This window comes from Strix aluco, chromosome 14 (assembly GCF_031877795.1).
Source record: "Strix aluco isolate bStrAlu1 chromosome 14, bStrAlu1.hap1, whole genome shotgun sequence".
Taxonomy (NCBI): Eukaryota; Metazoa; Chordata; class Aves; order Strigiformes; family Strigidae; genus Strix; species Strix aluco.
The window spans coordinates 20,022,471-20,135,401 of NC_133944.1; the positions used below are offsets into that span (position 1 = coordinate 20,022,471).

The 112,931-nt window shown below is 39.1% G+C and overlaps 4 protein-coding genes across 13 annotated transcripts; 2 read left to right on the forward strand and 2 right to left on the reverse strand.

The window, feature by feature from the left end:
* Nucleotides 1-8,698: 8,698 nt before the first annotated feature.
* Nucleotides 8,699-56,145, reverse strand: LOC141929909 (dipeptidase 2-like). 9 transcript variants are annotated; one of them, XM_074839959.1, is made up of 13 exons: nt 28,599-28,781; nt 26,892-27,064; nt 24,867-24,967; nt 19,062-19,322; nt 18,194-18,320; nt 17,602-17,731; nt 17,124-17,265; nt 16,158-16,227; nt 15,472-15,648; nt 14,866-14,953; nt 14,134-14,209; nt 12,322-12,457; nt 8,699-11,108 (listed from the first exon to the last, which is right to left on the reverse strand). In XM_074839959.1, the coding sequence occupies exons 4-13, from the start codon at nt 19,193-19,195 to the stop codon at nt 10,914-10,916; spliced, it is 1,275 nt and encodes a 424-aa protein (XP_074696060.1). In that variant the 5' UTR covers nt 19,196-19,322; nt 24,867-24,967; nt 26,892-27,064; nt 28,599-28,781; the 3' UTR covers nt 8,699-10,913. The 9 variants fall into 9 exon arrangements, with proteins under 9 accessions (XP_074696060.1, XP_074696062.1, XP_074696059.1 ...); XM_074839961.1 differs by lacking the exon at nt 28,599-28,781 and having other exon boundaries at nt 19,062-19,206; nt 26,892-27,231; XM_074839958.1 differs by lacking the exon at nt 28,599-28,781 and having other exon boundaries at nt 26,892-27,231.
* On the forward strand, nt 42,066-59,407 carry LOC141929911 (galanin receptor type 1-like). Its single transcript, XM_074839968.1, has 3 exons — nt 42,066-42,773; nt 44,403-44,468; nt 59,090-59,407. Exons 1-3 carry the CDS (start codon nt 42,066-42,068, stop codon nt 59,405-59,407), a joined length of 1,092 nt encoding a protein of 363 aa, XP_074696069.1.
* A 2,939-nt stretch (nt 59,408-62,346) lies between these two features.
* On the reverse strand, nt 62,347-64,426 carry DDX28 (DEAD-box helicase 28). Its single transcript, XM_074839967.1, has one exon. It carries the CDS (start codon nt 64,405-64,407, stop codon nt 62,782-62,784), a length of 1,626 nt encoding a protein of 541 aa, XP_074696068.1. The 5' UTR covers nt 64,408-64,426; the 3' UTR covers nt 62,347-62,781.
* A 3-nt stretch (nt 64,427-64,429) lies between these two features.
* On the forward strand, nt 64,430-90,439 carry DUS2 (dihydrouridine synthase 2). 2 transcript variants are annotated; one of them, XM_074839955.1, is made up of 16 exons: nt 64,430-64,503; nt 64,886-65,025; nt 67,980-68,025; nt 69,466-69,557; nt 70,507-70,550; nt 71,356-71,420; nt 74,548-74,591; nt 76,201-76,266; nt 79,710-79,780; nt 80,256-80,342; nt 82,656-82,824; nt 83,821-83,942; nt 86,650-86,793; nt 87,956-88,043; nt 88,675-88,748; nt 89,959-90,439. In XM_074839955.1, the coding sequence occupies exons 1-16, from the start codon at nt 64,440-64,442 to the stop codon at nt 90,194-90,196; spliced, it is 1,554 nt and encodes a 517-aa protein (XP_074696056.1). In that variant the 5' UTR covers nt 64,430-64,439; the 3' UTR covers nt 90,197-90,439. The 2 variants fall into 2 exon arrangements, with proteins under 2 accessions (XP_074696056.1, XP_074696057.1); XM_074839956.1 differs by lacking the exons at nt 64,430-64,503; nt 64,886-65,025 and adding an exon at nt 65,126-65,538.
* Nucleotides 90,440-112,931: the final 22,492 nt, after the last annotated feature.

A 112,931-nucleotide genomic window follows, 5' to 3' on the forward strand; every position in this document is an offset into this window, starting at 1 on the left:
GCCCCGCCGCTCAGGCAGGGCCTGGGCGCCGGGCCTGCCCCATTGTTGTGTCCCGGGGATGGCGGCGGCGGCGGGGTGGGGCCGCCTCGGTGGCGGCGGGGCCCCCGGGCCGCGGCAGCCTCCCGGCAGCGTGTGCCCCAGGGAGCAAGATTCAATTTTACCTCCACATGTGAAAAAGCTGGCGCCGGCGATGGGGATGTTGGCCTTCCTTGCGTGTCAGCTGGCGTTTAAACATGAATCGATAGTTGATAATGCTATTTGGTGTCTGTGTTTGAAAGCTGGCCTTGAAATGAAAAGGATGCCTTTTTAGTGCGTTAAACAATCCTCAGAAAAAAGCTCTAGAGAACAGTTTCTGCGTTTTACTCAGGAATATCAAACTAGTTCTGTAGATTTTTGACTAAAATGCTCCTTCATCAAGAAATCTGTGTACAGTGCCAAGTCAATCCAGTACTGATGTAAGTTTGGTCCTTGGATTGCATAGGAGCCTACTGGAGGATATAAAGCTTAAAAGCAGAGGAAGAGGGTAAGACCAGACATTTCCTGTGCTCAGAAGAACCTTCCCCCTAGCTCTCTGAATTTGGCCTGCCTTTTTGACGATGCGATCTCCAGGTCACTGGGAGAAAGAAAAATGTGCAATGAGCAGAAGAGAGACAAACAAGAGGGAGAATGCTTTGTTCAGAGAACTGAGTAGAAAGTCTACTTTTAATTAGTTGGGTTTTGAAATAAACAAGAAGGATCCATGCTGTGGAGTGACTGCTGCCAAGGGGGTACAGGTCTCTCAGTTCACTTAACACAAACTTGCTGGTAGACCACCTCTGGGGAAAGCCAGAGCAATTACACCTCTTAATACTGATCAGACAGGTGGAAAGACTTCTAAGACTCCTGTGCTTTCATATAACCTACATTTTACTTTTGTCTCTTTGTTACGGAAAACAACAATGATCTTCATGTGGCCATGTGTATCTCAATAACAGCCTCATCAGTTTTTGAGGAGGCAAAAAACTCCCAGGTTTTCCTCTACTGAAAACTCATGGTATCTTGAAGACCTGGGGTGAGATATTTCTTTTTCCACTAACCCTAAAATGAGCACATTTGTAAATACGATCCCACTGAGGTCTGTAAAGTTTTACCTGCAATTTCTATGGGAAAGGTTGGCCAATTTTGACCATCTAGAAAGCATTTCTGTTAATTTTAGAAACATTAGTTCTGACAGACTGGAAACATCCTGGTGCACCACTTAGTCCACTGTCTTATCTCCAGCAATATTTTTTCCTGTGGAACAATTGGCCAAAAAGTAGCATTTTCTGTTTAATCCTCTTTGGTTAAATTATGTTTCATTAGTGTTCATAATAAGTATTACATAATAAGCTAGAGTCCACCAGGAAAATAGGAACAGTAAGTATTAATTGATAGGGGGCAAAGAATTTTATATAGAAAAAGGGCAAGATGATAAGTCACCATTAAGCAAGTTAGTTCATGCTTAGTCCTCTGTCTTCTTTCCTGTTTTCCACTTTATAAAGCTTTTGAGTGAAAGTGTCTGGTCTAAGTAAACTGTCCTAGAAAAGGGAGACAGGGATTATAAGAAATAAGTCTCAAGAGTTAATGTTTTTGGAGTCATGCTTATTCAGGAAGAAGTATTAAACTGGGCACTTCCTTCTCATCTTGCTTTTGAGAGCAAGTCTGGCAAGGAGCTGTCTTTCTTTAGGCACTAAAAAAGGCATCTATGCCACCACAAAACGTTTTAGTATGGTGAAATCAATGGCACTGAAACTGTACCCTATGAGGGGAAAAAATACATAAAATCAAGCTCATGCACATATACCAACAACTCCCCTCTCTGGAATGGAAACTATATCCAAATGTCTGAGGAGGGAATTTAGCCCGAGGAAACTATTTGAGTTTATTGAAGTAAAAATATTTCTTGTTTCTAAAGACAGTGGTTCTCTAATGACTTGTAAAAAGCCCATATTTAAAGATAAGGAGTTATCTACCCATATCAACTTTATTGTTTAGCATCTGGTTTGTAAGAGAAGTGAAATTTCAACCTGGGTGACTGAGGTTTGGTTTTTTTCCTGAGTATGAATACTGATTGTTACTTGGGATGAGTGGCCATCATAAGCTTCAAAGGTGTTTGATATGAGGCAGGAATTAAATTAGATGACCTACAACACTACAGTATTTACCTGAGAATACATTGCTTTCTCTCATTAAATAGTGGAGATGAACATTACCTATTTTCTACAAAGCTAAATGCAATTTGGGATTATGGTTTCATATGTGTACAGACCCGGCAGTGAAAACCAAAGAGCACAGAGAATAATATTCATTTCCTTTTTTTTCCCCTCTTCACACCCCACACCCCACCCCCAACAGAGAAAAACTGCGCTTCTAAGAAAGTCTGGTGGTTTCACTGCAAAAAAACACTGAGACCAGCTTAGCAGAATCAAGGTTTACTAGATGAGAAAGAGCCTGAATTTTTGGTACTCTAGTGTATATTAACAACATTAGTGAAATCAGCAGCCTAAAGATCATCAAATCCATGATCTCCTCTCTGATATATAATCAGGAACTGCTTTTTAAACTGTTTGTTTATTACCTACAAATCATATAACCAAAGACACAGTTCAGTTCTTCATTGGTAAGCCACTGGGTATTTGTGAACTACCTTAAGCAGGTATAAGCTTCCAGCTGAAAGGTCAGTACACTTCCACAGTAAACAACTATGTGATTCAACTCAAAGAAAAAGATTGTATGAGGAACTCTGAGTCTTCTAGAAGGGTAGTTTGGTAAACTGCTGAAGAGCCTGATACAAATCCTCAGGGCAGGCAAGCAAGGTCAAGTTTGCCTTGAACCCCTCTTATGACAGGTGACACCACTCAAGCATTAAAAAAAGCAGCTTGGCTTTTACAGCCCGGCACGAGATAGTGACTGCACACCACATCGGCTGGTACAGAAACACGCTTCACTTACCCCTGCGAGGTGCTGCAGCCCTTCCCTGACAGACAGCAATTCACAGGTTCTCATATGGTGCTCATACAGTCATCCTAGGAGAAAGTGAACATAGAATTAATACCTGCATTAGTGATTGCTTTTAAGCATGTAATAGATGGGACAACCTGCCTCAGCCCTCACAAAGGGGTGTAGTACACACATTGGAAGGCCCCTGTAAATGAGCTCTGGAGCATTGTTAGTTTATGGACTGACAGTATGTGATGTTAACCTCAATCAAACAACAAAAAGTAACGTCATTTCAACTCCTCAATGAAAGTGATTTGCCATTTATTGAAGGATAGGAAGACCCAGTGTCTGAAATTGTTTGAGGACAGCTTTTCTCATCTTCCTTTCTTTCTGAATTTCATGGGGAAATGCTTAATTTTAAATAAACTAGTTTATTTTTTTTCTAACTAGGAAAATCAAGCCCAAGCAAAAAATACCATCCTTAGGAATAAATGTCTCATAAAATTACAATTCAGATGGGGTTTTTTTAATTAATCTGTAAAATTGCGTTGCCCCTAACATTGTTTGGAGTGCTTTATAAGAACATGATATGTCAAAAAGCTTCGTAGAAAGTTTAAATTAACTTCCTGTAAATGACGCTTTGAAATGCCTCATTGGTGGAGGAACCTGCCCAGTTTTGCTGTCGTTGCTGACTGTAATGTTTATGTCCCCAGGCAGAATACGTGGCCTCCTTAGGATGCACTGCCGAAGGAGCCTGAAGATAACATCTGTAACTGTTTATCCAAAATACATAAAACTTCTTGAGTGGAATACCTGCATTCTGATGTTTTAGATAATAATCATTGCATCTCGGTTAATACAGACCAGTATAATGCTTCTCTCCTCTTTGTCAATGGGACAATCTGTGAATTTTTGCTTTGAAACCATGGGAAATTTCTAAACCGTATGACATAAAAAGTATTTCTGAGATACCCTGGATCACCGAGTCGGTAGCAGAGTAGTGGCCCAGAAAAAAAAATGTATTCCAGTTAGAACAGAAATAGGGTTGTTAGTTAGAGGAAAGGTTTGCAGATTTACAGACAGCATAGATCTAACATTGCAAAAAATCTCTGGGAACCGGACACCCTGCTCAGTTATCTCCCATAGTTAGGCACAAAGTCCTGATACCTGGAAGAATTAAATGCTTGCAAGTTTTGAAGCTAACATGTATTTAAAAAGCATAAATACAGATATTTAAAAGTGTAAAGAGAAAGGCTAGGATATACACAGCAGTGGATCCATAACTATTATTTATTGTTTTGAAAGATCTTTTCCACTAGAGTGAAACCTGGGTTCCCAGGTTCAGAGCTGACCAGAGCTGAGCATCAGAAAAAATAACAAAAATTGCCACTGCCAAGGTAAAGCTTCCCTGGACATGAAGCTTGGCAGAAATTCTGCAAGTTCATGGCCAGCATTTCACCATAGTGAACTTCTGTTTTCAGCACATTCCTGCTTCTCCACATCCGAGGATCACACCAGCCTTGTGGACAAAGCAGACCGGAAACTGGCAACCTGGCTGCGAAGGTTTCTCACTAGCAAAGATCAGGATCTATTTCGTCCATGACATAGATAAGCAGTCACTGAAAGAGGTCCTTTGGAGAGGACCGCAAGGCATTCATCCACATGTAAAGGACTGGGGACAGTGTAGCAAGAGCTTATGGGAGATGCAATATGCAATCCTCCATGTGCCATTTCCAGGAGAAAAATAAGGCAAGGAGAGGTCATATTATACTTATACAGGAGCTTGTACGCTAACTGCAACTGAAAATTTTGCTGTTCTCCTAGAAAACACGTCACAGCTTAGACATTAAGAGACCACAAGAGGACACTATGGTGCCGCTTATCTCCAAAATTTATTTACTTCAACGAACTCTGCCTCACTTGTAAAATTACTCATGACTGTATTTGATATGTGGAATAACCATTTCTACAAAGATACCTTAATCTCATCTTTAGAGACTGAAAAGTTACTAAATCTTTGAGATCTCTTTTTTCCCCCCACTCAATCAGATTCTGTAAATTCAGATAAGAAGAACTGGATCAAAGTTTTCTCCACTAAACTTGTTAAACATTGCAGTAGTTTTCAGGGTAGGATTAAGATGCTGGAAAAATACTACTCAGTGGTTTGTTGTGGTTTTTTTCTTTTTTCCTTTTTTTAAGGGATCAATTTTCAGTTCAGTTACATTTTTAGCATGAATAGATTTGTCATGATCTGTTGAAGTTTTTAACACAGGGGTCAGAAGAAACTGAGCACAGGCCTAGACAAGGTCCTTTAGATGTTGAGTTTAACTACAGGAAGACACTCAAGAAAGTTAATCCAAATGGACTTTTCAAAGCTGTATTAAACTTTTTTCAAATGTTTGTGTTCCAGACTAAAGGGACCTTCTTTTGATTTATCTGATGAAACCTCTAGTAGCTTCAGTTTTAATCTTAGCTATTTTAATCTTTATTTTGTTTCTCAGCAACAACCCACAGGGGAGCTTGAATTCTTGCTTCCTGGGCTCTGTGCTTTTCTTTCATTGAAGAACTGGTGGAAGAAATGCTTTATGAGAACAGTGAAACCAGGTGCTGAGAAGGGGCTTCAGAGAAAAATACTTACCCATTATATAGGGGAAAGAATTACCATCATGAAGTTTACAAAACAATTTAGGGAGAAGCAACAGAAGCAGAGCAAAATTAAGGGCCCTCTCATTTGAGTTCTGATCCTTACGGGTGGAGCCTTGATTAGAAGCAGCAGCATTTCTGTGATGTAAGCTAAATGCTAATCTTTGTTTACTTAGTTTTTTGTCATTTTCCCACACACGCACTATTTGTTGACTTGTGACAGAAGCAGCTGAACCAAGTCTAATATCTCTCTGAGGTCACAGTTTTTATGGAAGAGGAGTTGTTTGTTGCTTTTGCTTTGCAAGGAAAAAAACTTCATAGGTTATAATAATTTCTCAAACAGTACAGACATTGGGAAAAGAATTGCCACCTTTGCAATTTGAGTACCAGGAAGTGAAACAGGCTACAAACAGCTCATTTGGTAATACTGGGCCAAGTGACTGAGAGGTTCTAGCTCAGTCACCAAAGATCCTGGACATCTGTGAAATACAGAAATGGGACAAAAATACTTCCATTGGCACAAATTTTGTTTTTCCTCTGACAGAAATTACATAATGAACTTATAAATAAATATGAAGGTTAGTAAAAGCTTTTCCATTTCTCTTGTTTCAAAAGTTAAAAAAAGGAAAATTGTAGGAGCACCAAACACCCACCACCATCTCAAGTTGTTCTATGTAGATATAAGGTTTGTAGGTAAGATATCAAGACAAAAATCAAGACCAGATTAAAAAAAGAATAGTTCTTGGAATGCTGAGTCAAACCTTCCAAAATGCCCCAAGAAGAGTTATCCAGCATCCTAATCTGTCCTGAAAACAGTTCAGCAGATCCACTAACATACGGCTCTGGGTCTGTGAATTAAATTGAACAAATATTAAGAGCAAATAAAAGCCACTTTTAGCAGGAAGAATCTTCTGTTTTGTTTTGGGGGTTTTTTTTTGGTAGTTTAGACATGTTACATTTTCAAAATTTGAAGCAATTTGATCATTTCCATATGTATAAATCCAGAGAAGAGCGAACAGAGGAGCTGCTGCTTTCAGTAGCAAATGGAAGAAATTCAAGTTGCTGCAGTCTCACTGCTTTTCCGCTCCTCCCCTCCGCTAACACTGAAATACTCACTGACATGATCAGCATCACTTGAGGGAAGAAAACAGTTTTCAGCTAGATCAGCTCCCTGAACCAGCTTACTGTGTAGTGAACACAAACACCACTGCTGTCACAAGGGACAGGAGAGAAAACATGCAGCGAAGAAACAGGGTAGGGCTGCAGCAGCCGAAGTTGACACTGGCATAAACTGCTGTGGCACTGCGCCTTAGTCCAGAAGGTGATGGAGATGCAATGATACCCAGCTTCTGAAAGTTGATTCTGTGGCACAGATACTCACTGAAGCTTATGTTTAAGATCAAACAGAAGTTAATAAACTTATATAGGTGGTTAGACTTAATGCACAATGTTTGCTGACCTTGAAACATAGAAATATGCTGGCATATTGCTTGACCAGCTCAATGACATGCAAGGAGGAATGCAGGTGTTAAGCGCCAGCACAGTTCAGTAAGTCCATATTCAATGTAAAACGTGCAAAAGTCCTTCCATGGCCCAAACAAGTCACCTGCTGAGAAGTTACATACGTGAACTGAACTACTAAGATTTTACGTACCAGATCAGCTGTATATGTTAGACCAGCAATAGACTTTTTAGGCTTAGTTTAGCATCACCACTTATCCAGATGAGACAACTGAGAATTGAAGTTGTTTATTTCTATGGATGCTACAGCCCATTAGGCTGTAAAAGGATAGTACTGGGGAAAGCATCAACCTTTTAGAATCCAATCAATAGTCTGCATCAATATTATGTCTGTAGCTTTTGGCTGTTCACATCACACATGCAAAAGCATGAGCCTTGGATTGTTAAAGGTGCCTTGAAGTTTGAGTCTTATTTAGAAAATCGGCCTAAAGTACTTCACAGTGCATCAATTTTGAGATTTACTTAAATAGTAATAACTATTTTCAGAATTCATGTTAGCACAACTCATTATTTAGAAGAGGTAAATAATGACTTGCATTCTTCCATTTGGCAGACAACAAAGCTTATTACAAAGTTGGTATCTCAATTATATCTGATACTCGTAGCCATAATAGAATCTGTCAGTTGAGCTAGCATGCATTTCAAATTACCAATGCAAGTTGCTCTTATTAATTGGTGCAGGGCAATGGCATTCAATTTGAGGATGAATCATTCTCTCCAGTGGGAGGCAGAAATCAGAGTGCAATCATTTTATGCTTGAGCTGTTAGAAGTGCAGTGTTGTGACTACTACTACAAGCTGCTCTCAGTAGGACTGGAGACACTAGCACTCAGACTGAAGGGTCACTAGAGTTTTTCTGACAGCAGTCACAGCCATATCTTAAATGATTTTACTTTTGAAATGGAATTCTAACGAGATGCCTTTCTACTGTGTTTCAAGCTGTGTGATTCTGGTCATTTAAGAAAAATAAACAACTTGCATCTATTAGATAAGCTAGAGACCATGTGCATAATTGTTGCACAATGCACAAGATTCCATTTATTCTTTGATGATTTTGCACTCTGATGTTGGTTTCACACAAGCAGCTTATTTGAAGCATTCTGAAATAACACTGCAACTGGTAATGGGAAAAGGGACTTCTAGATCATCACACATCTGTGGGAAATGCTGTGAAGTAGAGATTATCCTAACCTTGGTGCCAGCGACCTGTCTAGTTCCCCCATAAGCCTCGTTCTCTATGTCTTGACTAGCTTGGCCAAGTGATTTACTGCAGGAGACACTGTCATCGTGGACTCACTGCAATGACTGAGTCATCCGTGTTCCCTGTCCGTAAGCACTTGCTCAGACTTCTCTACAGGTTAGGTGCTATCTGAGTGAAGATGAGGCTGGCTGCCTACATCGAGGATACCTGATGTTCTCCTGCCTGCCATGGGGGAGGCTACCTCCCCCGTGAAGCATTGACCCAGAGCCCATGTGATACCCTAGCCTTCCTTCTGCAGATGAGTTGCATGGTTCTTTCAGGGTTTCCTGGTGTTCCGAATATTTACACTGTTTTGTGAAATTACACCAGTATCTATACACAGTTTTAAACAATACTTTATTTAAATTTCATGTATATGTTTTGCCACAAGGTTACAAATTATTAATTGCACAAAGCAGTCACATAAGTGCAATACACTATAGATAAAACAAGGAAATAAATGACAAATATCTATAGGATGATGTAATCTGTCATATAAAAGTATTATCCAGATCTTTAAGAAAAGGAATATATTTTTAATCCATGCTGTAGTATGGAAAAAAAAGCAGAAGTAAGTGGGCAGGAAAGTGACAACACAGTAGAAAGAAAAAGGCTGGAAGGAGTAAGGAAGCATTTTTTGTTTCACAGTACTATCACAGTACTAATTCTGTGAAAAGATACCATGGATGGCAGTTTTTCAATGGCTTATGAAGCTATTTGCAGAAGAACTGATGGGAATTAAATATTTGCTGTATTTAATTCATCATTTTACCAGTAAAACAAGTTCTGATGCCAGTTGAGCAGTATTAGGAAGGCAAGACTTCTGAGTCAGTGCAGTAATTCCCCATTGTAGGTGCATAACCAGGATCGGTATTTATTGAGAAACTTTCTTAAAAACTTGGCTTTTATGCAACTCGATTACTCAACATGATTTGTAAAGAATTCAGTAAGTGGCAGTAGTATATTCAGAATATACTTACCAAGGAGACAACCTTGGTTAACCAAATTAATGAAGCTTCATTTTGAAGCAATAAAAAAACAGTCTTCTTCCAGAAACCCTACTTGGCATGAAGAAATGGATGGCAGGAGGAGTCTCAAGTGACTCTAGAAAACAACTGACTTGCTGTTTCCATTCTGTTCATGCTTAGCCTTGTCTTTCAGTTGTTAAATACTTTGTGTGTTTACAGATTATGTCCTTAGATCAATTACAGGACTTTTATTTTATACTAAGGCTAGATTCTGTCGATGTCATATCAGTAAATAAAAGCACATATCATGGGATAAAAAATAACAATTAACAGGAAGTATCATGAGAAGGCATTTACCAGCAAGCACAGAAAAATGACCCTACAAATATGTAGTGCTGCTATCTTACAATTTCATCATGAATCAGGATTATTTGATTAAAATTCCAGGTTTGAGCCATATTAGCCTACCAAGATTAGGCCTATCCCAATATATGCTCTTCTGTATAACAGTGGCTTCTAACCTCACATACCTTGTGTATTTGAAAACGTGTTCCAAAGGCTGAAACAGCAGAAGATTTATAATAAAAAGATTTCTTTCCAATCTCATGCCTATGAATCATTTGACAGTGGTCTGATTTTAGCCAGCTAGAATAAAAATAAAATAATAAAACCTGTTATTGATAAGGATCACTGTCCAAATGTGAAAAAGATTTCCACAAAGCTGTGGAACATTCTAAAAAAAATTTTAATTTAAATACTCATTTTATACTTTTCAGACTGCAATAAAAATATCAGAACAAAATCTTACCCTCTGAGTAGCCAGAATTCCTACTTTGTCCTGGCTTATTCTTGCTCCCAGCTTCATGAACATGCAGCAAACAGCAGTCCCCAGATTACAGAAATGTATCTACACCATTGCCTGGTCACCTGTATCTGAATGCAAGACACCTGCCTCCACCCTTCAGTAGCTCTCCAGTTGCCCACTGTCCTGGTCAGGGTTCAAAAATAAGAGTTTAATACTGCAGGATGGATCCCTAAAGCTAGTGGTAGGCATGAAATCCAAACTGAAATAGCCATGTCATCCATCTTGTCATCTTAAAAAAAAAGCAACAAAACAAAAAACCATATACCAGGGTGGTGGTTCTTCTCTGACTAAGCCATTGACTGATGATGAAAGTTGTCTTATTTAACAAGAAGTAATATCTGAAAATATCTCAGCACAGGTGTCTTAATCATATTCTCTAGTTCCTGTGTGGAACTGCTGATTCTGGACTCAAGTACTTATACCAAGTCCAACAATATGGGTACCAAAACCATGTGTCACGTATTAGAGGATTTATTCATTAGATGTGAATACTTTCCATTAACAATGTTGATCGTGGTTTAGCCAAGATGACACAGAATTTATGACTTCAAATTCTGAATGCTTTTGCTACAGCATTTAAAATCTACATTAACTTTCAAGTATGCAGGTAAATTTATAGAAATTATAGAAAAAAATCTAGCATAGCTTTACATAGCTTTTTAAGATAACTAGTTGCATTGCAGATTACTCCGTATATCTCTCTCTAGACTCCATAGATCTTATGATTCAAAATACAGTATTAAACACGATACAGTTACAAGTGTCAGACTGAAAGGTTGTGCCACAGAAGGAAATCCAAAGGACATGACTGTCTGAAGCTGATGATTACGTAGGTCTAGGCGACAGGAATTTTGTACTACTTCTTGCGGAATTTCACTTTCACCTACATCCATTAGTCCACTAATGTTCCGCACCTAGAAAAATTCAAAAGGTTGCCCGGAAAGTCAGACTGGAACAACAGCAAAAAGCTTTATGCAGCTGGCAAATTCAATGCTATTTCAAGTGAACCAACTCAAACTGTATTGCAAAAACACATCTGAACATGAGGAAATCAACATCATTATGCTGATGTTTCCATTCCTATGAAACACTTCCCAGAATTCAGTACAGATACATTTCGAGCAAGAGTCACAGGTCTAGCTGTTCTTTGTCTTGGCTCCCTCCACATGTGGATGCATTAGCTGGAAAACGTTAAGCAAACAAACTCACGAGCTTTCTTCCCAAAAGTCAGCTCACAGTCTCAAGACCAGAGCTTCAAAGATCATTAATTTAGAAGGAAAAATATTACGAAATCTCACAGATCAGTTAAGTGCGATGAATTTCAACCTCTTCATAATTCAGTCTGCCAACGTGCAACTCGGCATTAAGTCGATATTATGGCAGATTAACTGGAACAGTACAAAATTGCCTGGTTTCTGCTCATGTAACATACCCCAAAAGGGCAACTGGAAAAAAGATCACTGTGAAATATATGTTGTCTATAAGGCTTTGTGTGTAATATCTACTTACTTATCCCTGTAAATAAAAACAGTAGGAGGCAAGCAGTTCGCAAGTTTCAACAGAGGCTTTTGAAAAAGTTACCATTTAGGGTGTCATTACTCTCATAGTCTCTCTCCTTCCCTCCTCTCCTCCCTCATCCTTCTGGATTAGCTTCTACCGTTTACACTTAAAACTCGTTGTGATCTAGTTGTTATGTTTATGGCTTGTTAATGATCTGGTCATGGCAGGAGCCTTTTGGATAGCAGCCCAATCCCATGACAAGAATTAAATTGATTTGCAGGAGTCAGCATTCCTTACTGCACCAGCGAACACAGGCAGACTGTGACGCTGGTACGTCCGCAGTTTCTCCAAACCATGAAGTGATTCTATTTAGAAGTCATTGATGTGTACTTATCAGATTACCACCGAGAGAAAAAGTTCCAAAGAGCTTTGTCCACTCTCTCTCACTTTCCTTTATTCCGCTAACACTCTCTTGCCATCTTGGTTTCTTTCCCAGCATTTGGAATTATTGCATTAAGTTCTTACATTCCCTCATAGCTCTCTCATTGAGGGAAGAAAAAAAAAAAAGCAACAGTTCCTCTCTCCATCTTAGTAAGAATCAAGATTCAGTTTAGTTTTTAATCTTACATTTTCCACTTCTCTGAAGACACGAAGAAAGTTCTCTCTTAAGACCCCTTTCAGTTCGGTTTCAGTCCATCCTCTTCTAAGAAGTTCCTCAATCAAAGTAGGGTATTTAGAAACATCTTCCAATCCCTCAGGGAAGCTGTTGGCAAGAGTCACACAAGAACATTCAACACACATCACTGAAAAAATGTAGAAGATTTTTAATCAGTCTTTTGCACATATTCACTTTTGGAGTGAGCTCACTTTGGACCCAGTTCTTCCTCTGAGAAGTTAAAATAATAATTAAGAATTCAACTGACATAAATAAAAGTAGGACTGGGACACAATGAAAGGCTTTTTCTGCACATAGGATCCCATTAGCAGAACAAAACTGTGTATTCTGGAATGAAGATACACTTGTATATAGGCAGAACAACAGCATGGAGGATATTAAAACAAAAAACAAACTCATGTATGCATTAATCCACTCTTTATATGTGGCCTTTAGAGTAAGAGGAAACAGCTGCATCACAGATGGAGTTGGTGCAATCCACTTGTGTAACTAAGAACAAAAGGGAACCTACAAACACATGATGAGCTAAGGAGTTGCCAGTGATTTTGTGTACTCTGTCATTTACAAAGTCATTTTTCCAAAGAAATTGCAATTAGAATAACAATATTGTTTTGAATTCAACCGTTTAGGCAGCAAGAAGAACGTTATTCAGAACCCTCTACTGAAGAAATTAAAATAAGCAAAATTGACATATATCTTTTGCTAAGTCTTATAAGAACAAAAAGGAATTAGAATTAAGAAGCTGCAAAACCTGCATTAAACAGCTGTTTTAAATCGTATTTCCATGAGCCTTTGACTTTGAGATAAATAATATTTTCTGTTATTTTTTTTTGTGTGGAGGTGTGGTGATAAGCATATCTCAAGAAATCTGTGCCGTTACTTTCTACCAGGCCTTAGGACCTTAACAACTCCACCACCAACTAAAGTGATGGTCTTTGTGAAATGCAGGAAATGAAATGTGTCCTTTTGTTGCAAACTATGTTTTTATTTTGGAGATTATAGTTTCAGAGCTATGATGAGCTAACTCTCATGGGAGCCGACGCACTGTTTTTGTGGTCCTAATTTACAGATGTGAGTCTGACTGTGATTTTCATACCCAAGTGTGTCCGATCCCAGGGAAAAAAAAAAAAAAAGAAAAAAAAAGAAAAAAAAAGAAAAAAAAAAGAGATGAAGATTCAACAGAAAGATAAAAAGTGAAAAAACGTTTAGGGTTATGCCAGCAAATGCCACAGAATCTGCATTTATTTACTGTGCTGTAACAACACTAGCCCAGGAGTGAGCAGGAGAGGTTATGTTGTAGGCTGTTCACCCAAGCTGCAAAAGCAGGAGTGGTTTCAGAGCCCCAAAACACTTTGGGCTTTCCCCAGTAATAGTGGAGGAAGGAGTTTTACAGTATCTTCCTGGGCTAACTCATTTACCATCTAAAGGCTGAGGCAGCTTTTCTGTCATTCATCTTTGGCTTCTGGAGGAAAGCACCCTCCATCACTGCTTTTGTATATGCAAACCACTGCCTAGAACAACACAATTCCAGAGTTCACAGGGCATTAGGATCTGTTTCTACATTTGTGGCACTGCTTCATACAGTTCTAAAAAGGGATCATTGTGCCCCTCTTTCATAAAACTTGTTTTAGTACTCATCACAAGACAACTTGCTACAACTCTTTTAGTCTGCCTTTTTTTTTTTTTTTTTTTTATTCCCAAAAAGGAATCAAAACCTTCATCATTTAAGGAGCAGACGTCAATGTATGTACAATTTTACTAACCGTTCCACTCCGTCGTAGTCACCACCAATTCCTATCGATTCTGAACCTGCGATTTTCTTTATGTGGTCAAAATGGTCTGAAAGAAAATATCAAAGAAAACAATGTCTAAGTGTCTGGCAAGAATAAATAATCCAGTTCAGACATATTGGCACTAGGAGACTGTTCTCCTTAATCATGGATTCTTAATCAAATCCTTTAAAAAAAAAAAGTCAAAAGACATCCTGAGAATACAGGTTAAAATTTAATAATGCAGATGATGTATTCTGAATATTTACTGATGCTTAACTAGATGTTATCAGTTATTAAGAACATCAGGCAGCAATCTTCAAAATAATAGCTACACTGATAAGATGCAAATGAGGAAAGAGACATGATTGTCACAGCACGTTGATTCCCCACATATACCAACAGATTTTTCATTACCCATTACATACCTATGTTTTCCACTCTTAATTACAAAGGTTTAAGATGTTTTCCAGAAAGTAACAACTACTTTGGGATTAACGGTTCTTGGCTCCGTTTGGGAGCATCATGTCCTCCAGTGACACACCTTGTATGTCTTGTTATTGTTTAATGAATTAATGTTTAATTAGCTCCAAAAATACCTAGAGCTGGGGTAAGGTGTGGAAGGAAATAAACAAGCAGTATAATTTACACAATCTCAGAAATTACACAGATGCCAGGAAATTCATAGAGGCAACCCACAAAAAATATAGTATATTAACTTCAAACCTGCAAGGGTAGAAACATTAACAACTTTTCTGCCACAGGCCAGTACATCTGCATTGAAAGTCACCATGATAATTCCTTTGTTCTTTTTCTGAAAGATATGAAGAGACAGTTGATGAGTGGACACTCATGTGTGTCCTGCAAACCTCATGGGCATCTCATATAGATTCTTCTACATCCCTCCATCAGTGAGCATAACAACACTCTATAAGTCAAAGCTCAGATGGCAACGCGAGGCTTTGCCTCTCTGTCCTTTACCCTGGGTTCGTTATATTCTCATGTAGCTTGACTCAGCAGAAGTCCAGCGACTACGTCAAACAGACTCCCCCAGAATTTCAAAGTATTTCAAAACACTTATTTTTTTGTAGCCAAAGACAAAACATGACCCAAAGAAAACATCTCAGAAATGGATGTGCAACTTGCTGCTCAGGGATCTGCTTATAAATCCATTTCAGAGATGAGAAGGTGAAAACACCACAACCCGAATGCACAAATTTGCCTGAGACTAGCCAAACATTGCCATTAAAACAAACAAACAAACAAGCAAGCAAACAAACAAAACCAAAAAACCCAAACAAACCCCCCAAAACCCAAAACAATATGGCTCACCAGTTGCTGGAGGATATCATCGGGAACATTTCTTGAGTGATTACAAATAGAAAATGCCGAGGAATGGCTGAAAATTACTGGTGCTTTTGAGATACTCAGTGCAGCTTTTGCTGTGAAATCTGAAGTATGAGATAAGTCTATCAGCATACCCAGGCGATTCATCTCCTTTACCACTTCCTAAAACAGATTTACAGACAGCAGTGTCAGTATCAAGTTTTCTTAAAGGAAACTGTTTAGCTGATAATACTAAATAGTAAACAGATAAATAAATTCTGCAGCTGTCAGCTAGTCATAAACATGTGGTGCCTGTATGGGTTTCTATTTACTTATTAATTTAATAGTAATTTATTCACTCACAGTTAACAAGCACACCACCACATGCTCAAAACTTAGAAAACTTAGTCAATCTAAAATTATTTGAACTGTTACTTACATCCCACTACTTCCGCATACTAAGTCATTCATCTGATCTGTATTAAAACAATTGTTATAATTAAATCTAACACTTCTTTTACCCTAAGGAACATCACAGGGAATTTGGTTTGACTGAACCCTCATCACCTCCTAACTATCAAGAACTACCAGTAATTAATTTTTTAATGACAAGTTGCTTTTGAAAAGATAAGGCCAGAAGTTGTTAGTTGCGTGAGAGATTGCTTAGGTTAACATTTGAAAGAGATCCTTACTTGGCCAAATGCAGTCAGACCAGTAACACCAGGATAAAAGTTGTGTATTCCTTTAGATGATGATTCAGACCTTAAAAAGGGGAGTTAGGGAAGAAAAACATCGTATTATTCTGGAGTCTACAATATCAGCAACTGAAACTTCTTATGCTACACACAATGAAATCATTACCATGTCACATAGCCAAACGTAAGGATAATGAGCTACATAATATGTATCTTGTTCACACAGTGCTTTTTATGTTCATAACTGCTTTCTGAATGTTATGTCTTCAGGTTCAGGACTGCTGTATATTTGGAAGCAATGCAAGACAAGCAAAGAGATGCTTGTCATAAATTTTCTGATTAAACAAACCTTCATCAGAGAACAAAGATACACTGAAATGTCGGTTACCCGTCAGCCAGAAAGCCTGCTTTTCAGCCCTCTCTGCACACAATTCCCCTTTCCCTGAGTCAGTACAAAGAGGAATTTTGTCAATCCAGCAAGGAGTAGGTCCTCATATTCTGATACAGGAACTAAGTACCCATCTGTGTAGCTGCATATGGGACTTGCACTTTTGAGCTGGCCAGAGAGGACAGCATTGAAGGCTGCTGACTGCTGAGTTCTTACATAGCATTTACCCTCTTTTATCTACATCATATGCATTTTTAGTAGTATTTTTTTTTTTTTTGCCTGTTTTGCCCTATGTAACTTTCCTAATAAAGCAAAGGGGATAGCAATTTTACCACCTTTGTGTTGTTAACGAGGTTTAAAAGTTTCCAAATTGTTCGTGTAACAAGCACTACATAACAGATCCTTCAGTCTCCCACTTGATACATAGCAAGTGATTTACCCCAAAAACTTGTCATCCTTGACTTGGTTCAGAGTCTTTCATAGGTGAACTCTGTGTCTGAACCCATATTTTCCCCATCTTGGAGCTGCCACCACTTTGCATTAGATGGTCACACAAAAACATGCACGTTAGTTACCAAGGTGTATTGCAGGAATGTGTTAAAGTCATGTAACGAACACCCAGGTCATAATACATCCTCAGTGTTGCCAGACTGCTGTCAATGGAGTGACCACCTTCTATTCCAATCAAACACGCGATCCTTATACTGTCAGAGATACCTGGAAACAACAAAGGAAGATAATTCCAAAGTAATTTCATGACAGATAAGAAGCCAGCACTACTGAGCAACAATTGTTATTGTCAATTGCAAGCAACCACACTGACATTTTCATAGAACAGAAGCTTATACTAGTGCATGTTTATATGGCAGTTTTTCTTATGACTCGGGTGGGCCAGGTCTGTGCACAGAGTCAGTTATTGTGGTTAAGTGGAAAAACTGAAGTGAAAGTTATTCTTTAAACCTTGATAACTTGCCTGCTTGCAGCTCTCTGTCTTTTGCACACACCTCCTGCAATCCCATTTAAAAAAAATTCTGTTACAAGAAAGAGCATCACCTTGGGAAGTTGTCACAAGTTCAAGCTCTTCATAGCTGTTACACATCCTCTTGACAACATCAATTTGCTCTAAGGTCAGACGCACAGCATCCTTGTTCTGAGCGCTGCAAAGAACATACACTGACCAAAACTGAAAGAGACATTGACAAGTAAACTAGATAACTTGTGTTTCAACTTGGAACCTTTCATTTGCTAATAGTGAAGTTCATGAGCACAGACCAAAATAATTTCCTACAGTTTACAAGGGAGTTGCCACTATAGTTTTTCCCCCCAAAGGAAGAGTATCCACTCTAGACGTGCTTAAAGCCTCCTGACACACTCAACTACTCCACAGTACATGCAGGAAAGGGGACGTAAGTTTACTTTAATTTATTCACAAAACAAATGCCACTGTTTTGGTTAAGGGTACCTGGATTATAAAACACAAACTTTTGAAACACAGATGTTATGGAGAAGTGTTTGCGGCTTTTCAGTTTCATTGTTTTATTCTTCAACAGAAAGAGCCAAAACCAAGGCCAGGATTACTTTTGTGATTGGGAAGGAGGAAAATGTAAAAATATGTTCTCAGACTCTCAGCTATGGCAGTACATACCTGAGCTCCCACATAACCAGCCTGAAGTTTTTCAAGGTTTGTGTGGGTCATGTTGAGTTCTCTTAAGTTGACTCTACTGAGCATATTTTGGTAAAGTATTCTCAGCCGCAGTGCAAAGTCATTGTGGCTAGAATTGAAAACAAAGTAGGGTTTGTGATAGAAATAAGTTGTTCCCCTTCTAACCCAAACATAATTTCTTCCACTGTTCATATTCCCTTAGACCATTAATTGCCAATCCTTGCAGTAACATATGCTTAAAAGTCTCCTTTCTTTTACAAACAAGCTTTATTTCTTAATTAGGACAGTAAGAAACTTTTTTTGCTTCTCCCATTTTTATAGCTGTTATGCTTCTGTATCTATTTTTCTCCTACTCGTTTCTGAAGGAATGGAAGAGCTGAAATCAGCCACCACACTCCTTAGAAGCAAGTACTTGTGGTAGAATAATTAGTGCTGCCTGTGCTAGAATAATCAGTGTCTGTGTTCCCAGATCAAAACGCGCTCACCACAGACATCATTCTTTCAAGTTGTAAGGGTACCCTTTCAAGGTACAAAGCCTATTTAGATCTGCACAGAAGTCATTGCTAATGAAAGATGCCGTTAAATTACAGGAAGGAGACAAAAACATTATGTAAAGGGAAACAATAATTAAGTGGCGAAACCTGACCAGACAATCACAAATGCATTTAGAATAACCTAATCCTATAGTAAGTACCCTCTAAACCAAAATTCCTTCCAGATAAATCACTGCAACAGTAACTGCTACGTGCCTGTAACAGCCTGTGTCTCTACTGATCCAAACACACTTTAGCATTTCTTCCTCACTTGTCAAGATTCACAAAGAGGGTTTAGTTGAACATATTTTATATACCCGTCAATTAAACGTGCATCTTGCATCAGCTCAATAGCTCGCTCTCTCATTGATTTTTCATAGCTGAATGACACAATATCAGAGAAGAACATCAACAGCCACAGAAACTTTGTTGTATTTCTCTTCATTTCCATTTTCCAGTTTGCTAAAGCAAAGAAATACCACAATTACTTGCTGATGACAATGAAACTGCAAAATTTCCAGTCTGCAGAGGTTGTAGGCGTAATAGTATAGGCAGAGCTGAAATGCCTGGGGTGAATTCTGCAAGAGAAAAGAAAGAAAGAGAACAGTAAACAGAAGCCACACAAACTGTAAAACTGCTACCTTCTCCCAAAGATTTTAAGGTCTGGCTACTGGGGTTTTGCACATATAACCAACCACTCCTTAAACTCTGCTGCTGCCACCAGCTGACTGCTGAAGGGAACCAACTCCTCAGTCAGAGTTGGCAGGGTGAGCCTGATGGACCCTGGACTCACACCTCCCAAAAAGCAGCTCCCAAAACAGTGTAACAAGATAGTTTTCTCATTACAGTAACTGGTTTGTTCTCATTATTTCATACTGAAATGAACACTGAAACAGTCTAAGAAATTCCAAAAATCAGCTGCTCTGAGTAAACTTCATCGTTAAAACACACAGCACACCAAAGTGTTTTCAGAGGAAAGCTATTGAAATCCAAGAGTTTTCCATACCTTAGCAAGAGCAACATGTGCCAAACTTGAAAGGGTCACTTTATTTCCTTGAGGAAATGGGTGTGACAATTTCAAGAGTAATCCAAGCACCCTCTGCTCTTTTTAAAAATATAGTCCTCAAAGATCTGGACAGCAGCCTTTCAGGTGTCAGTCAAAAAGCATTTTTACAAACAGGTTAGAAATACATACCTCCTGTTCAATGTAAAGTAAATAAAAGATCTGTAAGGAGGTGAAAATACCTTTGCAGGGAAAAGGTTGGGTTTTTTTTTTTCCCCACGTTCAGAGTTACTGGCAGCATTACCTACAAAGCTGAGGAGCAGTCACCTCCATCATTGGAGTGACATCCTAATTAGATGCATGTGCCCTGTAAATTCTTTCAAGTCAAATAAGTTTGGCTAGAATTCTAATATTGCAGAACCAATGCCTAAAGTTTTCCAAAAGGCAACAACAACAACAAAAAATGTTGACTTTCCCCTCATTTTCCACTATAAGTCAGTAAAGTTTACATTTATAAATTTTCTTCTGGCATCACAAAAGTTTGTTTTTACTAATAAAGGAATTTGGTTTTATGTGTTCCTTGTCTGCAGAGGTAAAAACAAATAGCAAATACCCAAGATATGATGAAATTACAAGGCAATTCACCTTGTCTGCATGCTTTGCTTCTCTTGTCTTTAAGCAAATTTTCTAAAGTGTAAGGAGGTGGACATAAACCCAGGAAGTGGTTTCCTGATATAAAGGAACATATTCATCAATGAAGTCACAGATATCTCAAGGGAGATCCGTAGGTGACAGTGGCATTGGAAGCAAATGCAAGTCATGTTAAGCAGATTCCTTACTGATGGCATCCTGTTCTAAACACATTCCTTTCTTCCCCTTACTAGAACATTTTGATTATAAAAATCAAGGCCAAAATAAGAGTAGGCCTGTACCAGGATATTGAAAAACAGCACAGTGAAAATCATATTATTAAGATTCTTATATTTCCAGTCTATATATTTAAACCATTTTCCTGTCACCTGTAATATGCAGAATATAAATCAAAGGAAAAGTTAACTGGCTTATTTGCCATGCCTATGCCTGATAAAATGTGAATACGTTTGTAAAGGACTTATATTTAGTAAGCCAGTATAAGTTTAATTAAGCTGTGCAATTAAGATGTTTTAAAATAAAAACAAATCCATTTTGCTTGTATTTTAGCTCTAAATCAAAATAATGTAAAAGATAAAAAAAGAAAAAAGATTAAGAAATTACCTTAGTACTTGGGTTTAAAAAGGTGCAAACTGCTATTCTAAAAAAATCCTTTAACTTTGACAAAAATTCCTAAGATTCCTCTGCTGAGAAACTGGCTCAGGCCTTTTCTGTTTCACAAGATTTGGGAATGCATGAAATTGTGGGACCATCTGGCTACTTTTGAACAGTGGGAACACAGAAGCTTATACAAAAGGGAGTGTAGATGGAGAAGCAGGTTTAAAATCAGCCTTGAAGTGGTCTCAGAAAGAAGCTCTAAGACAGCTGAATAAACACAGTAGTATGCAGGCACAAATGAAGATCCAATATAAATACAATACCAGGGGAGCTGTTGCACTAAAGAAAATTTATCGCCCTCACCCCTTAATGTTTCCTACAAGAAAAACATAATGTAAGGAATGGCATAGAGAGTATTTGTGAAGTACAGAGGTCTAATGCTACATAGAGGAAAGCACTCTAGAAATAGATTTGTACTTCAAGGATGCTTAACAGTCTATGTTCTCATTCATTAACAAACATAACAGAAGTGACTGACTCCAAGTTTCTTCTCATGTGTACAAAACTCAGGAGTTTTTGGCTAGGCCCTTAAGACAATATGGGAGTCAATTTACATCATAAGCCTACGCATCTGGGGTTTCTCATGGGAATGGTTTCCTGCAGGCCCAACTACTTCCCCTGGGGTCAGAATAAGGACCAGGCCTTCCAAGACTGGGATGATACTCTCAGACAGTCCTTCACCAGAGCACAGTTGACTCCCTGGTAACACTTTAATTTGTCCAGGATTCATACCATATCTGATGGAAGAAGCCCTTATTCCTCTCATGTCTGCACAATAACCATGGGAACCTTCTGTCTTGTTCCCACATTGACTGATTGGAAGGGAGATTTTTCTGCTTTTATTCATTGCCACAGCTTTATATTTGTATATAGGGAAAAATTTTTTTGGGACAGTCATTTTCTACCTTTTTTTTTTTTTTTGTAATACTGACTTTAGCAGAAAAATATTTGAACTGTCATTGGAAACAACTGTGATGTGTCAATGCTGAAGAAGTTGACCTCTCTTATAACTTTTACTCAAAGAAATTGAGCATTCATAGATTATGTATTTGAGAAAAAATGAGGCAGGTCACAGATACATGGGCTTACACATTATATCTAGGTCCAGCAAAATCCATATTCAAAACATGAGCCCTGTTGTGCTACTATGATGTGGTGTTTGATTTCCTTCTCTTACTTATTTTCATAAAATCCATTTATGCAAGAGGGCGCATTCCAAAAAAAAGAGAATCTTACTGGAATCCTATATGCATTTAAAACTGCAGCAGTTTGCTTACTGTTGATTTATTGTAATTAATCTCATGCAGAAAACTGCAAGGTACTATGCAGTGGGGATATAAAGTAAACCAGGCCCAACAGCCTGCTACTTCTCTTGCCAGGCTCCTCTCTCCCCTCCCTAGGGTACTTAAAGCAAAGCACACCATTAGTCCCCACAGGACAAACCCAGAAGCAGTCTTGTGATGCTGCTCCAGGAAGTGAAATACATCCCTTCTGAGTTAGGCACCTCAGCTGAGTCTCCCACAGATCAAAAATCCGTCCCAGAGAAATATGCGTAACACTACAAGGGAAAACGAGCACAAAGAGAAAACTTTCTTCTTACTTTCAGCTACACTCTGTCTACACAAAACATCAGAAGCTTGCAAAATAGACACGCATGGTGTAGAAGAGATAAGGAGGGAGGTGCAAAATGCAGCTCTATCTCCTCCACATTACACTTCAGAGCCAAAACGTCTCTCTCTGTGTCTACCTTTGCATCTCTCACTGAGAGCATAACTGCTTTTCATCCCCACTATACAGGATAGGCACAGCAATTTTGAGGCATCAGGCTTAGAAAAGCCATCAACCCACAGCCTGAAATAAACAATGACAGTCCCTGGAGAGCTGCAATAGGCACAGAGTGAGTCTTTGCAGACACACGATACAGAAATAAAGCTTTACTACTTCTCACCAGTTAGCTTCTGCCATTGATTTACATTCTCCAAGCTGTTCATGAACAGCTAGCAAGTTACTATCAATAAAACACAAATGCTGAGAAAGCGTACATTACACGGAGTGTTCCCACATCAGGGAGGACAGAGCTATAATGCAGCAGGATGGCTCTATCTGCCATATAAGGATGCAGCAAGGGGGGGTTGCTCTTTTAAAATAGATACATTTTAATGGAAAGTTTCACAGTAAAAAAGGAAAGCTTTTCTGCATGCTTCTGTCATTTACCATCTTCGGAAGTATGAACAAGCTGCCTGGCCCCTCTTCTCCTTTCCGGCAGGGAGGCCAGAGCTCAGTGCAGAAGGTTCAGTAACAGCTGCTATTTAAGTGCAGCAAATCTCAGTTAGGAATGGCATTCCTTTCATCCCAGTTGAAGTCCTTATTCTCCATCTTATTCTTTATTAAAACACTTCATGAGAACCGTTACTGTAATACTCAAATTTGTTGAATTATTGTGCCAAATCAAATATATAAAGTGCAATAAAATAGAGCTCACAGCTCAAGATAGTAACATATCCTGAATGAAGAAGGTTCATCCCCCCCAAAGTCCAGTTACGCTGAGATCTCATGTAGATAATCCTAGTGTAGTTCTGAATTAACTACCTCAGATCATGGCAGCACCTTAGTTGCAACAGCACAGACAACACAAGCTGATCAGGACCCTAGATAGAAACTTCCTTGCTGACCGCTGGCATAAGCGCAGATTCTCTCTATTCTTTAAATAATAATCAAACGTAATTAGTAATACATAAATATTAAACATACTTTTAGGAGCAGAACACATGCATCATACTATGAAGTATGTTTTTAAGAAATACCAGTCCCTTTGAAATTCACCTTGTCATCAAATCTGCACCTTGTCTTTCAAATCTTTCTCAATTTTTGCTTGAAATTTGTTCCACCATCCCCAGCCCTGAATCACGTCAGGTTTATCTGTTCCCTTGCTTAGAAACCTCCTTTGTGCTGTATTACAATTTATAATTTCCAACCTGCTATTCCTTCCCTGCCTGTGCAAAGGTGGAATGAAGTGCCACCAAGCAATGAGAAAACATGGTGCTGCTAAACTTATTGCTTAAAACAGGGACAAAAGAGAATAAATAGAGTAATGGTTGGAAGGCATTTCAGGATCTCTAGGGAAGGGAAAGGAACAAGCAGGATAGCTTGTCCCAAACTTCCTGGGAAAGCAGAACCCACTAGGGGCAATTACAGTACTTCCATATATAGAGAAAGTCACTCTTAGCTTTCAGCCTTGAATTTAAGTGCATCCTTGGATATTTCACATACTATCCACTGCACATGTAGACTGCAGGGTTTTTAGATGCAATATAACCTCAGTTGCCAAGACTTCTTTGCAACTGAAGTGTAGGAGATTCATTACTTTCTATGTTAAAACAATTCCATAACAAATTTTATTATTACAGATAAAAATGTTTTAACTCCAGAAAGATTGCTCATCTCTTTTCTTAGGAAAAGGACAGCTACTGAATTCCTTTCCCATTAGAATCTCGTCCTTTACTTCACCATGTTATTTTCCTGTCCACAGTTTTTTTAAGACTTTCTGACAAATCCAAATTGCTGAATCCAGTAATTCTGAAGTAAATAGAAGCTCTGGTAATGCTATGCATATTTTAATCTAATTACTAATGATGAGGACTATTTTCTCAGAAATCCTAAGTTATTGAAATTCTTCTAACTTCAAGACAGATACGCTTTATGGCATAATTTCTTAAAGGCAGAACGAACCACAATAGCCTGACAACTACTTCTATAACACTGTAGCAGACCATATATCAGGCAAAATGGTGTCCAGCTTAAGAGTGCCGACCTCAGTGGAAGGGCTGGGCAGGAGTGTCTGATGCAGGGAGTCAGCTGGCTTCTTTGTTAATGCGCAGTCCCCTCTTTCTCAGATCTGGCGATACTGCTTTCCTGGAATGCAAACCAGAACCTGTGGCATAGCACGTACAGACTTGAGCAAACAACTACTTCAGTGTTCCTTTCTGTGAAAGCACTCTCTACTGTATGGACCACAACAGGGTTCAAAGCTGTAGACAGGAGATTGTACGAAAGGAATGTTCTTCCTCCCAGTCACCCCATTTGGGCTCCATGCTCCTGTCCCTTGTTTATGGGGGGAACCCTTCTCCAAGCCAGGGTCAGTGCAAGCCATGTCCCCTCCAGCCCCTACTCCTGACAGACTCATTTGTTTTGGCAGGGTTTTGCCCAGTTGCAAAATATTTCTAATATTCTGGAAATGTTTGGATAATGCGTTCAAAAAACAATGCTACAAAACAGTGAGAGAGACAGACAAAGGACACAAGGGTGAGCATTACTGAGCATTAACAACCAAGTTTTACCATAATGGATGTAGCCTGTGGAAATACTGCTCTCATAGGAGGTAATGAACTTTACTTCAGCACAAGAAAGCCTGTCTGAGTACTTGTGCCACAGAGGAGCTTACCTGCCTCTCCCTCACAGCTGCATACTTGGGTAGGAACTCTCAGTAGAGATGGCCATAAGCAATCTTAAAAAGAAAGCATTTTCAAACACACCATGGACTTTTCTTTTTTTTTTTTTTTTGTGCTGCCCACATTTTTCCAATCTAAAAGAAAGCACTTTGTTCTCTTCTGGTTGTGGCAAATGCAAATGAAAGATTTTGAGGAACAGCAATTACTGGAAACATAATAATTCTCAAAATCCTTCCTCAGAGAGAAGTACAGTCTTAGATAAATTGTTTTTCTTCCATAAACATGCATCACAAATATACATGCCTGAGACCCAAAAACTTTAGTGAAACAGCACTTCATAATGTAAAGGATAGAGAGCAATCAGAAGTTGTTTCTTTTCTGCTTTGTGGCAACCATGGAGATTTCCCTCAAATGTCAAAGCACAAATGCAGACTTTGTCACCACAGTGAAAAAGTCCTTGTATCTCTAATCTAGAAAATGTTAAAACTGTTTGTGGCAGCTCAGCATGCAAAATGTTAAAATGGAAAGGTCAAAAAATTACCCAAGCATCAGAATTCTGACATGTTGGCATTATAAAGGTAAATTAGTTTCTGCAGGCATTATTTGGTTTCAAATTCCTCAAACCAAAATATAGATCAGATCCTGCAACCTGTATCTCTAGAACTCTGCCATGTCCTGACAAAATGACTCTAAAGGGAACGCTAAGATTTTATAGCTTATCATGTACTCTGTGGCATAGTACAGTATAACTGCTATTCCAGAAATCTACATAATTTGTCAGTTCAAAATGTTTAATAAGAAAGTAGCAAACCTTGTTCACACAATAACAGTGTTCTGATGCTATAAACACTGCTACACATTGTAAATTTTGGTCCAGATACTTACTATTTTTTCATCAATATGAAATCCATACCAATTTTCAGGAAGATTTTTAACCAGGAATTGTACCTAAATGTTCTTCAAGCAGTTTGACTGCTAACAGAAATTATACTTATCTATACATTACCAAATCTCCATTCTGTGTCTTTCTAGCTATTGGCAGCTAGAAAAATTTCAGAGAGATTTGCTATATAAAAGTACCTTCTAGGTTTCATGCTAAATATTCTCTATACTTTGACAGTAAGATTAATTTCCTTTTGATACTGTTTAGGTAAAAAAAGACACGTAAGTATATCATCATTCAGAAATCAGTTCTTGAAAACTGAAGTATTGCAAGCACTACACAAAATTAAGGACATGGTATATTAGGCATCCCCATTTAAACAACACTTGAAATACACAACCCACATAGCTTTTTTCCATGCTGACTAAGCAGAGTTGAAAAGTGGAAGTTGACATGAGATTATAGCATTTTCTTGTTTATCTAAAGGCTCTTTGGAGCAGGTTACCTTCTTAGGAAAATGCAGCCGGATCAAAATCCACATTCCACTGTGTTGTATGCAACAGCTAAAGCTTGGCACCAGGTCCTCCTGGCACCCGAGCAGCAACCAAGAAATGTCCTCTGTTTCTTTAGCTCACATGTCACAGGCTTCACACTCAACAGGCATTTGGAGATTGCCCCCTTCAGAAACACAAGATCTGTGAGAGCGCTTTCAGCTCAGCTACCGCCCACCCGGGAACCCGCAACTCTGGTGCTGTCTTCAAAACCCGGCATTTCCTCCCTCTTGTGGCAGGCTGGTCGTGCAGCCCATCATGCTTCTGCTGGCTAACGTATGATGTGTTTAACACTGCTCTGTTTATACTGTTTAGAAATAGGTGCCCCACATCACAGAATAATTTAGGTTGGAAGGGATTTCTGGTGGGATGTCATCTAGTCCAGCCACCTAATCCCAGCTAAGGTAACTTCAAAGTTAGATCAGGTTGCTCAGGCCCTCATCCAGTGAAAGTTTCGATGTCTTCAAGGAAAAAGATTATACAACCTTTCCAGGCCCCTGTTCCAGTGCTTGCATCACACTGTGATTTCCCCCCCCCCGCTTATATTCAACTGCAATCTCCCTGGCTGCAACCTGTGATGGTTGCCTCTCACCCTCTTGCTGACCCGCTCTGAGAAGTCTCTTAGATTTGAATTTACAGTAAACACAGGTACAGGTATGTGCCTTACTGCTGACCTGATTTTGCCACATTGACTGTACCTAAGCCAATAAATACCTAGTCCTTATTATTATAACTGCTGGATTTTAACCAGGACTTACAGTGCCATTGTACAATATCTGTAAAGGTCAAAATGCTCACAAGGTACAGGTAACCTTTTCAAAGATACCTACATCCTTACTGGGACTCTTCACTGCCTTTGTGGGAGCTGACAGTTTGAAAACATAGAAATACATGCAAAAACACGATCCTGCAGTTTAACAGTAAGTAATTTTTATTTTACTTCATACTTTCTACAGAAAACCAAAAGGGCATTGTGCTTTTATGATTCCATTGCAGAGAAATAACCAGGTCCCACAATCAAAAATCCCACAGAGCTGTTGCGCAAGTCCTGTCTTAACGGGAACATACGTCTGTCATCAATCCTCGAGTTCCCAGCAATTGGTAAACTTAAACAGAAAGCCCCACATCACTTGGAATTCTGCTACACATTGCTAATTCGGTGAACTTCTCTTATAAATATTTACCATCAGCTCAGGCGGACTAAAGAACCCTAAACAATATTAATTTAGTATCAAGAGAAAAGACAAATATTTTCTTTAGAAAATATCCTCTACCTAATCTGAAGCTTGATCCAGACCAGGTCCATTTTTATGCTTATGACAAGAAACTCTTTCTCAAATTTAATTTAAAGCAGCAAACAACAGGCTCAGATTAATTTTCCCACCTGTAGTCTAGTTCCAGCTCATGTTTCCTCGTTAATTTTCAACTTTTCAAATTCTCATCCCCTTCTTCTAAAGTAAGTAAATATCACATAACCATCATTGCTTGCAATTTTTTTTTCCTATTTTCTATCCTTGTAAAGTCAAGTTTAATCTCTGATCTGATTTCTACCTAAAACTATGTTTCCACATGCCTTCAGGAAAACTAAACTCACCAACTCCTTGTTCAAGAACAATTTTTGCTGAGCCACTAAGCTCCTGCTTGGACTTTTAACAGCTTACCTCTTTGCAGATTCAGAACATAACTGATTTTTAAAGCTGCTAAAAGCCAAACTCTTCCTTTGGCTCACAGTCGGGTTTCTTCTATCTTTTTATTCCAATAGCCCTGGATAAGCCTTAGCATCTGTTTGTGTATAATAATTCTTATAATGTGGCATTTGTGATGTACGTCCTTCCTGCAGAGTCCATCTGGTAGGACTGTTCTCTTAATAAATATCCTGAGAGCTCTCTTTACTGTCCAGAATGTTGTTACACAGCTGTGTCTCCCTGATAATAACTATCACTATGTTTATATCATGTTATATTCACCTCAGACATATTCTGGAGCAAGCTGAGAAGCTATAAAACAACTGCAGAACTTGCACTCATACCAGCTGCTGTCAGGACACCGGAGGGATAACATTATGTCTTGAAACTATTTTTCACGCTAGGAAGGCTTGTTCCAGCCACAGAGCAGCTTCACTAATTCCAATACTTACGTGTCCAAAGCACTAGTGGTTTTACTACCAGCACAGAATAAACTGTAGATTACTACAGCTGGGAAAGTAGGGCTTTGCAAATGCAGATGCCTACTGTGGCAGCCATTTTTAACTGCAATTTGGTTTCTCCATAAAATCCTTATACTCTACCAGGTCATGGCATCATCTACCCTACATAATAGCACTCCAGCATTTGGCATGGATATAGTTTTGTGTGAGAATCATCTTTAAAACCACATATAGTGAAATGGCTTAGAGACAAGCCACATTAACACAGTACTATAAATGCTGCTTATCAAGTATCCAGAGTTGGTATCTTACTTCCATGTAAAGATTACAATCTCCAAGGCTGTCAGTTTGGCATTTCTTGAGCGCAGCTATCAGTGTTTTATTAGAAACTGTTACAACATGTTAGGAAGAGGAAATCCCATGTATGAAGATTTCTGTTTGCATAAAAATAGCAATACAGGCAGTTTTAAGTATTGCAGATTAAACTCCATCTGTTTCTTCTACTGATCTCAGTATTAGTTTCAGGTCCTAAAATGGTTTGAGTTCACACTTGGAGGGGGTGGTGATGGGAGAGAGGTTCATTGTTGGTTTAATCTGTTTAAATCAGCATGGTTGCAATGTATTTCTCAGATAAGACCTTGCGAAAAATATTAATCTAAGCTTAGAAAAGCAAAGACGTTATGAACCAAGTCAGTAAAAAACTTTTTTCCCATGTTAGCCTGTCTTGTGGGTGGCCGAAACTGCCACAGTTTCAGGACCCTAGTTTGACCAGCATCCCTGAAACTGTCCAGATGATGCCATATACTCTCAGGATATGTACATACAGGGCCACTTCATTTGACACTGATTACCAGATGCAAAAGAAACAGGAAGGAGTACAAAGGTTAATGTTTCTCTTCACAGATGGTTTTATTTTCCAGTGTTCTAAACAGAGAAAGGGCTTCATGAAGCACATCAAGATGTCACAAAATCTTTGTAGTCATTAGGAAGGAAGTTATAGCTAAATGTTTCCTACAGTTGAAAGCAAATAGTGCCATAATGAAAGCAGATACCTTGTAGGATGAACACAAATGAGTACTACACTGACACCCATCAATGACTCTTGTCAACAACTTTTTATACAAATACCAAAGTTGTTGTAGGTTCTCCTGACTCAATATTCTACTTCCACAGAATTAATTTCTGTAGTGTGTTGGAAAGAAAGATGAGGGAAGCAGCTGCAGGGGAAAAAAAAAAAAACCCACCTTATAATAAGCTTATCTATTCATTTAAATTATGCTTATTTTAAAACACTAGTAATATTTACAAGTCATAATGCCCAAATAGTGAAGCAAACCAAACACAGTGTCTGGTCTTCCTGCTTTCTGTTTGTTTAGCTACACATTTGTTCTACAAAGGTAACAGGTATCCTGTTTAATTCTTTTGATTGAAGAAAGGTGAAAGTTCTTGCCACAAGGTGGCAGGAGCTTCCCAAGTAAAATCATACCTGATCTGTGACCTAATGACAGGTTGTTAATTGTCAGGACTATAGACGTTTCTCTGAACCAGGATGCAAACTAGCTTGCTTCAGATGCGTGAGGTTTTTTGTTTGGCCCCCCCCCCCCCCCCCCCCCCGCCACACACACCCCAAGAAAATAGAAAGAAAACTCTTTTAAAAAAGCAATAGGAGAGATCACAAAAGCCTTGTGAAGAGCAGAAGTTGTTGCCTACTGAGTACCTACTGAGCTTGCAAATCATAACTAAGGCTTTCAGAAAGAGTTTAAAAAAACCCAAGTACTTAGAAAAATTGTTTTCCCACTCTGGATTAGATTCCTATATAAGCACTCTTTCCTGTTTAAAAGGAGAATTCTCAAAGCTCTGTGTCTGCCACTTTCCACTCCAATTTTCAGCAAGAGCAGAGCCTTTCATATCTATTTAAAGGAGCAGCTGCCCTTGGGGCATTAGGGACCCAGAGCCATGTAGGGCAGCAATCTCGACTGAATGCTATGTTTCCTGCTCAGCACAGATTTCTGAGAAGAGCCAGTCCTTTTGGTATCAATGGGAAAATCCAGTTTAGATTAAGTTTACTTAGTCAGCTTCATTTCTACCACCTAATAATGGAGTTTTGGGGGGTGGGGTGGGGTGTGAGCTTCAAAGGCTTTGCTTTGAGTTTTGAGGGGATACCTAAAAGTCATCATCTTTGTCTATGGTCTGCAGATGATGTCCAGGTAATCCTTGACCCAGTGACTTCCTTCCTTCACTAGAGCTCATTCCCTGAAATATAGTAGCTACTCTGTTTTCAGAGATGTTTTACCCCTGTGCTCACAGCTGACAGCTCTGCTGGTATAAGTTTAAGTATAGACCTAGCGTAAAACTTTCAGTGATGTAAACTGACCAACATTCATGAATGCAGCATCACAAATTACACTTCTGTGCCTTGGCCCATTGTACTATTTATATTTTTACTGATTTTTTTTTTTTTTTAAACTTGCATTTACCCTCAGGATTATTCTAGGGAAATGGCAGATTGTACAGTTCAGGGAGGACAAGAGTGTTTCATCCACTGAAGTCACACTGTGCTATCAGCAGCAAGAAAGTTACTAGGTGTGACCTTCAGGTTAGAGTGTTCGCTGGTGCTTCAGACTGTCTCACAGAATGCTTCAAATCTATTACCACATAGCAACAGCCAGATTATGGTGGCAGCAAGGATAGTATCTTCTGGATTTACACTGAAACACATTCATCTTCTTATACCAAGTTTCTAAATAATCAGTTTAGCAATAATCATTAACAATTCCTAAAGGCTTATGCAATGACTTTTGTTTGCTATGTATCTGCAACCAACTGTACTGGGTACAAACACAAGTAAAGGTTATTTTCCTACCTCAGAAATACTATTTGTATTTAAGCTGAGCCCAAATACAGCATAGAAATAAATTGACTAGTTGTGCCTGTTGTCCAGACCATGCTGGACAAACCAGAAACTAAGTAAAATTGCTCATTCAAAGTCTGTCAAAGGCTTTCAGAGAAGTTATTAACTCAAATCCAAAAAATCTAATATTTGCTGCAAGTATTTTAAGTTAGCTGCCTCAGAATCTGACACGAAGCATGTGCTCTTAAACAGCCAGAGCTGTGGGCAAATAAGAGATGCTACATATAATATTGTTTTCACAGAAGTATTGTTAAGAGACTTCAAAGTCCTTTGTTTTGGAACGTCTTTGTTAGACCAGAAAATTTACCAACCTAGGATCCATTGTGTCTGAGGTACTTTATCATCTAAACAACATATTGTGACACTTAAGAACAGGTTTCTTTAATTGGGAAATTTGGCAGTAATCTGAAAAAAGTGGTAGATAGAAAATTGCCATGGTTGTATTAGGAAGAGAGCTCCCTTGCAGCTATGAGAGAAAATCACCATGGAAACTTTTTGCTAAGATGATATTAAAGCGCAGCATGTACACTTACATCTCTCCTTTTGTAATACAGAGCATTTTGTGATACAGTCTGGAGTGAATGAGTAAAAGGGCTATCTGCACAGCAAGAGACCAGGACTTGCTCAGGAGAACTACTGCAGAATTTTGTTTTGCTCCAGAGCTGACCAGTTGACAGTCTATCTTGTTACAGAAAGAGGAGTATTAGATGAACCAGACAAGTGATCTTTCCAACCAGCTAGGTAAAGTCAAGTTATTAAAACAGGAAAAATAGGTTTGTGAACTGGCCTTAAAATAGGTTATCACCATGAGAAGCTAACAAAGTGTTTTCATGCTGTCATAGAATGATCTGTTTTTCAAACCAGGAGGGGCCAAGCTCATAAACTCCAGTGAAGCTGTAATATCTTGTCACCTTTCTTCATCTAAACACTAGCAAGTCTGGTACTTAACAAGGGGAGCACCACCTCTCCAGGGTGATGTTCTGCTTCTAGCTTTCACAGCACAAGTGTGTCTCCTCAGACTCTGCACTGGAATTTGATTATCCTTTGCATAGAGTCATATATGTGTTTACAACTACATCACATATGAGGACCCAAATCAAGACATCTTGTTCTTCTGTGTAAAGCCAAAACCTGAGACATCACTCATATCACTTTGACCACACTCTGTTCGCAAAAGAGCTGTGCACAAAACCACAGGAACACACAGGAAGAGGTATATTGTCTTGAATCTGATGACACAAGCCAGGAGAAGTTCCTTATTCTCTACAAAATAAACAACAAGTATCAACAAGCATCCTGTTTTAAGGTTTATTATGGTTTTGGTGTCTTCTTGTCCTAGTTTCATATATACTGGCCAACACTGTATGCCTAACAGTCTTCTCTTTCTGCAGCTTTATTCCAATATAATTCCTATTAGAGCCGAGATCATAATTTGTAGCTCGGTTGGTCATAGATGAATAACAAGCTTTGTTAAACAACTCTACCTGCCTTATCAAAAACTAAACTGCAGAAGAAATCCTGCAAGCAAAGTGTGGACACAATACCTTTGGCTATTCAGATGGAGTAGTTTTATTTTTATTATAAATTCTAGGTAAGGCAAATGTAATTTGTAGGGTATTTATAATCAGCAATAGCTGCCATGCACCTACCTGTCCGGTGAGGAAGACATGAAAAAGTCACGTGAAGGATTTATTCCCACACTAAGGAGCATCTAAACTGCTGTGTGTTTAACCAGACCTGCCTCATTGTGCCTGGGATAGAGCCGGTTTAGGAGAGATAGGGAAGTCACGAGTTCTTAATTTTTTTAACTACTTCAAAAGACGCTGCCAAGTCCCTAAAGCAAAGTCAATGGCATCATACGCTTCAGTTTACATAAAGAGAGCCCAATATTTCTACACTACTGCTTTTATTCATATGTGCTACCATGATACCTATTAGACAAAGAAAAGTCACTGTCTGAATTTTAAATTCTTAGAGTTTTCAAGTTGCCATTGCTTCAAGAGTGGAGCTGATGGGTCTTAGACTGTTGACTAAGTATCTAGCTAAAGCTGCAAAACTTTCACTGAAGTACTAATTTCATTTCTTAGTCTAATTCATCAGCATGGCAAAAGATCTCTGGCTATTTTGAGCATATTCTCGGGTATTTGGAAAGTATTGTTACTGATTCTTTACCAAAAGGAAAAGGTTTCACTAAAAGGTTTATGACTAACAAATCGAAGATGAAAAAATTGTTCAGCTTGGATATATTTCTGCCAGTAAGGCTGATTTGTACCTTACTTTGAAGAGACTTTCACTGGAGTTCACAGAAAAATGTACTCAAGTTCCTGTCACATACATATAGTTAATCTAGATAATCTCAAAGTTAAACAAACGAATCAGATCTTGGATTACTGGGTCATACACTGTGGGAGTTGAAAGACTTCAAACACAGATTAAATTAAAACAGATTTTGATAAATCACCCATTAGATTACCTAGAGCTTCTTCAATGTAGCAACGAGGACGCAGGTTATTTATGTTATTCACCAACAGTTTTCAATTACATGATTGTTTCTATATAACAAGATGGAGTTTAACTGAAAACACTCTCCCATGTAACCTTACAGAGTATCTAATCACAAAAGACTGAATCATCTTAGACATATTCCCTAAGATATCCTAAGCATATTGTAGGGATACATTGCATGGTGAATCTAAAACCTATACTATAAACCAGTGCAAGTTTCATGTGACTTACTTTCTATTTCTAGTGAAGAAGTCAAATTAGAATAAGTTGAAAAGAGCATGAAGTTAAAGTGTAAAAAAGCATTTTGAACACTGAACATTCCAATCATAGAAGACAGGGAGCGAAAGACATGCTGTTTTTTCAAAAAATAGTCCCAGCTCACTCCACAGAAAAATAGAGATTTTTTTTAAAATAGCAGATAAGATATTTTAGCAGAGCATATGAAGTGCGTAAGAGTTACTTAGAGCCTTAAGCCTTTTACCAGGCTGTATATTTAAGTTTCCTTCTTTAGCAGACGGTAAGATCTGGCATTGAGAAAGTCTTTATCTTAGCATACAATATGAAACAACACCTCAAGAGATAAAAGAGTTTGGCAAAGAGATTGTTATCAGTTGTTTTAGTAACTATATGGTAGAGTGCTCAGAGGAAGATTGGACAAAATGTTTCTGCTCCCTTGATCTGCATCAGGTTGAATGTGATCTGTTTATTACCAACATCATTTTCTACCTTGGAGACTCACTTTACAAGTCATTATAAAACAGCTCTTCAAGGACGAGAAAGGCAAGACTCTAATTTGTTTTGAAGCTTTCTACAGACACACTCTTAAAGACAACTGTTTGAACATGACCCATGTCTATGGTTTAGGTGTCACCAAATTATGTACACAGTGAAGTAACTATTTAGAAGTTGTTTGCTGTGTGGTTTTTGGTTTTTTTTTTTTTTTTTTAATTCTATCTGTTCCATAAGCTTGTGAATAACTATCTTAGTTTTTTCTCATACATCCAAGAATGTTCTGTAACATTGGATTTGTCTCCTCACCACTGCTGGTAACTATTTTCACACAGCCTACATTATTCAGGAAATAAGTTGTTTTTTCTTCTGAAATACATTGCCTGCACTCAGTGACTGCATATAAGTAAGTCAGGCAGTCAGTATTCAGACTACATATTCAGTCCTGTGGTCTGAATCTCCTATAAGGCCTCCTAAGAGATTTCCAAAAATACTTCCTATTTTACTGGCATTCCTTCAGGGAATGAAGACTGAATCCTTAGCATAATTTATGGGCTAAGACACCTGCAAAATAGATAAACTACCCACACCACAGGTCATTTCTAGTGAATAATCTGAAGAATATGCAACATATAGGATAGAAAACAATTCAGCAAAATCTTCACTCAGGTATTGAGCAAAACAACATAGGTTCTCTGAAAACCTGAGACTGTTACATAAATCTATATGAAGGTAGACTGGTGGTATACTTCAGCTCTCTCTCCCAACCCATTAAAATGGATGAAAGCTGGAATTTGCAACAGCTGACATTCCTGGAAAGGAGCATACTCCTGAGAGCAGTGCAGATACAGCACTGAAGGAGTTGAAACCAAAAGGACTTTTCTTAGTTCAATGTACCTTCTACTAAACCAGCCATTTCTTTGATTAACAGTCAAAAATCAGTTAGAATTTCATCTAAAATTATTTAACCTGTGGAAGCAGGTTGTTATTAATTATAATTAATCATTTGAGGGAAGAATATTAAGTTCTGATCAGCTCCATGCAAACTTTAGAGTGAAATATAACATGAAGTTCTGCCAGATCAGAACATTCCTAGAGTTTAGCTTATCGTATTTTAGGTTATATGTTTGCTAGGAAATAGTGCAGGTCCACAGAAGCTGATTCACAGAGTGACTGTGGTACAAGCCACAAGAAGCAGGGACAATTAGCAGTCTCAGTTCAGAAGTGCACTTTTGATGCAAATTTGTGCAGATACACACTTACCATCTTCCTGTCCTTGCTAGGGATGGAAAGCACAGAACACTTTCGCTTGGTTTGTCACAATTTCAGTATTTAGCCTGTATTTACAGTTAAGAATATGCTTTGTTTTGCCATTGTTACACGGCTGTATACTCCACAAGCTCTTACCTCAGCCAGCACTTAAGCAATACAAAGCAGATCCACAAAGCCAGTCAACAGCCCACTCAAACAGTTCTATGATTAAGTCTTATTAAAGAGAAAAATAGTACAAACTGATCTAAAAGATTAAGAATCAATCAATAAACATCCATCTGCTTTAAATCCTGACTGTACCATCTCAATGGCAATATCACAGGGCTCAGGGCAGCTGTGCTAGAAGCTGTCATCAAATAAAATTAAAAGACTCTTCTCGGTTACGTTCAATCTAGACCCCTTTCACTGGGAAAGAGTTTCACAGCCCAATAAACTGTTCAGATCAAGCTGAAACTGTTCAAAAGAGACCCACTGGTTGATCTTTGGAACTGTGACTTTAGGTACCTATATGGAGCAGAATACCCTTTCAGCCAGCTGTTTGATTAAAGCAACCCCTTCTGTGCTTTGAAGTCTCTCCCTTGTGTACACACACAGAGTCTTGTGCCAAATGGGCAGCTATTTACCACACTCCTGTCCAGTCCTCCAAGATCCACAAGTGAGAGGGAATGGCTCTTTATCACCCCTGAGGTTCCAGTTTAGTTCACATACTGACATAGCACATTAACAATTTCACACTCCTCATAAACAATGTCTCCATCTTTTCATATCATACATTTTCATGACATTTTCATGGCCAAAGTGAGATACACAGGTTCAATTCCTATCCTCCACCCAAGAGACTCAAACCTTACAGCTCACAAAAGTTGAAAGGATTTACTTATTAATGATATTGACTTTTTCACTCCATGAAGCAGAGAAGTGACAGTTCAGAACTCCCTCTTTCCTCCACCAAGTGCCTAGCTTGAACAGTCAATTATTCTTTCTTCTGGCCCTGTCATGTTTGTACTCACTGCATCATAGTCCTACACAAGCAAGACTACCCCGTACAGCTTGGCTTATGGCCATGGTGGACAAGTAACTTAGTGTCTAGGGGATGAAGGTGTCAGTTCCTTTAAGAAAGGGATTATGCAGGGTTGGAAAGGAATTGAATCTGGGTTCTCATTTTTTTTTGGCCAATATGTACAGAGCAGGCAACAGGACCTCCTGCCCTTCTTGAGGTCATACTTCAAGAGGAATGGACACTGCACCTTCTCTCACCAGAGCATAACCAATCTCAGGATCACAACTGAAGAGGGTTGCTACAATCCAAATGCAGAGATTTTAGACCTAAGATTGCTTGTTTCCTAGTAGTTGCATGTAGGTAGCTCGTTACTCAACCTAAAGGTCTTTTCAGCCCAAGTCAGCCTTCTGAAGAGCATGGTATACAAAGACAGCTGCTGAACTCAAAGCCACAAACTGGACTTTTGGAGCTGGATGCCTGTTTGTTTTCCTTTAAACGGATCTGAGCTGTAACCCACATTCTCCAGAGAGAGACAAAGAGAAGTGTGATAGTAAGGTTCTTGCTCAACATTATGCTTGAGTGCCCTCCTTCCACTCAAAAGTCAAGAGGCTTAGAGCGCTAATGCACAGGTATCAAAAAGCTGAACCATGACTATCAAAAGAGTGGTTTACAACATACCTGATATTCAGTGTAATTAGGAGCTGAAGCACCCATTAGCAATCAGAAAATGGACAAATTAGTTTGTACCTACAGAGGCTAAAAATGTTACCACTTAAATAGTACCATCTAATGTTTTGGGTTTTTCCCCCCTTGTTCCTAGGACTGACATTCTCCCTCTCTTCTCCTCACTGGGGGATTGCCAATTTATCCACAGAGGTCCAGTGCTGTCCTCTCACAACAAAACACCTGATGTCTGTTTAGCCAGGGACTCAGCATGTGAGTCCAGAGCTTTCATTTAGCCCAACATCAACTCAGACAAAGGCAACAGCATCTGGCTTCCAGTTCAGTCTTGATCTAAGTGACCTCTGTCAGACTTCTACCTTCTTTTTCCTCCCAGAGAGAATATACAGTTTCCTTTTCCTACATCCTCTTACTCATGTTGAAATGTTTGTTGTCTTCATCCAGGAAGCAACAGAGTTTCTAAAAAACACCAGAATTTGTAGGGCTGAGATATTTCATGCAGCTCAACCCACAGTGCATTAACTGTTTCTGGTTTTCAGGTGAAATACCACAAATTTTAAAGTGACACACACAATGTGGATGCTCCTAGTAAATCAGACATTACAGGCTCACTTGCTATTTGTGCTTCTGCACTCAGTAAAGTGACTTGATCTTCTGCATTTGGGCTGTGAATTCTCAAGGACAGGGGATTTCTCCCTGTCAAAAACACACCATTTAAAACAGTTGAAAGAGGGCAGAAAGTGGCAGACAGAGGGAAACAGAAGAAGGAATCTTTACATTTTTTAGAACTTTTGAATGCTACGATAAGCATAGTTTCAGGGTAAGTTCCTAGCAAAGCATATAAATTACCACTGGAAATTATTTCCTCCCAAGTAAGACCAACCAGAAATACTCCCACACCAGCCAGCATCCATTTGAAGTCAGATTTGCAGCATCTCAGTTCCCTGCTGAAAGCAAGCTCAGTTTTTGCACCTAGTTTACCGGATGTCCAGTTCAGCAGGTCACTGCCACTATCCATCCAGAATATTCACCTTTCCTCCCACTCCCCCAGTTATAACACTCTCACCAAAATCTGAAAAAAAACCCTGAACCAGTCCATTTTTTTTTTTAAATTTGAATAGGATTCTGAAGATGGAGAAGAAAGCTGGTGATGTCCCTTCTGTAAGAATTTACAGATTTTTGAAAATTTTTTTTACAAATTTAAACAATCCTATGATCTATCCCTCCTCACTGATTGAACTGTGCTGTCCTCTGCCCATTTTCCACCTAGTGTGCCATGCAGTGCTTTAGATCTGCAAAGCTGTGTTTGTTCTGCAGGTGACTCGTGCACGCAGTTCTCAAATTCCTGCATGCACTGGCTCAAATCCCCTGCAGCACAAACCATTCATGCTGCAGTTTTTATTATTTTGCCCAAACCCACAAAAAGAACAAAGTGCATGCTCTCATTTGCTGCGATTGCTTATGGGTGCTTCTTAAACAATACTTTCTGGTATGACTGTCCACTAAAGAAAAGGGAAAAAAGAAAAAAACCCAAGCAGATCTAAAATACAGAAATAGCTCTTGAAATAACTTCCAATACTGTTCTCTAAAATGTTATGTGAAGTTATATGAATAGTATTACAAGAAGTAACCTTAGAGTGGTCGCATCACAAAAGGAGAAGCAAGGATATTTAAGTTCTGTGATTTAAGAGTGTGTACGTACACAAGGATGAGAGGAAAACAGCAGTTAATTACTGAACGGTGGGACTGTGTGTGAGGGAAAGAAGGGCCAAGGCCCGCCACAGGAGCTGTCTGGAAGCAGTGAAGGCGGTGAAGTGCCAGTAGATGGCACTCAAAGCTGCAGCACAACCCCCGCGTTTGCAGGGTCCCCGAGACGTGGTGCATTGCAAGCAGCTGTCTGCAAGCTGAGGGCAGAGACCCCAGCAAGGAGACAGAAGATTTGGGGGACTGGAAGGCTTAATGGTGTCCGAGGTGCTGTGCCACAGCTCGCAAGGCAGCCGGGCCGCAGAAGACCAAGAGAGCTGCGGTTGTCCCCCCGTCCCCCCAGTGTCCATAGGGAGCCCCATCTCTGCCCAGCAGTGTCCCCAGTGCCCCCAGTGTCCATAGGAAGCTCCATCTCTGCCCAGCAGTGTCCCCAGTGCCCCCAGTGTCCATAGGGAGCCCCATCTCTGCCCAGCACTGTCCCAGTCCCCCCAGTTGTCCCCCCCCAGTTTCCCCAGTGTCCATAGGGAGCCCCATGTCTGCCCAGCAGTGTCCCCCACTTGTGACCAGTACGGTCATCTGCTCACTGGCACACCACAGGAGTAGATAGATTTTTCCATTGCAACTTAAGACATCCTTTACTCCCTGGCCACTTCCCACCTCATCCCGTAACTAGCCTCAAAACTATGGGGAGAAATAAGGAGCCTAGCTTCATAACAGATTTTAAACAAGAGTGTATCGGAGCCCGCTAAGGAAGGCAGCACTACCATCTCTCAACAAGAGCTTAGGAACAAGTCACAATGCAGAGCAATTCTCAGTTACTGAACTTTGTTTCAGAAATTCAGGGGCTCCCTCCAGCCTGACCCTTACATTCACAGGAGCAAGTGCTGGCCCACTCTGACCAAGTGCCTAGACTTGTAACCATGGAAAACAGAGATGTGTACTCTTCTATGCAAGAAGCTGTCCTGCGTGCATAAATCACTGTGTGCAGGTATGGTTAATGTTTGCCTAACTTTATTCCCTTTTTACTGCCTGTGGAGTTCACAGAATCCCTTAAGAAACATGAGGAAACAGACTATTAAAACCAAGTTACTTAGTGCCTTCTAAAACATACATACTGTTTCTATAAGTAAGCATAAAAACCACAATAAATTATTAATCCTTAATAAAACTTTTTTTCTTCTTTTTTTTTTTTTTTTTTAATCTATATCTCTGTTCCCTGGCAGGGAATATTACAGCTGCTTACAGCTACCAAGACTGAACTTTTGCTTTTCCAGTGCAAGTGCTCTTGGCGCTACTGGGCTGAGCCCAGAACTTCTTTACAGCAGAAACAACAAGATCTCTGAATATTCAGGCACTAAGGAATTTGGGCAGATATCCAAGGAGTGGCAGGACCCAGCTGCTGAATCTAAGGCTCTCCCAGGTTTTTGTGCTGAAAACACAACTATTCAGATTGCATTATGCTCTAATATGAGTACATTAAAGGCTACGAAACAAAAAAATAAATCCTGCTCTGTTGACAGAAAACATATTTTAGCCTTTTTTCCTCCTCATGCTGCTCCTCACGGAGCTGCACACTATCGCTCAGCAGCTGCTGCTTGACCCATCCCTTTGGATGAGAACTTGCTTTTGCTCTGCTCCTCCCCTCCTCGTGAGTAGTAATGTATGGGGACAGAGCTGATCAGGGGCTATTTTCTGAAGGGCTCAGGTCACAGACAGCATTTGTTCTCTCTGCTACAGCTCCGAGCAGAGCCGGGAAAGCAGGTATGACAGCCGCAGATCCAGGGACTGGCGTGGGAGGGAAGCTGAAGAGGAGGGGCATGAGGAACCCGAGCTGCAGCCGCTTCGCCTCTGCTCCAAGCTCCCAGGGCAGCCTCATCCTCAGCCCTTCTGGCACGGACTTTTACTCTGCCACATGAGCAGCACCAGCTGCCAAACCTGCAGTTACCTCTTGGGTGAAACAAACTCCTCAACTCCCTTTTTTGCCAGTTCCTGCAAGAACCTGCACCAGAGACAGACAGAGCTTGAAAGAATCATCTGAAGAAAATTGCTCCCCAAAGGAAAGACACAGAGCTTGGAAAACCCAAGCATTCAGCCTCTGGCCACCACTAACAAACACAGACCTGCCCAATAGCACTCAGGGCTACAGTGACTGCTCCCTGCCTTCCAAGGAACCTGGATCCATGGAGGAGCAGGAAGACAACTTTGTGCTTTCCAATGGAGCCAACACCAGCAAATGCAGCCTCGAGACTAATCAAACAGGGACTCCAACATGCTGGTCAGGAGCAACCAGGGGTGGCCCGGAGGTGGTGATTGTACCAGTGGTTTTTGGGTTTATTTTCCTCCTGGGAATGGTGGGAAACACATTGGTGTTTGTTGTTTTGGGGCGTCTCCGACCTGGGGGACGCCCATCACGCAGCGCTACCAACATCTTCATCCTGAACTTGAGCATTGCAGACTTCTCCTTTCTGCTCTTCTGCGTCCCCTTCCAGGCCACCATCTACTCCCTGCCAGAGTGGATCTTTGGCGCCTTCTTTTGCAAGTGGGTTCACTACTTGGCCATGGCAACAATGCTGGTCAGCATCTTTACTCTGGTGGCTATGTCTGTGGACAGATACATTGCTGTGGTCCATGCCAGGCGTTCACCCTGCATCCGCAGCAAGCGCAACGCTGCCCTAGGCGTGGGTGTCATTTGGCTGCTCTCACTGCTCATTGCCATCCCTGTGGCCCAGCACCAGAGCCTCATGAGTGGTCATCAGCAAGCACCCAACAGCTCCTTCTGCTGGGAGCACTGGGCAAATGGTTCAAGAGCCAAGCAGATTTACAAGATTACCATCCTGCTGGTGGGATACCTCCTGCCCCTGGTGCTCATCACCTGCTGCTATGCCAAGGTGGGTGAGAGGAATGCAAGTAATGTTTAAATGGAGGGAAAGATCACTCCCAGACTCTTGGTGGCTTGGATGTGTACACTCAAGCTACCCAGCCAACAAATAATAGATCCAAGCCTTTCCATATTCTTTCCTGGTATAGAATACTTCTCTGAGGCAGGGGGAGGGAAGGAAAACAGAGAATGAAATTATACCAGCTCACTAAAAGCATTACAACTGCTAAATTGACACCCATCCTGACACCCAAATCCCCTGAAGACTCTTGCTGTTTTCCCTACTTTTCAGTTTGTTCTTTCTTGATAACAAATCTTTGTTCCTGGCAAGAGCAAAAAGCCATGGAGGAAGAAACTATGCAGTAAGTGTACAGAAACAGTATTAGATAAAGACATCACCCAGATTTCTTTCTTTCCTTTCTCTCTCTTTTTTTTTTTTTTTGACACAAAGCTCAGACACTGTGTCTTGCAAAGACTTGCAAAAAGAGATCTTGGGATCAGAGTTTTATTCAGCAAGAAATCTCTTCCTTTCTTCTTGTGGATTGCTATTGCTCAAATTTTTGGTTTCTCCTTATTGATCTTTAGCATGTTTAAGACTGATAGTAAGCCTGTGAGTTGTGCTAGCATGCAGAATAAATTTTCTGTGAATTTTGAACTAATACCCTGTTGTAGAGTGCCATGGGACTGCCAGCGACTGAGCTTCCTTGTCACTAGTCAGTTGCAGGCCTGCCCTCTTGGGAAAAAAAAGTTTTCCTGGAAATTAAGTTCATGTCTGTTTAATAAAAAAATACATTACTTTCAATACTAATCTGTTCTGCTATCATCAGTGCTAAGGACAGGACAATGCACTTAGACTGAAGCTAAAAATCTCTAAAACTCAGGCCTTGCTTGTCACAAGAGGAAAAGGCCACTAGAGCTCTTAACTCCTGTCACTGTAGCTCCAGCTGTTTGTCCCCTCACTGCCCTAGGTGAGCACAGCAGCAACTGGAAGGTAAACAGTATTTAGAGGCATTTTTTAGTTCATTAGTTGCTTTAGAAAATTTAGTCTGTTGGCTCCAAAGGCTAGAGTATAAACATTGCCAGGTTACCAATGTGTTGTAATCAGGTTTCAAAAGCTTGATCTAGATGTTGTTAACTGAGAATTTCCCTACAGTGCTCTAACATTTCTTATGACTCTCCCTCTGAAAGGACAACCCACTCTGACTGCCCCATTTGTTAGTGCTGCATTCAGGAGCAGCAGGACAGTCACACCAGAGCACAGTACTGGCAGCCTGCTCTCTGCCTGTGTATATAATCAGTCTAGAGAATAAATGTATATAATCTGAGGCACAATCTAAAATTCAAAATCCATGGAAAGGCTCCTGTGGATTTCAACATACTGTCAGCTTAGCTCTTAATATATGCTGAATCACATCTTCTGGAAGCATAGCAGGTTTAATGCTTTTTCCAAACCTTGTTTCTTGAAGGAGAAAGAACTGTGGAGGGCTTAGAATTAGAAGTCTCAAAGCATCAAATTCAGCTTTGGTTGAAGTCATGTTAAAACAGTTATTTTACTTTCTGGTGCTTATATGAGAAGTTCAAATATTAATATACACAATTAAATTTCCCATTCAATATATTGCTCCTTTTTTCCTCCAAGGTTTTATATCATCTCCATACGAAAGTAAAGAACATTTCCAAGAAGTCTGAGAGATCAAAGAAGAAGGTAAAGATCTTTGGTTTTATCTGTACACTGACTACAATATAGTAGGTATGTCAGGTTTCTGAAATAACTAATAGCCTTTTCAAGCTCCATCCGCGTACTGAAGTGTCGTTCATGTACCAGCTCAGGTTCAGAATTCATGTTGACAGGTTGTTATATCTTTACAGACACAGTGCACAATGATGCCATTATTGAAATGCTATATTGATCTCTATATACATGCCTGCTGGACTGCCTTTTGATTTATTGTACTATAATAGAATCCCACAAACATGGTCCTTTTACATTGGCAGCTAGTAAGATACTCTGACTATAAAAATATCTAGGTGTTTTGAGTACATCTCAGCAAGCTAATAGCAAAATACATGAAGAACTCCGAAAATTAAGTACTTCAGTTTTGCTGCAGCTGGCATTTAAGATCTTTCTTAGGGGCTGCATCTAAGTAGGTGGTGGATTCAGATCCTGGTTTGATCCCTTTGCAAGCCAAAGAACAGGTTTATCCCTGGCTCAAGCTACATGAAATAAGCAGAATTGCCAGCATTTACTGGGAAAAACATTAAGGATAGATTTTTTTTTTTTCTGTCTAAGAATCTTAGAGTGAATAAGCCATAATTAATAGAAGTTTTCAGGTAGCAAAACTCACTGACTTCAATGATGCAACATCAGATTTACCTGATGTGAAGGGGAAAATTCTATTTCAGTCAAAAATGTTATAATTGTTGAGTGTGCAGCAGTAAGTGACACAGTAGGCTATCTGGCTAGTCAAAGACAGGAAGTAATGGAGTACTATCATTAACTGCTGATAGGACAGTCAGGTCACAGTCTGTGCCAGCAGCACAGCAACTGTACAACCCAAATGAGCAGTGTGTGCATCTCTGAGCAGATGTCACAGCCAGTGGAGATGACTAGGGAATGCTTCAATTTGCTCTCAACCAATGCACTGGCCAGTTTCAGCATCTACGTGCCACATTAGAGCAGCGCTGCAAGATGTTGCCATGATTCTGTCTATGACAAAAGTGAGGGTCATTACAGCAAACATGGCCATTTGATTGAAAAGGGTGCAAGACACAGCAAAAAAAGACAGACACTGGTACCACAGGTGCAACAAGCTACATGTTACGAAACACAGAACCACCTCTGGGCATGACATGTTGCGTCCAGTGATTTATTCACTAGCGTTACAGGACCCCACTATAAATCTAGATCGCTCACAAGATGAAGAATTCAAGATACTAGATTTTCAGCATGCTGCAGCTATATCTCATAATAACTTGAACCACTACCTGTATTGATTTCTTTTTTGCCAAAGAGACTTACTGTAATGGAGACAAAAAGGCATATCCCTAAACATTACCTAGCCATCTGTTCCTTATCTCGGAAAGAAACCAATCTTCATAGGTTAAAGTTCTGTATGCAGCTAAGGTATCACAGAAAAATGTACAGTTCTCATCACATACATGTCTTCATGATCAACCTTTTCAGGAAAAAGCAGAGGTACTTTAAGAGGTTAACTGTGCAGTTTAGCAGCTATGGTAGCATCTCGAACAAAACTCAAGGGTTTTTAATACAAAAATAATATTATCTTTCAGGTGTATCCTCTGCAATATTGTGCTAATGTTCTAATGGTCTGTGCTGCTTCTAGTTGATTTAGAACTGTTACAGAGATTTTGCCAGTCCTTTATGCCTAATCCTAACCAGATTTAACTATAGATTATATTTAGTTTCTACTGGTTCATTACATTCATTAACATACACAGTTTTGTTGGTAATATACTTATGACTATCAACCAAAAATTGGTCTTGCACCTACACCACCCATAAGGATAGAACTCAACTGATATTTGCAATATTATCTCAAGATGACTGTAGAAGTTATAATATGCCACACACAATATTTCCTTGATGGGAATTACTTCCCCTTTCCCCTTAGAGTGTTTTTGATAATGTTTTCTGTGTTCAGTTCCTGAGTTCACAAAGTAAGCGTAACACCTCACAAATTCCACTTTGTTCAGCTGCTTGTTCCTGAACCGCACTGAGATTAATGTTATTAGTCCAGCTCATCTAATTTCAAGTAGGTTCTGATAAACATTCTTTTAAATCACCTTTTCTAAGGCAATAAATTATGCAAGAATTAGCTGCCACGTATTGCCTGCTGCAGGAACACCGCCAGACCTAGATGAAACAGACTATGCTGAAGAACACCGCACCTTATTTTGCCTACTGACCTTCTGATGAATGCTGATGCTGCTACAGATATACTGTGAATTAAAATTTGAGAACAAAGAGTAGCATTTCTGGGGCAAATAGTGCAGACTACAAGCAGAATGCATGGCCAGAGTGCTTAACAGCTGCCATGAGAAAAGGCAACCAAGATCTGTTAATAATTTTGTTTATGTAAAATACAGCAATAAAGTGCTAAGAAACACTGTCATTTTGCATAGAATAATTACATGGCTTCACAAGTTTGAAAAGTTGCTTTAGGTCTCAAAATCACCAACAAATCCCTAAACAGTTTGGTTGGTTTAAATTCCCGTCCCGCCTTTCCTTACATATATATGAATGGCACACTACCCATTTCTTTGCTATATTTAAAGAGAATGCTACCAACAGTCAAAAGTTACTACCATCATTTTCCCATAAAGCAGTAAGATACAGAATTTCATTTATGAGAGTCATTTTTTTCAAATGTGTTTTCAGATTTGGCCTGTAGAGTTAGATGAAAAACAGCTCTACAGTTTCTTCAGCTTTGGGTTTCCTGATTAGATATGGCTGAGAGGACCAACCTTAAAAAAATACCTTTGACTTTACTTGTTCAAACAAGTTAATGGTATAGCACTTCTTCCTCCCTCCCCTTAAGTATTTCCCTGGCCATAATTCTGAAGTGCCCTGTAGCAATTCTTGTTCCATTTGGCACAGTTAGGCCTATTTAAATAGGCAGTCCCTTCACATGAAAGAAAAATCAAATACATTCCTCTATACACACACATCATCTTCCACAGTTTGTCTCCTTCCAGCACCTTCTGTGTAGAAATTGCCCATCTAGCCTTTCTGCAGGCCAGACAGCATCTTTAGTATACCTGTTTAAAGTATTTTTTTGTTTCAACCACTTCTCTTAGCACGTTATAAGGATTCTTTCTTGGGTAGGTTGCAGACACACTCAATTCCTGCATACACTTTCACAGTATACTTGAAACACATTGAGTGTCAATCATTAAAAGCAGATCTTCCTAAGAGCACTTCACATTAGAGCCTAATAGGAAATTCGTATGTGCATGTCAGCTCTATTAAATTAGCTTCCTTCATATGTACTTAATTGGACTATTATTAATTTTGCTTCATTTTAATTCATAAATTTCATCAGAGATTAAGTGAACAGCTTTTGCTTATTTTGCTCAAAGATGTTTGACAATTGAACCTTGCTCCATGTTTGAAAGGCTGATTTAGCATATACAGAACATCTAGCTTGTTCTGAAATACATGCATGACTTCAGCGGCTAAACCCTAATTGCCTTGATCTATCAAACGAAAATGTAACACAGTCTTCCAATACAAGGTGATAAAATTACCTGATTCACATCTGTTAATTTGGAGTGTATCTTTACCACACTGATATGGAAAACAAAGTGTCATACTGGTAAAAAAGACTACAGTATGGAACTACACCACTCAGTTCCTACTTCATTCCTATAATTTCAAGAAAGCAGGACACTTGAACTAGTATGCTCCTCCCACCCCTAAGGGAAGAGGTTTTGGGTTTGGTCTGTTAGGGTTTTTTTGTCTGTTTGGTTTAAAGGTTTGGGGTTGTTTTGGTTTGTTGTCTGGGTTTTTTTAACAGATAAAGAGTAAATTTTGCAAACAGCTACCTATTCAGATCTCACTAAGTTCATCTGGCCTACACATGTGAGTAAAAGTCTCAAAAGAATCAAATTGCAGACTCACAGTCCTTGCTGAACAAGATTTTTCAGTGAAATGGTTGCCCACGTTACCACTGCAAAAAGTTTTTGTCATTCAGAATTTCAGAAACTATAAGGTCTCTTCTGTTTTGTGTTATACAGACGCCTCAAGATAGAACGCTTCAAGATAAAACATAATTAAGAAACAAAGCAAATGCCATAGAGCTTAGGGAAGGGACTTCTCATAAACAGCATTCCACATGCTGGCTGATAACACATTGCTATTATTCTCCATCACAGGCTGCTTCTAAAAAAACCAGTAATATTAGGTAAGATTTTTTAAAATATCATGACTTATTTCTGGATCTATAGCTTTCATTGACCTTGTTGGAGTCTTAGTATAGTATCATTCCCTGTCCCCAAATCCTGTAAACACTGATAACAGGCAGAAGAGACATCATCCTAATTCACTTAGTTTGAGCCATGGAACACAGAAATGCATCCAGTGAAGAAGTATTACAGGGACAAATCCCAATTCAAGCCACCTGAAAGGTCATAGAGGAGTCAGTATTTTATCTGCTGTTAGTATATCCTGGAAACAACATGTGAATCTCAGTAAGGGCAACACTTACAGAACAAGTGAGAGAAACTGCTAGATGCAGACCTAGGGCTATTTCTAAAAGAGATGATGATAATACGGCCAAATGAACAGTCATAGTGGTGTCTGACTTTACTAGTCGCATTGCTGTAGCAAAGAAAGCAAAACAATACTGGATTTAACTGAATTTGAGCATGTGAAGTATATTACTGGAGCCTAGATACTTGGTACTGTAGCTCGACCTCTCCCTTTAAAGGGCATATTGTAACAGCAGTCTGTACCAATGCCTTTTTTTAAAAAAAAAAAAAAGCTTTTTTTTTTTTTTTAATAAATCAAACCCATGGAAAGAAAGCTTAATGAACTACCACACTAGAAATTTGTTATTCTAAGAACTCTCTTGCGTATTTTCTCTACCACTTCTTCCTGCCCTTTTCTGACAGCATGGTTTCCCAGTGCCTGTCCCCCCAGCGCTGTGCCCAGCCTTCCGTGCAGACTTACCTGGTGCGCCCTGTCTGCACCCAGCTGAGGAGCAGCGGCTGCCCGGGGACTGAGCAGAGCTGTGCATGCAGACAAGCGTGCCTACTGCCTGCTACCCAAGAATGGAAACAAAACCCAGTTAAAAGTTAAAACAATTCTAAGTTTTTTAGCTATCTGTGCAATTAAGAGGAGCTCTGACACATACACCTAAAACAGAGTGGCACGGCCACCCAATTTCCCCTCAAGGGAGCCTTGTCAAAAAGTTTCCAGTGCACAGTGGTATATGAAGCACCTTCTCTAAATAAGTCTTAAATGCCAGGCTTCACTTCAACAGGATCTGAAGACCCTGCTGTTGTCTCCTGGACAACGTTGCCACAAAATATACCTGGGGTTCCAGTGTGGATTTCATTCTATCCATTAGACCAAGGAAGAAGTTTAGGACTTTTGCAAGCTTAGGCTGAAATTCTGCATGATGAACTAAGACAGTGCTTGCAGAAGATACACATGAGAGCTTGTTTCCCCATTTAATGCCACACTAGCTGTACAAGATTGCCAACCTTAAAACTGAGATGGTGTGATGCTACAGGATTCCCCCTGCAGTCTTGGATAATCATTTCCTGAGGCCAGCCAGCAAGACCACATGCTAAGAAATCCTGTGCACCCCTCTATCACAACTAAAATATATTTCAGTTCCATTACTTCTTTCCTGCATTATGCAGAGTACAGCAAGTCTGTAATTTGGCTCCAAGGAAAGTTAACAATTCCCTGTCTGACAGTGTTGAAAAGTGTTTAAGAACCCAGCCCTAGGAACTCTGAATGTACAGTTGCAGTAAATAAGATGATTTAACAACGGAAATTAATGCGAGCCAAGATCTATTCTGATCGTGAAATGGCCCTGTGGTGTTTTACTGGCCTTTGGAACACCCCAGGGTTCCTTAATGTTTACTCAGTTTTGTCCTGTACATCATTAAAGAACAAATAACAAGACTTGCAAACTGAACAATCTGAAATGCTCTCTCAAATTTAAGAACGTTTCTGGGAATGTGAATTTCTCAGCTATTTTGCAAGCTCCCTTGAAATGACAGTAGAAATTGTGGAACCTTGAGGCCAAAAGCTCCAATTAACAGACCAATTGAGCCATTTAAAGTTAGTACTACGCTTTTCTATTGTTTCACTGCAACAGAAAGGTGACCCATGCTTACCAGGTGGGAGAGCAGTGTCTCTTGTTTTGTTCTCTATTCCTTTCCTAATAATTCCTAAAATTTTATTTGCCTCATTTTATTACTTTTTTAAAATTTCCCCTCTAACCACTAGTTGAGAACCAAGCTGTTCACAAAACTATCATAAGTCCACAATCTTGCCCAAAAATTGTAACGGTCAGTTCAAAGCACATCTGTCTCTGTGAAGCTGTTTTCTTCCTCAGCTCATGACCTAGCTCAGCTATTCACCACCTTATATTTACGTACATGCAAATTAGCTGTTCATTTCTCCCAGAACTAAGTAAACACAAATACATTCAGAGTTGATTTGGGGCGCTCCCTGGAGCACTGCATTTTGAAGGTCATACAACAGCTTGAGGTAAAACATACAGAATTCCTTCAAGGTAGACGGTTATTCCTAAACACTTTGGCCAAGAAAGGCAGACAGAAGTTGCAGTGCAGCTGCTTTCCTATATGCTGAACTATTTCTTTGGCTTCTGTTCACACAAATGGAAGGTTTTCATATAGAATTAATGAATGCGATGTTCAAGGGCTTGGCACTTGAACAACAGGAAGTACAGCAAATGTGTATTGGAGATCCTGGGATCCATCCAGCAAAAGAATATTCATCAGAAGTGAAATCCTGCAAGTTGTTTTCCTAATTTCCTAAGCCTAGGGCAGCAGGAATAGGAAGCGTCATTACCAATTAGTGAATAACAGGAATATCATAATGCTCATAGGCATTTATGAATACAAAATGAGTATTAAGAGCATCAACAGAGGAGATTAGTGACATAATCACACAATGAGAGATGTGCAGATGACCAGTTACAACAGTGCAAGCAAGCTGCTGGAAAATGAAGAGTAAACCTCTTAGCGCACAATGCAAGTCACCAAAATGAACTGATAACAACTGAAAATCCATTTGCTTCAATCCCTCTTCTTCATGACAGCCAACTGCCATCTCTGACTGCAAGAAAGAAAACACAGAACAATGAAAAAAAGCACTTCCAGTGTGATTTTCAGACCAGTGAAGAGTAGTATTACACTCAAGTGTAATAAAAAAAGACCAAAGGGCAGTGAAAAGTGCTCTGAAGCAGAGGAAGCTGCTACCCAACATTAAGTTAGTTAAGAATAGGTATGGTGTTTTTTGAATCTGCTCTTTGAAACATTGTGCATTTATCACTAAGCTATAAGCATGTTTCTGGAGATCAAACTGTGCTTTGATCTAACCTTCCTTTTTGTTAGAACTTTACGGGTAGGAAGGAAAAGGATATTGGCAAATGCATCAGGGGGAGTCAGATTTGTGAACAAAGGAGAGAAGAACCTGGCACCAGGAGAGAAGAAACTGATAGCTTAAAAAGTGACTCGGAGCAAAGAGATGCTCTTGACTGATTTCTGTCTTAGGAAAAAGAGGATCCCAGAATCTAAAGCCACAGAAATTGTTTTCCTCAGAAGTTGTTAAGTACCTCCAGCAGTACAGTGGTAGACTGCTAAGCCACATGTCCTTCCTGGACACTGACACAGTTTACCTGCAGTATCTAAAAGCAAAAGCTTAGGGCACCATGGGTCACTAATTTTTTGCCAAGCCTTCACTACAGTAAAAGTACAATCTATAGCCAAGTCTGAAACTCTGTAGCTTACCCAAATCAACTCTGAGGCAATCAAAACATGCACCAATTGCCTCTCAAACTTTAGGGAAAAGGAGATGCAAGTTAGAGATGAGCATAACAGGAGAAAAAAATGATCAGTAAATCACATCATCAGATAGGTTTTGTATTAGAAGTCAAGAGAAAAGTCCCAGCTCACACACAAAGGCTGAGAAGTATGGTATGGTGAGAAGCAGCAGCACGAGCTAGAATAAGTCTGCATTTGGGGTCACAGCAGAACATTATGAACGGAAACCAGTTTTGGAGAATCAAGGGAAGGATGACCCAAAGTCCAAAACAAATTCATTATATCCCACAGTCTCCCACGGAGCAGTAATAAAGGAAGGGCCAGTTGTTATTTGCTGATAAGACATAGGCATAGGCTTCTTTATGCTGCTTCTTTCAGAATCATGGAAGCAAAAAGAGAAAAAAATTTCCACCATATTCAGAAAACAGCAGTTGCCTCGCTAATGAAGCCCAGTTTTTCTGCAGGGTGAATGTACTGTTTAATAAAAACCTCATTGAACGTTCTATCCCATTTCTGTGTGGCTGAGGTACACAGTACAAATGGATGGTCTGATCAGCTCTGAAAAAAGATGTGCAGCTAGCTGTCTCAAACTGTGAGTAGATCAGGAAAGTGACAAGCTCTCTACCTTTAGACTGATCTGTCCACCGTATATTTTAATCTCAGAAATGTTTATTAACTAATGTATCAGGTAGTTCTGTCAAAAATAGGTAAGTCCATGGTATACTTAAAGTATTTGACTCATTACAGGGCAATCTTAATTTTGCCCTTGACAAGTTGAGGCAGCTTCATTAGAAGCTTAGCAAGGACAACAGCTCCAAACACAAACAAATGCTTGTCGTAGTTTAACCCCAGCCGGCAACTGAGCACCACACAGTCACTTGCTCACTCTCCCCACCTTCCCGGTGGGGTGGGGGAGAGAATCAGAAGATTAAAAGTGAGAAAACTTGTGGGTTGAGATAAAGACAATTTAATAAGTAAAGCACAAGCTGTGTGTGCAAGCAATAAGGGATTCGATCACCACTTCCCATGGGCAGGCAGGTGTTCAGCCATCTCCAGAAAAGCAGGGCTCTGTCATGAGTAATGGTTACTTGGGAAGACAAACACCATCACTCCAAACACTCCCCTTTCTCCTTCTTCCCCAGCTTTATATGCTGAGCGTGATGCCATATGGTCTGGGATATTCCTCGGGTCAGTTGGGGTCACCTGTCCCAGCTGTGTCCCCTCCTGAATTCTTGTGCACCCCCAGCCTCCTCGCTGGTGGGGAGGTGTGAGAGGCAGAAAAGGCCTTGGCTCTGTGTAAGCCCTGCCCAGCAATAACGAAAACATCTCTGTATTATCAACACTGGTTTCAGTACAAATCCAAAACACAGCCCTGTACTAGCTACTGTGAAGAAAATTAACTCTATCTCAGCCAAAACCAACACAATGCTAAAGAGATCATCACCCTCCAGAATGAGGCATCTCCCCCAAAAAGGGTTTAACACATTTCCTATTGCTTTTTGAAGGACAAGGGAAGGCTAAAAGCAAGAAATAGCTTGGCCAGGGCTGAAAAAATGTCAAAGGGAAAAACAAAGAAAAGCAGGAAAGCACAAATGAGAGTCAGATCACCTATAAAGATAACAAATGAATAAGCAAGTAAATTCTAGGCAACCTGTGCATGGCAGAAAGAGTAAGGGGGGAATAAAGAGAGAAGTTCATTTATCTGACAAACAAAAAAATTTGTGCATCTCCTAGTCTCCATTTCCCACCATGCTGTTGATTCACTGTATAACTTAAGCACACTTACTTTGTCTGTACAACATATAATGCACTAAGTTATTTTGTGGAGCTGCTCGAAAGACTTCTAGGAGTTAGATAATCCAGTAGTGGTCATTGTACATGTCTGTTATGGACCCGCTGAACCTTTGGAGATGAACCAGAAGGCTAGCATAACTGGGCACAGCTAGACCAACAGTTATCCATTAACTATGCAAATTATTGTAGCCCACTGAACAAACTCAAACAGTACACAAGCTGTTGGGATCAGTCCTCCACAGCTGGTCACAGTCTATATTAACATTGGTTTTAGCTACAACAAAGCCACTACATTAAAAGCCAAACACAATGTTTTATTTCAGTTTTCTCTATCTTAACTGGATAGTCGCTAACTTGAAAAAACAGACACAAGTTCCATTTCCAAAACATGTTTCTTGAGTCATGTATATTATTGCTCTAGTATTGTCTATGTTTTCCATCTGCAAAATCCCAAATAGCTGGACTTCAGAAACAGCTTTGTGCTAATACATAGCAACTGCAAACCCATTTTTTTAATACCCAGCCCTATGTTAAATGTGTGGTTTGTTATTTCATAATAAAAGGAAAAAAGATTCTAGGTATCTATCCCTTATTCAAAAGGGTATTTCAGTGCTTGTAGCCCCCTAATTTAGGAGAAGGATGCTATGAAAGGTTGCCTCAGTAACAAGCCTAAGCTACTTAACATTGATAGAGGGTAAAAAAGTAGCACCATTATTGCTGGTGAAAGCTGAGACTTGTTTATTAATAATTTCTTTAGTACCCATCATACCACATAGGCAAGCTAGACCCCACAGAACCACTATGTCTGTGTCTTTCGATTCCATCAACTTCTAATCATACCAGTATATTTTTAAGGACAGCACCTGGTTGCCAGCGTGACCAGTTTGAGGACATTTGCAAGCTGGTTGTTCACTCACATGGAAACATGCTTTGCCACCTCGTATGCCAGACAGCATTCTAGTAAGCAAAAAAAGGAAGCACCTGAAGTATGCCAGGTATAGGATGAACCTACGGGTTACTGCCTTTCAAAATTAATGCAAACTTACTTGAGAGATCTCTTTGACAGAAATCCCTTTTTTTTTTTTTTTCCCCACTTGTATTGTAGGCAAATGTTTTCTCTTAACCACACAGAAATCTTGATCTGATGCAATAGCATCTTCCTAGACAGGTTAGCAGATTTAACTGGCTTCTTAATGTAACTAAGACAAGTGAAGGTGGTACATCTAGCTCACATCCAAACACATTTTTCCACTTCAATAATCATATGTTTTTATTGCAGGAGATCATTGCTGCAGGCCCTATGTAAACAGAGCAAAGATGGTGCCTGTCCAACACAGAGAAAACCCCTCTTTATCACACAGTTGATTCTTCTGCAGGCTTAAACAAGCAAAAGCAGTTGCTATGTAAAGCACCTTTTAGCCTTCCCCCACATGACTACTGTTCTAGCAAGCAGAATATACTTTAGTGGGATTCACTGAGATATAAGATCAAATTAAATGTATGTTATAAACGATAATTAGAATTCTGCTGTGCCTTCATGTTCAGCAGATTTTAATACTGTTACTTAGGAAGGTCAGCATAATATGAAGGTCCTGATCCAACTCCAATTGTCTAGATAAAGTAAGACCTAGCTAGATACTTAATAAAGATCTATATCTAGACATATAAGCATAGCAGATTCTTAGAGCTGCAAGTGGCTTTCGAAGTATTTTAAGATTTTAAAAAAATCAAAAAGTTTTTAAAGTTCTAAATAATCTTGGAAAACTTCAAGGTCATTATAGGGCAGCTACTAAAGTGAAATGGGAAAACCTAGAAGACAAAAAGATTTCCTCCAGTTTCACCCCATATCTCCAACCCCTTTGAACAAGACAGGTTACAAACATAAGACTTAGTTATAAATATTTTAGTAGTGTCTCCCACTGTTCTCATGTATAGGACTACAATCAGTTGTTACAGTCCCGAATGTTATGCACCAAGATCTAATCACCTTATATTCTTTCTGCTATGAAGTATGTCACTCCACTCTTCCCCGGAGCATGCTGTCATTTCTCCATGCTGTCATCATCTCCAGAATATGATCTGGTTAGTCTGCAATACAGAAGCCTTCTGTTAGCCAGTATACATTCATGAACATGACATCTAACTCATTGATACAGAAAGACAGAAGAAGCCATCACTAAAGTAGAAGCTGGACCTGGTAAAGTAGAAGTACCTGGAGAGCTACTGAGTAGAGAAAGGCAGCAAATACTCTGAGGAAAAGTATTTCAGTTGTACCACTACTGTCCTTTAGGGCACCAGAGAATCCATCTAAGACATAATTCCTTAGGAAACATTGCTTCATTAGTTCTGGTACTCACAATTTCCTTGTTTTCCTCATGTTATATTTTCAGCAAGGCCAAGCATATGCCACAGAGGGGCAGACTTCCTAATACATCCTGCAATTTCCATCTCACCCAAAGCACACAGCCACAGAGGGTACCAAGAGAGGAGCAAATGACCCATAAAATGACCTCCCTGTTTAATGGGAACCCAAAAATCTCATTCTCAAGACCAGCTCTATGCAGCCACCCAGGTCATCGCTGAAATACTGCCTGGGAGACATGCTTAATTTGGCAAGTCATGCCAACTGTGCAGCGCTGTAGAAAATTCAAAGAACATACAGAGGTTTTGCAGCAGCTGTTGCATTTGCTGTATTTTGGGTGGGCTGAGAAAAAGATTTCCCTCTCCTAAAAGATATTTCAGCTTAGGTGTTTTGGTGTTAGATGTATGTAAGCCTGAGCCTTTATAACTTTTATTTATATATTTCAGCATAACAGGTATAGTGATAGAATACTACAGAGTGCTTTAAAATGAGATATGAAATCCTGCAGGTCTTCTCTAGCAGACAAAACAACTTCTAGATGTAGCCATTATAACCACCGATTAAATGAGTTTTTGTTCACTGAAAAATTATCCCTCTTCGAGGAAAGTAATTACACACTATTCACCTGAAGTCATGCAAGGGAATTATTGACAGAAGCATTGACCCAGACTAGTAAGGCTGTAAACCTTAAGCTGAAATGAAGCCCAAGTTTTCTTTTTTCTCAATTGCTTTTCTCCTACTTGTACAACAGCTCTCTTTAGGGGAAGGATAATATCTGCATATTCGCAGATTGTTGTATTTATTGAAATGGCAAAATACAAGTGAGAAACACTAAATACTAAAGTTGGAAAAGACACATTTTGCTGAGAATCAGGTGGGGGGAAAGGAGGAAAACCACCTGCTCCATATCTGCTGCAGTACGCCAAAAAGGAGGGATTAAATATATTAAAAAAATGCTCATCTTCCATTATCATTAGTATTTTTGAAAACTCCTGAATTTAGGTGGAATTAACCCTACAAAAACATTAGGAAAAGCTCTCAGGGGATCCAAGTTAGTAACCTCCGAGCCTTGCTAAATATTCCCTGAATATACTAGAAGTACAAAGTGAGAGAAAAGCAACACCCTCAGCCTTCTTAAATTTGGAAAGTGAGATCCTGCTCCCACAGGCCTCAGGATCTTACAGAAAGGAAGTTGAAGTAACTTACAGTTTAATATTATTTACTGTAGCATACAGTAAATAAAAGTCATTCTTCATCCTCTTCAAAGACTTCCAGGGAAAGAAAAAAAAAAAAAAAAAGGAGTGCTTTTGTTATAACACACACCCTTAACTCTAAAAGGTTAAGGAGATTTTGTTCAAGAGAAGAAACACCTCTTCAATAAAGACTGAGTTATTTCTTGGTATGCATCCTGCAGGTCCCCTGAACATTAACTTTACAGTGATATTTACAGGGCAAGAGACTTTGTCTACATTGGTGAAGATGTTTGCTTCAGGGACAGCAGACAGCCTGGACTCGCAGCCCCAAAACACAGGCACCTCACTCTCCACCTTCAGTGCTCTCTCCGCCCAGGTTCCTCACAGCCTGAACCCCTCTCCCCAGGCTACCATTTCCCCCTCAACAAAAGGAACAAAACCCAAATAAAAACAGCCTGCTAAATTTCACACCAAAATAGCTCAAGCAGCTTGTACCACCTACCTTTGGTCTGTGTCTGCCCTCCCTGCACCCTTCCCACCCTGGCAGCACTCAGCCACGCCCTCATGCTGCCCCGCCATGTTCCTCAGCCCTCCCAAGGCACCACCTCAGCCCTCATTCCTCTTCCACAGCTGCAGCTGTGTGGCTACCACAACTGCAGTCAACAGCTCATCTCATGTTAACCCTCATTTTGGATGGTGACCTCAAAAAACACTGTTTTCAGGAAAATTTTACTTCAGGTTGAGCTTTGGGATTTACAAATGGCAGCTTGAGATGGTGGCTGGCCAACCTAAATGGAGAGCAAGAGCTGCAGGAGCACATCTTTAGCCTAGCCAGCACACAGGCTGGGATTCCACAGGCACAGTGAACCTCCCTCAGGTAATTGTCTAGCTAGGAATATTTATAACCAAAGAGCATTGCATATTTAAAAAAAAATAATCCTTCATGCATTGTTTTTCTTGGTTTCTCCCATAAGAGGGAAGCTACTGGAAAAGTCTTTCTCCTCAGGTCAGTCTTTGTTACTCCTCTCTGTGGCACATTTCCTTGCAGCCAGACTGTTATTCCCTGCAGTTATTTTCAATAGCTTTAATGTTCCTCAGCCTCCAGATGTTAGGGGATATTATTTCCACTCTTCCATGTAACACAGTTAGCATTCCTGTTGCAGCCTCTGTATTGTTTGAGGTTTTATGGGCACTATCTCCAGTGCCTATAGAGTTATTTGCTTGAGCCAAAACCAGGTAATCCTTGTTTTCCAGGGAGGAGGGTTGTTTCTTAGCATTCTTTTTCACATTGTCATAATTTGCCCACCTGGCAGTTGTCTGTGTTGCCTGTGTTATGCTGCCTTCACTACTGACAGAGGAAGGCAAACTAACCCATACCACAGTCCCACTTGATCACTGCAACCATTTAATATGTGACCTTGTCTTTTCCAGACAGCGCAGACAGTTCTTCTCGTGGTCACCGTGTTCCTGCTCTGCTGGCTGCCACACCACATCATCACCATGTGGGCAGAGTTTGGGCAGTTTCCCCTGAACAACATCTCCTTCACCTTCCGCATCATCTCTCACTGCTTAGCCTATGGGAACTCTTGCATCAACCCCATCATTTACGCTTTCCTCTCGGAAAATTTCCGCAATGCCTGCCGGCAAGTCTTCACCTGCAAGTTCTTCCTGCAGCCAGTTCCCACTGAGAAACTGGTCAGAATACGCATGGAGAACTTCTCTACCACGCACTCCACCACCACCGTGTAAACTGGGCTCACAAATACATTTCAGGAGGAAGAGGAGGGAAAAGGGTGCTGTCTGGGGAGAACAGGTATACAACTGCATTTCAGGCAGCAATGCAGCCTACAAAAATGTGAACTTTGTCAGATTACCGGAGTGGTAGGAGGCATTTTTTCATCTGGCTGTTAGGACACTTGACACAGCTTGTCCTAAGGTACCTTGCTAGGCACTGGGCTATGTGCAACAGAAGTATCTGAATGTCCTTGTAGTGCCGGTAAGATAGAGCTCATATGCAGTTGTAGTTATGCCCCTAAGGTCTGAAATAAGAGTTACACAGAAGGTAGAATACAGACAGACAAGAAAAGAGCACTTAATTATGTATGTAGACAGTCATTAGGATGTGGACAATGACTGATGTGACATTTAGAGAGCACTGAAAAGCAGTTTGGAAAAAGTCAAACTAAGAAGTCTTTAAATACGTCTTTGTTTCTTAAACAAGTTTGACAATATGTGAGCTACATGTATTTTTAGCTTGCTAGCTGTGATAGGGTCTCTAATCTCCTTGAAGGCTTTGCTATAGTACTTACCTACTGGGTCGTAAAACCTTTCCCATGACATGTGTCAGTGATGTGGATGTCTGCATTGGGTGGCTCTGTATCAGCTTATGTATCTCAGGATTTGAACGTCTGTGTGCTCCTGAATGTAATTATTGCTGTTAATCACTGGCTCTGGTAACTGTCTCTTTGTGAACAACAGTAGAAAAATGGTATTTCTCAATATATGCTTAAAAGAACTGTGGTTTTGTTTGAAAGTAATGTTTACAAAAAGCTTTATTGGTAAATATAGTGTTCTCTATCTACCCAAAGCTTTTTATTGGCCACTTTAGTATATAAATGCCAAAAGGATTTTTTGGATTTCCTTTTATTTTTTTTTTATAAACTGTTTAGCATCAGTTTAGAGCATTTGTATTGAGTTCAAAGTTATTGTTTGTAAATATATAAAGTGCATATTACTTCAAAATTAAGAAGTATATGGCTGAAAGAACTTTATTATTTCACTGTGTTGTCTAATTTGATAACATTGTGTGCTGGAATCCAGACTGACCTGTCATGGGATTAGCTGTAACACAATTCCAGATTCATAGACTACATTACTGAGTTTTTAAATGAGTTACAGAAGTTAAACTACAAATTATACATCTAAAAAACATAACAAAAATATCCAAATATAACCTTGTAGAGCATCTTTTGTTACAGCCATCAGAACACATAAAATTAATTTCTATAACATGTGTAATACACCGATCATTTCTAACGTATATTTTACACCTCAATGTCAAGTACGCCCACACTGCCTTTTATAATCTGGATAATTTATCAAAGTCAACCTTCCTCCCATTTTCCTTCTACATATTTTAACTCAAGAAAAAAAAACTACTCAATCACCACTGCCACTTAGTTACTGATGCAAATTAAGCAGATGCATTAATTATGAACGACCGTTGCCACATAGTTTGAGTATGAATCAGAAGTTATTGTTTATGTGACATCATTTAACTGTGGTTAACTTTGTTTGCATTATTTAGCTGGAAACTGTAGGTAATAGAGCAAAGTATTATAGTACACAACATCTGCAACAGTTACTAAATTTTAGCCCAAACAACTGATTTAGTCCTGTAGAACAGCTATACGAGAAGACAAATACTTGAAGTCAGACATCTGAGATTCCAGGCAACAACTTTCCTCAGAAACTTAAAAGGGCAGCTTTGTATTTTGAACTTGGAAGCACAGTCACCATCACCAGCTGCCTTGGGAGAGATGCTCTGCTCTATGAACCAGGTATTAACTTGATACTTATGCTAATACCGCGAAGTGCTACAGCTTTGAAAAAGATGAGATTCAAGTTATATGACACTTGAGATGGAGTCAGCCTGACATTGCTTATGCAAAGCAGGCAAGCAAATATTAAAATTTCTTACTTGAAGTTTCTTGAATACAATTTACCTCATTTAAATTAATCTGTGTGTCTACAGTTAAAAGAAGCTATTTCTCAGCAGTTCAGAGGACCTGATACAACACAAGATGCATATTAACAAATGGAAATAGGGTCTTTATAAATTATAATACTAGATTGTCCCCAGATTTCTGTTTAAGGATTTACTCTACTACTATACATAAACAGTAAACTTCTGCTTGTGGACACATAAACTGCCTGATTTGCAGCTAAATGAACTTCGGGTGGGAGGCAAGTAGCCCATGCAGTGAATGGGTCCAAAAAATAAAGGTTTCCAGTCTCCAAGTAAATCACTTTTCCAGTTATTTCTATGAAGCTGAAAGCTTTTGATTGTAATAAGTAATTTTACCACAGCTTCTAACTTCCCCTAGGAGCTCCTTAACTGTGCAATGTGAACAGAGTACATACGTAAAATTTCTAGGATAAAGTTACATAGCCTTATCCTTAAGTCATTATCTGTGCACGTTTTCTGTTTAATTTTTTACTCTCAGTATATTAAGAGTAGCTCCAGTACCTTATTTCTTCTGAAACCAATGATTTAAGATACTATGCTGCAATCTTTTAATTTAACAGCTACATATTGAGTTATAGCACAGGCTGAAGTGGACAGCATGGGAAAAACAACCACTGAAAGAAAAGGCTGTGATAAATCACTGCAACAGAAATCAGAGCTAAAATGCTATTTTTGTGTGATTATTTACCATGGATACAAACTAGCAGCTAGATATGAAATAACCTCAGCCTCGCTTTAAAGCAGAAAAGAACAATGGCATGATATTCAACAGAAACCTTGTACTCACTCTGCTACCTGGGAGTCATTAGAACCCATGAGTCAACACACTTCTTTAACAGGGGACGTCTTTTGGTGGGCTGGGTTTTTTTTGCTTGTTTTTACAATCAGTCAGAGACTGGACGTGTCACTACAGCATGCAGAAAACATGAACAGAAAACACTCAAAGGCGCTTTTTTTTTATTTAATAGAACATGAAGCAGCAAGATCCCCTTTCTCAGTGAAAGGTAACCATAACATGACAAATTAAGACCTTGAAAAAGCCTTAAGCTTTATTGTGTCTTCTCATTCCCACCTAACCTTAGCTAGAATTCTCTGAACTGCTACATCACAAGAAAATAAAATATAATTTGTCCTTTAGTCTTTCTACATGTATCTGTAATTGAATCAGTCTTCTCCAATGGCATTCTGTTACTCACTCACTGGCTTCCTTTTGGAAAACTGTGAGTTGCGATGCCTGTGGAAATGACTGTTGCAGCTTCCAGAACAGTGCACGGTTCTGAAACTCAATTCTCTGTTCTTTCAGTCTGGCTTACACACACGCTCATTCCCTCTGCCTTAAGGACTTCAAGCGTAGTCCCTACCAGGCCAACTTGAATCAACCTCCTTTAGGTGGAGACTTATTAATAGAGGAGTCCAGGCCGGGGAGACCTGTTCTTTTCCGGGCTGCAGTCTCTATTTTCCGCACCAGGTCCACATCCCACCGATGGGTGACAAAACTAACCACGGCTCCAGGCGCCTTACTTCCAACGCGTCCCACTCGCCCCGCGCGGTGCAGGTAGTCCTGCAGTGTGTCTGGGAAGTCATAGTTGACCACTAGCTGCACGCTGCTGGTGTCCAGCCCCCGCGAGGCAAGGTCAGTGCAGACGAGGACTGACACGTCACCCTTCTGGAAGGAGGCAAAGATGCCAGCTCTGGCAGCTGCTGACATCTGTCCCTGCAACCTCAGGTGCTTGATTTTGTGGTCATCCAGGATATAGCCCATCCAGTTGACAGTGCTGGCACTGTTGCAGAAGATGAGAACAGCCCCGCCGGACGCTGGGCGCTCCTTGAGTAGGTGCAGCAGCTCGGGCAGCTTGTCCTGGCCTTTGAGGCGGACAAACTTCTGCTGGACGTGGGGCGGCAGACGGTGCAGGCTCTGGGTGCCAAGGGTGAGAAACTGGCCCACGTCCGTGAACTTCTCCAGTGTCTGGCTCAGGCCCGTGGGGAAGGTGGCTCCCACCACCACCACCTGGGTCCTCGCCTCGTCGGGGCCGGCCGGCCCGGAGGCCCCAGAGGCCAGGGGCGCGTGTGCCAGGATCTCCTCCAGCGGCTCCGCGAAGGACTCGTCCATCAGCGTGTCTGCCTCGTCCAGCACCATCCAGCGCAGCCGTTCCAGGGCCAGGAAGCGCCGCCGCAGTGCCTCCCGCAGCGCCCCGGGGGTGCCCAGCAGCACGGCGGCGGCCCCGGCCGGCCCCGCCCGCAGCTGCCGCCGCAGCCCGCCCGCCGCGCCGCCGCCCGTCAGCCCGCGCACCGGCAGCCCCGCCGGCCGGCACAGCGCCGCCGCCACCGCGCCCACCTGCGCCGCTAGCTCCCGCGACGGCAGCACCACCAGCCCGCGGGGCGCCGCCGGCCCCGCGCTCCCCGCCGGCGGCAGCGCCTCGGGGCGGGCGAGCAGCCCGTCCAGCAGCGGCAGCAGGTAGGCCAGCGTCTTGCCGCTGCCCGTCTCGGCGGCGCAGAGGGCGCTGCGGCCGCGGCGCAGCGCGGGGATGGCGAGGCGCTGCACCGCCGTGGGGCGGCCGATGGCCAGCGTCTCCAGGCCGGCCAGCAGCGCCGGCCGCAGCCCCATCTCGGCGAAGGATGGGCTTTGCCCCGCGTCAGCCGGCGGCGCCTGCAGGGCGGGGGCCGCCTGCTGCGAGGGCTCCAGCTGGAAGTAGTCCCCGCACGCCTTCCGGTGCTTCCAGCCCGCCGACACCAGCTGCGGCTGCTCCCAGCGCCCCACCGTCTGCCAGCGGGGCTGGCTCAGCTCCGGCCGCCGGCTCCGCAGCAGCAGCTTCCCGGACCGCGCCACCGCCGCCTCCCCTTGCCCGCGCCGGCGGCGCTGCGTGCCCCGCTGCAGGCGCAGCCGCAGGGCCCAGGGGACGCGCACCACGTTCTCGGGGGGCTGCGCGCCCGCCGCCGCCGCCGCTACCCGCCGCGGCGGCAGCGTGAGGGCAGCCGCCCTCCCGCTGCGGCCCAGCGCCATGGCGGCCTCCCACGTGGCGGCGGCGCTGCCCGATGACGTCGCGAAGAGGCGCTTCCCCCCGCCCCCCCGGCGCCGCGGCGGAGCCACGCGAGGAGGGTGAGTGCCGCGGTGGGGGGCGCGCGCGCGGCTGGTACCTCAGGCGGCTGCGGCCCCTTCCCGCCAACCTGCGGAGCTGACGGCGGAGAGCTGGGCCCCGCGGCGGCAGCTGCGGCCCTGAGGGGCTCCGGCAGAGGCGGCCCAGCGCCCCTGGCCCGGGGGAAGGAGCTCCTGCGTTGGGGAGCACCCCCCGGGCCGCCCCGCCGGGCTCTCTCACGGTCCCGCGGCACTGGCGCCGCGGCTGCTGAGCGAGCAGCGGTGGAGCTGCCGCAGGCCTGTGAGCTGCTACGGGAGCCCTTGTCAGGTGTGACAGGGCCACTCCACCCCCCCCGCCCGCAGGCAGTTGCATTCCATGGCTGTCCCCCTTGGTTTTCTCTTTCAGGTAGCACCGCAACAGGGATGACGGTGAACACACCTCTGTGTTTTAGAGGAAAAAAGATCCTTGCGCCAATGGTGCGAGTGGGAACACTACCAATGCGTCTTCTTGCTCTGGACTATGGTGCTGATATCGTGTACTGTGAGGTATGAAGGATGAGCAGATGAGGCAGCCTTAACTGATAACATTATTATTAAAAGCACAAATAGATTTGGTTTTTCGTAGGACTTCTTTTTACTTACATTTTTCATTAGAATAAATGGGGAAAGAAGAGTACCCATGGCTTAAGGCGTTTCCGTTTGAGGGGTCCTCAAGTTATGGCAAACCTATATTTTAAGACTGTTCAATACTTTCAATTCATTTAGACAAGACACTCACCATAACAATTTCCCCACACTCTACTGTGTTTTGTTTTTTGTTGGAGTTTTTGGGGTTTTTTTGGGTTGGTTTTTTTTTTTGAGTAGAGTTATAACATTGAAGGAAGTCTTAGGCTGACCTACCCACCCTCTCACCCAGTTAGTTCTGCTGTGCTATCCCAGAGCATCCATATGTCTCACAGCACTACTGTCCTTGCTGCTTAACCACTTTTCTTAAAGCTGCCTGAAGTTAAGACTCCAGTTTGCTGCAGATATCATGGTTGGACTGCTCTGTAACTTAAGGTACTTAGTCTTTATTATCCTTATTGTTGCAGTGCATCAGTATTCCCATTTTCCCCTTCCGTGATATTACTAGCGCTTCTCAAATGTAAGCACTGGTACCAGTTAAGTGACTCAGCCAAGGCTTAAAAAACCCAAACAATAATGTAAACATGGCTTAAATAGTGGCTTTCCTGAAGAATGTTTGGTCTGTACCAATAGAACATGCTGAAACACTGTTGGAATCAATTGTTTACAATGTTCTCCAGGAATCTTCACAGCAATTCCCTCATGACTTAGCTTACTGCCTATTTTGGGGGAGAAGAAAGGAAAGATTTGTTCTCAGAGAGACAATATGCTTGTTTTGTCTTGGCCACAGCTCACCTTTTGTCTCTAGCTTCTAGAATTACGTATGATATTTAACTAGTTGGATCAGCTCCATGTGAAAGAGTTCCTGGATGATTCAGAAGAACTCTTAAAATTCAGTAGAATAGTTATCACTGTCTGTCATAGAAGTGGGAGTAATAAGGTGTTTTTTTCTTTGACAAACAATAATTAACAGTTTCCCAGTTTATGAATTATGACCTCTCTGCTTTACATGGGATTAAATGAGAATATATATTTTTTTAATTCTCTGAGAGGCTAATTGTAGATCACATATAGAAAAATCACAGACAGAGTTAGAGAATCTAGAAGTCTTAAGCACTGAAAGCAAGTCAGGCTTGAGACAGCCTTTGTATTTTTCCAGTATCTCTTACACTTCTTCATAGTAGCAAAGAACCTTGTTACCGAGCAGCTCCTGGATTTCACTTACCACAGACAGGGCCATTGAATGATAAATTAGTGGAAGACAGTAATGTAGAAATTGTGTGTGTTCTTTAAAAAAGCCACAACCAAACCCCACAACAAACTGTGCATGTAAAGGTATTGCTTTGCTTACTGCTGAAGTCACAGGGTATGAGAAATTATTTAATCCAGCACTGTAAACAGTATAGTTAAAGCAGTTTCTCTTTTACACATGCTTTTTGTCACAATTCCAGAGAAACTACCTCAAAAAGAGACACCCTTAAACTTATTTAACAAGTTGCAGTATGTTACAAACCTTGCAGTGTGAAAGTTATTCCTGTAGCCAAAAACCTGTTTTCCTCATCTCCCCTCAAAAATAAGGTCCCCTGTAGTCTTTTCTTTTTTCCACATTGCTGTTGAGAAACAGGAGAGTTAAGATGCCTTTGACATGGATTACTGTTTGCAGTTAGATATCTGCCTTAGTAGATGTTATCAGAAAAACTGTGCTTTATAGGTTTTCTTAAAAACTGACAAGATAGTATAAAATAGAGTTGTTTTAGGCAGTTATGCTACAGTTGTTTGGCAACAGAACAGCATAGATCTGTATCTCTGTATAGTAAAACTTAATTTTTTGATTTATCCCTTTGTTTTCCAATCCTTTCCCCCGCAATCTTCTCAACATTTTGGAACTCGAAGGTGTTTCAGAACTTGACATGAATAGTACCTGATGAGGAACATTAATTAAAAACTTAAATTAGAAGCACTGCTCATAAGACCTATAGTATAGCATAGACAGATTGAAGTTAATTTATTGCTAGTTTATCCCTTACCTGTAAATCAGCAAGTTTTAAACCTTGTCTTATTTGATAAAACAAAGATTCTATAGTACACCAAACTTCAAGTAACTAACACTATAGCATAGTCTTTTTTTTTTCCTCCATTTGTATAACAGTTGGATTAACAGCTGCATATTTATTTCAGCAGCTAACATTATATTAGCTCAAGCTGTAGCCCTTTGACAATTAAGGGCAGTCAGTTTGCCTTAAAGCTCACCTATAATCAAGTTGATAAGATACATATGAGAAAAGGACTCAACCGGTGTCCTTAATAAATTGAATTGCATAAATCTGCAGTTAGAATAATACGTGTAGATTGAGTTTCTTCTAAGGGAAAGCCACAAAGAATGGTGACTATGTATTAGGCTCTTTAGTAATGGTCAGCATAAAGCTTCATTTTGTCTTTTAGCAACTGTAGCGAACTGTTAAAATTTGGGATTAAGATCAAGAGGACTTAAAGCCTTATACTGCTGTTTTGTTCACCAATGTGTTTGGCCAGTACGAATCTACACTGATTCTTGAGGTGCTCTGTTGTTATAGCATTAAGTTATCTTCCTCTTCCACACTAGGTAGTTGTTCTGCTTTGTTTCCAGGTTGCTAGATAAGTATTTGAACAAAATGGTTCTTCTAGAACTATGTAAACATATCATATTCTTATGTTTGTATGTTCAATTCATATTTAGAAACTTTAGTTGAGTGTGTTGTATAGTTAAGCTCTTGTTTTCACTTGCATTCTTTGTCTGTATTTGGTGTCTCTATATAGTTATTCTTAATAAAATGGGCAACTGTTTAGAGCTAGGTGGTTTAAACACTTCAACTCAGAGATATTTTTATTCTTCTCAGGAGCTGATTGACATAAAGATGCTGCAGTGTAAGAGGGTTATGAATGGTAAGTATAGCATTTCTTTTGCTAGTATCTGTAAGCATTCTTTTTTCTAGTTAGGAGAAAATATAATTATTTCTCTGAAGTAATTTTCTAATTATTACAATGAGGTATCAGTACCTATAATCTCATGAAATGGTGTCTAGGGACTTAAAATGAGTGTGTCAAGTGCTACTTTACACCTGTCTGCTTCAGTTGTCCTTCAAGGAATTTCAATAGTTCAATTAGTGTCCCTCAGGAAAACCATAAACATTTTTGGAAGATAGGGCTAATGTATTAGTAACTGACAGTTAGTTATTCTTTCTAGGACCCTAACACAAGGTCTTTCTTCACCACTGAGTTTATTACAAGGATTTGATGAGTTTTCTGTTAAAGTCTTTGATGGAGGTCAGGTTACTGGGCGTGCAGGTATAGGCTTTCTGAAGTGAAGGACTTGATAATTTTTAGCTCCTAGCATTATATCTTTTTTGTTAAGAAAAATGGTATTAGTGTTGAATATCCATTACTAATTTTTCAGCATTATGCTTCCTGGCAGCAGGTAAAAGAAACTAGTAGCTGGAATAGACAGACATTAAAGTTCTAGTGGACTGTTTAAAATGTTAAAGTTATTAGTTTTATGTGAGTTAAAAAGACAAATAATAAAATTGTAATTAACAGATAACTCTCCTCAATTCTGTATCTACGTATTGGCTTCAGCCTCTCTGTTGCCCTCATATGCTATTGTAATAAAGAATAAACAGTAAAAAACTCTTGGTGAGATTTTTTTTTCAGAAAATTTTTCATATGTATGTGCTAATATAAAATCTAATTTTCTGAGCAAAACTACTAATATTAGTTACAAAACTATTTAATTTTTCAAGAAAAGTTTGTGTCCGAGAAATGAATTCATTTGAACTGCAGCTGAGACAGTTTCCAATCATGAGTCTTTATAAATGTTAGCTGTTTGTGACATTATAATATATAGACCTTTTAGTCTACTGCAATAAGGAAGCAAGACATATAAGATCTCACTGTTTATCATTGTTTTATTAACTTGAGGTCCATCGGCTAGATTCAGCCTAACATGATTTTTCCAGACAAGTTCTTAAAAAGATATCTTTGAGACCTCCCCAGCTGAGGGGACACCTAGTTCCCCTCTTGCCCTTTCCCAAAAATAGTAGTTATATTCATTCTGGTTGATTCATCATTAGACTTGTTCTGGTGCTGATGCTTGCCCAGGAAACAGGCTGGGGGATGATTTGGGAGTACCATGGGAGGGAAACACCAATGTGCAAGAAAGGTACTGCAAGGACATATAGGAGGTAGTGTGCCATTAGTTCTGCTCTTCAGGGAAGACTTATTTGATAGCATTTCATTTATATACAAGTTGCATAGTCATATGACTTCCTTTATGATTACATTTGTATATAATTTTTGTCTATTTTATCTGTTTCTCATTTCATACAGAAGTACTTGAAACAGTGGACTTTGTTGCACCTAATGAAAGAGTTGTTTTCAGAACTTGTGAAAGGGAGAGGCACAATGTTGTCTTTCAAATGGTAAGAAACCAACTGCAAGTACTCTTCTAATAACAACATAGTTAAACCAGGTAGTGCTAATAACATCAGTCTAAGTCTAAAGCAGATCTCTGTATTGCGGACTCAATTTCTTGGTGCTTCAGGTGGAGGTAAAGTTTCATGCCAAATGTGCTGCAGAATTTCTTATCTGTTGGTACACACATGACCAAGATGCCTCATTATAAGCTCTCCTTACAGCTGTTTTCAGAAGAGGTGATTAAGATGAATTCTGTGCTCTATGAGAGTAGCTTGTTTTTGTAATGGGTATCTTTGATACATTTCTGAATGTATAGATACCAAAAATAAATTATGCTGATGCTTGATCATATGTTTAAGTCTTGCACTGTCCTGTAAACAGTCTCACTGGAAAGACAGAAATGGCATTGTTTAGTGTAGATAAGAGAGGATTAATGTGTGTGTTAACATTGCACAAATGGATGACAGGCTGCTGGAAAGAAAAAGATAGTAATTTGCTCTTTGAGACCGCTCTGTATAGGACAAGAGTTGATGGGGCTTGAAGGGAGGGAGAAGTGGGGATTGCATTAGATACTGAAAAAGACCTTTTTCAGGGGTAATGATAGCCCTGGAATAGGTTGCTTGTAGAGACTGTAGAATTGTTATTAGTGAAGCTTCTTAAGAACATGATAAATAAATAATGGTTATGGGCTAAGGACATTTGGTACTGCTGTAGGCTAAGAGGGTGGGCAGGCCTCTCCAGATCCCTTTTTGTATCATGTTTTGTCATTCAGTGGCTGATTCTAGTACATGCTTTAGCTAAATGTTGTAGCTATCTGTTGTGCTGTGAATGGGTCTCTGTCACTTTATACTAAATGTTCAGAGCAAATATGATTATACACATGTGCAAGTGAGCACTTTTTTAAATTAATTTGATGATATTCTATAATTGTAAATCCTCTTGTTTTACCCACAGGGTTCAGCAGATGCTGAAAGAGCCCTGGCGGTAGCTAAGCTTGTGTAAGTCATCTTTCACCCCCTTCCCACTATGGGTTTGTTTGGAGTTTTTTGTCAGACGAATTATTGTGGAAGACAGTTTTTTATCATTAAGAGGATCAGGGTAGGCCTTCATAGGACCAAGAAAAGTTCTGTAGGAGCTGCACAGTGAAGTGTAGCATCTCAAAAGGCCAGTGGTATAATGGTCTAACTGCAACTTCTATTTAAAATAGTTCTTGCTCAAAGCAGCAGTTGCATAAATTCTGTACTGGGATTGATGGCTTCTTGCTAGTGCAGTAAGTGTGTCCTTGATCTTTCCAATATGAAATTTCTCTGGGTATTGCACAGCTGCAGGTAAGACCAGTATGCCTAAAAAGTCTCCCACTGTTCGTGGTTTGAAGTTCCCAATAAACTATTGTGCAGAAATGAAAAGTGCGTCTCAAATCTTTTTAAAAGCTGTTTTTAAGCCTCCATTTTAAATAGATGGAAGTTTCAATAGGACTTGCTTTAGTAACAGTGGTGAATTTAGTGCTGGGTATACTTATATATATTTAATCCTATATAAACATATTTGAGTATTTGCAGCTTCTGCAGAACACTGGTCATTGAAACCTGTAGACAGACTGATCTTCACACCGCTGTCAAAATAAATGTCTAACTTATATAAAAGTGAGAAGTTAAAAATTCAGAAGTTCAAATAAAAGCTTAACCTTAAATTTTCATTTAAGCTTTAATGATGATGGAACAACTTTTGTGGAAAGATACCTATTTCCTGATTCTTGTTCTAATATGCTGAAAAAATTTTAATTGTTTCTTTCTTCTCTTTCAGAGAGAGTGATGTAGCTGGTATTGATATCAACATGGGATGCCCAAAAGAATATTCTACTAAGGCAAGTGGATTTTGATTACTCTTAAATAAGTTTTTTCTTAGAGGTGTGGAGTGCAGAATACATGTTCTGGTTTTTTGGGTTGAACAAATTCAAGCAGTAAAATTTTCATGCAGATAAACTTAAGTTTATTTTTTTGCAATAAACAAGAGTCTTGAAGGTGCCATGGCCCTAATACAGTAGAATAACGTAGTCTATTATAAATTTTCCTTAAGAATAAGTTTGGTCAGGTAATTAAATATACCATAAGTGATTAAATATACCCTGAGTGGGTAAGCATGTATGAAGTTTGTAAGCTCAGGTTAGTGTGGACATGTACCACTGAGCAAGTGATGATTGTATTTTCTGTCAAGACAACCACTGAATATTGAGGAAAACATAGTGAGATTGTTAAATTGTATTATTGTCCAAAGTTATGGAGCTATTCAGAATTCTGAAAACTCTGACAAGCTATGCTGTATTTTGCATTTAAAAGTAAATTCTGTAAGGCGGGATAAAGTGGGGTGGTTGTTTGTTTTGTTTTCCTGACATCACTAATTTGTTGGATGAGTGAAATATGTTCTGCTTAGTCTATGTTCTGCTTAGCCTATGTGAAATATGTTCTGCTTAGCCTTAGTAAAAATAGAAATCACAGTTTGTCATCTGAGCAAGTAAACATTTGCAGATTAGCAATGCTGAGTTCAATTATTGGTCAGTTTTTAGTGAGAGGAGGATGGATCAGTTTAAAACTTGATTATTATTTTTTTTAAGTTAAGCACATGAAATTCTAAACTAGTGCTCTATTGTCTGTGGCTAAAACAGTAGTCAAACTGGTTTTTAGCACTGTTAAGCCAGTTAGTGTATAGATAAAGTATCAGTGAATTAGACCGTGGAGCCTCATTTTGATGTCAGATGTTCATGCAGAATAGATAAGAGAAATTTTGTACTTACTGTCAAAGAAAAAGAACTTCAGCTTGGAAGACTTAAAATTTCATTCCCCGGAAGAACCCTGGCTGTTGCATTTAAACTTTCTATCCTCTAGTCTTCCTAGTGTCGGCATTTAGCATTTGGGGCAAATTCTGTCATGTGAAGCTGTAACGCTTCATCCTTTAAACAGAAAAAACAATATATCCGCATAGACAGTACATTCAGTTCCTAATCCTGTGTTACTGGTCTTTACGTCTGGAAGCTTTTTACTGGCCTTTTACTAAAGCAAGAGCACAAATGTAAAGGGTAACTTGAGATCTGCCCTAATTCCTAGTATCAGCCTAAGCTCTTATGGAGCTTATATATTTTCCCTTGTCAAACCAAGTTGCCTGTGGACCAAGTAAAACTATTTTTTTCCCCTCCCCTCTCCCCTTTCACAGTAGAAAAAAATAGAATTCTGTGGGAGTTTATTGTATCTGGCGCATAAATATGTGGCTGACTGAAAGGGGATATCTGGTGCATGAAAGCAATGTTGTTAAAGTGGGGAATAGTAAAGGCCAAAGTTGACAGTGCCAAACATGCCTGTACCTTGCATGATGCCATGAGATTGTACAGACTCTACACCACAAAAGTATATTGTCCTACTTTCTCAGTGTTTCATCCAAGAGAAAAGAATGCTTTGTCTGAATGGATTCATTTTCCAGTAATGGAACGTAGCTTTTGATAAAACTACTTGAAAAGGGTCTATTTTAGATCACATCACCCTGAAGAAATAAAAGGACCGACTGTGTCACAGAGTTGTGAAATAGAAGAATGAAAAGGCCCTAATGACTGTACATAGAGAGGGCTGATGTTTTTCCATCACAAAAGTTGCTTTTCCTTTGGAGCATGTGAGGTGTGTAAGAATGTTGGACACCTTTTAGGTATCTAGTATCTCCACTTCAACAGTTCATAGTGTTTTAACCTGGATCTGACGATGGTCAGTGTTGAAAGTAGCAGGCAATGGTGCAAGACAGGCATAGGATGGATCAATTTATAGGGGATTTTCTGTTTCACTGCTACTTAGTTTTGTAGGTTGGCTTGCATTCTGAAGAGTAATTACTTAAATTCTTCTAATATGTTCCATCTAACTTGTGAATGATTTTACTTACATACATTTCTAGGGTTTTTCTGTTTTAATCCCATTAAACTTTTTGTTTCAATGATAACATGAAAATGACAAGGTAAGTGAGGTATAGTGAAAATAAATATTTCACATTCTTGAAAACTCATATTTTAGTTTCCCCTGTTCTAGAGTCTTTGTATCTATGTATTTAGATTCTGTTGTTTCTGAACTTCCTTTTTTTTCTGCCAGATGGCTTTTGAGATAAAGTGGAAGGACTTGAAAGTGGAAGGAACTGTAGTTGTGTTGAGGACATGTCATTAAATTCATATATATATATACATACACACACATAAATATGTACATATGATATTTCTGGTGATATTTCCAGTAATGTTTTCTTTAGCCTTTATTACTTTCTTCTGTATTATAACTAGTTACATGGAAGACTATTTTACCCTTCCACAGACTCATAATTAAGAACAAAACGCCAAAACGTCCTCCCTGTGCTAGGATGAAAGATAAAAAATTCAAATGCTGGTGAATGATTATTCTCCAACAGTAGTTTTGGGTCAAAAATTTCATACAATTTTGAACTCATTTCTTATGTCTGCCTGTTGGCCTTTAGATCTATGTATGCAGATGAAATAGTGCACAAAGAACAGCTAAAATATTAAATTGTTAAAGCGTTCATAATTTGTGTCCAATATAGCCACTTAATTTGTCTAAGCTTGTTTTTCTAAATGTAGTGTGTAGACAGAAACTACTGACATCAAGACCTCTGAAATGTGGTGTGTAATGTTAAAACAATAAATCTCTTCAGCTGTCAATGAGTAGAAACTGGATGATTACAGTTGCTAAAAATGGCTTTTTGAAATCCTGTCCGCTCCATAAAGTAAGGGGAGCAAGTTGGTGCCCTGAATTACTGCTTAATTAATCTGGTACAGCTCTAGGAAATGTTTCACTAATACTCCTGCATTTTAGATTTTGTCATTTTTTCCTTCCCTCCCTGCACCCCCCCCCCCCCCCTTCTTAATATAACATTGTACTTTTGGTATTAGGCAAAATAAAGTTGAAAAATATGTTCGCCTGGTGTGTAACGGTTTCTGTATATTTTCCCAGGGAGGTATGGGAGCAGCATTGCTATCTGATCCTGACAAAATAGAGTCTGTAAGTATCACCTTGTGGGTTTTGAACTGCCTTGGAAAGCATTATGTACTGTGTTCTACTGGAAGCAGGAATGAATGCATAGAAGACAAATGAGTAGATACTAGAGTGGAATAATCAGTTTTGAATACTGAAATTAAGATTATGGATAAATAATCCTGATTTAGTTCTCATCATTGTCTGGCCTATAAAATTGCTACCTTCTTCCTTTTCAGTTTAAAAACTTTCACAATATGGTGCTATATTTGCGGAGGGAGGAGTTTTATGTGCATATGTATGTAAATCTGTATGAACATTACGAGTTTTCAGTCAGATTGCCCTGACCCATGGGCAGGACCTTGCCCTTGGCCTTGTTGAACTCCATGAGGTTTGCATGGGCCCACCTCTCCAGCCTGTCCAGGTCCCTCTGGATGGCACATCCCTTCCCTCCAGCGTGTCGACCGCACCACACAGCTCAGTGTCATCACAAACGTGCTGAGGGTGCCTCGATCCCGCTGTCCATGTCACCGACAAACATGTTAAACAGCGCCGGTCCCAACACCAACCCCTGAGGACACCACTTGTCCCTGCTCTCCACTCAGTCATGGAGCCGTTGACCACAAGTCTTTGAGTGTGACCATCCAGCCAATCCCTTATCCCCTGACTGGTCCATCTGCCCAATTCATGTCTCTCCAATTTAGAGACAAGAATGTTGCATGGGACAGTGTCAAAAACTTTGCACAAGTCCAGGTAGATGACGCCAGTTGCTCTACCCTTATCCACCAAGGCTGTGACTCCGTCATAGAAGCCCACCAAATTTGTCAGGCATGATTTGCCCTTAGTGAAGCCATGTTGACTGTCACCAATGACCTCTTTATTTTCCATGTGCCCTAGCAGAGTTTCCAGAAGGATCTGTTCCATGATCTTGCTGGGCACAGAGGTGACACTGACTGGTCTGTAGTTCCCCGGGTTGTCTTTTTTTTTTTTTTTCTTTTTAAAAATGGAGGTTAAGTTTCCTCTTTCCAGTCAGCAGGAACTTCACCAGACTGCCATGACTTCTTGAATATGATGGATAGTGGCTTAGTCACTTCATCTACCAGTTCTCTCAGGACCAACGGATGCATTTCATCAGGTCCCATGGATTTGTGCACCCTCAGGTTTCTTAGATGGTCTCGAACCTGATCTTCTCCTACAGTGGGGGGTTCTTCATTCTCCCAGTCGCTGTCTTTACCTTCTGTGACTTGGGTGGTGTGGCTGGAGCACTTGCTGGTGAAGACAGGCAAAAAAGTCATTGAGTATCTCAGCCTTCTCCATATCCCGGGTAACCAGGTCTTCTATTTCCTTCTGGAGAGGGCCCACATTTTCCCTAGTCTTCTTTTTATCACCAATGTACCTATAGAAGTGGAAATAAAAATGGCTTAGACTAGAAATAGGTTTGTATATCTATTGGATAAAATGATATACTCGATTACAGGCTGCATGTGTTGGTCTAGCATGTAAAGATTTTTTTATAGAGGAACAGTAACTAGTGTTACATTGTTCCAATTTTTTAGTATCTTCAAGAGAGAAAGGAGGAGAGATTTGTTAATGTCACTGTTGTGATCACATTTTTGTTTTTTTTTTCTTTTTCCAGATATTGACTACCCTTGTTAAAGGAATTTGTAAACCAGTAACCTGCAAAATCCGCATTTTGCCCTCAGTAAGAACATAAATTGCTATGCTGAAGTGTTTAGTTGTTGTTTATTTCTGTGATTTAAAATCAATTAGAATATATAGCATTCTAATATATTGGCATTTGAGACCTGTTATTATGAAATAGCACTTGGAATTATAATTTGTGTTTGGAATGCTGTCACGACCTAAGGGGTTATCTAACCTGTGGCTGTATAGAGATCATCATTGTGGGTTCGTTGGATTCCATGATACACAAGGATACAGAGGCTTTTATTCTCTAAATTTCTCAACTGTATTACAGATTAAAACAAATACCACAAAAATCAGCATAGCAAATATACCTATAATTAATAAAGCAAGATATAGATGTAGGTATATCTACCTCAAGCTATTACAAATTATTAGTAGCAACAATCAATAGTATAACAGCAATGATTAATATGGCAGCAATCAGTTATAGCAACAGTCAATAAGAGCAACAACCAAGTAGGTATACACTATTACAAGTTACTACAAACTTACCAGTAGTGAAGCAAACTTATCAATAATGTAACAGTAGATATACTTGATAGATTACTCATAGGCATGTGTATATGTATGTTCATAGTAATAGTACTGGTATCAAGTGCACTAGACAAATCTCAGGAGGGTGCTAAACCATCCCCCAGATGGAAGGGCAAACTGATCCCAGAAGGGGACCCAACCATCCCAGAAGTAGAAAGACAAACTGAACCAACCCCAAAAGTAGGCCCAGAGGGGGACCAATAAAATAAGAGACTCATTCCAAAGATGATCTGTTATGGAGTTTGGAGGCAGCCAGGCATCCCTGACAAGAGTCCAAGATTTCATAGAAAGTTCATGCAGAGAGTTCAACCTGTGTAGGAAAAGTGTGTGCAGCATGGGAAGTTTTTGGAGAGAGGGAAGCTCCATTTTGGATAAAAACTAAGTCATTTTTATGTTACAGAGACACAAGAGGGTGTAGGACACCACCCCTCGAGCAGCCAGTGGATGCTGTTAATTCTTGTTTTTCACCTGAGGCAGCCAATAGATTATTGTTTTGTGTTCTTCCAGACCAATTTTTGCTCTTTCCAGACTGTTTTTCTGTTCTTGTAGTTAGAACAGCCAGTGGCAGTTAGAGATTCTATTTTTCTCAGGATGTTTCCCCTCCCCCCCCCTTTTTTTTTTTTTTTTTCAGACTATTTTTTACCTTTTCAAATAATATGTTGCTGATACAGTTCCTTGATTTTGCACTTATCGATGGTATCTCAGGATGTCTCTGGTTTCTAGGTACCTAGCTGTACTTATCAGGGACCTTTCTGGTTCACAGGCCTAGTTCCCAGGCTAATGGTTTTCAAGCTGGCAAGCATTTTCTCTCTCATTATTTTTCAGAAATATTTTCTTCCTATCAGTAATTTTCCCCTTACAACAAGGTCACCGCCTTGGCTGCTCATATCAGATGCCAAACTTCGTTTCTCCTCTCTAATTTAAAAACTCAATAAAATACTAAACATTAGATGTCTACACATGGTTTATTCCATTGAACTCCAAATAGGGATACTTCTGTTAAAAAAGTATTTTAGTCCTGTTTATTGTAACCCACTGAGTTAATCTCAAAGCTTTTGCTGGTGGATAGGCACTAAATGAAGATAAAAAGGAAAAATGCACTCATATTTTAGAAGGCTGTCAAATGTGGAATTGACTGAGAGTAATATCATGTGTGCATAAGCACAGTGCAATGAACTTTGAATTTCTTGACAGTCTCCTTGAAGCTTGAACTTCAACAGGGAAGACTAAGCCCTAATGTTACTTCTCCAACTTAGAACATTCATGTTAACAATGAAGATTTCACTAATTAATTAGTTTTTACAAAAGAAACTGCCTATGTTCTATAAACTACTCGTATTCTACAGTGCAAGGAATTTTGCCTTACTTGACTCCTGATTTACTGTACATGCAATGACAGCAATAAATACTGCAAATGATACCTGAATTAAAAACAATTTCTGCAGCCTTTTTAGAAACTCTTTGATAGGTCTAAGTATTGCAATTGTTAGCTTATACAAAAAGGTTCATAATCTTCCTTCTCAGAAGCAACATCTTCATTGCAATTAGAGTTGACTTTTTTTTTCTGAATAGATTCTCAGGTACAATCGTTGATTTCAAAGAAATAGTGGTAAGACTGTTATATTGCAAAAGCTGTTATATTTTGGGTTGTTGGTATTTTTCTAATTTAACTATTAAGAATGTAGTGAAAATACATAGGTTCTTTTTCTACAGCTGTTGTAGCTTCCTTACTGGATTTTTTTTTCTGTTGGATTCCCTACATATTTTTAAACCTCCAGGAGATGATGTGCCTTCTCTTTTAATGACTGATTGTTTTGCAATTCTGTATTTAATTACCTGCCTAGATACTGTGATTGCTTATGACCTGGATAGATACTTTTGTGGATAGATGAGTTGTAACTGAGCAAGTTATTGTTGAAAAGTCATTTACACGTGCACTTAAAATGATTAAATGAACAAATGAAGCCTGTATGAAGAGAATCAGTAACTCTGCCTAAGATCATTTGCTTCTGAAGTATTAAATCAAAGAACTGGCACATCTCCTTTTTATTTTATGCAAATATCCTAGAGCCTCTTCCTTTTTGTTTCAAGCTGCTTTTGCATAACATGTCATCCATCAGAACAGCAGGTGAGCTTCTGTCTCTATGTCCATGCCAGCTGGTAGATGTTGCATTTTTCAAAGACTGAATGTGCTATTATTGTGATGAGCCACAGATCATGCTCCAGCTTTTGAAAAGAAAATTGGCCTTTTTTGCGTTGTCCCTCTCCCCAAAGCTGCGTAAAACGGGGTAATCCGGCAGCGTGCCAAATTTCTTCATGCCATTTAACAGCATCTTACCTCTTCAAAGATATACTGGGAGCTTCCCCTTTTTCTCCTGTATCTTTTGATTCACTGGTCATGTATGAATATCATTAGTATTTTTTAGATACTAGTTAACTTTTTTAAGCCACATCTGAGAGGAATATTTATAGATGTGATTGCATGTTACGTTGATTTCAGAAGGCATCCTCTTCTTAAGATGCATTTTGATTACAATGTACAGAGTAGTCATTAGAGAGGACTTGCTAATCAAGTGTTTTGTATCATTTTCAAATGACAGTCTAAAAACCTGTTGGAAAATATTATCCTTCTACAGAGTATTGCGTTACCTGGTTTGAGAAAGTCTGCAATCTATAGTTTCAAGGAAGTATTGAAAATGGATTCTTACTTTTGCTATAATATGTAATTCTTTAATTGAACTATATATTAAGTGGTCATGTGTGTTGGGAGTTACTGTTGAAATACAGGAATTGTATCCCTCTTGATAAAAGAAAAGACTTCCAACATTTGTTTGTACAGTGATCACATGATAGTTGTTCCTTTTTCTTTGAACTAAAATCATGTCATTCTCTCTTATCCCTCAGGTTGAGGATACTGTGAATCTGGTAAAGAGAATAGAAAAAACTGGTATTGCTGCCATTGCAGTCCATGGAAGGTAAATCGATTTTAGGCAAGAGATATTTTTTTTTTAAGTTTGGTGATGAGCGTAGCACAGCAAGATATGATTAGAGTATACTCTACATATGATATGTGGTTCTGATTTCAACTGTTAATTAAATCCATGTTGTAGAAAATTGGGCCAGAAATTAGGAAATTGAGCTGCTTGCTGCTATTTTTCTAAAATTTTTGTCTCCAAGACCAAATAAAACTAAAATTATCTTGCATACTCTGTAGCTAAAAAATGCTGCTTATCTGGATATGGAATTACAGTAACAATGTTCTAAAATGTATTTGATATGAAAGAATTCTCTTGTGTTAGAAAAAAAAAAGGAAAATTACATCAAATACATAAAGTAAATAAGCAGAAATAAGTATATCCCAATAATCCTTGAGTCATGTCTGCTGTGATTCAGATATCTACAAATCCCATAGGAAGTCTTTGATCTTGTCTTTTTTTGTTTGTTGGAAAGGAAGAAGGAGGAGAGGCCTCAGCACCCTGTCCACTGTGATGTGATCAAAGCCATATCTGAAGCAGTCTCTATTCCAGTAATAGCAAAGTAAGTTGGACTAATTAGCTCGTTATTGCCAAATGCCTGTACCTGACTTAAGACTTGCAAGTGCAGGAAAAATATCCTTCATGTAGGGTGAATACAACATTACCTGTTACCAAAGATCAAATCTGAATAGATGTAGCAGTGACAAAAGCTGGCCTTATGGAATATCACCATACCTCAGATTTTAGTTTAAAAATTCTGTGTATTTTTCAAAAAGCATTGCTTTTGTGTGTCACAATCTGTCCTATGCAAGTTGTTTCTGATTGCATCCAGCAGTTGAATCCTCTATGGTTTTAAGCCCTGTGCAGTGACTGGTTATAACCCTACCACTGTGTATCTTGGAGATCAGCTGTCCCACTGCTCAAAACCAGTGTTATATTCTGTGGCCTCACATCTTCCCTAAGACCTCCTTAGTGTCCAGACATATGGCGTGATGCCACTGAATCTGTCTGCTTATATTGACAGATGCTTCAGTAACTCTGTGATAGTAAAATAAAGAAGTCTGAAAAGTTTAGCTACAAACAGGTAAGTTTAAGAGCAATTTTGGTTGCAGAGGTAATGAAAAGTATCAGACCGTCCTGAATTGTATCTGATCTGCCTGACCAACATCTTTAGATGTTTCACCTCTTTGTAAGTGGCAGTAGAATATCCTTGGCCAGAGAAGCAGTGTCCTTAGATGAAGTTCTCTCTTCATTGATTTGGATTTTTCATGGAAAAGCTGCATCTCTGCAAACTATATACTTGGATCAGAAATTTGAGAACTGTTTTCCTCTTCACATTTCTATGTAGAAAATACATTGAAAGTCACAGGTTTTGCTGTTAGACCTGTTTCTGTACTGGACAAAGGAAATACTCTATGCTGATAATCTTTGTTGATCCACTTTTCAGTGGTTCAGCCCTTTCTAGTTTTCACAATAATTTTTTTAACAATATGGAATTAAAAAGCAAGCAAAATTCACATTGTGCGTTGCCATGAATCCTTTGTTTGCCTAGCTAAAAAATGAGGCTAACAATTTTCTTAGATTTTATGCATGTCACAGAAATACCAGCTCTGTACGAGTACTTCCTATGATGAAGTGTGCAATTAAGATATAAAAATACCAGAGGTTTATTGTTAATAAATTGCTTCTAATGAATCCCTATATCAATTTACTTCTTTGCAGGTGTCCCAACATGCTGAGCTAACCTTAATAATACTTTTTTTAAATGAATTCTCTGAAAAGAATATTTATTTTAAATCCACTCAGTGAAACTTTTCCCTCTCTAAAGAAATGCAAATGTGCAACTTGGAACCCTGCTTATTATATTTAATCCATCCTATTTGATCCCTGCTGTAACTTATTTGGCTAGTATTTTGAGAATTTTAACCACTTATACCTCAAGCTTGGTCAGGAAATATCAGGAATGAATGAAAGGAAGTAGACTGGTACTAAAAAAAGGCAAGAAAATTTTTAATTGATACTATGTTTTCTAGAATGCTACTGTGTTTATGGAATAATCTTTCATTAGTGCAGAAAGCTTGCTTGTTCTGTCTTCATAATAGAAATGTCTGGTTTTAAAGTAATTTATCATTCTCTAGTTTTTGGGTTTGGCAGTGTTTCTACTTTTGAAGGGATAAAGATCCTACTCTTACTTTATAGTTCAGAAGTCCAACTTTTATTTTACATACAAAAGATGTTGTGAAGGGAAACTTTAAGAGAAAGAAAAGGTGTTTTAAATGTTCTTTTTGCTTACTAACACATCTGACTTGCTGACTTGAAAGCAGAGGCAGTACAATAGCAGCAATGCAACCTTCTTTTAACTTTAAAGTAATCTGTGACTGATCCAGAAGTACTACTTGTAGTTACTTTCCGTATGTTAGTGCTAGAGTGAAAATGGAATGATGCTGTACATACTTAACTTGTTTTCAGTATCGGTTGTGGCAACACAATTAGTGTGCAGTTGAAGGTTACAGAACTGGCAATTACAAGGTGTCATTTTTTAAAACACTATGGAAGTGATTCTTTGTGAGCCTTATCCTTTAAGTGAAAGCACACAGTGTGTAAAACACAAACTATGTTCTTACTTCATAGATAGTCTTCTATTTTTAAGAGAAGTATGCAGATAATGAAAAATATTATTTATAATCGTTGTTTTAATGAGCCATTGCTAATAAAACTCTCAGACCCGTTTGTTATCTTGGATTTGAGATAATATTTTAAATAGACTCTTCCACCATTGATAATGTAATATCACATTGAAAATACAGGGCTGTGTTAAAGTACAAGTAATAGCAAATAAAACTTTCATGATTGTAACAATGATGTTAATTTTTAGTGGAGGATCTCATGACTTCATCAAAGAATACATGGACATTGAGACCTTCCAGAAAGCAACAGCTGCCTCATCAGTAATGATAGCTCGTGCTGCCATGTGGAACCCATCTATCTTCAGAAAAGAGGGTTTTTTCCCCTTGAAGGAAGTCATGCGAGATTACATCAAATATGTATGTTTTTGGAAAATCTTGCTTGTAGTTAACATTGTTTACTATTGTTAATCCAAATCTTACTACGGTATCTTAACTCCTCTTAATTTCAAACACTTAGGCTCTGGGGATATTTTAACAATACTGCGTATGACATGAGTCTTGCAAATCAACCACTTCTTCCTCTGGATTATTTTGTTCAGAATAAAATGTTCAGAAATCTGTATTCAGAGAACAGTTTTTCCTGATCATTCTTTTCTTATGTAGCGTGCTTTTTAGCCCTAGTTTCTTGGGAACATTTATGAGGCTTACAAGGCTATCTAAAAATGTCTAGGAATTCGAAAAGCTAATGATATGTAGGCCAACTCTCTTGATGTTACAGTTGTGCAAATAATACTGAACAGAAAAGTGAAGAAATATTAAGTACTCAGTTGCTGCTAGATTAATTTTTAGAAATTAATTGCTATTCACAAGTACTGTAAAGAATTTTTAACAGCAGGGAAGCAAAGGGAATGGATTGCCAATGAAGTAATGCTGTACTGTAGTACTATAGCTGCATCAACTGAGTCATCTATTATATAAAGTTTATCTGTTTATCTAGATGAAGTATATCTACTATTCAAAATACACAATTAATCCTAATAATGACATAGGAAATTAATCAGAAATCTGTGGCTTTGAGTATGTCATGAATTAAAGATTTTTTGGGTTTTGAGAATTTGAACCGCCATTAACTAGTCATTAAAATATCGGTGCATTGCTAGTCAGTTATGTAAACCGGTCAACTCTTTCTTCTTAAGTATATGAATAAGTTGAAATTCTGTTCGTGAAAGCGTGCCAAAATAATTAGATTATACTCACACTCATGAGTAGTCTTGAATATGTTATTGAGGAAATTGTGCATTGTGATTTGCCTTTCAAAAACAGTTTTGAAATTTGTCAAGAGACACAAGCATTATACAAGATAAATTTGGTTTTATATTTTATGTTTTTATATACTTTGTCTCTCTCCTTCAGGCAGTAAGATATGATAATCACTATACCAACACAAAATACTGTTTGTGTCAGATGTTAAGAGAACAGTTGGAAACTACTCAGGGTAAGAAGCTGCATGCTGCGCAGTCCACACAGGAGATCTGGTAAGCATGCACTTCAGAAATAGGAATTGTACTCTGTCAAACTTGCAAACCACTTCTCTGTCTGTAGCACTGCCTGGCATTTCATACTTTCTGAAGAAGCTGCAAAAAACCTAAAAGTAAACCAACAAAAAAAAAAAAATCTAATTAGTGAGATGTGGAATACAGTAAACTTTTCCAGGTTTCCTCCGTGGTCAGGTATTAAAGCTTTACCCCTAAAACTGTCTAAATATTCAACATACTAATCTGAGTGGTACTTCACTGAGTGACAGGCATTTATCCAATATTTTCATTAACCAATTAAGAAAACTTTCAGCATTCTCTATTGTTAGTCTGGAGGTTAATATTGCGGACTTTGTCTTCTTCCAGGGATAGGTATTTATTTTAATTTTCCCTTTGCATATGGAGTTTTTAATGTTACTGGAATATTTATGTTAAGGTGTTTGTTTTAAATGAACACTTGGAGATAAAACTCAAAACAGTGTATGAAGGTCACCTATATGGTACTTAAATGTATTTCTTCTGTGCTGCTTTTCATACCTGAAATATCTAATGAACAATGACAACCTTTTTAAGGAAATACAGTAGATTGAATGAATCTCTTCATCCTGGACATTTGGAACAGTCCGGATGAAATTTCTCTAAGGAGGAGACAGAAAAGCAAGACAGAAAAGATTGAAAGAAACCATAAAATAGATATGTGATTAAAGAATTCACTCAGAATGGAGGGAAATTCAGGTTTGGAGGCATCCCAAACTGAACAAAATAAAGGTCTGAGCTTGTGTGTGTCATATCCATGTTGGGTGCTATAATTATCCTTCTGATGGAATGTAGGGGAAGAGAGTCGCTTTGTTTTTATAAAATAAACAGTCTGAAACTGGTTGTTATCTTAACGTGTATGAAAACGGATAGAAATGTTGAAAGCCTGAAATATTTTGCCAGTGGAGTTTCTGTTTTCTAGAAAACCCTAATCAGCATTCTGTTCATGTTCAAAATGAATGGAAATGCCTGCAATCCTTTTGCCAGTTTATTGTGATTTACCAGTTTTGGCTCTCTAAACACTGCTCTCCATGATTATTACATTACAATACATTGAAGGGAGTTTGTATTTTATATATAAAAGGAGTTACCCTTCATTATTCATAAAGGAGCAGTGGAATTCACGAACAACATTTGAACTTTGCAAGTTATTTTTCACTTTTGCAATGTAAATAGTTGAACAATTTTTAGTATAGTAATTTACTATCTATTTTGCTTACGGTTTTCCAGTTCGGTTAGAAGAGATGTATTATAGATTGAAACTGAAACGATCTTTTATTTCAAATATATCTTAGCCGAAAGGGTGGTGGTGTTCTCTACTGATTGAATAGTATGTAAAGAAAAGAAATTGTAAAGAGTCAAGCCTTGAAACAGGTAATTAGAAGAGTCACAGTTTATACACATAAACACTGGATAGGTGTCTAGTGTAAAATTTTTGGTTTTATGTGCTATACCTAACAATTCTTTAGGGGCTTCCAAAATTGGACATAATCAGTTTTTGTAGATGTGATGCAATACCAATTTCAAAATCGGCTTGTACTCAAGCAGGGTGTGTGCATGAGAGAGGGATAGAGAGACAGCCACTAGAAAATTTATGAAACTGCTTTCTATCAGCAGACTCAGTCTTTTAACCAGTGTTCTAAACAGCTGCTTTAATGTCCAGATAACTGGAGAACATCCAGTCATTGAAAACGCACCTATACATCTTCAGACAAAAATGTTACTTAATGCTTCTGTCTCTAGTGGTGATGGCATGTTACAGCCGTTCGAGGTTTTAACCTCACCACTGAATGCAAGAGAACAGGCTGCTACATTTCAGACAAAAAAAATTACATAGCAGTACATAGTAAGTTGTCTTCTTTTAGAAGCATCAGTTAGCATTATTCAGCTTCATTGCTTTTCCACTTAGAGCATGGGAGATGGCTTTGTGGACAGAATTTATTTTGTCATTGAACAGCTTCATACCAATGAGTATTCTCATAATAGTCAGAAAGTAAAAGTTTTATTATGCTGCAGGTTTTATTGTTGTTATCATCTGCAGAAAATGAATAGTCACAGTTTTTCAAAGTAGATGCAACCTGCCATGGATCTGGATTTGAGGCTCTTCCCTTTGACCCAAATCCTAGTTGCTTCCTTCCTTGTACTGGGGTTTGTAAATAATACTCTGAAGCCAGAAAATCTGAGATTTTGAGGTATTTGGATGTTACAGTGTTTATTTCTTAGAATATTTTTAAATAACAAAATTAGAAGAAGAATCCATTTCCTGCTTTTTTCTCATGTTGCCCTTGTAGAGCTGATGCACCAGGAGTCACTTTGAGATGTTCTTTGCTGATGCATCTACCTGCAAGTTACTAATTGAGCTGATAACATGAACATTGCAGGACCTGCATTTCTGATTGATTCTACCTGGACTTTCAGGCTGAAAATTGAATATATAGTGCTGGAAATGAGAACATTACTTTTCTACTTGTAGCGCAACAGTGTCTGATAACAACTGAAGTAGAAACAATACAGTGTCACTGTGCAGAATATAGCCACACTTCCATGTGATTCTCTGTATATATATACTCTATTTAAACACGATTGATTTCTGTACTTACTTTTCTCTATCATAATGTGATACAAAAATTTATAAGCTGATCTCTAACACAAAGGAATTCTGTTTGAATAGTGAAGTCTTTGAAATGGCTGACTTCTATGAAGAAACAACAGCTATTTTTGAAGCAAAGAAAACATCTTTAGAAACTGAGACACAAGATAAAGATGACCAAATGGAAGATCCAGATGTAATAAAAATGGCTGTTAGGTTTGACAAGTAAGCATGCAAATTAAGTTTTTCACTATCTGTAAATAAAAACACTGTGAATTTGACAGTGCCTTACAGTTTTTTGAAAATAACAATATGCATAACAGCAATTACCGAGTGAATTTTTATGAAGCAATTTGCGTACATCATTACATAATTACTAGCATCACCACTCTTCCTGTGCTATTTGGATGTTGTAAGATGTTCTTTAGTTCCAGGCTTCCTGAGACCACTTAATTCTCTCAGTTAACTTATTAAAAGTGCTAAGTGATTTTTTTAGAATTCAAACATCTGTACCTAGAAGATGTGAGTACACAAAGATACAGAGTTCAGTTATTTTTAGTGAAAATTAGCTAAAAGTCCTGCACAATTTTCATAATATTATTTTTGAAGCAGATATGTGCTAGTCTGCAGTCTTCTAAATGTGTTCCACGCATAAAGTATTCCTTGAAAAACTAATCCATGGAGTTATGTACAATATTATTTTGAGTAACCTTTGATTATATTCTGTGAAGCTTATGGAATTGCCTTTACCTTCTGTGTTATACATGTCTTTGCTATTTTTGCGATGTCTGCTATTAATTCTTATAAAACAGCTCAAGAAGAGTGTGATATAAAATGCTCCTCAAATCCAGTCATAATGCTTTAATATTTACAGGATATATTACCGGACCCCCTGAGGATCGAATACAGTGGTTTTACAGTATTTCTTTTTTTCTGTCAGGTACAAGGAGCTGTAATTCCATGTCAGTAACTGACTCAATGTCTACGTTTCCTACCCTTTTTTATTTGATAACTACTGTCTCATAACAGAAGCATCTGCTTTGCTTTTCTTCTAGTGTTTACTCTTATATAGTTACTCATAATAAGCAGTGCCAAACTGTATCTCTATTCTATGTCATAAATTTAGTTAGAATCTCTGTTCTGATACGTATCTTTTCTCTAGTTGTATTATTACAGGATGTGAATGTTTGGGAAGAATTAATAGAAAAGTTTGGATTTTATTTTAGAAGTTATGTCAGACATACTACTTGAATTATCTATTAAGGAAGCAGCATTTTTTACATAATTTGAGCTGTGAAATTAAATCACAAAGAATAACTGGAAGAAGTAATATAATAAGCAGCACTATCTCTGTGCACAGTTGTTGACCACAAATTTTTCTGTCTAGGCGAGAATATCCACCACAGATTACACCAAAAATGTATCTTCTGGAATGGTGTCGGAAAGAAAAGCATCCTCAGCCTGTTTATGAAACTGTGAGTCAATGAAGAAACCCTTTCAAACATCTTCCTCTGTCTTTATCTATGAAATTAAGTATTTTAGGACTCAAAGTAGTGAGAAATTCTGCTTTCCAGTCTTGCATAGCTCTTGAGTAAGCAGCTTCAGAAATGATAATACACATGTATGAAAATAACAGCTTATTTTATTAGAAAATAAAAATTTATAAGTCAGACCTTCAGTCTGCTTTTGATTCATGTGTGAATTAAGTTGCTGTAACTACAGGTCATTACATAGTCCATGGCTGACTTTCTTTTACTACTTCTGTGAAGTAAAGAATTTGGATTCAGAATGTTTTCTCTGGTGTTGCACACTGTTATAGGTAGGAACTACACTGGACAGAAGTCACTGCTTGGTTAGGTTGGGACATTATTTGATTAATTTTTTTGTAAAGCAAAAATATTTGCATTCTTCTTATTTTTTAACCTTAAATATGTGAGGTTAAATTTGTTGTGTGAATTACAGTAATTTTAAAGGTGTTACTTGATTGTGGTGTAAAGATAAGGTAAACAAGGAACCTTGACAATGTTGTTTGTTCTGTAAATGCCATGACTGTTTTTTTGACAAACCCTTCCCTTTTAATTGTTTGTTTTTTTTTTTTTTTCCCAGGTTCAAAGACCACTGGATAGATTATTCTGTTCAGTAGTGACAGTAGCTGAGCAAAAATACAGATCAACTCTGTGGTAAGCTATCCTTAATGTTTTTTGCAACTGTATTGTAATTGTTTCTGAAATGTTGCTTAAAACTTGCACTGAAAGGGTACTCCAGTTTATTCCAGTTGACTTAGATAAAAGTCAACTAAAAGCTACCTTCTAAAGCTACCTCTGGGAGGGAGAAAGGATTACAAATTTCTGGGAATTGAATGTGACATGAGGAAGTAAGCTTTAGAATAATCAAGTAAACAGTTACAGATTTTAATTCACTTAGTACATTAGTTCACAAATTGTATTGGAAGGGAAGCAAATAGGTTATTTGGTCCAATTGTGTCTGTGAAGAGTTCAGAAACTAACCCAGGGAGGCAGAGGGGACCGTTGGAGGAGGTAATGTGATGTCTTCAGCCACTACAACAGATCCATTCTCAATAAGGAGTCAGGATTAAGTGTCTATATACAGTGAAGCAGAGGACAGTTTAGGGTCTTCTCAGAGATCACAGTTAATCAAGTTACATCCAGGACTGCTCTAGAGTTTCATGAAGGTATTTTATACAATCATCTGTTAATACTGGAGTTGACTTCAGGTATTTGCACCCAAGTTGATCTTGATTTAACTGCAAAGCTAGAGCTCAGCATTGAACACTCTAAAGAGGACACAACGATTACTGGTGTTTGCAGCATTAGTGTTCAGAGACTTTAGGAAGTTAAGCTCAGCTGATAAGAAACTTCGAGAAGAATATGTTTTCAGATACTGTAATCTGCAGTCCTTCTCAGAAATGACAGAGTTTTGATTATTATGGAACAGTTCCTGCTTTTGTCAGTGTCAATGAACTTGTACTCCTGCCAGAGATGATGTTTGGGCCTGAGTGTCTTTCAAGAAAAGTGATCCTTCAAAACTCAGTTTTGTTTAGCAATCATATTTGTAAAAGTTAACTTCCTGAGGATTGCAACCACTTGGGCCAGACACACATTGACTTTTGAAATGAAGAGCGTTTGAGACACAAGATCTGAAAGAAACAGTTTTTCTAGGAATATTACATCAGGAGTGATGCATCAACATTGACGCAGAGCAAGTTTCAAATAATTTCTGGAACTGACCTATTTTGTTGTCTGCTGTGAGATGATTACACATGCTGTTTATTTCATGATGTTGCATCAGAGACAGGAAATTTATTGTCTCTTGGCAGTGTAGAGACTTCAGTTTCTACTTTCACCTGTGCTCTGTCTGCTTGCTCTTCAGGGACAAGTCAAAGAAGCTAGCAGAACAGGCTGCAGCTATTGTCTGTCTGAGAACATTGGGTGTCCCAGAGGGAAAGCTGTGTGAGGGAGAAAATCACCTGATTAACAAGCGCAAGAGAGAAGACCAGGAGCGCTTGAATAACAGAGACCATGGAGAAGATCTTGCTGAGCCTTCCCATAAAAAAGCTAATTTTACTGAAGAAACTTCTGACGTGAATGTGCCTAAGATGCCACGATAGCATGAAAATTAGAGGTTTCACACCTATGCAGCTACAAATTAGTTCCTATTTGTATATCTTGCTGTTCACATTTCATTTGGATTCTCTTGGAGACGGATAAATTACCCAGTTGTGGAAAATGCGAATGGCATGTTTACTGTTCACCATTCACTATGGTGCCTTTCAGACAGGATAAATTAGTAACTTGATTTTAAAGAACATTGAGAAGATTGTCCCAAATAATAAATTTTTTTAAAAATACCAGGTATTTTCAAAGCAATTTTGTCATTAGTTTTATTACTTGTTTTTTATTTTTAAGTCTACAGTATACTGATAAAAGATGTATGAATACATCATCCATAAGCAGATGGATTCATTATGGAACTATGTAGTTAATAAAAAAATTAACATAGGAAAATATTAGTAGCCAAGGGGATATGGTTTTGTCAAATGTTTTATGCATGTCTTGCAAGCTTTATTTACACCCATCATATGTCAAGAAAAAGTTTTATACAGATAGAAGGACTTAGAAATTAGAAATGAAAATAACATTCTTCTTTCATAATTTCTACTACACTTTACCTTCCAGAGATATGACAGTAGAAATAACTGTCCTTTCCTGGTCTTAAGTATTATAGTTGTGCCTTTCCAGTAAGGAATTGGAGCCAAGCTTGGCAGCCATCAATTTGTTGAATGAAGGCACTTAGAGCTGTTTTGTTCTTTTGAATTTGGAAGTTCTAGTAAATGTATACATGTATATTACTTGCAAAAGTGGGCATCCAAATACAGCCTTATGTGTGTGTTCTTGAAATGTGACCTAGTTTGCCTCAGTATTTAGCTGTTGGTGATACTGGTGGTCTTAATCAAAGGCACATGTTCTCTTCTTAATTTGCCGTCATCATAACTTCCTATTAAAGTAAACTACAAGTACATGCTGTATGCCAAGAGAGGATACAGACACAGTTTGATTTCATGGCAATCCAGCTGAGCTTGTCTGATTTAAATTAGAGTTCTGAATCCCCAAAAGAACGTCTTAATGGATTAAGAGAATTCAGGGATTTCAGTTATTAACAATTTATTGAAATGGTGGTTTAGTTTCCCTCGACGGGGTGAGGGATCTTCAGATTATCAGTTCTGTTCTGAAAACAGTAACAGTGATATCATGCCATGATGAAGTTCATAAACAGTCTTCTTATTTAAAAATCTGAATTTTAGTGAAAGTGAGAGTGCCAGCATTAAACCATTCTTTTACAACAGAAGAACAATATCTCCCCAGGTAATATGCAGACTTGTTAAACTGAATAGATGTGTATTCATATTTAAAATGTCTGCTGTTTAGATCAGAGTAATTTATAGTAAATCTATACTGTCTACGAAAAAGTTTTTCTTGCTCATTTTGTACGTTGCAGTAAATGCAGATAAATATACTTACGGTTGATTTAACTTTAGTGCTAGAGTTTTACACCAAAGCTGCAAAAGTATTTGCAGTATTAATCAGAAATTTCAGAAGTAGCCATTTTCCTGTTGTGAGTGGTATCTTGGTGTCTAGTTTTTATCAGGACTGTTTGGAGCCATCATAGAATAATAGAGAAAAAATTGTTCTTAGGTCCTGCTAGCAGTGTGGCTTGCAAGGTTTAATATGATAGAGAATTTGAGCTTGGAAGGGACCTCTGGAGATCATCTGGTCCAACTCCCCTGCTCAAAGCAGGGTCAGCTGGAGCAAGTTTCCCAGGACTCTGTCTAGCTGGGTTTCCTTTATCTCCAAGGATTGAGACTCTACCCACAACCTTTGTTGGCAACCTGTTCCAGTGTTTGATCACCCTTACGGTAAAAAAAGTGGGGTTTTTTCTTCTTGTGTCTACATGGAATATTCTCTATTTCAATTTGCGCCCATTGTCTCTTGTCCTGCTGCTTAGAAGAATCTGGCTTCATCTCTTGTCATCATTGTCTGACTAAAATTAAGATTCAATCTTTGAGTAAACCTTAATTATTATAGATGGTGGTGCCTAAATACAGTGCGGACTTCTATGGCAGGAATTACCATGGGTTGGTGGAAATTACAGTGGATCAGGACCAATTTATAGATAAGCCAACCATGGGGAGCATGTAATTTCTGTCTTGGCTCATAGAAAAGCCCCTCCAAAAAATCATTCAGGAGAAAGTCTGCCACTGCTGATAAGGACCTCTTTCAGAAAAGAGATAAGATCATTCAATGTAGGACCCAAGGCTTTCATAACAGTATTTGTACCTTTTTTTTTTCTCCTGATATTTTGTCACATGATGTGACATGCATCCTTCCTTCCTCCTTAGTGAGGTGTAGCCTATGTAGACTTCTACATTGTTTCTTTCCAGCAATTGACTTAAAATGCAATTCAGAGCACGTTTATGGCGAGACATAGGTGACTCCAGTGGCACTTGAGAATGTGTAAAATTTGGTTTTATGTTGAGCAACTGAGCAGATTTCTGCAACATGCTGTCCAAAATTCACATGAAACTATAGTTGAAGATAGATACCTAAACAGAGGTTGTATGAATACCCTAGCATGTAGAAGCTTTATTAATCATCTTATGTTACAGAGTATGTGCCTTGTTTTGATTGATGGAGAGATATGGATAATACTGGATATATATAGTTCTCTATGAGCTGAAACAAATACTATGTTAACACTAGTCTGTGAAGAGTATGTGTTGTGTTTATATTAAATCAAATGGGTGCTAAAAGTTTTGGGGGGAGGTGTTTCTGTTTTCTAACAATCGCATGTTTTCAAATTCTTACTTAAATTATGTGGTCACCAATTACTCCTCTTAATTCATTGTAGTAGTTGTATACATTAACGAGGTTGTGCTGTAATTATGGATGGCTATAGCTAGGCCAAACAGCATGTGAAAATGAGAGTGAGGAGTCACTGTTGGAATGAGCATTCAATGCTAAATATAGAAGGGCTGTAAATTCTGGCAAATGGCTAGAAAGCTTAATGTTTGACCCTTGATCAGTTTCAAAAAGAACTAAAGAAAAGCTGCAGTTGTATACATGTGTGAGTGCATGTTAGAATGTTTTGGTTTAATGACTTTGTTACATGCTTTCTTTCCTCTTAACTCTATTACAACTGTGTGATTTATTATCCTATTTTGATCATTCAGTTCATCCTAACCAGTTCTACAGATGGCATAATTGTATTTACTATGTGTGTTCCCTTCTCAGCACTGGTTTTAAAGTAATTACTTCAGTGACCAGTACTTTCCTTCTAGAAATTGTTCTATTCACATTAGTTTTAAAGAGCAAACTACACTGGTTGACTCATCTATACGAGTTTCTTCTGTGCTTCTCTTCTCTGCTGTACCTTTCACAAACAGCAGGTGGCAGATTTTTTTTTTTCAGAAAAATATGCTGAATTCTGCTGTATTTAAGGATCCAGCCATTGCACTTCTGCATTCTTGCATAGGGTGGCAATTGAGACCACAGCTGGGTTGGAGGATATTTAGCCTCACCCTTCAGAAAGCTTCTATTTTTTTAAATTTTAATGTGGTGTGAATATGATACTTGCTCAATACTAACCAAAGCTGTGCTCTATTTTAAGTATTTGCTTAGTGAAAATGTTTCACTGTTAATCCTGTGGAACTCAGTGAAGCAACTGTTTTTTCTCTGTCACAAGGCTATAGCAAGCAAACAAAAAAGCAGTTGTGTTTTGTTTCTTGATATTGATGCTGCAGAAATGATTCATGGTAATACCTGCTGAAAGGTGATCCTTAGGTATGGGGAGAACTGTAACTTGTCCTTCCTGTAGCCTACACGTACTCTGCTTATTAGAAACGTGAATGGGAATGCAAAGATATTTTTACTAGCCTTTTAGCATGGATGCACTCACTGTGGGGCTACCTCCGGGGCCATGCTGGTTGGAATGCTTTTTGGAATGTCCCGGGCTCTGAGCCCAACCCCGCCCTGGAATGTGAGGTTAGATGTTGGCGGTACAAATACAGAGTTTGGATATCAAAATCCTAGAGTTCCCCAGTTCTGCAATTTCAGAAAGCTGGCAAGTGAACCACATGTCAGCTCAGCTGCTCTCTGATTCAAAGAGTAAGCATGCCTTGGGTTGCTGGGGGAGGAGTGGGAGGTAGGATGTTTTTTGTTTTGGTTTGGTTTTTACTTACCCATTATGACCTGCAGAAGGGGATGCTTTTCAAAGACATTAACTGGCAAGATAGCAAGAGGTCCCAAACAGGTGTTAGCTAGAAAGAAGTGTTCATTCACAGAAGTGGCTTATCACCACTTCTTTAATCAAACCTACAAGCTCAACATACTTGAGAGCTGTTGCCTTATTAAACAGGAGTCTGCTTATATTTGGACTTCAAGTCAAGGAGTTATGTCGATGAGATGGCCTGTAAGGCTTAAGTTTCTGTCTTTACCACAGTGCAGGAGGTTGATGTTTGAAGCTTTTATTCAGTTTCTGATGACAAAGCTGATGAAAACCATTAAAAGCAAGATGCAAAGCCTTTGGTGAGGAGGGAGTGCCTCCTGTATTGTTAAACAGCAGTTGCCTAGGTCAGTTAAGGAGAAGAATTGATGAGCTCCAGAGGGAGTCTAGTCCAGTCATCCTTACTCAAAGGAGCATTAACCTCAGTGATTTTATGAGAGGAGGCTTAAAAAATATACATTTGTGGTGTTCACTTAGCTCCTAGATGAAACTGTGTTGTAGGAGTTAATGTGAATCTGCCTGTTAAATATCTATTAGATAAATAAATAAATACTTTTCCCTTGCCCTGGCATGGTGGGAGAGTCTCTGTTTTCCATTTTTAGAAAGTTATTGTCTGAGAGATATCCTCTTGTGAGAGTTTACAAAGCACTGTAATACAAATCTGACACTTTACTCATTTTAACTTAATTTTCCTTGATAGTCTCCAAACATGTGTTAATGCTTTGGTGTGTCATTGTGTTTGATATGAAAAATGAGCTTCCTGTTTAACTGCCTTTAAATACTATTGCTTGGTGATTGTAACTGAAATGGTTACAATCTATCTATGGTTGTGAACATGGATTTTTGATTAGTATTCTATTATGTAGAGCTGACAACTGCATTTGAGTACAGATCTTCAATCATACTTTTAAACTGTTTTAAAACTGTATAAACATTTTAACTTTCATAATAAGATTTTTTTGTTGATTTGTAAAATTATGTATGCAGTGTTAGGACACTGCATGTATACTTGCCACTGTCTATTCCATGCACAGGTGTTAGTAAGGAGTGTTAGCATTTGGTCATAGGTCTTTAGGTCGCTCACTGTGGTCTGAGGAAAGCGAGAGTTACAAAGATTAAACTAAAAGCTAGTACTCTTTAACCTTTTTTAATTTCAAATGTTGGAAAACATTCTCCTTTTGAGTTAGAAAAAAAATGAGGGTCTAATCAAACTTCAAACTAGGAAGCCTCTCAGTGACTTATGTGATTTGATTCAGTGCATACTTATTTACTTCAGAAATTAACTACTGCCATTTTCTTTAAGTTTCTCAGGCAGCAAAGAAATGAATGCCATTTAGTACTTCACTGTTTCACTAGCTGTCTGAATCATTATAAAATTTAAAGCAAGTTTCCTGGCCATCTGTGTATCTGCTCTAGCTACATACTCATATAAGTCCCAGGCAACAATTTAAAAGCTGAAACCAATGTCATTGTTTTCTTCTCACTGTGCTGAAATAGAGCCAGATCCTGGACACCAGACAGAACACAAGTAAACATGTCTGGGTAGAGGTACGTATATGAACCACAAAACCCATGAGATCTTAAGAGTGTTAAAAACAATATGGGACAGTTTCACTTCAGCAGGAGCATGCATTTATTTCCTCTATATGGCATGCAATGCACTTTCCCTTATAATATTTTTTCAGAAGTTGATTGAATATTCGGCATTCACATCCTTGGGTGAGAGGGAATGGCAGATGGAGTGTTTGCAGGGGCATCAGAATGATAGGATTTCAGAAAGCTGGAATATTGAGGCTGTAGGATTAAGCCAGTAAATCACTGTACAGTTAGACCATGATGCCTACCTGCCACATCAGTGACATGGTAATTCTACTTTACTGGCTTGCTGCCCTGTGACATTCTCTTATTACACCTAATACCAGCTTTCATATTTTGCTCTGCCTGAGAATGGAAACCAGTTGTAGTACTTACAGTGTTTGTAGCCCTTAGGCTATATAAATACTGCATTGTGAATGCTGAATTAATAGAGATTTAATAAATTATCTTTCTCTCCCATTAACTTTTATCACCATGCTAAATGTTGCAATGTAGACTGTAAAATCAGTGGTAGTTTGCTCAGTAGTCGAGGTAACATACAAGACTATGCAGTGTGACTCAAGATGTGTGCGTATCCTGTAATGGTAGTGATGCAGGGGTGAAGGGATAAATAGAGGGGGGGGAAAAAAAAAGAAAACTAGTCACTGACATCTTTCTGTACAGTAGTACTGGTTCAGCATTTACCCATTTTCCTCATGTTCATATTCAGTATATAAACTCTTGTGAGTCCGTAGTAGAAGGATTCTCCATTCTTTGTTAGACACAAAATGTGTAACACACCATTTATTTCAAATGATGCCCTGTGCCGCTGTGTTACGGAAGCAAATGCAGCTCAAAATATGATGGAGGACAGAGTTTCCATTTCATTTCTTGTAGAGAAACACACTGAAGACAAACAGATTTGTTCCACCCCCACTTTGTTATTTTTTTCATACATCTTAATTTTTTAAAAAAGTAATTTAGATGAAAAGATTTTCCAGAAAGGCTTGATGTGTTTCCATGAAAGGAAGAGCTAACCTCATCCTGTTAAAAAACATCTTGCATCTTCACCTATCACTGCTAGACTGCCATTATGCATACTGTTTCCCCCTCAGCCCAGCCTATGAATTCACCGGATCATCACCTGGTCGGAGAGAACGTTTCGCCCACACAGTTCACTCTTCTCACTTCCCCTGTGCTTTAGAACTGCACATGCACACTGTCATTGTACTGACGTCCTATATGGCCCAACAAAACAAGGCAATAATGATGCTTCTGTGTGAATGCGTATATGAAAAGCGAACACTCTCCTTTACAAATTTTACAGGGTTTATGGGAGCCGAACTTGATCCTCAAGCCATGAAAACTTCCCCTCTGGGAAAACGAGAGAGGTAACATAGTAGCTGTCTTGTTTTAGGACATTCTAATCCTCTAATTATATACTTACAAACTGGGTACCCAGGGCCAATAGAGAATGTTTCTGTTCCAAGGCCAGAATTCTCACCTAGGTCTGTAGTTTATTTCAGCTGGTTCCAAAGATAGAAGTGCCTCCCCTCAGCAGATAGGAGGGATATTCCTCGGTTTAGTATGCAGTGATACTCTTTTTTTTTTTTTTTTTTTTTAAACAGTTCTAGGATCCTAGACTCAGAGAAAGCAGCTAACCTTTCTTGCATTAGTAAGTTTGGATGGCTTTTCTATAGCTGTGACTTAAACTGATTTTTACTAAATACAGCTCGGCCTCTAGAGAAGAAGTTGTCTGTAACTTTTTAACAGATTATGGGATACTGACAAAAGCTAATCTTAGTTTATTGAGGGTACTCTTCACTCAGGTCAGTGTGGGTGGGGAAGAGAGGGTTTCAAATGGTAATTCAGAATAGTTTCTGCTCTGTTGTTTTCTTAGCCTCACTAAGCTAAAGTTAGCTTTTGTAAATACCATTCTTTTCTTCCACCTCAATATTTAGAGTAGGCATGTCAAGCTGACCAGTCTTTTTATCTGAACATAAATTGCATCCCTGGGTGAACTAAAATGAATTTGGGATTCAGCTGTTACACCTGAGTTACTAGAACAGTGTTGTGTAGGTGTTGACCTCCATTCAGGTAGGCATTTAGCTGGGATGACAAAAAAGTATATCTCTTGTCTTCCTGTCTTTTCTTGCCAATGATTGCTTCTGTAGGTAGAAATCATTAAACAGCACAAATATATCTTCCTTGACTTCTGTGGTGCACAGCTGGTAGCATTCAACTAGCGTCAGTGTTGTTTTTTGTTGCGTTACTTCCTTATGCTGTAACTGGGGTCATCAAGAGCATGTGCATATCCCCTCAGCAGGGGCATCTAGCACAGGGGCAGAGCAAGCACATGGGAGTGGCCACCACCTCTGCTGGGCCCAGCAAAATCTGCCACCAAATGTCAGTCAGCAACTGAAGCGCCTTGACATGTAAAGACTGGCTAGAACAGCAAGGTGGCAAGAATACCTCAGATGAATTGTGAAGGTGGAAAACACAACTGGATAGGGAGCCTTTTGCTCTAGCACTTGCATTCACGATAATACCTGTGCAGGTGGGAAGGCTGTTATAACTAAAGTGGAATGAGCTGTTGGCTACAGTCCAGTTCTTAGCATGAAACATCCAGTTGGCAACCTCAGCACGAACATCAGTGGCAGAAAAAGAAAAAGGCAATTAAAATTTTTTTTAGTCCTTTCAAGTACAGTATCTCCAGATCAAGACTCAGGGTCAGCAATATGGGCTTCTGTGGAATTTGTACTGTTACTGTCTATGATGTAGCTGGTCTCCTAAAAGAATGTAATAATTTTCATTCTTTGACACTTCTATGCAAATTAGCACAGAAATACGTGCAACGAGAAGATACAGACCAACTGGATGTGCAGTTATCTGATATGCTTCCTTGTGATTCAAGAAATGGAACTGGGAAATGTCTGGCATATTTCTATCCAGTATAGTTCCCAGTATATTGACTGCTCAGTATTTTGTAGACAAGTTCATAACCTTCGCATGGCAGATAAAAGCTATAAAATTTATTCTGTTAATTTGTATAGATTAGTCTATTAATGAACAAAATACAATGTTGAGCTGTCAACAACCCATGTGTATTTATTATTAATACACCCACAGTGCATTATGAACTGCTGTAGTTTAACAAAACTAGCACCAAGAGGATCTTCCTTGATAAGTGAGGAAGTGGCATGATCTGTCATTAGTTTCCTCCTAACGAGAAACAAGTATCTTCAACCACATCTTTAGACTCCCACACCATTGTGGATATCAAGATGTTAAGCTCGGTTTATTTTAAAGGTCATCATGTGAGATCTAACACACAATTTCTAAACTATAAACAAAACATAACTCCACAAAAGGAAAATGCAGATTATCAAAAGTGAGTGAAACTTAACACAATGTCTAAAAATAGACTCCAGCATTACTTTTATGACCTAAAAACATTAGCAGTTATGCACAGGGTTTGTCGGGGTTTTTTTGTTGTGAGATAAAGCTCAGGCCTGTGTGGAATACAGTTTTATCATCTATATTATAGCAATATCCAAAATAGGCCAAGTGTTAAAAGTATATGGAGCGTCCGCTATGAAGAATTTACCATCTAAGAGAACAAACATGAAAGGTAGGGCAGACAGGATATAACTGTATACAAAGGGTGTAAGGTAGGGAGGAGCACAAAGCTGACCCATTTTTCACAAGAGTAGAGGAGAAGCTGGAGTACATCTTTTTGTGCTCTCTGTGACAAACATGGTTGTGATAAAGAAGGAGGAAGCTGAGGGACTTGGCATGGACTCATGTCATAATCAAGACATGGGAGAAAGAAAAACTTCATATAAAGCAGCTTAAAGAATGTGTTGTAGAATGAACCAGTGAAAAGAAAGTTAAAACAGTCAGGGATCGAACTGGGGTTACATGAAGCCATATCAATGTCAGAGTAGAATGATTTACCATCTCCCTGAGTGCTTTTATTGGTCATTTAAATATGGTTCTGAGATGCTGGATAATGTCCCGAATTCAGATCTACCCACTACAAATATGGGAAGAAGTGACATACTTTCTTATATATGATTCTTGTCAGGAGATGATTTAAAATGGAGACCAGCATTTCAAGTTTTTGTTAGTTGACTATAAAGCTTTAGAGTGAATTACTTATAAAGGATTAAATGCCGGGTAAATTAGATGGATTAAAGTAACATATTTTGGATCTAAGTTCTCACAAACTTAAAAGCTATTTAGGCAAGGAATTCTGCCTGAAGCCTTTTTCTGTTTGAAATTTTTAAATGTGTGCCTAAGAAGGAATTGGTATCCAGTACTTCATGGGGACTGCATGAGATTTTTTTGTGAAATGTATTATATTTTACTGAGATGGGAGATGAACTGAAGAGTGGCAAAAAGGGATATTGAATAACCATCCATTAAGGAAGTTGCTACCTGTCCTTTGGTCTCATATGTATTTGACACTGTGTTCAAACTATGTTGCCAGTGTATTCTGGGGACCAATTATTCCTGAAACAAATAACACAGTTCTCAGAGACACTGAAAGCTACTAAATAAACTAGTGTAGCATTCAATTCAAACATGATAAGCACTTCCTTTCTTGAAAAGTGTGGAGATATAACTAAGGCAAGGGACTGTGAAAGCTGAGTTGACATCTGTTCTGCAGTCTTTTGTTGAGCTGTTCAGACTCACCTGTAATTTCATCCTTTTACAGTTCCAGTTCCTCTGTTAGCATAGAGATATTATATATTATCAAGGCTTACATACTAGGCTGTGGTTCAAACCAAGTTATCAAGTCCTTGCCTCCTGCTTCTTGTTGCAACCTCCATCGCTTATTACCTCCTCCATTGTGCCAGCACAGATGCTTGCTTATGGTCGCTTTTATTTTTCAGGTGAATCAATTCCCTGATCTGATATACTCTGGGACCACACAAGAATTAGTGGTGGCACAACAGCAAGGGTGGCACCTAGGCAGTACCTGGGAATGAAGGGTGCCTAAGGAGGGGAAATGGGGACTGCTGAAGTCGGTAGTCATCACCTAGGAAAGGTCAGTACAGCCACAGCCTCATTGGCTTCAGGCCCAGAGAAGCACCTCCTGGCAGCCTAACCTTTGCATTTGTAGATCTTGTTTATGGCCAGGGTTTATATTAGTCAATTTGGAGCTGTATTTTTTTGCATCAAATGATCCCTACAAATGGTGAGAATCATGGCAATAGAGCCCTCCTGAATAAGAGCACTGTACATTGGGAAACAGTTTGCTTTGCAAGTTCTGTGATTTCTGAGAACAGCTAAGACAAATGTTATTTCCGTGTAATTGAAGTTGTATTGTTAAAATGACTGGCTACTGGCAGAACAGCCAGACCAAAACAGATCTCAGAGCTGGCTAAACTTCTCAAGTATTTATTCAGTTTTGTAGAACATCATGGACCCCTACAATGAAATCTGTGCTGCAGGGGTTCTGTTAGCAACAGCTAATACAGCTGCTTTATAGCCAGGCTGGCTGTGCCTGCATGAGCTGTAGCTCTAAAAATGCCTACAGTGTACATACACCCTTGGTCACAGCAGGAGAAGTTGGTGGGCCAGCATCTGCATTATTTAATGGTAAAACAGTTGTAATTCTGATGGACTACCCATCGATTTTGATGCATATGTCAGCAATGCGATTTTGTGATGAAAATCTCCATTTCTGAGTGTAAATTGTGATTTTTAAGGAAGACCATATCTTTTAAAGCGTAGACATTTTATTGCCTCTTGCTGGTCCACAATAGAGATAAACAATTCAGTCAAGTTAGAATCTCACATTAAATACATTGGTTTACCTCCTTTGTCCTCCCACTATTGTTTCCTGAAAATTAAGAATATTTTGAAATAGTTGTTGGATCCACAGCACACTTCTAAATGTTTGTCTAGGGAATTAGCACTTTGGAAAAGGTTTGTATAGGCTGAAGTCCTCTGCCTATGATTCAGATACAGTGTGGTCAAGTCAGTTTTACAAGCGTGTCTTGTGAAGTCAATTCTAGGAAAGTGACCCTGGACATCTGTTCCTGCCTGTGCATTGCCCTGTCAGTTCTGCAAGTGCAACTATGTGTACAACTGTTTGGCTAACTAGACAGGTGAACTGATGCAGGGTTAAAACAAGACAGCAAAATAGAGCGTTTTTGTTGGGTGGGATTTTTTGATAACCAAGGGCCGCTGCTGCCAGAAGAACTGCTCAGGAAACGCTCTTATTCTCATCTAGGATGACTTTGAACCAGGCTATGTAGTTCCTGGGCTATCCAGGGCCCCACAGTTCACATTACCAGATGCTTTGGACAGTGTCTCATTCCTAAATGAAAGATGAAAATAGATAATTTTTCAACACAGAAGTGGCAGCTGTAAGTATTTAAAGGGTAGACACTGGCAACTACAAATGAGCTGAAATGGAAGCTAAGTGGATTCTTGCATGGCTAACAGAGAAATAGGATTCTTGTACAAAGTGAGTTGTCTTTCCTGGCAGTAAGGCAGTCAGAGTTGTTTCTTAACTGTGTAACAGATGCTGTGCCTTTTCTGCGTGCACATAAGATATCAGCATTTAATGTTTGGAGGGGGATTAGTCTGCAGCAAGCAGAAGTTGTGGCAATTGAAAACGTGGACAAGAGATCAAATATATGTCATCTTGCAGCAGTTTCTGAGTTAACTGGTTTTAATTGTAAAAGATTATTTTTAAAATAGAACTGCCAGAGGCTAAACTTTACAGATCATTAAAATATAAATACTTTTTTCCAAATGGTCATCAGTTTCTCTCTTTAAAGAAACTGCTATACAGTTGCTTACTCCTATGATATTCCTAGGGTTTCCTAGTGAGATTTCACTCCTTTCTTCTAAGTTATGGTATTCATTCACTTTGTTTCAGGGTATTAATAGCCATGGTAACCAACTGTCAGTGAGAACCTTGTCCAGTCCCTAGAATACAGGAGCCAACAAAAAGGAAAATTTTTCTTTCATTCCTTTTCTATGGTTCTCTGATCATTTGCCACAAAAAGCAGATTATTTTGACAGAACCAGGTTGGGGAGTGGCTCTGTGTGTAGTCAGACTGGCAGATCTGAGAGGACTGGAAATTACAGGTGGTGTGAAGGAGTTCACCCCTTAATGCAGATTAGCTGCACAAGTCCAACTATGTCCTCAAGTTCAGTAATGCTCCCTTTCAGATCAAGGCAGGGAAGATGGAAACTCCATTCTCAAGGTGCTTTCTGATACGAGTTCTTCTTTCCAAAAAAAAGAGGCCAAATAAATGCTCGGTTTATGGTCCGTATGACTCCGAATGATAAACTTGAAGTTCTGATTGCTCTAGGCAGGCAAATGAGCTTGATCCTTTGCTTTACTTGGCCATGAGTGAAGCCAGGGTTTGCAGAGAGATCATACTGGACTGGTCCCAAAGAGCATAAGGGATGGAAAAATGTAAGGAGAAGGCAAAGGTTCAGGGGAAAGAATTGAGAGAAAACTTGTTCCAGGATCCACACTAACCTTTTTTCAATACTCTTTGATGCTGTTCCTGAGAATCTATTCTTTTCTAAACTAACAAGGTGATGACATCTTCCATGGTATGTCTTCTTGATGAATCCAGGAACTTCTTACAGCTGCTGAGATAGGTGACAGACAAACTAGACATTGTGAACCATATAACGTATATCTGGGAAAGCATATAAACTTTTTGACATTATTTACTCTTGAACTTTAAGGCAGATTGGCAAAAATAATACAGTTGGCTCCGACCTCTGTGTTCTTACACATCTATATAAGCCTAGATAAGATAGAAGTTCCTTTAAAAGGATTTATGCATTTTAGTTTTCATCTGACTCCTGGCTCCATATTTTTGTCTATAGATTAAAAAACCCCAAACATGGAGGATTACCAAGAGTCATTTTTAAAGGGAAAAGTTTGAGAGGGGAGGAGCAAAACAAGAATGTCCCTCTGTTCCCTAAAACAAAAGTATATTCTTCGGATCTCTTTATAGAGATTCTATATAGGGAGCATATACACTGGTCAGTATGTGAAAGGTACTCAGTCTAGTCCCACTGCCCTTCAGAAAATTTACCAGGCTCTGGCAGTATCACTGGGGAGGTAGATATGACCTGTAAATAGACTAAGCATTAGGGATTACCTCCTACCTTATGCCAAAACAAGTACTGTATTATATGGAGTAATAACTCAGTCCTCTATTCATAAAAGTGGGGAATGAGCAGCTGCTTAACAGTTCTTTTCTGAGTGTTAGAGAGCCTTTAAAAATCTGTCTATGAATTTTTCCCCTACAAATGCCTGTATTGTGTAATCTGGTTTGGGGATAGGCAAACATACTGGATCTTGGAAGTTTGTAAATTTATGTGTGGTTATAAAATAGTCTGCATATTTTAATTTTTAATTTTCCAATAAACTGCAAGAGTCAGTAACAACAAGCTTGTTCATACAAAAGCAGTATGGAACTGCAACAGTACTGGAGTGGGAGGGAGAAAGAGAGACCCCCTTGAAGACTAAGCAGAGTGAGTTTATTATAATGTGATCTTAACTGTGTGTGACCATTTTTAAGTGGATATCTCCTTGATCCTCATAACCCAAGTCTTGAATTATAGGTAGATGTTCTTTTTTGAAAGAAAAGGGCAATGTCATGTAGTCTGTGCACAGACAAAATGCCAGCTGAACTATTACTTCTGAATACATAATATTGAGAGATATGACCCTTTACAAATTTTGAAATTTTAATAAGAGCTGTCTCTACCACATAAGCCTTGTGTAAACAAGCCCAGTTTTGCACACTTAGTAAATGTGCTATAATATGGATTTGCAAAGAAGCAACCAAAAGTGCATATTGCAAGGAACTCACTGAATTCTACTCAGACTATTTAAATGGGAGCCCTATGGTTTCAGTTCAAAAGGGAGTTTTCTTATTTAAAGGACAAGTTTTGTTGCCATCTTTAACTGACACCTTTTGCTTTCCAAGAATTCTCCTTTAATTGGCTGCCTAGATAGGTAGCAGAAACATCTTATGCTCAGACAGGATGGCTGCTGTAGTTTAATGAACACCTTTTCTTGTGTCAATGCTCCTCAATCCCCAACTGTTTATTCCCCACATCTTTGTCACTGTCTCAGTTGTGGCAGTAAAATTGTTCATGGGATTTTGTGGTAAAACAGATTAGGGAATTGATACAGGTTAAAACCAACCTCTTCTCCACACCTCTTCCACCAGCCCTCCAAACAGTTGTTTGGGGCCGACAAGGGAGAAAGAAAAGGAAGGGAACAAGGAGCCTGGAGGCAAGGGTGGTCTAAGTCAGCACTGCTGACAAAAGCCGTATTTATCAGATTATGTCCTGTAGATATTAGCTACCTGGTTGACTTGGATGTCTGTGACATTAGAAATCTGTTAAAGACTTCCCAGTAGAGCTAGTCCAAGGAAGTATAAACCATACCCATTTGTTTCAGCAAAATAATACCTGATCTGTCAAAAAGGAGAATTGCTGTTATGGAAGTGATGTCCTATTTCTCTAGCTGCCCTTTGGTGAGGTAGAGCAGTCTGCTGGAGCTACAACATGAAAATTTATGTGCACATGTACACTGTAGCCTGTCCCTGCAAATACGTGTATTTGTCGCATAAAGCTGTTGGTAAAAAAATTTCAACAAGTCTAAGTAATTTAAAATTTCAAGTTCCATTTTCAGAACTAATATTGGAGACTACATCCTGCTGACTTATAGTGGAAGACTGATAAATTTCTAAGGCATTTTGGAAATGAAATTGAGTTTTTGGAAGTAACTTCTCTCCTGTAGACAATTTACTCTGTCCATAGCTAAGATCCTAGTCCTACTGCTGTGTAAAGCCAAGCTTCCGTTCAAGGCACTGCCATAAGAACTTGGTGGTTGTCAGAGTTATCATTCAAGTTAATTGAGAGAGGCATTTTCGATTTAGTGCTACGTAACTAAAAATCAGAAGTTGTCTTTCAAGTTGAATATGTGGGGATTTTTTGAACTTGTAAAATGGAAACAGTGATTTCTTCTGTAACTGCATGCAACTTCTCAGTTCTCAGCAAAATTTTACTTTACCGTCCCATAGTCTCTTTTAGTAACAAGAGGCAAAGTCAGTTTACATAGGATAAGAGTCTCACCGTAATCTTCTATTTTTAGAACAGAACTTTTTCCTCACAACTCTTGAAGACAAAACACCATGTGAGAAGTTGACTACTCTCATCGTATTCCAGCTGAGAACAGAAATAAAAGTGCCAGCAACATCACAAATAAGCCTTTTTCTCATGAGACTTACAGCACATTTTTTTCTGACAGCAAATGTTCAGATGAATTTCCAAACTCTTAGATGTTTATCTGAACTATACCCACATTTTTTTAACCCTTTGTAGCTCTTACTTATATCTGAGACTGAAAGATATATTCATCGGGCCGTGGCTTAGAACAAGTCATCCCTAGCAGATAGATTGTTTGTTTTCAGAGTTACTGGTATGAATTGGGAGGTGGATAAATTGATGAATTGTTGTCTAAGTGTTTTAAAGATTCTCTCTGACTTGAAGTACGTTTCACTCTGCTTTCCCAGATGATTTACTATTGCATATCACTTATTTCTGACAATGATGCTTTGAAGTGATTATCCTTCTCTTTACTGAATGCAAAATGTATCTCTAAAACTAAGGTTAACAAGAGAAAATCCTGTAGCAAATAATTCAATAGCCCTGGCTTTATCACTTGTGATAAACCTCATTATTTACTCTTCAGACTTACTTTCTCCAAGTATCACTACTGATCAGCCTCATCACAGGTTTTCTTCTAAAGTCACTCTACAGCAGTGTATTCACAGCATTTATCTTTGAGATACCATCTGTTCATTTATATACTTGTTCACAGTTTTTTTACTGTAGTTTATAAAGAACATTGATACAACAGCAGCGTGTTAGGGCGTTTCTCTCAGGCTATTGCCGCTTGTGGGCATGCACAGTGGCTCGTACTGCTCTCGCACTTTTCTCTCACGACACAAAACATTTGGCAGCAGTACTAACTTAGGATATCCTTGGTCTGCATTGCTTATTGCAGCCACTACACCATCCCTGAACAGTTGTGCTGACACAGGTTTTTGTGGGGCCACACTGTGGATCAGAGCAGGGAACTTATCTGACCTGAACAATCTTCCCCCACTCCCCCCATAAAAGAATGAAGCTGGGTCAGTTCCCTTGGCCTGGCTCACAGGGTGGTCTCACAAATGGTTGTGCTGAAACAGCTGAGCAGATGGGATACTTCTATGGTGCAGAGAGAAGGAAGAAACCATTAAGCTGGTTATTGCCTAATACCATATTCTTATTAGTTTCAAAGTACAAGCAGATGCAAATATTAAATTTATTTCCTAGTACTTGTTATTAAAACTGCAATTTACCTTAATGGCTAGGTTGCTGATTTTAAGTATAAATGAGTAAAGGAGGGGGTTTTGAGACTTACCTGTTATAATTATGCAGTCTAAATTAATTTATTCAAATTGATTAAAATGTTATTAGAGAAAGTTCTGTACTCAATATACCTAGTTGGCATTAATGGCAATCTGACTAATTGGTGTGGATCAAAGCATTGCTTCTTTTGTTAATTATTCTTTAATTGCTAAGTTAATATCATCTTTGGTTTCTTATCTGGCACAGTAAAGATACATGTTTAAAACAGCAACAAAGGTCCTGCAAATGGGGTCAGGTCTGGCTCTGTTCCCTAGATTAGAGTGTGCTCTGGCATTCAGTCAAATTGAACCGATTCCAGTGATCTCTGTACTGTACCTGACTTGGCCTGGCTTTTCCTGCAAGTCTTGTAGGTCAGAAACCTGTGATTGTGCATTTGCTGCCCTGCATTCATTCTCCATAGATTGTTCTTTGATACAACCTGCAGATACCCCATGTTTTAAAGGCTTTTTTTTCCCTCTCTCTACACTTTTGCACAAGGCAGGCAATCAACAATTTCTGTTGTAGCAGCAGGTTCATCCTTAGCAGTACCTTGTATTTTTGAAACTAGGTATGTTCACTTGGTACAAATTACTCTTTTTTTTTTTTTTTTTTTTTTTTATGGAGAAGGTGCATAGAAGGCACAACAATAGAGGAACAGGAAAGGGCTATATGCAAATCCTTGTCTTTCATGTCTGTTGTGGCCTCATTGCAAAATAGGTGCATAATGAGAGAGATCTTGATACACACCCATAAGATACCTTAGAGAACTGGCTCTGGGGCATAGGCAGGTGGGATGTTGGTGAAGAAAACTAAGGTGATAAAGTTATGACCAAAGTACAGGTTCCATCCTGATTTTCAAAGGGAGTTAAGGAAGATCTGCTGTTTAGGCTGTGTGGGCTAATGTGGCTTATTTTAACTGTAACTGAAAAGGGAGTGTTCACTGCTTTGCTGTATAGGTGGCTGGGACAGGTAACTGCTGAACCCAGGACATGCATCCATAGCCTCAGAGGCAAAGGCAGCAGGCTGAGCTGAACTGAAAAGAACTGCAGCTTCTAAGAGAAGTGATTCCATTCCCACCTGCCCCAGGCAGCAAATTAACACAGCAAAAGGGAGTGAGACATTTCCATCTGGTTTAGTGAGTTAGGTCAGTTCTCTGAGGGTCATATGAGAGAAAGTATGCAGAAACCCTCCTTTCCATAACAGGGAAGGGTTAAGACTGGTGCAGCTATCTCACTGCACCTTTACTCTGTTGGCTCTAGCTAACAATTTATAACAAGTCATGCTGGGTGATTTGTGACTTTCTGCTGAAAGATGTTACTGTTCCCTTGTCAGAAGTATCAGATTTAGTGAAGTTTCATCTGTTTAATTTACTAGCTGCCGTATTAGTGGAACCTAAAGCTAATTATAGTTTAAGTCAGTATTTAGACTGTGAACTATGGGGCTCATATAAAGATGGTTAGCCACTGACTGTTGGACAGCTGATGGTCCCAGGGGTTCTCTAGGACCTTATATCAAACATGCATGAAACTGAGCTAGCCAAGGTCCCTCCCTTGTGCCACTCACGCTACCATATAATGAGCCAGTTCAGGGAACCGAGACAAAAAGTTGCTTTCTTTGGAGAGCTAGTTTTTAACTGGCTCAAATCCCTGAGCTGACTTACTGCACAGTGCTCACATCAGCACAAATCACTGAGCAGCTAAGGGTAGGGTGGAGGGCCAGCCTATGGCAACTGTAAATTAGGTTGGCTTAAGGTGTTACAGAAATAAACCCTAAAGTGAAGCAGAAAAAAAATGTATAAACTTTCCTTTAAGACTACTGTTTTTCTTAAGTGATTGAGCCACTACTGAGAAATGCAGAGATATTAAGTACAAAGGAATTTAAATCCTACACAATTCTAATTTAATTTTTAATTTGGTCATATTTGGGCCAGTTATGTTATAAATATTGAAGATTTCTCAAAAAGGAATTACTCCCACCATTTTGTTTAAATACCTGTCATTCTGGTGATTTTAAGGGTTAATTAGTTCATTTTCTGAAGTGTATTTCTGGGATATTTTCCCTTTAACTACTTCGACCCATAACCTCATGTTCTGAGAGTTACTTAACCTTTGGTCTTGTACAGCTTACTGGCAACCATTCCTTTCCTTTTAGGATCTTTCTTATTTGTGATTCTCTTAGCAATATAAACCACATATAGCTACTATTTCCTAACATGAAGCCTCACACAGTGAATTGATGTTACATTTAAATAACAGAAGAGTTTTAGATACTTCACAGGGTTATTGACACCAGGGACACTGTACATTAATACCAAATGTTTGACATCATTTACTGTAATAAGAGATTGTAATCCCAGATTAAAATCGTATTAAAAGATGGATCAAATTTATTTTCCAACTAAAGGACTGCTATAGGAAAGAGTTAACATTGCTTGGATATACTATATGAAGTTATATGCCTTAACAAGTTTGGATTTCTTTCAAGTTTTACTCTAACATTTCTTGGCTTACAATTGTTTTCTACTCTAATTTTAAGGCTGAATTTTAAACTTTTACAATCAATTTTATAACAGCCTCGGTATAATTTGTTAGGGCATTCCCAATGAGAAAAAGTCCAAAAAATCCAGTAAGACTGTTTTTAATGCTCTGAAGGTATATAAATACTGATGTTGGAACTATTTTTAGTTTGATCTTTTGTCTGATTCACTGTTACATACCAATTGTTGTGTACCAAGCACAGCTCAGAGCCTGGTAGCCAGTTGAACTGGGTTTACAGCTTCGGAAGCTGCTAGACGAATAACTTTCATGTACTGTCTTGACTGGAACAGATTCATTTCCAGTTTATGGTCATGCTGTAGCAGACACACCCCTCCCTTTGTGATAATAAATATGAAACAGTATTCTGTGATATGGATCTTTAATATATTGACTGTTTTTGGAAGGTGCTACTGTAAAAACTTTAAAAGCATAAAATACGCTTTTTCTACTATAGATAAAACTTTGAGTAAGTAGTTTCCCATTTGGTGCCTCCGGTGCTTTAGAAGGCTTTTGCTTTTAGTGTTTCTTGAACAACTGTATAAACCCAGAGGATTAGAGTCTGCCTGAAGGAGAGCACCAAGAAGGGCAGCTGTTGTTCTCTTCAGCATTTTTTTGCTGAGCAAAAGCATGTCAAAGCCATCAGCACAGCTTAATGCTACTACATGCTTAAAAAGTCATGCATTACAGTGATTGTGGGTACATGCAGTCTTGCTGACTACTTCCTGCTGAATCTCTGCCCAGCAGAAACCACTTCATGGCTGATTGATTGTTTCTTCTTTCTTAATTGAGCAAAACTGGAGAAGATGTATATGTTTTAATTCAAATGGAAAACTAAGTAGCAGATTCCAGAGACCTTGCCTTTTCTTGTCTGTGAATACATTTAGTTCAGCAAAAGGGTTTATTAAGTTAATGAAGAAATCTTCATGAAAGTACTAGCCACCTCCCTGTGTTTTATAATTTTAGGTTAGTTTATAAGTATTCAAATATTTTTTAAAAGAAGTAACTTAGTTCCATTGTTTCGTTTAGAAACCTGACATTTTGGTGGTTTAATGGGTTAATTCATTACTTATTTTCAACTGTGTTTATGATGTATTTTCACTTCAACTGCTTCAACCCATAACCTCCTCCTCTAAGAGGAACTTAACCAAATGCATATTACTACTACGCACACTATTGCTAAGGCACATGTTATTCCTCAGGATATTCCTCAGGAATCCCCTTGATTAAAATCTTTTTTTTACATGTTCCAGAAAACATTTTGGACTGTTCAGTTGTAGACTGAACAAGACTTGGAAAAGGGGTGTGTTTGGTTTTATTTAAATAGGAAATAGGCTGATATCATCCTGATATTTATTATCACCAGCTAGTGTGCCATGAACATTTATTTACAGTGACAGTGTTGCAGTCATACTACTGTAATCTTTTGAAAATGTGTCCTTTGTTGTCCTACCCTGGATTTTAGCCCAATACCCTCTATTCCTGCTGTCTCAGTGGCTGACCAGGTAAGAGTCTGTATATACGGCACCTATTTCCATTAGTTTATTTGCTGTGGTTCTGTGGAGGGCACTGTCAGTGGTGCCTGCGTGCAAGTGTACTTAATCATCTCTTTACATCACTCTTGTAACATCTTTCTCTTCTAGATGTTTACATTAAAACCCTTGTATCTACAGTCTGCCTATTTTCTTTGTTTATAATGGGATAAAAGTTAGATGCCACATCAGCAGTGCGTATTTTACCTGGAAAAATTACCCATCTTTTCGATTATGTCTTGCTTGGCTTTTAGTCTATAAAAATAAAAAGAGTAAAGGGAGACAGAATAGACAAAACAATAGTCTTCAAGCTTTTTTCCCTTGTATTTAGATGAATTCTCAGTTAGAATATCTTTTTTGCTGTTTTCTTGATTTATTTTTTTTTCTTTCTCACATGGTCATCAAACTCTCTTTTTGTGAGTTTTCCCCATTGTATTATCTTTATCAAAAGTGTATCTTTAAAACCTCATTATGTCCCTATGAAACAACACTTTACTCAGTGCCATGCAATAGTTCTGACTTTTTTTAGATATTCAGGGGGTTTGCATTCTTTTTCATCCAGGTATTTGTTTCATAGCAGTCATTGCTAAAAGCCTGGTTTGTTTTAGTCCTTTACCTGTGGAAAAGGCCTTGAAGATGTATATGGCATCTTTTTAATCTTCAGGATATTGGTTGAAGGTGTACCAAATCAGTTCTGACCAGAATCTATTTCCAACCAATAGTTGAGCAGTGTTAGTCTGCAGGTGTCAATACAACAATGATACCTCCATCTCTGGTATCATTATTGCAAATGTCAGTCTTCCTACTCTGGAGTGACGATCACTGAAGTGTACTCACTGGAGTTCACAATGTAGGGCATCGGTTCGTTTATAATTTGGTGCCTAAACTGGGTTTTGTGCTAATTACTTTTCTTTGCTGTTATCGACCCGGCATCTTTTACAAACCTTGTCTCCCTCTTGGTTTTGTTTAAGGAACTTAATTTTTCAAGGACAAAACATCACTTTGCTGTGTTTCTGCTACTTCGTGGATGTTACATATATAGTATATAGAGGTTTTCTAATATATTTTTTGTCTTATGTTCTACTTTGTCCCTAAATGGCTTTTAACTTTGATATAGTGCCTTTCACTTAGGGATATTCAACTACTTGTTACCAATCACTTAACTTTATCATGGAGGTGACCAGTTTCCATTACCTTATATTCTTTGCCTCCCAACTGTTACTACCATTCTGGATGGAGCTGCTATGACATTTTTGCCTAACAATGACAGAAACTAGATGTCATTGACCAGATTAGATAGAGAGTAGCCTGCATGCTGAGCAATTTTCTAATTATACATTTTGCAATTGTTGGCTGCTTTCTGATCAATCAACAAGTGAACCTTGGTATCAGCAAATGCTTCTTAAAAAAATCAAGCTGAATAAGAATAAAAATGAATAATTAAATTTTTTACCAGTAACCAGTG

Excerpts from the sequence above, each read along its gene's own strand:
- LOC141929909 (XM_074839957.1), bottom strand. The coding sequence starts at position 22,541 with ATGTATTTCACTTCCTGGAGCAGCATCACAAGACTGCTTCTGG. Across the intron at positions 18,321-19,061 it reads GATGCACGTTTAATTGACGG|CCACAATGACTTTGCACTGC; the intron begins GTATATAAAATA and ends TTTCAATTCTAG. Across the intron at positions 17,266-17,601 it reads ACTTGTGACAACTTCCCAAG|GTATCTCTGACAGTATAAGG; the intron begins GTGATGCTCTTT and ends TGTTGTTTCCAG.
- LOC141929911 (XM_074839968.1), top strand. The coding sequence starts at position 42,066 with ATGGAGGAGCAGGAAGACAACTTTGTGCTTTCCAATGGAGCCAACACC. Across the intron at positions 42,774-44,402 it reads TCACCTGCTGCTATGCCAAG|GTTTTATATCATCTCCATAC; the intron begins GTGGGTGAGAGG and ends TTTTCCTCCAAG. Across the intron at positions 44,469-59,089 it reads CTGAGAGATCAAAGAAGAAG|ACAGCGCAGACAGTTCTTCT; the intron begins GTAAAGATCTTT and ends TGTCTTTTCCAG.
- DDX28 (XM_074839967.1), bottom strand. The coding sequence starts at position 64,407 with ATGGCGCTGGGCCGCAGCGGGAGGGCGGCTGCCCTCACGCTGCCGCCG.
- DUS2 (XM_074839955.1), top strand. The coding sequence starts at position 64,440 with ATGACGTCGCGAAGAGGCGCTTCCCCCCGCCCCCCCGGCGCCGCGGCG. Across the intron at positions 74,592-76,200 it reads ATCCTGACAAAATAGAGTCT|ATATTGACTACCCTTGTTAA; the intron begins GTAAGTATCACC and ends TTCTTTTTCCAG. Across the intron at positions 88,044-88,674 it reads CTCAGCCTGTTTATGAAACT|GTTCAAAGACCACTGGATAG; the intron begins GTGAGTCAATGA and ends TTTTTTTCCCAG.